Consider the following 143,715-nt stretch of genomic DNA (forward strand, 5'->3'; position numbering starts at 1 on the left):
ACATGTGCTGGGTTGTCATCCGAGCCTGCTATAACATGAAATACATAGCAGAATGTGGGTAAACAGAGCAGGAGACATACAATTCTCCCCCAAGGAGTTCAGTCATAAAGTTAATGAACACATTTTTTTAACGAGCATCATCAGCATGGAAGCAGCCCTCTGGAATGGTAGCCGAAGCATGAAGGGGCATACGAATGTTTAGCATATTTGGCATGTAAATACCTTGCAGTGCCGGCTACAAAAGTGCCATGTGAATGCCTGTTCTCACTTTCAGGTGATATTGTATATAAAAAGCAGGTAGCATTATGTCCCGTAAATGTGAACAAACTTGTTTGTCTTCACAATGGGCTGAACAAGAAGTAAGACTGAGTGGACTTGCAGGCTCTAAAGTTTTACATTGTTTTGTTTTTTGAGTGCAGTTGTGTAACAAAAAAAATCCACATTTTGTAAGTTGCACTTTCACAATAAAGAGATTGCACTACGTATTTGTATGAGGTGAATTGAAAAATACTATTTCTTTTGCTTATCATTTTTAGAGAGCAAATATTTAATCAAAAACAATATGAAGTGAGCACTGTACACTTAGTATTCTGTGTTGTAATTGAAATCAATATATTTTAAAACAAAAACATCCAAAATATTTAATAAATTTCAAGTGATAGTCTATTGCTTAACAGTGCAGTTAAAACTGATTAGTTGCAATTAATTTTTTTGAGTTAATCACGTGAGTTAACTGCAATTAATTAACAGCCCTACTACAAATCATATCAATTTTAAGTTTCATGACCCCATCCTAGTTTTTGGGAGTGTTTTTACTTAAGTATTGGATGAGCAGTTTTAACAAATAACTTTTAGGCTATTGATGGTTCACAAACTTTTCACTTGATCTTCTATGTGCTATTCGTATTGGAGGAGTCCCACTACCTTGAATTAGTTGCAGGGGCAGCAGCAGGGCCTAGTGGGTAGAGCACAAGAGCGAGACTCAGGAGACACGGGTTCTATCCATGGTTCTGCTGCTGGCCTACTTTAGGCAAGTGCTTGAGTCCTCCCATGGCTCCACTGGGATTACTGACGCTTAGATTTAAGCACATGCTTATGTGTTTTACTGACTGAGGTGCTGCTGCTCACTTATATAACGCATAAAGATATGAGGGGGCAGGGTGTGTGTGTGTCTTTCCTATGAATCTCTTGGGTTTGACAGGAGAACCATCTGGGCCTTCAGAGGTGGTTTATGGATTAAAATAAAAGAAGCTTTACACCGGACTGGATTCTACTTTTTGTGTCCTGTGAAATCATCACAGAAATCACGTGACAGTGTGCTATTGTGAGAAGTGTTTATTCTCTGTGTGATGAAGAAGCTGTAAATGGGTGAAGCTGGGCTATATCAGCAGGTAGATGTAGCATTTTGATAGCTCCAGCCATGCTGGGGAAATTAAGTATATCTATCTATCTATCTATCTATATGCCTTCATAGCTCCTGAGTCCCTATAGGGATAGTTAAAAGATTTCTTTTTGCTCTTAATCAATTGTTACTATGGGAAAAACTGAGTTAGAACAACACAGGAGAGTGAAAAGAGGCAGTAAATAAAATTGTCAGAGAATTCTGACAATCATCAGGCTGGAAAAATTGTAAAAAAAGTGAGCCCACACTCTCCTTTTCTTCCATATATGTGTGCGGGTTTTTTTGTTGTGTTTTTGTTTTTTAAACAAGGAAATATATCTGATCCCAGACAGTCACATTCTTTCCCAACTTGACTTTCACGGACAGATGTGGGTTTTTTGGTTTATTTTGTTGTTTATTATACAAGGAGATAGTTATTGCACATTTGTTATCATGCTGTAAAACTATAAGCAAAGACAAGGCTGTCAAGGTTCCTCCCCCACTCTGAACTCTAGGGTACAGATGTGGGGACCTGCATGAAAAACCTCCTAAGCTTATCTTTACCAGCTTAGGTCAAAACTTCCCCAAGGTACAAAATATTCCACCCGTTGTCCTTGGACTGGCCGCTACCACCACCAGACTAATACTGGTTACTGGGGAAGAGCTGTTTGGACGCGTCCTTCCCCCCAAAATACTTCCCAAAACCTTGCACCCCACTTCCTGGACAAGGTTTGGTAAAAAGCCTCACCAATTTGCCTAGGTGACTACAGACCCAGACCCTTGGATCTTAAGAACAATGAACAATTGTCCCAACACTTGCACCCCCCCTTTCCTGGGAAATGTTGGATAAAAAGCCTCACCAATTTGCATAGGTGACCACAGACCCAAACCCTTGGATCTGAGAACAATGAAAAAGCATTCAGTTTTTTACAAGACTATTTTTTTATTAAAAGTCTAAGTAAATAGAAATAAAGAAATCCCCCCTGTAAAATCAGGATGGTAGATATCTTACAGGGTAATTAGATTCAAAAACATAGAGAACCCCTCTAGGCAAAACCTTAAGTTACAAAAAAGATACACAGACAGAAATAGTTATTCTATTCAGCACAATTCTTTTCTCAGCCATTTAAAGAAATCATAATCTAACACATACCTAGCTAGATTACTTACTAAAAGTTCTAAGACTCCATTCCTGGTCTATCCCCGGTAAAGACCAGCATACAGACAGACACAGACCCTTTGTTTCTCTCCCTCCTCCCAGCTTTTGAAAGTATCTTGTCTCCTCATTGGTCATTTTGGTCAGGTGCCAGCGAGGTTACCTTTAGCTTCTTAACCCTTTACAGGTGAGAGGAGCTTTCCCCTGGCCAGGAGGGATTTCAAAGGGGTTTACCCTTCCCTTTATATTTATGACACACCTCCCAAATCCAAATCTTGGAATTCCACCAAGATTTCAACAAATCCACCCCACCATCAACCTCAGCTTGGACCAGTCCACACAAAAGGTCCACTTCCTAGACACTCAGGGCCAGTGTAACCACTAGGCGAACTAGGTGGCCGCCTAGGGTGCCAAGATTTGGGGGCGCCAAAAAGCAATGCCCCCCAATTTTTTTTTTTTACATTGTTGCTCCCGGTGGGGGGACGGGCCGCTCGCAGCTGCGTTAGCACCTACCTCTGTGGGAGTCCTCTGCAACTGCAGGCCCCGCCGCCTCCCTCTGCCACGCCTCACATCACTGCCCACCTGCACCCCCCCGCCAGCCCGGAGCCGCCTCCTTCCCGAGTCCCCAGGCTGCCACATTGCTCCCTAGCCCGCTCCCTCCGGCTCTGGCAGTCCCGGACCCCCTGCCGCAGCAGCGGCTGCTGCCCAAGGGCTGCCGGCTGCAGATCGGAGCGGGTGACATCAGTCCGCCTGCAGCTGGCCCTATTGACAGCAATGCAGCGGCGGGAGGGGGGGCAGGGATGGGGGAAAGGAAGAGGAGACTGTGGCCACTGGTCCACCTGCAGGGGCGGATCATGGCCCTGCCAGAGGATACAGGGTTAAAGAGCTGCAAAAGTGTAACTGTCCTCAGCACGTGCCACCTTCCAAGCCTTCATCTCCATCCGTCCCTGCAGCCCTGTGGAGCAGGTAAATAGAGCCCCATTTTGGGGAAACTTAGGCAGAGAACAGAGACATGACTTGCCCAAGGTCACCCAGGGAGTCATTGTTGGAGTCCTGCTTTGAACACAGGAGACTGAGGCTCCTACTTCTGCGCTGGCTCAGACCGTTAGACCAGAGGCCTTCAAGCCCTGAGCTCTGCACCTGTCCACACAAGGTATTAATCTGGGATTCAGGGGCAGCACACTGCAAGTTTTCAGTGAAGAAACCCGGCTGCCTCGAGCCCTTATGGCTACAAAGAAAATCTTCCAAAGGTGATGGGCGTCTAGCCGACACAGTTCTGTCTGCCTGAGTCTGCAGCAAGCCTGGGACAACAGCTCTAGGAAATGTGGCAGTAACTATTAAGTCTAATTACGACACCGTCGGAGCCAGATTTTCATGTAACATGGGTGACCAGTCGCGTGGTACACAACCACTGCAAGTCTGCGAGCAACTCAGGTTAAGTGTAGCTGAACCCTGGGCAGGCTGCAGCACCTAAGAGATCTTTGTTCTCCTACTGAATGACAGTAGATGCACCAGTAACTTTCCTAGGTAGAAGTTTAGTGACCACATTAGGGCCATATCCTCTCTACTCCCAGCACTGGGCCAACTGCCCCTCATCATTCTCCTGATTGCTTGTATTGTGATTGATGGGAGATCTGCTGTGGATTGAGGGAAGTATCTGGACCTGCCTTTGCAGGCTCAGTCCTAGCCCAGCATTCGAAATAAAGTGCCCTGAATTTCAGAAGTACTGAGAACCCTGGAGTTCTCACAGACATTGGGGGAACCGCAGGTGCTCAGCATCTCTGAAAATCAGGCCCAGAATGACACTGACGCCTCTGCCCTGGGCCAGAGCTCTCTGAGTAAGGGGCTTCAGCAGCGACTGGCGTGGGGCAGAGTAAAGTAACCAGGACAGTCATGATGGAGGCTGAAACTCTGTCCTCACCTCACACCTGTGGGGAAGACAGACCTTCAGACACCCTCTCCCGCCTGCATTGCACTTTCCAGCCCAGAAGCAAGGAACCATTTCACACCTTAATGCTGGGGGGAGCTGAAGCCCAGAACGGGGAAGTAACTTGTCTGAAGTCATCCAGTGAGTTGGTGCCAGGGTGGAGAATAGAAGCCAGATCCCAACTCCCAGCTCTGTGCTCTGATCCCCAAAACAGCCCTTTCCAGATCCATGGGGAAATGGGGGGGTGGGGAGCAGGAGGGACTCTAGCCACATGCAGGAGACCCAAAGCCCTTTATTTTCATTAAATATATAGACTAAATAATGAAATTAATAAATTTTCAAGCCAAACATATTAATTCTAATGAACAATGCCACTTTATGTAGTACTCATTTTTGAAAGTTTATAATAAGCGATGCTCCGGGGGGAGGGAAGGAGGAGGGGCGGGGTGCAAGGTGGAAGTTTCACCTAGGGCGCAAAATATCCTTGCACCAGTCCTGACACTACAGTGCTAATAAGTGATGGTCACATAAACCCCACCCTATACCGGAAACCTACCGACTGCTATACTTACCTACATGCCTCCAGCTTTCATCCAGACCACATCACATGATCCATTGTCTACAGCCAAGCTCTAAGATACAACTGCATTTGCTCCAATCCCTCAGACAGAGACAAACACCTACAGGATCTCTGTCAAGTGTTCTTACAACTACAGTACCCACTTGGTGAAGTGAAGAAACAGATTGACAGAGCCAGAAGGGTACCCAGAAGTCACCTACGATAAGACAGGCCCAACAAAGAAAGTAACAGAACACCACTGGCCGTCACCTATAGCCCCAACTAAAACCTCTCCAGCACATCATCAAGGATCTACAACCTATCCTGAAGGACGATCCCTCACTCTCACAGACCTTGGGGGACAGGCCAGTCCTCACTTACAGACAGCCCCCCAACCTGAAGCAAATACTCACCAGCAACTACACACCACACAACAAAAACACCAGCCCAGGAACCAAACCCTGCAACAAACCCCATTGCCAACTCTGTCCACATATCTATGCAAGGGACATCATCTTAGGACTTAACCACATCAGCTATACCATCAGGTGCTCATTCACCTGCACCTCTATCAATGTGATATATGCCATCATGTGCTAGCAATGCTCCTCTGCCATGTACATTGGCCAAACCGGACAATCTCTACGCAAAAGAATAAATGGACACAAATCTGACATCAGGAATCATAACATTCAAAAACCAGTGGGAGAACCTTTCAGTCTCCCTGGTCACTCAATAACAGACCTAAAAGTGGCAATTCTTCAACAAAAAAACTTCAAAAACAGACTCCAACATTAAACTGCAGAACTAGAATTAATTTGCAAACTGGACAACATCAGATTAGGCCTGAATAAAGACTGGGAGTGGTCGGGTCATTACAAAACCTAAACCTAATTTCCCCCTACTGTTACTCACACCTTCTTGTCAACTGTCTGAAATGGGCCACTCTCATTCCCACTTGAAAAGTTATTTTTCCTCCCTTGGTATCCTGCTGTCGATTGAATTGTCTCGTTAGACTGACCTCACACTTGGTAAGACAACAAACTCAAGTTAAAATAATAATACCTAGCTCATATATGGCTCTTCTGAACTGTAGCTCTCAAAGAACCTTCACAATCTTTTGATGTATTTATCCTCCCTGGGATGCAGGGAAGTGCTATTATTATCCTAATTTTACAGATGGGAAACTGAGGCGCTAAGAGACTTGCCCAAGGTCTTGCCCAGTACAGGAAGTCTGTGGCCATGCAGGGAATTGACCCCAGGTTTCCTAAATCCTAATCCAGTAAGCACTTCTCCACTTAAATTAAGGGTTATTGTGCCTGGCAACACTGGAGTTAATTGTGCGGTGAACATAAACCCCAAAATTACTGCCTTAAATGGAAGTGCTGGGTGATTGCTGAAGGACGATTGGGCAACTCCTAATCACAAAAAGAAAAGGAGTACTTGTGGCACCTTAGAGACTAACCAATTTATTTGAGCATAAGCTTTCGTGAGCTACAGCTCACTTCATCGGATGCATACACAGGGGATCTCAGATTGTCCCCAGGGAATAATTTTGATTTACCCTTTTCCTGCAAGCATTTTCAACATCCTGTGCTCCCCAAATTGCCCCATAAAATGCTTTCACTTTCACCCCTTTAAAACTATATGGAGCAGCATCGGCCCCCAATGCAATCTATAGGCCCAGAATCTAGGTCCTTTTTTTTTTTTCATTTTAATTTTGCCCACCTCCCTTACATATTTCTTGCCTTTATGAACACACAATTTCTGGAGACATATTACCTTAGTCTCCTGGCTGCTGTAATACTGTGGTCTAATTTTGGTTGTTGGGTTGACTGTGCAGGTACTGGGTGTTGTGGGTGGCCTGTGATATGGGGGAGGTCAGACAAGATGATATTTGGTGGTCCATTCTGCAGTGCCAGGTTTACAATGACGCCAGTGGCTCCATGGAGCCAGGCCCATGCTCAGAAGGGTCCCCGGCCTACTCCACTTGCACTGTGCCGCGAGATCCTCTCCTCCCCCTGCCCACTACTTGCTCCTCTTGGCTTGCCTGCCAGCTGGCAGAGAACTCCTCTACGCCCCCTCGCCCCACCCCCCTGCTTCTCTCTGCCCTCTGGCAGGACCCTAGTGCACCTCTGGCTCTAGGCCTGTGGGGAGTCTGGGGGGTATGTGTGTGTGCTGGGTTGTGAGGCGGCAGGGAAGATGTGTGTGTTGGGGCAACTGGGAGTGGGAGTTCTGTGGGGGGTGCTGGGCAGTTATGGTGGGGCTTTGGGCAGAGGAGTGCTGCGCAGGGGTAATATTGTGCAGGGCGCTGTGCATTTCTGGGGGAGCGCTGGACCTAGTGGGTCTGGGAGGCTATGGTCATAGGGAGTCGTGGGGGGGGGGTGTTGGGTGGGGGTCTCTGTGGCATGGTAGGGCCGCCCCCCGAGGGGAAGGGGGATGCTGGCATCACAGGGCCACTGTGAGTCTGGCAACTGCCAGTTTGTAAAAAGTGCACTCGCATTGGGCGGAGCGGGGCCACCCCTGCCATGCCAGGCCCCTGGCTGGCCCCTCGGTCTGGGGTCTGACCTCCCCACACCATGCTCCCTTGCCTAAACGGGGACCCACAAATATGTTTGGTGCCAGGCCCACAAAAGGTTAATCCGGCCCTGCCCTTCTGTGCTTAAACTTTAGGACACACAAACTAATCCATTTAGTTTATTTTAATCTTCAACTCCAGCCTAACCTAGGTGAGTTAATTTCAGCTGAACGCCTACTGCCAGGAACAGGAGAGTCCTGTTTCGATACTGAAATCAACAGCCAGGGAGCGTATGAATTTACTGGGGGGGAGAAGGTGTGGGCAGCTTGGAGTTTGTTTCTGATCAGAAACTCGTCAGGGACAAGGGAGCAACACGGGGTTGGATATCAGCACGCTGCCTGGGGGTGTGACTGACTCGCATCGACTTGGGGCAGCAGGTGTTTTGAACAGCGCCTGAATCTGGCAGGTTAACCCCCCCCCCCCCCCGAATTCCTTGGCATTTCGCACCGTGCCTGAGAAACGTTTGTGAGGGGATTACTCGTGAGCGTGCGGCAGCGTTGGTTGATCCCCGAGCCCAGGCGGCAGGAGCGTCTGATTTAGTGCCCGCGAGTCTCTCCGCCGGCCGGGCCCGCGCTCCGGCCATGCGCGCGCTGCGGGGCGCGGGGCTGCGGGCGCCGCTCTCAGGTGAGCTGCGGGGGGGGGGCGCGCGGCATTCACAGCCCGGCGCGAGGAGCGGATGCTGGCGGGCAGCGCTGGGGTGGGGGTGGAGGGGAAGGGTCGCGAGGGACCGACGGGAAAGTCCAAGGCGGGAGTGGGGCTGTTTTGCAGCGCCTGTGGCCCGGCCCCTTGTGGCGCAGAGCTCGATGCTCTGGCAAACCCGGCCCTGGCAGATCTTGATTAAATTCTTTTTGTCAGGTCTGTCGTACGCCCCCTCCCAGCCCCAGCGCTGGCTGCCAAGGGTCAGTGAGGGGAGCAGGATCTGTCCCGGGGGCGGGGGGCGGGGGGTTGGAGCGTTTTGGGCTGCAGCTTGCTGTTGGCATCAGCTGCAGCTGCCTCTTCCCTGCAAGCCCTACCCCCGGGCATGGAGAGCCCTCCGCGGCCATTGACATCCAGTGGCGCCTCAGGCGTGTAGACCAGGCCAGCGGGGCCTGGCCCAGAACGGGTTGCGGTGAAGGGCTGTTGCGTGCCAGTAACCGACTTGTGCTGTGAGGTCTGAACCTGCCCGCTGTAGGGGAGTTGCTCGCAGTGGGGAAGGTGGCTGGGCCTCAGTGGTGAAGCCTAGAACTTTTTCTGCAAAGCTGCCTTTTCTTCCAGGGGGTCTGTGGGTTGCTGGGGTCTTTAAAAGGGTTCTGTGGTGTGGCCTAGCCCAGTCCTTCCCTGAGTCAGGTGTCCTCCCATTACTCCTCAAAGACGACGCCAAGAAATCTTCATACCAAACCTCCCACGCCATCGAAGCCTTTGTACGTACTGCAGGCTGGCCCAGAAAAGCTGTTTCAGAGAAGGTTTTTTTTTTTTTTTTAAATGCTGTTGCTGTTATTTCTCATGCCCTTCTGTCTGCAGTGCCAGTTTTTCTCCTAGTGCCACGAGCTAAACTGTACACACTTCAGGAGCAGAAGGAAAGGGCAGTTGATACATCTTATAAACCTCCCTAAATAACCTGAGTTTGGTTTACCAGTCTGCATAATCATGCTGTGATTTTTTTAAAGGGCAGATATTTTGTGATTGAACCAGGGTTAGAAATTAAAGGCTCAATCCTGATAAACCTTAGTCCCATGAAGAAAAGGAGGACTTATGGCACCTTAGAAACTAACGAATTTATTTGAGCATAAGCTTTCATGAGCATCTGATGAAGTGAGCTGTAGCTCACGAAAGCTTATGCTCAAATAAATTTGTTAGTCTCTAAGGTGCCACAAGGTCCTCCTTTTCTTTTTGCGAATACAGACTAACGTGGCTGCTACTCTGAAACTTAGTCCCAGGAGTAGTCCAAAAGAAACACCACTGAGGACAATGGGATGGTTTGCATGTGTAAGAACTGCTTCCATGCAAAAGGTCTGCACCCTGGGCCTTTATGCAATTTGCAGCTCCCAAATGAGGTAAAGCATCTATTTCTCTCCCTGCATTGGATTTTCAGTGGGACGTTCAGAGGCCAGCTGCCCTTTGTGTCTTTGAAAATCTCTCCTAAATCTGTTGCTGGTCCAGGACTAAAAACTGCCTATCCTACATCTTATACCAGCGTAGCTGTGGTGAGGTTAAAACACCACTTTGTGGAAAGATGGAGAAGTTTTTGTGTGGCTGGGTGTGTGTGTTTTTGTTTTCAAATTTGGTCATGTCTTGAAATTTGCTCTGAGATTTGAACTTGTGCAACTTATTAAATGGGTATTACAGCCAAGTGTGTTTGGATGTAGATATAGATGCCTAGATATAAGTATCACACGTGGTAGTGGCACAAATGTGAAAAACTGGATTCTCACAATAAATGTCACTCCTCTTGCACTCTGTGCACCGGGACCGCTTCTAATATCAAAACTTTTGAGCAGCTACAGTTGGCATTTAAACAGTCAGCCACTGAAATTCCTTTCTATCCTTTCGCAGTGAGGAATTTCTTCCATCCAGGATGGGGAATATTCAATCCTTGACCAATGAGAGGCAAACAACTTAATTAGTTTTAAGAGAGAGCTTGACAAATGTATTAGTGCAGTTGTACGATGGAGTTGCTCGTGATGGGCAGGGGGTAGGGCATAGCAATTCTGGTTTGTTTTATGTGTCTAAAAGCATGCTTCAGGATTTTTAGCCACACCTGCAGGGGTCAGGAAGGTATCCACCCCATCCCCTCATGTATTCTGGTTTTGTTTTGTTTTCAAATTTCCTTTCCTTTGAAGCATCAGAGATGGCCGCAGCTGGAGATGGGAGTTCAGATGGGGAGGTCCAGGGCTCTGAGTGGGCACCAAGCATTCTCTCTCTCAGGTGCTTGGCTGACTTGGTGTTACTTGTGTGCTCAGGGTCTAACTGGTCAATGTATGTGGGATTGGGAAGGATATTTCCACCAGGGCAGATTGGCAATGACCTTAAGAACATAAGAACGGCCATACTGGGTTAGACCAAAGGTCCATCAAGCCCAGAATCCTGTCCTCTGACAGTGGCCAATGGTAGATGTCCCAAAGGGAATGAACAGACAGGTTATCATCAAGTGATCCATGCCCTATCACCCAATCCCAGCTTCTGGCAAACAGAGGCTAGGGATACCATTCCTGCCCATCCTGGCTGATAGGTTCATCAATGGCTATCTTCTGTGAATCTATCTAGCTCCCTTTTGAACCCCGTTATAGTATTGGCCTTCACAACACCCTCTGGCAAGGAATTCCAGAGGTTGACAGTGCGTTGCGTGAGAAAATACTTTCTTATGTTTGTTTTAAACCTACTATCTATTAATTTCATTTGGTGGCCCCTTATTCTTGTATTATGAGAAGGATAAATAACACTTCCTTATTTACTTTCTTTATACCACTCATGATTTTATAGACCTCTATCATATCCCCCCTTAGTCACCTCTTTTCCAAGCTGAAAAGTCCCAGTCTTATTAATCTCTTCTCATACGGAAGCTGTCCTATACCCCTAATAGTTTTTGTTGCCCTTTTCTGAACCTTTTCCAATTCCAATATATCATTTTTGAGATGGGGTGACCACATCTGGATGCAGTATTCAAGGTGTGGGTGTACCATGGATTTATATAGAGGCAATCTGATATTTTCTGTCTTATTATCTATCCCATTTTTGATGATTCCCAACATTCTGTTTGCTTTTTTGACTGCCACTGCACATTGAGTGGATGATTTCACAGAACTATCCACAATGACTCCAAGATCTTTCTTGAGTGGTAACAGCTAATTTAGACCCCATCATTGTATATGTATAGTTAGAATTATGTTTTCCAATGTGCATTACTTTGCATTTATCAACATTAAATTTCATCTGCCATTTTGTTGCCCAGTCACCCAGTTTTGTGAGATCCTTTTGTAGCTCTTCGCAGTCTGCCTGGGACTTACAGAACTACTCAAGCTAGTTATCATCTGCAAATTTTGCCACCTCAGTGTTAACCCCTTTTTTGAGATAGTTTATGAATATGTTAAATAGGACTGGGCCCAGTACATATCCCTGGGGGACACCACTATTTACCTCTCTGCATTCTGAAAACTGACCATTTATTCCTACCCTTTGTTTCCTATCTTTTAACCAGTTATCACTCCATGAACGAACCTTCCCTCTTATCCCATGACTGCTTATTTTGCTTAAGAGCCTTTGGTGTGAGATCTTGTGAAAGGCTTTCTGAAAATCTAAATACACTATATCCACTGGATCTCCTTTGTCTGCATGCTTGTTGACCCCCTCAAAGAATTCTAGTAGATAGGTGAGGAATGATTTCCCTTTACAAAAACCATGTTGACTATTTCCCAACAAATTATGTTCATCCTTGTGTCTGACAATTTTGTTCTTTACGATAGTTCCAACCAATTTGCCTGGTACTGAAGTGAGGCTTACCTTGGGGCATTCCGTGGGACCTCGGCAACATGTGGGTCACTTGCTTGGATTATCTGGATATATCTTACTTAATCATTTCCCTGCCATTGCAGGGGCTTTGGCACTGGTGCACCTTGGTCCCACCTATGCTCTGCCTGTGGCACATTATAGTCTAGTCTCCTGGGGGCTGTAATGCTTTGGTCTCATTTTGGTTGTTGGATTTAGTATGCAGGGGCTGGGTGGTGTTGGTGGCCTGTGATTTACAGGAGGTCAGACTAGATGATCCGGTGAGTAGTTTAAAGCCAGATATCTCACTCCCCATCAGGGTTAAAAATGGGACCATGATTTGATTAGAGAGACCGTCCTAAAGGTACTAAGCATTTGTGTGTACCTCTCGGAGACTTTGAGTTATTTTACCTTAAAATACAGCCCAGTTATGAGTGGGGAAACTATTTTTAACCAATCTGATCTGTGGATATTATAGTAGAGTCCCAGGTCATATATTAGACTTTGCCACCTATACAATCTTGCCTAGGATAAATAAAGAAATGATGCCTTGATTCAGGAAAGCACATGCTTAATTTTCAGCATGTGCTTACTCTGAACAAGGTGACTTCCTGAATTAGTGCCTGTATTTAGGAAAAGTTATTTCAGGTATTTGTAGAGCTTTCTAATACAGCTGAATTCCTCACCATAGAGTCACAGTAAGGGAGCATGGTTTTACAGATGGAGGGACCTGAGGGTGTGTAGTGTGTAACGAATACATTATTCTGTATTCTGTAGAGCACCCATTGTAAATGACCATTCAGATAGGGTGGCCGGTTAATACCTTTGTAATCCTAGGACAAAAAGGGGGGTTAATGGATTGCAGATTGTTGTAGTAGACCATAAATTCAGTGTCTCCGTTGAAGTGATTATTTTTTATTTTCACTCCTGGCTCTGCAGCGGTAATAATTATTCAGGCCCTGATTCTGCTTTCTCTTGAACTGGTTTTATACTGGTGTAACTACAGACGACAATAAACCAAACAAGAGCTGCTTGTTTTTTCTCTTGCAGTAGCATGGTTGATTTCATGGTGTTCCGTCATAGCTGGGACCCCAGGAGAGAAGATGACTGCTGCTGCAGGATCCTGCATTATGCTCCCTGGACTGGATCAGTTGCAGGGTGTTAGCCTCATGCAGTGGAAATTTTCTGAGCAGTACCTCGTGATTTATCATGTCAATAACTCCAGTTTTCCTGACGTTGTGGACCAAGACCGATTTCTTTTCCAGAAGTCAAATGGATCTCTCCAGATCTGTAGATTAAAAGTGAATGACAGTGGGATCTATACCCTAATAATAAACATGAAGAAGCAAAATGAGAGATCCATCCAACTAGAAGTTGTTGGTAAGTCAGAGAAGATGATGATAAAATGGAACTCCTATTACTCTATTATTGGTCTCATCTGAACTCTTCTGGTTCTATTTTAATCTGTATAGACAGCACCTTTCAGAATCAGTGCCCTGGAAGAACTCGGCCTCTTGTTAGTGCTGTTCTTCAGTACGGGCAAGACTGAAAAACATTCCTGGCAGAATATCATTGTCGGTTGCAATTCACTGAGGAATGGTACCAGAAAGCTGCAGCTACTCTAGGAGTTTTCACTTGCACCAGGAGTAGAAAAGCTTCCCTTTAAAAAAAAAAAAAAAGTTCAATTTTCTAAAAGTTTGACTTTCAGTAGGACTCTCCATTTGACTTTCAGTGAGACCAAGGATATGTCTACCCAACAATCAGGGTGTGTGACTGCAGCATATGTAGCTATACCCTAGCCAGCTCAGATACTGATAGCAGTGAAGCTGACTTCAGCGTGGGCTATACAAACCTGCCTGGGTAATTACTCAGGTGGCTTGCCTGTACTGAAGCCCATGCTGCTATGGTTTCCCTGCTATCAGTACCTGAACTACCTTGTTACATCTACATATGCTGCAGTTATACACCCAATTGCAGTGTAGACGTACCCTTAGAATTGCCAAATCACTTAGGCACTTTTAAGATTTTTACCCAAACTCTTAATTGTAAAACTCATGCTGGTCCTAATCCAAATCCCACTGTAAGACATCCATTGATTTAAAGGGGAAGTGAATGAAGTCTTATCAGCAGGGCAGTGAAATAATTGCTTCTTTTCATCTAGAGCCCGTGTCCCAGCCGGAACTCTGGAGCAACTTGTCCTTGATCGGCCTTAGCACTGAGCTGGTGTGCAGCACATCAGTTGAGAAAGTGGCTAAATATCAGTGGAAGAAGGATGGGAAGCCCCTCCCTATAGAAAGCCATTACCAGCTCTCTCAGAATAACAGTGTGTTACTCATACTAAACACTACCTGGTCTGACAAAGGCTCCTATAGTTGTAATGTCAGTAATGAGGTCAACTGGCATGAAGTTTCCCTGGAGCTACCTGTTCAACGTAAGTTCCTTGTCTCACTGTTGCATTTTTAGTGTGTTCTGTCTGTTATTTAGGATTTATTTAACGTATCTTGCACTATTTACAGTGGAACAAATGGATTTCACCATCAACAAATCAAGTAGATTAGATTAGAACTACCATGACATGAATTACATTCCCAGGCAGACCAGTGCCATTTGCTTTCATGGTTGTACCATTAAGGACAACATGATCATGTAAGTGTAACCCTCTTGTTGCTGCCACTGGCACCTAGAATGGCTAGGTTCAGTCTAGTTTATAAAATAAATAAAACCATGGCTCAAGCCCCTAGCCAGGGCTGGATTCCTACTTCCAGCAATAGGACACTAAAGTGTAACCTCCCTGGTCACCTTGGCAGTTGGCTCTTCCCTACTTGCAATAGAGTCCTGTGATATATGGAACCGCCTCACGCATGGTCCAAATTATACATCCAAAGGGGAGGGGGTGCTTTCCTCTCTGGACTGGAGCAGGTGGGTGGTGGCAAGTGTTGAGGAATGTTGTTAAGGCTGCTGAGTTGTTACGACTGCTCAGTGCTGCTGTTCTTGGAGCTCCACCAGCAGAGGACGCAGCTTGCTGATTCAGCAGACCTCAGTGTTGTTCATAAGAAAGACCACAGGCTCGGTTCAGTGGTGAAGGCATTCAGTCAGGTTCATAGTCCCCCATAGGAGCTAGAGGTACACTAACACCATATATCCCGCAACAATGGTACGTGCTCAGTCAGCTCACCCGGATGCTGTCCCCTCGGCTGGGCAAAGATGCCCCTCCTATGACTTCTGCTTTTATACATTGATACAAACAAGTTATGTATTACTCCCCAGATGGTGTTAGTTACCACCCTTATCCTTGTACCCACTAGTGTGAACAAAACACCCTTATGCTGTCATCCCCTCCTTATCATATGAGGGATCGGTGTGTTCTTGTACCATCTCTTAGGAATGTGTTTACATAGTTAATTGAGAGATCTGTGGCTTTTTTGTGTACCATCCTCTGCACTCAGGAATATGCTTCCTTGGTGTTAACTAATACCAAGTGTGGTGGTGTTTTGCTAAGGCAGGGCCTGCTCTGGTTCACACGCTAGTTATGCCTAGGGCTCCAGCAAGGCCTACAACAGGTAGGAGTCAGCACTGCAGGTTCTGCTGAGATTTGCAGCTATATGGTCCTGTTGTGTGTGACTTTGCTAGTCTGGTCCGGCCTTGCTGTGAAGCAACTCAGTGCTGCTGCTGCAAGTCCAACCTATTCCAAGATTGCAGAATTCCCAGGTGAGGAATCCAGAATAACAAAACCCGTGGTCGGAGTCTTGCTCCCTGGGATAGAGCTCCTGCTGTCTAGGACAGAGCCCTCTGCCTTCTCCTTGCTGAATTTGCAGGGGTGGCAGGTTTGCAGAAATTTTGGTGGTGCCTAGAACCCACCCCCGCCCAAACTCCACGCCCCTACCTGCCCCAGGCTCTGGGAGGGAGTTTGGGTGGAGGAGGAGGTCTGGGGTGCAGGCCCTAGGCTGGGGCAGAGGATTGGGGTGCAGGGTGCAGGCTCTGGGAGGGAATTTGGGCATGGGAGGGGGTGCAGGGGTGAGGTCTGTGGGGTGAGGTCTGTGGGGTGTGGCTGCAGATGAGGGGTTTGGGGTATGGAAGGGGCTCAGGGCAAGAGTAGGGGTGTAGGTGGTGAGGGCTCTGTCTGGGGCTGGGAATGAGGGGTTTGGGGTGTGGGAGGGGCTGAGGGTTGAGGGTGCTGTGGGGGGTGAAAGCTCTGGCTGGGGGTGTGGGCTCTGTGGTGGGGCACTTACTCTGGGTTTATTAATAAACAAAAGTGATTTTATTAAATACAGAAAGTACGATTTAAGTGGTTCCAAGTAGTAACAGACAGAACAAAGTAAGTCACCAAGCAAAAACATGCGAGTCTAAGCCTAATACATTAAGAAACTGATTACAGGTAATATCTAACCTTCAGAGATGTTCCAATAAGCTTCTTTCACAGACTAGACTCCTTCCTAGTCTGGGCCCAATCCTTTCCCATGTTACAGTCCTTGTTAGTTCCAGCAGATATCTCAGGTGGAAAGCAGGGGCTTTCTCATGACTGGCAGCCTCCTTTTTTCTGTTCCATCCCCTTTTTATAGCTTTGGCAAAAGGCAGGAATCTTTTGTCTCTCTGGGTCCTCACCCCTCCTTCTAAATGGAAAAGTACCAGATTTAAGATGGATTCTGGTATCACATGACATGGTCACATGTCCTGTAAGACCTTATTCTTCATTACCCACGGGCTGGCCCACATGTACACGTTACCTGAAATTGGGCCAGCTAGTAAGCTTAGGGAGGACTAATGACTCACCAGAATTTGGCAGAAAGAGCTATTATTCTGATAGCTAAGCTCAAAAGAAAAGGGGGCGGGGTCATGCTCACATACTCACACTCCCCGGACAGGCACGGCACTGGAGATGTCAGGATCCTTCAAGGTAAGTGTTCCACAGCACAGCAATGGATGGTGTGATGAAAGTAAGTCTTTCCAAGGCATGATGGAATGCAATGCAGCAGAACACTGGCCAGGTGGTCTGGGCGAAGGGCCTTCATGGGAGGTACAAGTTTATGAGTGCACTCCTGAGCACATGGCCACTTCCCCTTTTAAGGACCTGCTCCTCATGGCCTGCAACTAGAGATAACTTGGCCGCATCTGGTTGGTCACACTCCACCTCAGGCAGTGTCCATGCATTGGGTGTGTGATCACTGCCTAATTAGAGTCCCAGACACCTTGTCTACCTTGGAGCTCTTCTGAAGCAGCCCATTCATCCCACAAGCATTCCAGGAGGGAGGGGGAGGGGGAGAGGGAAAGCCACTTCACAGGTATTCAAAGAGGGAGAGGAGACAAAACGGGGGGAGCGGGGGGAGTGTAAGAGACCTTTTCAGCATAGAGGTTATACATAGCATAATCATACATAGCATACAGATCACTGCTGCTCCTACAACAGTACACAGGAAGGCTTGCAGGTAAATAAACTCATTCACAACCAGTTGCCCTAGTCAATGGGCGCCATCAAGATTCTAAGCCACCATTAATGGCCTATACTTTGTATAATTACAATAGGACCTCAGAATTATACTTCATATTTCTAACTTCAGATACAAGAATGATACATACATAGAAATAGGAGGAATATATTCAGTAGGTTTTAGACTTTTATGATACCTTACAAGAGACCTTTTGCATAAAGCATATTCCAGTTACATCATATTCACACTCATAAGCATATTTCCATAAAACATATGGAGTGCAATGTCACAGTTGTATTATTACTCTTTTACTATTCATAATTACCCTCTTAACGAATGGAGAAAGCATTTGCGATATCTAGAACTTACATTACTAAAATGTAAAGCTGTGCAAACAGGAAAACTTCAAAGAACTTTTTGAAAAATATTTGGAGGTGTGGAGAAAATATCACTTAGTGTATACGAGCTCTCACCCTGGTCTCCTGTGAGAGGGGCTTTTGCAAATATGTCCAGATTCTTGCGCAGTGCTATCTAGCTTATTTTTACATCCATATCCATAAACAGGCAAACATATATATATATATATATATATATATACCTTTTAAACTGAAATTGTGAAGCACTGGTAGCAAGGCTATCAATAAATTGTTAACAATGGACTTTTGGTCCCAGTTTACAACAACATTATTGAACTTTGCATGCAGAATGCACATAAACTTTTCCAAAAATACATTTTACACTACTTGACTTTTTGTAAGGACCTGATTTACATGTATAAATATACATCCCTGGCCCCACCCCAGAGCCTGCACCCCCAGCTGAAGCCCTCACCCCCCTCCTGTACCCCAGCATGGTAAAAGTGAGTGAGGGTGGGGGAGAGTGAGCGATGGGGCAGGGGGGTGGAGTGAGCAGGGGCGGGGCCTCAGGAAAGGGGCGGGGCAAAGGTACTGGATGCATTAGGTCTGGTTCTATCTATGCCCAGAGATACTTAAAGATTTGTGGTGAGAATTTCTTACTTTATCTAAGGTCTAACTGTAATAAGAGTTGAGTGTGTTCCATCCCCTCCAGAAGCCACTAGATATCTTTCCTGGCTTGGAAAGAGAGTGTTACCAAAACGGTTTAATATTTTACATCTCACATTTTTCAGTAAAATCTATTGTTGAATCTGAAACATTTTTAAAACTTCTATTTGCAGAATACAGAAAGAGAATATGGATGCTACTCCCAGTTGGAATATGTATGATTGCCTATGTTGTCACTGGTAAGAAGGTTTTTAACTAATTAAAACTGGGGGTTAGGTTTTCTTACATCATTTCATTTAACTCTAACGTGCAAGCATCCATTTTGTTGCAATCTCTCTCTCTCTCCAGGTTTCTTCATTTTTAAATCCAGCTCATGAGTTTTTTTTTTTTTAATTCTGATTTTTATCAGAAGAAGGATCTTTTGGGGAAAAGAGCTTGCAACAGAACTTCCTTGAATGTCTTGTGTGATGTCCTAGTCAATTTCTGGAATAATTAATGAAGCACTTTATGGTGAGCAGAACCAGATGCTTCAGAGAAAGATGCACGAAACCATGCAGTGAGCAGTTACGGAACAATCCATTCCCAAGGAGGTCTCTGAACTCTCTGTGATGTTATTGACATAAACTGTGACTGTATAGATCATTGTTGCAACCACTGTTATATATTTACAGCAAATATTGTACAAAGGTTGTCATGTGAGGTGTCTGTAAAGAGGTTATGATTTGCTGGTTATGCTATCTGTATGTGTGTATCATTTTTGTAGTTGAAGTTATGAAAATTGGCTATGTACTTGTATCTCAATGTGTTTTGATTCTAAGTAGACTCAGTGAAGCATTTGGTCAGCTTCTTGAGAAAGGAATTTGCAGATGAAGTGCCCAATCGAGAAACACTTAACTGACAATAGATTTGGGGAGACGCCAATCCATATCTGAGCTTTCCTGGGAATGTTCAAACTAACATGTAAACAATGGCATCGGCCTGCAGACTGAATGGACATGTGACTTGCCCATGGGACTCCAGACTCCATCTTGCTGCTGTGATTTTTCCACAGTAAGAACAAAGGGGTGTCCTTCCATGGGCAGAGAATATAAAAGGCCCTGGAACCTGCTCCATCTTGTCTTCAATCCTGCTTCTGACCTCTGGAGGAACCTTGCTGAACAAACTGAAGCTCTGAACAAAGGACTGAATGACCCATCCCAGCTGTGGATGTACTCCAGAGACTTGATTTGAACCTGCAGTTTATTACACCACTGCTACAAGCCTGAACCAGGAACTTTGCCATTACTGTATGAAATTGATTCCATTTAACCAATTTTAGCTCTCATCTATATTTTTTTTCATTTATGAATAACCCTATAGATTTTAGATTCTAAAGGATTGGCAACAGCGTGATTTGTGGGTAAGATCTGATTTGTATATTGACCTGGGTCTGGGGCTTGGTCCTTTGGGATCGAGAGAAGCTTTTTTCTTTTACTGGGGCATTGGTTTTCATAACCATTTGTCCCTATAATAAGTGGTACTGGTGGTGATACTGGGAAACTGGAGTGTCTAAGGGAATTGCTTGTATGACTTACGGTTAGCCAGTGGGGTGAAACTGAAGTCCTTTCTGTTTGGCTGGTTCAATGTGCCTTAGAGGTGGAGAACCACCAACCTGGGGCTGTAACTGCCCTGCTCTAAACAATTTGTCCTGAATTGATATGCTCAGGTGTGTCCCACCAAAGGCAGCTTCATTACAAGTGTCCTAGTCAATTTCTGGACTAATTAATGAAGCACTTTATGGTGAGCAGAACCAGATGTTTTAGAGAGAGATGCAAGAAACCAGGCAGTAAGCAGTTATGGGACAATCCGTTCCCAAGGAGGTCTCTGAACTCTCAATTGTTGGATTAACATATACTGTGAAGAATTAAGGCTTGAGTGTCAAGGAGGGTTTGAAGTAGCCATTTCAACACTTGTGTGTTCAATCCTCACTATTATAATGTTGGATGTTTCTGTTCTCCATATAAATATCCAAACTGTTTTTAATTCTTCCAAGCTGAGTCCTGGCCTTAATGATATCTCATAGCAGTGAGTTCCGCTCACCTCAGCTGGTGTCTAGCTGAGCATGGATGAGGGTCAAACCCAGAGGTGATGGAGGGTTGGGAGAAGTGGAAGAGGTAGTATCAGCTCTTCTGGGGGAATTCGTTTATTTGATCATATGACAGTGGTAACCCAGTCAGTGTCAGGTTTTTTGTTTTTTTGGGGTTTTTATAAACCGGGCACATCATAGGGTAGGAGGCTGTGACCTTGCCTGTTGGATGCAGACCTTGCTACTGTTATCCAGGCTTTTGTCATCTCAAGATTAGACTACTGCAGTGCACTCCGCAGGTGACTAGACTTTAAAACCAGTCGGAGACTGAGGCTATGTCTACACTAGAGACTTTACAGCAGGACAGTTGTACCGATGCAGCTGCACAGCGGGAAGGTCTCCCATGTAGCTGCCCTATGCTGGCGAGAGAGAGCTCTCCCATCGACATAATTAACTACCCCCAACAAGTGGCAGTAGCTGTGTCAGCAGGAGAGTGGCACTGACTGACTCTTGGTCTCTGGTGGAATTTAAAGTGTTGGTTATGACCTACAAAGGGCTAACTGTCTTGGCGCTGGCCTGCTTGAGGGATTGCTTCTCTCGCCATGCCATGCTGCCGGAGCTGCAGTCAGTAGGGGCATTCAGGCTGGATCCCTATGAAAGAGAGGCGGCAGCTGGCAGCGCATTCTCTGTGAAGGCTCTGGAACCTGCTCCTCTTGGTATGAAATAGCCCACATTTGGTAACTTCCTAGGCATGCTGCAAAAGACATCTCTCTGATAAGGGCTCTGGAAACAATGTGGAGAGGTGACCAGCTGGCCAAGTTCCTGTGGAACTAATTTTAATGCTGCTGAGACTCACTGGTATTTATTGTGTAATTAATTGTGTAACGGCACCTAGAGCTTTGGATTGGTAGATTTAAATCTAAATAAAGAAAATATTTTATCACTCCCTTCCACTGTTTGCTTCTATTGTTATTGTCCCATGAAACAATACCATCAATGATTTCCTGTTAGTGTTTATTTAAACTTGTACTTAATCTCACCTATATGCTTTTTTTAAAAAAAGACATTTCATTGTCAGTATAGTGTTAGCTATTAACCTAATTTATTGTGCCTTTTAAAAAAAGCTGCAAAAGTGCCTGTAAAATTGTTCAATAAAATATTTTAACTTAATTTTGCAACTAAGATATTTTTTTTCCCTTCTAAGCACCTCTCCTAATTTACTGGCAGACTGGGCTCAAAATTAAAGTACAGCATCACATTAAGACCAAAATAATAATTTTTCCATGCCTAAAGTTGACTTCACTGGAGTGGCATGTGCTTAGCATCTGCTAAAAACATGGCTACTTATTTCGTGGCCTAACTCAGGCATTTTCTAGTGTGAAAATTTTGGCCAGAGTTTAGAAGACCTGCCACGGACCATGTAAAAAGTGAGAGACAGAGCTGGGAACAAAGCCTTGGGCTCCAGTTAAGAAAATTTAAATTGCAATCTTTCCATAAATGCATTTTGTGTGGGGGTTTTTCAAAGCTTCTGTCAAGGTTCCTTCCCCACTCTGAAGTCTAGGGTACAGATGTGGGGACCTGCATGAAAGATCCCCTAAGCTTATTCTTAGCAGCTTAGGTTAAAAACTTCCCCAAGGTACAAACTTTGCCTTGTCCTTGAACCCTATGCTGCCACCACCAAGCGTATTAACAAAGAACAGGGAAAGAGCCCACTTGGAGACGTCTTCCCCCAAAATATCCCCCCAATCCCTACATCCCCTTTCTTGGGGAAGGCTTGATAAAAATCCTCACCAATTTGTACAGGTGAACACAGACCCAAACCCTTGGATCTTAAGAACGATGAAAAATCAATCAGGTTCTTAAAAGAAGAATTTTAATTAAAGAAAAGATAAAAGAATCACCTCTGTAAAATCAGGATGATAAATACCTTACAGGGTAATCAGATTCAAAACATAGAGAATCCCTCTAGGCAAAAACTTAAGTTACAAAAAGACACAAAAGCAGGAATATACATTCCATTCAGCACAACTTATTTTACCAGCCATTAAACAAAAGAAAATCTAACGCATTTCTAGCTAGATTACTGACTAACTTAATAGAGTTTCTGAGACTGCATTCCTGATCTGTTCCTGGCAAAAGCATCACACAGACAGACAGATCCTTTGTTTCTCCCCTACTCCAGATTTGAAAGTATCTTGTCTCCTCATTGGTCATTTTGGTTAGGTGCCAGCGAGGTTATCTTAGCTCTTTACAGGTGAAAGAGTTTTGCATCTGTCTAGGAGGGATTTTATAGCACTGTATACAGAAAGGTGGTTACCCTTCCGTTTATTTTTATGACAGCTTCTAATGTGTGAGAGGAATTTTGTGATTCTATATTTGATGTTAGGGCTACATATGGTCTAACAATTCATAGTTATTTATTAAAACCTGTTCCAGGAGGTGAACATCTATTAACCTCCTTTCTGCTAGTGTCACAACTCAGACACTTTCAAATTTAAAGAAATATTAAACAATACCTTTTTTCAAAGAAAAAAAAACGTGTTATCAATTTCTTCCATTAATAAGACTGTGTCTTTGGTCAATTTCATTAACAGTATTATTGAACATGAAATATTGAAAGAATCCATGTAATAGTTTGATTCATAGGAACTTTTACAGAACTTGGGATTTTAAAGCCATAAAAATGGATCCATTTTTTCATGGATAATAAATGTTTATATTATGTAGGCTCTGATCCCACAAAGGCTTAGTTATGTGAATGGCCCCATTGAAGTCAACTTGCAAAGGGCTAAGCTAAATGTGTCCATATATGCTTGCAGGACCTTAGGATACAAATTCATTCTTTGATGAACCATTAGAATATCATGGACTCAAGACATTCTCACAGTTGCCACCTCTTGGTATTGAGTGGCCATCAGAATGGTCCTTTGTAACAGCCATTTCTTTGTGAAATTTGTCTTGTGCACCTGCAAGAAGCTTTTAATGATTCTTCTCCAGATCCTCTATAGTCTAAGAACTGCCCATACAGATGTTTAATTTGTGTAATGTTCAGCTATTCCTGCTTGTTGGAAAAAATCTTCTGTTGCGGTCAAGAAAGGGGTCCTAACATCATAGAATCATAGGACTGGAAGGAACCTCAAGACGTCATCTAGTCCAGTCCCCCACACTCAAAGCAGGACTAAATATTATCTAGACCATCCCTTACAGGTGTTTGTCTAACCTGCTCTTAAACATCCCCAATGATGGAGATTCCACAACCTCCCTAGTCAATTTGTTCCAGTGCTTAACTGTACTGACTGTTAAGAATTTTTTCCTGGGTCCAACCTAAACTGCCCCTTGCTGAAATTTAAGCCCATTGCTTCTTGTCCTATCCTCAGAGGTTAAGGAGAACAATTTTTCTCCCTCTTCCTTGTAACAACCTTTTATGTACTTGAAAATTATCATGTCCCCTCTGTCTTCTCTTCTCCAGACTAAACAAACCCAATTTTTTCAATCTTCCCTCATAGGTCACATTTTCCAGACCTTTTTTGTTGCTCTTCTCTTTCTTCAGTTTGTCCACATCTTGCCTGAAATGTGGCGCCGAGAACTGGACACAATACTCCAGTTGAGGCCTAATCAGCACGGAGTAGAGTGGAAGAATTATTTCTCATGTCTTGCTTACAACACTCCTGCTAATACATCCCAGAAGGATGTTTTCATTTTTTTTTTTTTGCAATAGTGTTACACTGTTGATTCATACTTAACTTGTGATCTACTATGACCCCCAGATCCATTTCTGCAGTACTTCAACATAGTCAAAAGCCCATTGAAATCAACTGAAAGATTCCTATTATTTCAATGGGATTTGGATCAGGCCCCATACTAGCTAAGTTGTCTACCTGTTCTCTTTCTGCATCCAAATTGGCAACTGCTGGGAATACTGGTGGTTGTACCATTGTTCTCAAGGTGTTTTCCCTTTTTGGGGTGTGGGGAGGGAAATCTGTCAGGATGCTTATGTAAGGGGACTATTGTCCCCTTACTAAAACTCAGTGCGGGGGTTTTGGTTGCTAGCTCCCAGTACCAAAAGAAAGGGGAAGAGTTGATGGGAAATCAGGAACCTGAGACTGACAGTCCCCAGGAACAATGGGGAGAGGCCAGTGCTCCCGGTCAGCCTGATTGACAGGGCTGGCAGGCTAATCAGGAAGCCAGCGTGGGTCCCATCCTCCATGTGAGTGGAATTGCCTCGCTCAGACAGAGTTAAGGAGCTAAGGAGAAAGCAGGGGCCCAAGATGAGCTGGGGAGCAGAGCCAGGCCAGATCCAGAGGGGCCAGAAAATCAGCCCAGGAAGCAGGTCAGAGTTGGGAGCAGAGTCACAGAAGCAGCCCAGGGAGAGAGCAGACCCTGTGCTGGGAGCAGAGCTGCAGCCACAGAACCAGAGACACAGCCCATGGAGAGCAGATCCTGTGCTGGGAGCAGAGCTGCCAGGTGCGGTGAGCAACAGGGGCCAGCCAAGGGGGGACCCTGGGCAAAGGGTCCAGCGCAGAAAGACACCACCAGCCAAGGGTCCTTGCAGGCCAGACTGGGAGGGGGATCTTAACCCGATGGGGGGGCTGATGCTGGGAAGAAGGGTCCCACCACCCAAAGCCCGGAGGTGTGTGGCCACCACCATTGTGTTGCCGGCACCCAGTGCCGAGAGGCTGAACAACAGCTTGAGTGGTTCGTTACCCGGTGTGCTACACCCAATAATCACAACGGGGTGGAGAAGCAGAAAAGTTTATTTGCAGCTGCAAAAAGGTACAGGGAGAATAAAATCTCAAATCCTGCACAACAGAGCAGGAAGTTACACAGGCTTTTATACATCCTTTTTCCCAACATACTTATCCAATAGCAAGCTGCCCCAAGTATCCATATAGCCAGCCAATCCAGTTCTCAGCTAGTTCCCTGATTCTCTGTATCATTTGTTAAACTATACATAAAGCTGCTTTATTCAGCATTGTTCTTCCATATCTCCCCTGTTTGGCCTTGCTTAGTTTCAGGCAGTCTGACTCTGCAACATACTGTTGCAGACTCTCAGCATAACTGCTGTGTGTGCCTCCAGGCGGGGGGGCCAAGGACACTTGGGCCTAGCACACAGAGCTGCTGCGAGTGCCTCCAGGCAGGAGGGGGGGGGGGGGCAAGGACACCGGGGCCTAGTGCGAGGGGGCTTCATCGACACTCGTGGTCTTCCATCCCCTCGAGTTACCTAGTGGCCATGCCCCAGTGTTCCCAACAATTGGAAGTGTCCAACCCACAGCATCCCTGCAGCACAGCCAGGGCCTGAGAAGAAGGCCTGGGATCTACAAGGAACAGACTGTGAATTGCCCTAACGTTCCAAAGACACTGTTTGTGATGTTCCCTGCTACAGAGCGGGGTGATGTGTTTTCCTTTAACCTTTCCCATTTTTCCTTATTCTTTTTTTAAAATTAATTGTTAATTAAACAACTTGTATTTGCTTTAACTTGTATGTAATGGTCAGTGGGTCAGAGATGTGCCCAGTGGAGAGAGAGTACCCCGGAGTGGGGACACCTTAGCCCCTGTCCTAGGTGACCGCAGCAGGGTTGGGGGTCGAGCCCCCAAGGAATCCTGGGCCGAGCCTTGTCGGGGTTACGAGGACTCTGCCAGACAGGAGAGTGGAAGGGGAGTCCTCAAGGGCAGGGAGGTCACTGGGTAAAGGAAGTGGGAGCGAGGACTCCGATCCTTTTGCTAGCCCACTTCACCGGGGTAGTGCAGAAGCCAGGAAAGTTCCCCACAATAGCGGGACCATTCCCCTGCTTACACTTAGTACCATGGTCAGCTGTCCAGTTTTATGGATTGAGGATCATACCAGATGCCCTGGTTTTTGTACCTCAAAGGTGGCAACCCTAAAATTAGGGCAGCGTGACCAGCAGTCAGACCAGGGATAATTCCCACGGCCTCCAAGGCCCTTGTTGCTGGGTGGAAGGCATGGGTGGGGCTGGCCTCATGACCTCAGCCTCACCGATTTATTGTGGGGGCGGCGGGCGCCGGCCCATCTGCTTCCTAAAGCGAGACAATAAGCCAGTGTTTACTTCGCTGCTTCCTCGGGCGAGCTCGGAGTTCAGGGAGGTACCGCGGCTTGGCTCTGGACTCCACCGGAGCAGGGCAGGTTCCGCTCCGGCCTGGAGGAAGTTCGTAAGCAGCTGCACCTAGGAGGTGCGAGCTGGGGAGCAGCCGATCGCGCTTGGCGGCGGCGGCGGGAGCGCCGGGGAGCTGAGCCCGTCGAGGTCGGGCAGCATGGAGCGTTCCGGAGCTCCGGTGAGACCCCCACCCCCTCCCCCTCCCCGCGCCGGGCTCCCTGCGAGTCTCCGCTGGTCAGCGCGGGGCTGGGGCAGGGCCGATCGCTAGCGCTCTGAATCCCCTGCCGGGCTGAGCCCTCGCGGGCGGGGATCCGGGGCGCAGCGCGTGCGGTGACCACGGCCGAGAGAAGTAGCTACGAAGCAAAACCTGGTCTCTGGTCCGCTGCCCTTCCCCCAGCCCTTGCGTTCCCGGGCTGTGACTTTCCAGGAGGAGCGTCTCCCTCCCTAGCGGGGAATAGCAGCTCCTGGCTCGAAGGTGGGTAAGCTGTAACCTCGCACCGGGTCCTGCTGAGGCCATGGCAGCCTCCGAGTGGAGTAGTTAGGGGAGAAATAAATCATCTCAGAGGGGGGAGGGAATTGAGCCATGATTCCAAGGGCTAGTTAGGCACTTGAAAACTCTAGTTTTTTGCCAGATAATTTAGCAATTAGCTGACAGGAACACTGCATCTAATTCCTATAGGAAAAAAGAAAATTAAATGAATATTAGACCCACTCAGCTCTAATTCTAACATGTTCTGACATCTTGTGGCAAGTCACTGAAGGGACACTGGTTAGATTTAATAATTTTGTTAAGAAGATGTTGAAGTAAAAAGAAAACGGGACAGAGTTTAAGCATAGAAGTTTCTGGTTATCAGGGAATGGTACAGATTATCAAGGGGTGTGAAATTCGGTTTAGGAGCGGGTGGCGTAAGGGATACATAATCTGCAATCTCCCCGATTGGGGGTAAAAGGAGTGGGGCTTGCAGCTTCACAGGACGTGGGGCAGGGTCTCGTTGGAGTAGCCGCACTTCCTGCAACACTTGTCTCGGTTCCCGTGGCGGACGGCTCCATTGAGCAGTTGAGCCGAGCACGGCGGATGAACCGCCAGTTGGCGAAACGGATGAAGCTGCCCCCGGTGAGGAAGTGGCTGCTGGCGTCCCACTTGCTGCTCAGTTCGAAGGCTTTACCCTGGTCCAGTTTACGCTTCAGGGTTTCCATGTACAGTCAGTGGATGGCTGCCTTCAGGGTCCTCTCCAGCATGCCCCTGGCGCTCGGAGTGACAATGGTGTTGTCGTTGGACCTGATCTGTGGCACAAGGACTCCTGGCACTCCTCGCACCACTCCCAGCAGCAGCCGATGCACTTCCCCAGGCAATGCGTGGCATTGCGAGTGCGGGACAACAGTGAAGCGATGTTGTGCCCATCCCGTCCGAATTCGCCATCCAGGGAACCGCTCAGGAAGCTGGCGATGTCTTGGTTGGAGGGGGCTCTGCCGATACGCTTCTTTGTTGCGCCATGGAGGGCGTTTGCTGCGATGTTCCTTACCATGGCCGGACGTGTCAGCAGGCGGAAGGTGTGGGTGATCACCGCGATGTCACACAGGTCGCCCATGCAGGGGACATTGGCACTGCCTGTGGGCAATGTGGACCAGCTTGGCTCTCTGGGGAAGGAACGGCCACTTCTTCACCAGCTGCCAGATGATCTTGTCTGCCTTGTTGAGGGGTACCTTCGCCACGGCAGATCCCCTTAGGATGAACAAGATGTGGGGGATCAGGAAGGTGTTCAGAGCGTTTATCTTCTGCCACGGTGCTAGCAGGGAGGCATCGATCTTGGCGGCATCCTGCAAGATCTGGATGGTGTCCTCGGGTGTCTGCCGGACACAGAAACCCATTGGCATGCCGAGGTGCTGGTACGCCTGCCCCTCTGCCAGGGGGATGACGGGCTTGCCCTGGATCTGGAACCCCGTCGTCTGCACCGAGTCCCTTTTGCTGCCGTCAATGTGGAGAGTTGCGCACTTCTTTGCATTGAAGCGGAGCCCCATCCAATCGGCATCTCGACTGGTGGCATCTAGCATACGTTGGAGGTTCTCTGGGTCGTCCACGGTCAGGACCAGGTCGTCCGCGTAAGCCAGGATGCTCACCCTCTCACCATGGAGGTTGAAGCCATCTGTGCCATTGGAGATTGCTTGCAGCAACGGCTCCATGGTGAGGTTAAAGGTGATGGGGCTGAGGGGACAGCCCTGCTTAACTCCACTCCGGATCGGGATCTCGGCAATCTCCCCTTCGACCGAGCGAATGATGGTGCTGCATCCCTTGTACACCTCTCTGATCACACGAAGGAAGTTCTCTGGCATCCCAAACTCCTGGAGCGTGGCAAAGATGTGGTGGTGGGGCATGGACCCAAAGGTGTTAGCCAGGTCACTCCCTTCTGGCCATTTCGATGGTGGTTTGGAGGACGAAGTTGTGTTTGTAGCAGCCCTCACAGGACATGAAGCCTTTCTGGATGGAGCTGATGGCTCCCCCGCTCACCGACCACTCTGTGATCCTCGACGCCAGGCAGCTGGCATAGAGCTTGTACATTGGGGAGCAGAAGGAGATGGGCCTCCAGTTGCCAGGGTCATCTTGCTCAGCCTTCTTGTACACTAGCGCCATCATGGCCTTCTTCCAGGAGCTGGGAGTCCGGCAGAATTGCTTGCATTGGTTGAAGAGCGTGGCGAGGACCAGGCGGCTGGGATCTCTCTTTTTCAGGAGGCTGTAGGGATATACGTTAACATTTTAAACCTTACTTTGTTACTAACTCTGTGGAGAGAGAGAGACCTCATCAGGACTCCTGGGTTCGATCTCAGCTCTGGGAGGGGGGTGGGATCTGGTGGGTTACAGCAGGGGGCAGATACATCTGGGTTTTATATAAGAACATCGGAATGGCCATACTGGGTAAGATCAATGGTCCATCTACCCCAGTATCCTGTTTTCCAACCATGGCCAATACCAGATGCTTCAGAGGGAATGAACAGAACAGGGAATCCTCACGTGATCCATCCCCTGTCACCCACTCCCAGCTTCCGGCAAACAGAGGTTAGGTACATGCAGAACATGGTGTTGAATCCCTGCCCACCCTGCCTAATATAGCCATTGATGGATCTATTCTCCATGAACTTATCTAGTTCTTATTGGAACCCTGTTATAGTTTTGGCCTTCACAACATCCTCTGGCAAAGAGTTCCACAGGTTGACTGTGAAGAAATACTTTCTTTTGTTTGTTTTAAATCTGCTGTCTATTAATTTCATTGGGTGACCCCTTCCCCCCCCCCCCAGTTCTTGTGTTATGTGAAGGAATAAATAACACTTCTTTATTCAATTTTTCCACACCAGTCATGATTTTATGGACCTCCATCATATACCCCCTTAGTCATCTCTTTTCCAAGCTGAAAAGTCCCAGTTTTTTTAATCTGTCCTCATACGGAAGCTGTTCCATACCCCTAATAATTTCTGCTGCCCTTCTCTGTACATTTTCCAATTCAATCTATCTTTTTTGAGATGGGGCAACCAAATCTGCACTCAATATTCAAGATGTGGGCATACCATGGATTTATATAGAGGCAATATGATATTTTCTGTCAAATTATCTATCCCTTTCCTACTGATTCCCAGTATTCTGTTAGCTTTTTTGACTGCCACTTCACATTGAGCAGATGTTTTCAGAGAACTATCCACAATGACTCCCAAATCTCTTTCTTGATGGGTAACAGCTAATTTAGACTCCATTATTTTGTATGCATAGTTGGGATTATGTTTTGCCATGTGCATTATTTTGCATTGATCAACATTGAATTTCACCTGCCATTGTGCTGCCCAGTCACCCAGTTTTGTGAGGTTTCTTTGTAACTTTTTACAATCAGCTTTGGATTTAACTATCTTGAGTAATTTTGTATCCTCTCCAAATTTTGCCACCTCACTGTTTACCCCTTTCTCCAGATCACTTATGAATATGTTGAATAGGACTGGTCCCAGTACAGACCCTTGGGGGACACCACTATTTACCTCTCTCCATTCTCACCATTTATTCCTACCCTTTGTTTCCTATCTTTTAACTGTAGTGCCTGGCAATGCTTTCAGGATCATCTAAGGATCCTAATTTAATTTAATAAGACCTTTTGTTATCTTAATCACCCTGCCTCTGTTTAAAGTCCATGCCCCAAAGTCTGAGGCTGGGAACAGCACAGAACTCCTCTCAGATCACACCAGAAATAAACAAGTTTCAGAATGGAATGGCATCTTCGGCATCCTGCAGGTTGGGTGGGTGCCAATTACAGAGCAAATAAATCATGCAGTGTGCTTTGAAAATGAGTTCTGCTAGCGGCCACTCTTCACCTGTGCAGGCATGTCTTGAAGTTATAATAATTACAACATCATCTTACTGTCTTCTCATTTTCTCTTTTTTTTTTTTTTCCCAAAATACTTCTTTGTGGAACTTTAGGGCCAGATCCTGCATGTGTAGCTGGCATTTCCTGCACGCATAAAGTTAAGCATGTAAATAAGTGCTTGCCGGATTTAGTAAAACTGCAACCCTTGTACCCACACTTCATATTTTAAGAATGGCTGCAAACATTTAAGCACTTTTACTTATGTGAGTAAAATTAACTATGTATTTATGTACTCAGGTGTTTGCAGGATTTGGCCCAAAGGTTAAAAAGTGAAGTGCTTTGAAAGCAGGAAATGAGTGTTGCAAGCTTTTTTAAAAAGTGGATGGTACAAAACTTCAGGCATATTTATTTGTGCTGCAATCAAAGTTTTTTTGTGACTATTTCAGGACAGAGTTTTGCCCTTAAAGTCTGTCTATTTGTATCAGTGAGTCACATGGTTAGGTTTCTAACTGTGTGTGAGCCATGTGAATGTAAGGTGCAAAGAAATGCATTTGCACACACACACTCAAAATGGTAGGCTCAGTGTGGTCTCTGCAATCAGCCTGAGGCCTGGCTAAAATTCCTGGTTTTAAAGAGAAAAACAAACTGTTGTGCAAGCATTAAAATAAATAAGAAATTACACTTTGCATAATATGGTGTTTTAAATGTGCAAACAGTCTGTCATTGTGTTATGGAGAGATGTCCTCTCTCTGTGGTTAAGGTGGGCATTAGATTCCTGTTATAAGAAAAGTCTTTATGTGCATGCATACTTCCCTAGCCTAACTTCTCCAAAATCAAACTGGTCCATTGGAAATTCACATGCCACATCTTAGTCCACGGTAGAACTTACTTTTTTAAAGCTCAGGGCAAATTTTACTCGTTAGTCTGAAGAGACGGGGGGTGCAAAATCACGGTGGCGCTTCTGTCTCTCTTCCTTGCCTCAGACAATAATCCAAAGCATCTTGGCCTAGCCATGCCAAATGTGAGCCATCCTGATGGGCCTGGAAATTAGTTCTCTTTGATTAGTTTTGAGGGAGGGATGTAGAGTGAAAGATTATTTAGACCTTAATCATAGAGTTTAAGGCAAGGGTTGCCGAACTTTTTGCCAACATGACCCCATTTTAATTAATTATTTCCTCCCAGGACCACAGACATCATGGAGGATGCCATTTTGTAAAGCAAAATCGCATCTTCCGTGCATCGTGGCCTCGCACGCACTGTACGTGAGCGATCATGCTGCGTAGTATCCTCTGCCCAGCCGCAACCCCATTTGCTGGTGCTATGACCCCATGTAGGGTTGTGACCCACAGTTCGGGAAACATTGGTTTAAGGCCAGAAGGGGTCACCAACACCACCCGCCTCATTGATATTATCCCTTATTAAACCCAACAGTGGTAATTAGACCAAGGGACACTCAGCTATTGTGTGCCATAGGTAGAGGAGAGGAGGGACCAAAGTGCACCAATCCTGCAATGAACCCCACTGGGATCAACCCGCTTAACTTTACATGCTGCAAGTGCTCCTATTTGCTTCAGTGGGATTACTCCATTCATATAGCTAAGCACATGCCTAACTGTCTTTGCAGGATTGTGGGTTTAGATATAATGCCATTTTCACCGTAGTTTGTAAGTTTGCCTAGCCAATGAATTTGTGTATGCACAAGTATTATACATATTATAGCTATCATTTTGACATACTGCATTCACACATTACTCTGACAATGACATTATAGAAGGGCTTTGCAGACTTTTGGAGTTTTCTGTTTTCATGGAGCAAGTAGTTTGTCTTAATCTTCAGGCAGCACTGTGTAAATATCTGGTTCTACATACAAGCCTTTAAATATTTTACTAATTTTTCACTAAAACAACTTTGTTTCTTCCTCATAGCTGCTGGTTTGTTTTCTCCTCATGGTGTTGATCTGGGTCCATGAAATTCCAGCAGTAAACTTCACACACGTTACGGGTAAAAACTAATTCAAGCTATCCGCATGCACGCAGACAAGAATACATAGCAGTGCTTGAAAACTACTGCAAAATGCCACATCACAGTTCTTGTTCATTGTAGTGTTCGGGTTAAGAATATAAGCACCACAGTCAGGAAATTCTAAAAGATAAGGCCCTAAATCTCCAAAATCAACTAATATTTTTAGGTGTCTCTGACCTTGGGTGCTTGGCCAGCACCCAAAATCACTAGTAACTTGAAAATGTAGGTCATGGTTCCCACAGCAATGCTGAAGGGATCCTTTTGCAGATGGCAGGTCAAATTCTGCTCTCAGATACGAACAACCATGGTTTATTTTAGTGAAGCCAATGGGGGGGGGGTTGCAGAGATGTAGCTGAAGGCAGAATGGGGGCCCATGTAGTCGTAGTTCATTATTGCCCAATGCTGTTTAATGGATATGTATCATGTTTGTGTAATGTGGCTGAGTTCCATGGTTATGGACATTGTAACAATGGAATTTCCTGACTTTTAGGGAAGGTATTTAAAAAAGAGAAAATCCTTCGTGTTAATGCATTTGCACTGCACTGTCCAGGAAGGTATCCAAATAACCGTGTGCTGAGAATCAGTTCAATAATGCACCTCAACTGATAAACTATGTGCAGCCAGATGCCGATTTACATCAGCTGAGCCTCTGGGCCATACATCCAATAGTATTACGGACACCTCTCAAGCTAAGGGAGTGTCTACACTTACTAATCCTCCTTGTCGCCTGTAAGGGGGGCACAAAGCACACATTCCAGACCCCCCCCCCCCTTTTTTTTTTTTTTTGGAGAGCACTTACCCAAGCAGTAACTAGCACTAGGCCTTTTAAAACCAAAGAAAGACACTTCTGTCGAGTGCACCCATTTTTCAAGTATCTTCTAATGATGACTTGCATGACACTCTTTTTTATCCTGGTTTCTTCATCAGAAAAAATGGAATGATTCAGAAGAAGGAACTTTGGATTTTCCTGGCCCCTATGTGAGTTTCTTCATATGAATGGGATCTAGCCATGTATAACTTAATTCTCTCCCGCACCCCCCAAAAGAAAATCAAAATGGTTGGATTTAAAATAATATTTCAAATTTTTTTGATTTACCATATATTTTGAAAAATGTTGTTTTTGGCTTAAACCAAAATGAATGTTTATTTCCTGATTGCCAGTGATTCAAAAAAACCCAACCTGTTGTTCACAGAGCTGCAGTTCACTCTAGTCTTGGCATGACTCACAGTGCAACTGAGCTGGGGACACTTTCTGTGGTCAGAGCTGTCAGATCCCCAGCTTTCGCCACATGAAGGATCATGCAGAACAATAATTAACCTGAAATATCCTGTGTTCTTGTCTTTTAGCACGGACTCTTTCTCCATGTTACTCTGCTAATCTTACACCAACATCAGACAGGCTAATCTCTGCTGTAGGCTGCACTGTGGTGTTCTCTCCACCAGGCCTGAATTTTAGCACTGGGATTGTACGCTGGGATTATAAAAATGTCTCCTCCACAGTTCTGTCCATCTTAGTATATTTTAAGGACCAATCAAAAGTTGATTTGCATCCTTCATATAACGGGAACGTTGAGTTCAGCAAAACCAATTGGACTCTCCAAATAAAATTGCAGTTGGGAGATGGAGGACTGTACAGATTTAGAACAAGCTCCCACGAAACTAATTGGTTCCAGCTCGAGGTTATTGGTAAGTGCCACATCCAATGGTCTTGATAACTTTCTCCACTTCTATACTAATTCTTATTCAACCCTTGAATTAGATAAGAATGCACAACATAGCCCATGGAAAAAGCATCAGTACAGCTCTGTAACTCTACATTCCACTTGCCCATGGTGCACCTATAGACATGCACAGTTCTGTAGCAATCAGGAAGTGTCCTATAGGTGGAGCATGAATGGGAAGTTACCCTTCTGATTATGATGGGGAATTTCCCTCCAAACAGGACTCAGCACCATGACTTGTCTTGTTGCACAATGGCTTATTTCATAATGCTCTACGCCGATCAGATTTAGCTTTAGAGACAGGAGTTTTTTTGTTTGCACTGCTAAGCTTTTGATTTAAAAATATTTTTTTTTATAAATATTGAAGGGTTTTTTATTTCCTGAAACTTTGCAAAACTGGGCAAGCATAGCACAGTTTAAAAACAAAGTGGTGTTGTGATTTGGGGGTGGAATTTTTGGTAGAAACGTTGCACTAATTTTTAATGACATGAGAGACAAGTACTTTTTTAATTCTCCCTTGGTTTTTGAAGCTGAGTGGTACTGCATAAAGGTACTCTGCTTCCTTCCTGCAAATACAGAAGTAATTTATTTTTACAGGTGCATAAATCTGCTTTGGTTGGAAACTAGGAGTGAGATTATAAATTCTTTGTCAGGAACAGTCTTTTAGTTCTGTGTTTGTTCAGTGCCTGGCCCAGTGCACACCCCCTCCGCCCCCCCTCCCCCGTTCCAGTGCCCCTGGTTAAAACGCACTAGGGGACATTACAAAGAGAGCACTCATTACAGTATGTAGAGAGACCAACTCCCACCCCCCCAATTTTATATAAAACTCAAATTGCTAAAAACACTCCCCACCCCCAGTGAAATTAATAAACCCTTAAAAACAAAGGCCTTATTTGGAAATGTTAATGTTTCCTCTCGCCCAGAGCCCTTGTCTCAGCCAGAGCTCCAGAGCAACTCTTCCTTGGTGGGCTCCACCACCGAATTTGTCTGTAAGGTGCCAGTAGGGAAAGTTGATTCCTATCAGTGGAAGAAGGATGGCAAGCATCTCCCTGAAGACAGTCGCTTCCTGCTCTTTCAGAATGACAGCATGTTACGTATACTGAACACAACACTGTCTGACAATGGGGTGTACACCTGCGAAGTCAGCAATCAAGTCAGCTGGAATGAAACCTCCCTGAAACTAGACATCCAGAGTAAGTGGGCATTTAATTTTAATGCAAGAAACAGAATTGCCAATCAAATCAAATTCCAGTAACAAATGACCCCAATGGTATTTCTGGGTGGGGTGGGGAGCGGTGGTGAGGAGGAGGAGGAAAATGATCAGAGGTTGTTGAATAACACTTGGTTACATTTTCAAGAAGATTGATAGATTCCAGGCCAGAAGGGACCTTTGTGATCATCTAGTCTGACCTCCTGTGTAATACAGGCCAGGGAACTTCCCGCACAACAATTCCTAGAGCAGATCTTTCAGAAAAATATCCAGTCTTGATTTAAAGATTGTCAGTGATGGAGAATCCACCACGGCTTTTGGTATAGTGTTCCAGTGGTTAATTACTCTCTCACCATTAATAATTTACACCTTTATGTCCAGTCTGAATTTGTCTAGCTTCAACTTCCAGCCATTGCATTGTGGATATGTTGGAGCTGTGCACTAGTGCTGGTTGAAAACTTACTGTCAACTCTTTTTAGGCTAAATGCAAATTTTTGCTTGAAAATTTTTAATTCCCCCCAACCCCCACAAGACAACCTGAAAAGTTTTGAGGGTGTGTGTGTGTGTGTGTGTGTGTGTGTGTGTGTTTGTGTGTGCGCGTATGTGCACATGTGTGGTGTTTTGAGGAAAAGTCAAAATTTTCTGCAGGATTTTTTTCCACCAATCAGCTCTACTGTTCATTGCACATACATGTAATTCAGTGCTTCAGAGCATAACACTTATTATGGTCCTAAATATGGTCCTGAATTATCAAAACACTCAACAAAGCACTTAAGCACGTACCTAACTTTAAGCATTTGAGTAGTCTGACAATGGGATTACTCACATTTTGAAGATAAGCACATGCCTAAGTGCCTCTTTTATTTTAAGTGGGTTATCTTCACTTGTGGACATTAAAGATGTAGATGCACCCTGAAATAATCTAACACCTAAACCAAGTATCTGTGCTTAGGTGATATATTTGCACTCAGAAGTAATGAGGATGTATTTAAATAAGCCTGAACCATCCTGTCCAAATCTAAATATACCCAGAATCTGACAGAATCTGAGAGAACTTGAGACCCATCCCAGACTTTGTGCTTGAGGCTTTTGTCTGATTAAACCACTTTGTAATACTTGTTCATGGTTTCTTACTAATCAAATTACTACAGGATTTAGGTGCCTAAATTTAACTCTTGGCACCCACATTTGGAAAAAAAATAACAAAAAAAACACCCCCAAGTGTTTTGGTGCATTACTTGGCTTATTTTATTTCTTGAATGATTTGGCCATATGTGGGTTTTTGAGAGTGGGTGGGAGGAGTCGTAATTAAGCCTGGGTGTCTCAAGTTCTGGTTTTTGTATGTTTTATGGCTATTGAACTTTCACTGTAGGGTCTTGATGAAATAATCAGTTCATAACATATACACAGCTTTTCTCCTCCATGTACGTTAATTCCCAGATCAAGCAGGGGTTTCAGATCTGGGATGTTTTTCTGGGAATGACAAGCCAAAAGGCTGGAGAGGGACAAGCACATGCTTATTGAACATTTAATATTGAAATCTCTAAGAGTCAGGTCGCAAAGATTTGCTCGGGGGTGGGGGCTGGAGGTAGGGAAGAAGATACTTGCTACTGGCCATGTCCCAAATGAGGCTGATCTTGCAATATATTTTTCACAGATCCTTCAAATGTGGTTGTGGGAGTCGTCGTGGTGATTGTCGTTTTTGTACTAGGTAAGTAATATGTTTTTTCTTTTTTTGTGGCTCCCTCTTTGCGATTGTGCCACTGGCAGTTCACATGGCAGATCAATTCCGGGAGGCTTGCCAAATAGAGATGGGATAAGTGACCCAGAAATAAATGCAAGTCGTCTTTACACTGCCAAATCTCACACACAGAAACATGGCTGTCACAGTTGCACGTATCAGTTTCTGATTGTTACATATTCGTACATGTTGAGGCTTAAGGCCAAACCCGGGCACCAGCTGAAGTTGACGGGACTTTGCCACTGACTCCACTTATGACCATATCTTTGCAGCAAAAGCAGTGATGATCTTTGAGGGCTAGATAGTGCCTAACCCCTGTCATGGGGGTGTGTGGGCAGGGCACCAGCTGCCTCCCCTCACCGTCACTTGCATTCCCTGAATAATGGACAGGTACAGCTGCAGCCCCTGTGTCTGGGGAAGCTGCAGCAGCCACATAGAAGAGCTGGGTGGAGGGTCTCTAGGAAAAAACCTCTGGACTCTCTGATCCCCTCTGTTCATCCTCTGAAGGAGGGCTGTTGTGTACCCACATTGGCTGGCCCAGTCTCTCCCCCTCCCATTGTGGATGCTGGACCCACGGAGAGGCCTCTGTGAGTCAGAGCTGAGGGTGGGCGGTATCACACAGTAGGTCCTCTGTGTGCCCAGATCAGGGAGAGAGAATTTGGGGTCATGGGACCTAATCCGGCAATCTTTACTCGTGGGCCTTCATTGGGAGTTTTGCCCAGGAGTTAGCAGGGGTGAGTACTGCAGAATGTGTCCAATGGGATTTAATTGAAGCGGAAACCGCCTCAGTACCATGCATCTTGCCTATGCACATTCCCAGCTGTTATGTTTTCCATGCCCCAAACCAGAGACCACGAGGGAACTCTCTAGAGCCACCCCCGGTATGCTGTCTTATGCAAGAGCAGCCACGTTGAAGTGGAGCTGCTTTCCCAGATGGAAGGCCTGACAGCAGATTGTGGTATTACCAGCCCCAAGAGTTCAAAACCTGAGAGTCAGGACCAAAATATAAAGAGCTTTAAACAATAATAAATGTGAATGAGGGGTTCTTTTGATTATTATTGTTTTTAATTTCTTGTTATGAGCCTTAGTTTTGTATCCTGTTTTCTGGCTTTTCTCTGTAACCAGAGGCACAGAAACATGTGTGTGTGAGAGAGAGAGAGAGATGAAAGCTGAGATTCTCAGCTCCAGAAGCTGGGCTCTAAGGAAAACAATAATATCATAAGAGTGACCATGAAATCACAAGAGCTGGCAACTCTGGGACTGTCAGGGAGACTGCTAGCATTTTCTGTCACCTGCGCTTTCAATGCTAACCATTCCTTTAACCCACAGGAGGTGGTTGCTGCAAAGTGATGGGAAAGTTTCACCATTGACATGTTCATGAGGGAAAACAAGACACACAACAAATCAATCAAATCCCCTTTTTTGCAAGTGTAAGCGAGTGATTGCTTTTAACTCCTTTACTTATATAGTTTCTCCGCTTTCCACACTCACCACTTCAAATTTCAACAGAAAGAGGAACCTGGGGTTTTCTGGGCTGTGCTGACCTGAAGTATCAAGTGTCAACTTTCAGGAAAATTACAACTACTTTTGTTTTGGTTTTTTAGTTGCTGTTTTATATGTTTCAAGGAAACATCTCAGGTGTCCAACACAGTGTTTCTGTGGAGACTCTGGTAAGCTGTATTTAAATATCCTAAAATAATCCCTTTGCTTGCTTTGGGGGCTTGTGTTTTTTGGTAACTCCATTTTGTGTGTGTGTGTTTTTTTCCCCCTTATTATTAAATCAGATGTTCTTCCAAGGAAAACTGTCCATTTGGAATCTACTGCATCCCAAAAGATGAGTTCAAAGTGCCTACTTTTGCTCTGAGTCCCCTGCCAATCTTCTTCTTTTCTTTTACAATCACATTTTCCTCTGTGTGTGTGCGTGCGTGTATATATTTTCTTTTCCTCACCTGTTCCTTTGTGACATACCGACACCAATGACCAGAAGTGCATACTGCTGACTATACAGGAAAAGGGTGAAACTGGCTAGATGAAGAGTTTTGACAGTTACACAAAGAAAACACACTGGAAACAGAGAAATGATTTTGCTATGACTTTTTAATCGTTACTTTGACAATAGTATGTTTAGAAAAAAAACAACCCCCCCCAACCACAACTTCCAGCAGAGTGTGATCTCTCTCTCTCTCTCTCTCTCTCTAAGTTGATGGTGTGCCTTCCATTTTTTTTTTCTTAATGGAGATGAGGGATTGGAAAGGAAAGCTGCTGCACAGCATAACTTTTGGCCTGATGGAGAGACATTTATAAGAATCCGAAAATATTTGGTGGGTTGATATTGGGATGCCTGCACGGAAACAAAGGGTCATTGTTACAAGAGTCTTCCAAGCCTGCCAAAGTATTCCAACAAATGAGTGGCTCGATTTTAGCTTCTTAACGCCATTTGGGGTTTTTCTACATGGGGAAATTGATCAGAATAACTATATAGTAGAATAAACCATTTTGGAATAACTCCTTGTGTGGACACTCTTATTCAGGAATTCCTGAATTTAAATTAATCCACTTTTGGATTAAGCTAACCCAGAAAAAGACATTCTTACTCTGGAATAAGAGCATCCACACAGGGAGTTATTCCAGGATAGCTCTAGTACTCTAAACTCAAACTGTGCCTTATTCTGGAATAATTTCCTGGTATAGACAAGCCCTTTGTTACGTGTGCTGTGTGGCTCAGAGGAGTTTGCTGCTCCTGGATAAATACATCCACTGTTTGGTCATGGTTGAGAAATTTTCAGAATGGGGAAAAATGATTGAAATCTCGCTACAAAATCTGTTGGTGGTCTGTATTGGCATGGGAGACGGAGGGAAAGGGCCCGGTTCTCCACTGCCGGGAACTTTCTGCCAGCATGTGAACCTGTGCCAAGTGGATGTTAAATGAGTGGTGGTATTGGATGCACACAAGCCTCAAACATTGGGGGAATGTGGATGGAGGGCATGGAAAGAAGTGGGATTGAGGGAAACACAGAGCTGCTTGGCATGCAGGAGGAGGAGGGAATGGGGGGCATAGAACCCCTGGCAGGGGGGAAATTGCGGGGAGTGACAGAGAGTCCCTGAAATAGAGGGGGATGGGAGGGTGGCACGCAGGGGGCTTGTGCAGGTGGAATGGAGGTGGGCCTATATAAACTGAGAAGTGTAAGCCCCTAGTATTATCTCCACTTTGCACGGGTGCAACTGGTTGCACAAGGTGTGAGTGTAACGCTGACAGACCCCGGCCGTCGGCAGGCAGGATCAAACATGGGAGCTCTGAAGCTCAGCGTAGGAGCCTCCGCTGCGTGAGGTAAAAGCCATGCGGCTCTCAGCCAAAGCTGTAACAGTCTCATCAGTCGCTAGCTGGGCTGGGTGCTACTAGAGGGGGACAGAGCACCACTCCAAGCAGGCGTGGGTTCCACGAGATGAGGGAGAATCGGCCTCTCTGGCTTTTGTAACAGGGCTGAGCTAGCTGTGAAGTGAGGCTCAGGGGGAGATGGGCACTGCTGAGCCGAGACCTGGTCTCTCCAGGGCCCAAGGTAACAAGAGTCCAACACAGCCGGTTCCGTGCAGCTGTTGGCAGCAGAAATTAAAGACAAACAGACTGGGACCAGCTGGATTGTTTTTTAACCTAAACAACAAAGAAACAAAACCTGTGAAGGGGCTGCAGGTCTTCTGGTGAAGTCATGGTCTGGCTTGACAATGAGCTGAAATAGTGCAGGCATGTTTATCATAGAAATTGACCAAACAGTTTAGTTTTCAATTGGTTTATTTTAAAGCTCTTAGACGCTGTTTGTCTGGCGGTCGCTCAAGTGGACCAGGGGGACACGTGGACTGTAAGAAGCAAACATCACCATCTTCTGGGACCCCAGAAACCACTGCGGCACTCTTGGACCTTAATCCTCTTGATTCTGAAAGGCCTCCTAACCAGGCTTCAGCTGAGTCCTGAACAACACCTGGGTTCCTGCTGTCACACCCTCTCGTGTCCTTTTTCCTTCCCCCATCTTATTTTGTCACTTTCCTGTCATTCTCCTTTGGGCCATCTGTTTAAGAAGAGTTTGGCTTAGCTGGCCAAGTCGGCATTTGTTGTTGTTGTTGCAACACAGCTGTGAGCCCATGACCAGCAGCAGCTAAAAGAAATGCCCTCTACAGCCCAGTGCTGGTACACATTTGCCAAGTCTTGGGGTGCCTAATGAGGGCAGTGCTTGTTTCTGCAGCAGTAAGATTGTGAGTAAAGGTTTGTCTGCACAGTTAGACCCAGTAATTGCCAGCCAGGTTAGCTGAGCCCAGTTGCAAGCCTCCCCACAGCAAAGCCCTACTCATGTGATTGTGTCCTCACTGTTTCTGCACTTGTCTGTGCATGTCTGGGGGCATAGCCCATGGTTCTTTGTGCTGAGACGCTCTAGGACTCTTTCCTGAGCAACTGTGTCAATTGTGGGAGAAGTTGTGTGTCTTTTAGGGGGAGTTGTGGAAAGGCATTGGAGGACTGCCAGCACTCAAGTGATTTTAGCCTGGGTCCTCACTGCAAAGTGTGTGGGTTCCAGCCTGAGTGACACAGGAGATTGGGTTCTAATTAGGGTTGCCAACTTTGGTTGGACAAATTCCTGGAGATTTCATCACATGACATAATCTTTCTTGAAAGATTAATCTTTAATTCCTGGAGACTTCAGGACAACCCTGGAGGGTTGGTACCCCTAGTTCTAATTCACCCCACCCAGCTAGGTCAGCTAGCATGGGCTTAAAGTACCTCCAAACCTGGATCAGAGATTTTTCTTTGTGGATGGTAGGGGATTTGAGCTAAACCCCATGAAGAGCTCAGGTTTCTGTAAGGCAGGGGTTCTCAAACTGGGGGTCGTGACCCCCTTAGAGGGTCATGAGGTTATTATGCGGGGGGTCACGAGCTGTCAGCCTCCACCCCAAACCCCACTTTGCCTCCAGCATTTATAATAGTGTTAAATATTAAAAAATGTGTTTTTAATTTATAAGAGGGGTTGCACTCAGAGGCTTGCTCTATGAAAGGGGTCATCAATACGTAAGTTGGAGAACCACTGCTATAAAGTGAAGAGATCCCTAAGGGCAGGTCTGTCCTATAAACCTTTGATGAAGATGCTCTAAACCAATGGGAGAGAGCTCTCCTGTCAGCTTAGTGAGGGCTGGTCTACACTACAGAGTTAGGTCAATGTAGGGCACCGACGTAAGGCACCCACCAATGTAAGTCGTCCACTACATTGACTTAACTCCATCTTCACAAGAGGCATAGCTCTTTGGTCAGTGTAATTACGGCAACCCAGTGTCCATGTAGACAGTGTGTTACTTACATGGCCTGTTAGCAGCCTGGCGGCTGGCAGTACCCCACAATGCCCCACTTAAGTTGGTGGAAGTGCTCCTGGTGAGTGTGCACACTGCCGCCAGGAGGAGCATAGCGTGGACCTGAAACACTGCTTTAATTACTGCGGTGGCTGTACGTCGACTTAATTTTGTAATGCAGACGTGGCCGTACTCCACCTGCGGGAGAGGCGGTAGCTATGTCTGCGGCAGAAGCTCTCCCTTCGATATAGCGCTGCCTACATGGGAGTTTAGGTTGGTATAACTGCGTTGCTCAGGGGTGTGGATTTTCACCCCCCCCCCCCGAATGATGTAGTCATGCCACAGTAAGCGTGTAGTGTGGACCTGGCCTAAGAAATCAAGCGCAAGGCTGAAGCTGCATCTTCTCCCTTTGCTCTTCTTTTATTCCTGTCTTCGTGTGCATTTTGTTTTGTCTTCAGGAAAACAGGATCAGACTTTAACAGGAGCATTCTGAACCACCTCAACGACCTTTTTCTCTTCCCCCTAAAGGACAATCCATACCACCTTTCATGCTATTTAAACAACTGTCAAACATGGGTTTCTCCCTTGAAAAAGAATTCTACACAGCTAAAGGAAATAAGGGATAGTGTTACAAGGAAAGTGTTAATTAATGCTTTTTATTCCAAATACTGTTTTTCCTTTTTTCTGTGTCTCTAAGGAAAGGTTAAAGAGCTTCTTAGTGGTGGTATTCCAATGAATGTTTAACAGTCAACAAAGGTTTCATTAACATTTTAGCCCCTTTTCAACACACCGCCACATACTAAATGAAAATATCTCCTCTTGTTTTTATGTTTCGGATGGATCTTGTATCCTGATAGGCCAGGTGGTCCAAGTGTTTCTCCCATCATGTGACTGGACCCCCATAATAATAAAAACCTCTCTTCCCACTTCTGCTTTCATTCCCCTGCTCTTTGTAGTTCATTTCAGCCCTATTGTAGTATATGTTTTCTGGGTCCAAATCTTCCTTCATAATAATCCAAAGAGCAGATCTTTGTATCATGAATATGCTTGTGCAGTGCCAACTTTTGCTAGTTAATCTTCTACAGTCTGCCAGCCACCACCAGAACAAAGGGCAATGAATAACTCTGTTGTTCTACTAATTGTTACTTGGAGAATACTAGAAGTTTTGCAGATTTTTCTGTAGTTGGCAGGAGGTCAGAAGATAATCGGAATGTTTACTTCTGGCTTTTGAAGCTATAGGAAACTTTCCTTCTGGTAGGTACCAAATCTGAAACTATTTTGGCACTAATTGATCCAGCCTTGCCTTCATGGAGAGCATGAAGTAAATGCCAACAGGAGTGTAATGGAACAGATTGTATTATCAAATGTGCTTCTGCCTTGTGCTGGCCACCTCGCCAAGAAGTCCAGCTATGCACTTTATGGTCCTTCAATCAGTTTCATAATAACCTGCTGTTACTGCTCAGTTCATGGCCCAACCATGGCAGTCCTGGTACAGTCAGGGCTTTCTACAGCATGGAGGGGAAGGGTAGGATTTGATCTTTAAAATGTATTGGGAAAAGGCACTGCTACCCTAGTGATATTTACGGCTAATTGAACACCTTTCGAAGAAGGAGAATTTGCAAGAGGAAACCAGTATATTCAGTTTGTTGCTTTCTTTTTTCTATTCATGAGGATTGAGAGAGCAGTGAAGGGGTTAGCCGAACAAGTCAGTGTCAGAACTGGGAATAGAATGTAGAACTCTGGTTTTCCAACCCCATGCTTCTGTCTTGTCTCTAGACCCCAGCTCTTTCTCTTGGAATCTTTTCTTTGTTCTTTATAGAAAGGATGGTTTAAAATAAAATAGTAACTGAGAAAGAAGTTATGGGTTTTCATCTGAATATACATACCACTGGGGTTGTATCCCCAGTGAAAATGAAACACTGTGCTAATAATTCTACACTACTTTGGGTGCATTTCTATCCTAAGGACACCAGCAGCTGGCCTCAGAATGTTTAACTTTGTGCATATGTAAAGGTGGGTTGCATTAAGTATCTAAGAGGGAGCCAGTGGGAGTCCCAGTGATGGTTTTAATCCTCTTGTACTTTTCTGTTACTACAAATATCCACAAGCTAAGGTGCTCAGGCACCTGGTGCTGGTAATTGCATAGGATCCTCAGGACTTATCTCTGTGTTCTTCAATAGCCCAGGTTCTTGTAGAATCTCCACCATACAAGAGAGTATATATTGTTTGCACACTATGTTTGAGGGTTTCACACTGCCACCTGCGGGTTTGTGAACTCTGGCCATATCTTCTCAGGTAGGTGGGGTTTTTTTCCTCCTCCGCACCCAATGAACCTAGTCAAGATTAACCCTCTGTCCCTACACCTGGTAAAAAGTACAGCCCTTTGTCTCTCCCCCCTCCCCAGATTTTACAGTGAGATGCAGCATCTGAATGTAAAAATACACCTGTTTTTTTCAGTGAAGTCATGTCCTTTCTTTCAGCACTGAACACAATTTAAATGAGTTGCCTTGGGCTTGTGCATCTTTTAACCACTCCTCCATTGCTTTCATGGCTGGCAGCAATCCGCGATGAAACACACATCATCCAGTACCGTATCACTGCATGGGGGACAGCTGCAAGCTGTCAAGATGTTGGAGTTTAAAAAAAAAAAATCTCATAAAGAATGAGGGGTTTAGAATCATGGGTATTGATCATTCACTTCTCTGGGGGAAAAAAAAATTACATCACCTGAATTCCCTTTTCTATTCCAGGATTATTCATGTTTTGACCTGATATGAAACAAGCACAGCTGGAGAGGCTGAAATTATGATCTGGGGCAGGGAGGCAGTAGTAGTTAAATGTACATCAATAATGGTAAAAGTCCCATCAATTTCAATGGGTTATTAATAGAGCAATCATTTAAAAATCCTGATTAAAACTCTGTTTTAGAATTTAATCTCTTTGAAATGTCAAGAAAATGTGAGTGTGGGCACCTTTTAAAAACTTGACAGTTATGGGCCTGATTCTGATCTGTCTGATTTTTGTAAATTTTTTAAATTACAAACCACTGTAATCCCATTAGCTCGTTATTAACACTGAGTAAGATAGAACAGCATCCGGTGCTTAGTTCTTTTCAGTACAGGAAAATAAAGCATGCATTTAAATGCTGGTAATTAAGGTACAAGGACTCATAGAACCATAGGGTTAGAAGTAGGGCTGTCAAGCAATTAAAAAAAATTAATTGTGGTTAGTCACATGTTTAAAAAAAATAAGTGATTAATTGCACTGTTAAACAATAGAATAGCATTTATTTAAATATTTTTGGATGCTTTATAAATTTTCAAATATATTTTAATTACAATGCAGGATACAAAGTGTACAGTGCTCACTTTATATTTATTTTTATTACAAATATTTGCACTATAAAAAACAAAAGAAATAGTATATTTCAATTCACCTAATGCAAGCACTCTAGTGCAATCTCTTTATAATGAAAGTTGAATTTACAAATGTAGAATTATGTACAAAAAATAACTGCATTCAAAAATAAAACTATGTAAAACTTTTAGAACCTACAAGTCCACTCAGTCCTACTTTAGCCTATCGCTCAGACCAGAGGGGGGCAAACTACAGCCCGTGGGCCACATCAGGCCCCCAGGACCCTTCCCTTTGGCCCCCGAGCTCCTCCCAGGGAGCGGGGTCAGGACAGGTTTGCAGAGGAGCCAGCCCAACTCCCCGGCAGCACAGGGAGTGGGGTGGAGGCTAGCCCCTGGCCCCTCCCCTTCTGCTCCCCTGCCTCCCTCCCTTGCAGTCACAGTTCCCCCAGCACCTGGGCAGAGTGGCTGCAGCTCTGCCCAGGCAGCACAGCTATAGTGCCACCAGACCTGGTGCTCCAGGGCAGCACGGTCAGGGGGAGTTTGGGGGGGCGGTCAAGGGGCCTGGGTGCTGCTGCAGGGGACAGGGGTATAGCAAGCCAGGGCCCCTTTCCACCTCCAGCATGCTTGGCCCCTGTCTCCAGCAGCCAAGCCCAGACAGGGAGCGAGACCTGTCCGACTGCTAGGGAGAGCAGCCAAACGAGCAGGGGAAATGCACAGGGAAAGGACTGAGCCCCCCTTTCCCCCACGCCACAGGTAATGTGGGGTGGGGAGAGCAGGGAGGGTTGGATAGGGGTGGGGGAGGCCCAGGGGGGCGGTCAGTGGGTGGGGAGCAGGGGAGATTGGATAGGGGCAGGGGTCCCAGGGGGATGGTTGGGGCAGAGAGCGGGGTGTTTGGATTGGATACAGGGGGCAGTCAGGGGTGGGGAGTGGGGGGGTGTTGGATGGGGGTGGGAGTTCTGGGAGGCTGGAATGGAGGCAGGGGCCAGGCCACCCCTCGCTGTTTTGGGAGGCATAGCCTCCCCCAGCCTTCCCTACCCAGTCCTCCATACAATTTCTGTACCCAATGTGGCCCTAGGACCAAAAAGTTTGCCCACCCCTGGCTCAGACAAACAAGTTTGGTTACAATTTGCAGGAGATAATGCGGCCCACGTCTTGTTTACAATGTCACCTGAAAGTGAGAACAAGCATTTGTGTGGCACTGTGTAGCCGGCATTGCAAGATATTTACGTGCCAAATGCACTAAAGATTCATATGTCCCTTCATGCTTCAACCACCATTCCAGAATACATGCGTCCATGCTGGTGATGGGTTCTGCTTGATAATGATCCAAAGCAGAGCAGACCGACGCATGTTCATTTTCATCATCTGAGTCAGATGGCACCAGCAGAAGGCTGATTTTCTTTTTTGGTGGTTCGGGTTCTGTAGTTTCTGCATGGGAGTGTTGCTCTTTTAAGACTTCTGATAGCATTCTCCACACATAATCCCCCTCAGATTTTGTAAGGCACTTCAGATTCTTAAATCTTGGGTTGAGTGCTGTGTCTATGCTTAGAAATCTCACATTGGTACCTTCTTTGCTTTTTGTCAAATTTGCTGTGAAAGTGTTCTTAAAAATGAACATGTGCTGGGTCAGCATCCGAGACTGCTATAACATGAAATATATGGCAGAATGCGGGTAAAACAGAACAGGAGGCATACAATTCTTCCCCAAGAAGTTCAGTCACAAATTTAATTAATGCATTTTGTCAAGGTTCCTTCCCCACTCTGAACTCTCGGGCACAGATGTGGGGACCTGCATGAAAGACCCCCTAAGTTTATTCTTACCAGCTTAGGTTAAAAACTTCCCCAAGGTACAAACTGTTTTACCTTTTGTCCTTGAACCTTTATGCTGCCACCACCAAAGTGTCTAACAAAAATAACAGGGGAAGTGCCCACTTGGAAATGTCTCCCCCCCTCCTCAAATATCCCCCCAAGCACTTCACCCCCTTTCCTGGGGAAGGCTTGATAAAAATCCTCACCAATTTGCATAGGTGAACACAGACCCAAACCCTTGGATCTTAAGAACAATGAAAAAGCAATCAGGTTCTTAAAAGAAGAATTGTAATTAAAGAAAAGATAAAAGAATCACCTCTGTAAAATCAGGGTGATAAATACCTTACAGGGTAATCAGATTCAAAACATAGAGAATCCCTCTAGGCAAAACCTTAAGTTACAAAAAGATACAAAAACAGGAATATATATTCCCTCCAGCACAGCTTATTTTATCAGCCATTTAAGCAAAACAGAATCTAACGCATATCTAACTAGATTGCTTACTAACTCTTTACAGGAGTTCTGACCTGCATTCCTGCTCTGGTCCCAGCAAAAGCATCACTCAGACAGAGAGAGGACCCTTTGTTTCTCCCTCCACCCTCCAGCTTTGAAAGTATCTTGTCTCCTCACTCGTCATTTTGGTCAGGTGCCAGCAAGGTTATCCTAGCTTCTTAACCCTTTACAGGTGAAAAGATTTTTCCTCTGGCCAGGAGGGATTTAAAGGTGTTTACCCTTCCCTTTATATTTATGACAGCATTATTTTTTTAACGAGCATCATCAGCATGGAAGCATGTCCTCTGGAATGGTGGCGGAAGCATGAAGGGACATATGAATGTTTAGCATATCTGGCATGTAAATACCTTGCAACGCCGGCTACAAAAGTGCCAGGCAAATGCCTGTTCTCAGTTTCAGGTGACACTGTAAATAAGAAGAAGGCAGCAGTATCTCCTGTGAATGTAAGCAAACTTGTTTGTCTTAGGAATTGGCTAAGAACAAGAAGTAGGACTGAGTAGACCTGTAGGCACTAAAGTTTTACATTGTTTTGTTTTTCAGTAACAAAAAAAAATCTACATTTGTAAATTGCACTTTCACAATAAAGAGATTGCAAGACAGTACTTATGAGGTGAATTGAAAAATACTACTTTTGTTTATCATTTTTACAGTGCAAATACTTCTAATAAAAATAATATAAAGTGAGCACTGTACACTTTGTATTCTGAATTGTAATAGAAATCAATACATTTTAAAATGTAGAAAAAATCCAAAAATATTTAATAAATTTCAGTTGGTATTCTATTGTTTAACAGTGCAATTAATCGCTATTAATTTTTTAATCACAATTAATTTTTTGAGTTAATCGTGTGAGTTAACTGTGATTAATCGATAACCCTAGTTAGAATGGACTGCAAGGGTCATCCAGCCTAATCCCCTGCCAAGATGCAGGATTTGTTGTGTTTAAACCATCCCAGATAGATGGGTATCCAGCCTCCCTTTGAAAACCTCCAGTGAAGGAGCTTCCACAACCCCCCTAGATATCTGTTCCATTGTCCTAGTGTTCTTACAGTTAGGAAGTTTTTCCTGAGATTTGATTTAAATCTACAATGCTGTAGTTTGATGCATTGCCTCTTGCCCTGCCCTCTGTGGCAAGAGAGAACAAATTCTCTCCACCTTTTTTATGGCAGCCATTCAAGTATATGAACACCGCTATAATGTCCTTCCTCCTTAATCTCCTTTATTTCCAAACTAAACATACCCAGGTCCTTCAGTCTTTGCATTCCATCCCTTTGTTCATCTTTGTCATTTGTCCCGGGACCCTTTCCAGTTTCTCTACATTCTATGCAGAGGTGACCCCAACTGGACACAGTATTCCAGCTGAGGCCTAACCAGCCCTGAGTAGAGTGGGACTATCACCTCCCGTGACTTGCATCCTATGTCTCTGTTAATGTAACCTAAAATTGCATTTGCTTTTTTTGCGACAACATTGCATTGCTGCCTCATGGTGAGGTTGTGATCCACTAGAACTCTCAGATCGTTCTCGCTGCCAAGCCAATTGTCCACCACTCTGTATTTGTGCGTCAGGGAAGTGTAACACCTTACATTTGTCTGTTAATTTCATTTTATTGGCTATAGTCCAGTTCTCCAGTTTATCAAGGTCCCTCTGAATTTTAGCTCTAACCTCCAAAGTGTTTGCTTACCCTCCCCCTAGTTTTGTGTCATTTACAACCTTGATCAGTATGCTCTCTATTCCTATATCCAAATAATTAATAAAGATGATAAACAACACCGGCCCCTGAATAGATCCCTGTGGACCCCACTTGAGATTTCCCTCCAATCTGATATCATTTGATTAATGGCTACTCTTTTGTTTGTGGTTATTTAATCAATTATGTATCCACTTAACAGTAGTTCCACCAGACCTGCATATCTCCTGCTAACTTATCAGAATGTTATGTGGGACTGTGTCAAAAACCTGGCTGAAGTCCAGGAATATTATGTCCACTGTATTCTCCCTATCCACCAAACCAATTGCCCTGTCAAAGAAGGGATCAAGCTGATTTGGCATGATTTGTTCTTAGTAAAGCCATGCTGGCTGCTAGTGATCACCCCTTCATCCTCCAGGTATTAGCAAATTGAATGTTTTACACATTGCTTTAGTAGCTTCCCAGGCTGACTGGTCTATGCTTCCCTGGATCCTCCCTTTTCCCCCTCTTAAAGATGTCCACTGTGTTAGCCTTTCTCCAGTCTTCCGGGACCTCTCCTCTCATCCATGCATTTGTAAATATTATTGCCAGTGGTTCCGAGATTTCTTCAGCTAATTCCTTCAGTACCCGCGGGTGAATAGTGTCTGGCCCTGCTGATTTCAATTCATTCAAATTGGTCTGAAGATCTCTGATGTGTTCTTTATTTATCACTATCTAAACCTTTTTCCCTTTATTGTCGGTTGTAACTTTGCGAGGTGTCCAGTCACGTTATTTTTTGTGGGAAGACTGAAGGAAAGTAAACACTGAGCTGCGCTGCCTTCCTATCAGTTATTACAAGCTCAACTTTTCCATTGAGCAGTGGACTCTCACTCTTCCTGGAGCTACTTAACTTCATTGCAAAAAATGTAATAAAACAAGCCATGTTCATTGTGTTGCTACTCGCAAACTCAAAAGGTTCCAGAATGTTTTAAATCAACTAATAAACTAACAAATTGCCTGCTGTCTTAGTTGGGTTATAGATAGAAACTGTAGCCAAATATCTCAGCTAGTATATTGTAAATATACTGTATCTTCTGTAAATAAGTTTGGAAAAGTGTTGTATTAAAACTATTGACCATTTTACTAATCCTCAAATTAAATGTTTTATGATTGTGATCTGTGACTGAAAACCCATGCAACTCTCAAATATCATGAACCTGTGGCAGGTTCCAGGCAGGTTCTGTGCGGAACATCTAAAGCAAACCTGGTTTATGATTATGTAATATAGAAATGTTTTGTTGTGTTATAATTTTTTTGGCTTTTATTTTAAAATACTTTGCTAACTGTTCTATACCCGTACACCCAGTGACAAAGATGCAATATGACCCCATAAGTCAAGAGAATATATTTTATAAAACTCAGTTTTGATCTGTAATGTAAAGGCTGGTAAATGAATTAGGTGGCCATAGGATTCCAAATATGAGTGGGTGTTTGGGATAAGCTAATTCCCTGGAGCTTGCGTGGAGTCATGGGGGCTGAGCTTTGCGTAGCAGCTTTCCAGTACTGAAGTCTTATGCCGGACTAAGCTAACAGTCAGGCTGAACTAGCTGCAGAACAGGTTAGAGACTGGTTTTAGATGTATTAATATTTTGCCTCTTTCTCCCCTGACCCACATTTCCATGCATTTTTCTGGCCTCAGAGCCGGGAGGGAGCAGGCTGTGTGGGCAGCCCAGGCTAGGAGTGAGTGTGCTGGGGAGAGAGGGGCTGGACATATGCACATTTCCTCTATCCATCCTGCAGATTTGTTCTGATGCAGCCTGTTCCATGGACCCAACCATGCTGGGGAACTCCCTTTCTCCTTCTGTGCACCCCATAGAAGTGGCCGGAGAGAACAACTCGGTTATTAATCAATAAAGATTGATTATCAATCTTGCTTCCCTGGGTACTGCTGATCATAGAATATCAGGGTTGGAAGGGACCTCAGGAGGTCATCTAGTCCAACTCCCTGCTCAAAGCAAGACCAATCACCAATTTTTGCTCCAGGTCCCTAACTGGTCCCCTCAACGATTGAACTCACAACCCTGGGTTTAGCAGGCCAATGCTCAAACCACTGAGCTATCCCCCAGTGTGTCAATAGCACCCACTACTGCATGAGAAATAAGAGTTGGAGATGGGCTTTCAAGTGCTTTAACACTTAGTGACCAAAGACATCATAACAACCACTAAATAACTATCCCAGATTTAACATGACGTTTTTTGTTCTATCATCGATTATCTGGGGTTTGGAGAGGGTGGAAATCGTGTGTGAAGATTAGAAATTGCTCTAAAATCTACCTAAAACATCTGGGTGGTTATTCTCTATAGTGCATGTTTAGCAGCTTATTTCCAGATCACAGCCCGTCCTTGTACTTCTAAAGACAATTCCAGGATGTTGTTCTCAGTGGGAGGGAAATACCCGTCTGCTTTGCTATTAATGAAATACAAGGCAGTTCAGATTAAAATGATACGCTCCGTGTCTCAGAAACATACTGATCATGTCAATTTAATTGGTTCATGTCACAGGGCTTGTAAGGGTATGTCTACACTACGGAATAAGGTCGAATTTATAGAAGTCGGTTTTTTAGAAATCGGTTTTATATATTCGAGTGTGTGTGTCCCCACAGAAAATGCTCTAAGTGCATTAAGTGCATTAACTCGGCGGAGCGCTTCCACAGTACCGAGGCTAGAGTCGACTTCCGGAGCATTGCACTGTGGGTAGCTATCCCACAGTTCCCGCAGTCTCCGCTGCCCATTGGAATTCTGGGTTGAGATCCCAATGCCTGATGGGGCTAAAACATTGTCGCGGGTGGTTCTGGGTACATATCGTCAGGCCCCCGTTCCCTCCCTCCCTCTGTGAAAGCAAGGGCAGACAATCGTTTCACGCCTTTTTTCCTGAGTTACCTGTGCAGACGCCATACCACGGCAAGCATGGAGCCCGCTCAGGTAACCGTCACCCTATGACTCCTGGGTGCTGGCAGACACGGTATGGCATTGCTACACAGTAGCAGCAACCCCTTGCCTTGTGGTAGCAGACGGTACAGTACGACTGGTAGCCGTCATCGTCATGTCCGAGGTGCTCCTGGCCACGTCGGCTGGGAGCGCCTGGACAGACATGGGCGCAGGGACTAAATTTGGAGTGACTTGACCAGGTCATTCTCTTTAGTCCTGCAGTCAGTCCTATTGAACCGTCTTATGGTGAGCGGGCAGGCGATACGGACTGCTAGCAGTCGTACTGTACCATCTTCTGCCAGGCAGGCAGGAGATGAGGATTGCTAGCAGTCGTACTGTACCATCTTCTGCCAGGCAGGCAAGAGATGAGGATGGCTAGCAGTCGTACTGTACCATCTTCTGCCGAGCAGCCATGAGATGTGGATGGCATGCAGTCCTTCTGCACCGTCTGCTGCCAGCCAAAGATGTAAAAGATAGATGGAGTGGATCAAAACAAGAAATAGACCAGATTTGATCTGTATTCATTTGCTTCCCCACCTCCCCCGTCTAGGGGACTCATTCTTCTAGGTCACACTGCAGTCACTCACAGAGAAGGTGCAGCGAGATAAATCTAGCCATGTATCAATCAGAGGCCAGGCTAACCTCCTTGTTCCAATAAGAACGATAACTTAGGTGCACCATTTCCTATTGGAACCCTCCGTGAAGTCCTGCCTGAAATACTCCTTGATGTAAAGACACCCCCTTTGTTGATTTTAGCTCCCTGAAGCCAACCCTGTAAGCCGTGTCGTCAGTCGCCCCTCCCTCCGTCAGAGCAACAGCAGACAATCGTTCCGCGACTTTTTTCTGTGCGGACGCCATACCAAGGCAAGCATGGAGGCCGCTCAGCTCACTTTGGCAATTAGGAGCACATTAAAGACCACACGCATTATCCAGCAGTATATGCAGCACCGGAACCTGGCAAAGCAATACCGGGCGAGGAGGCGACGTCAGCGCGGTCACGTGAGTGATCAGGACATGGACACAGATTTCTCTGAAAGCATGGGCCCTGACAATGCATGCATCATGGTGCTAATGGGGCAGGTTCATGCTGTGGAATGCCGATTCTGGGCTTGGGAAACAAGCACAGACTGGTGGGACCACATAGTGTTGCAGGTCTGGGACGATTCCCAGTGGCTGCGAAACTTTCGCATGCGTAAGGGCACTTTCATGGAACTTTGTGACTTGCTTTCCCCTGCCCTGAGGCGCATGAATACCAAGATGAGAGCAGCCCTCACAGTTGAGAAGCAAGTGGCAATAGCCCTGTGGAAGCTTGCAACGCCAGACAGCTACCGGTCAGTTGGGAATCAATTTGGAGTGGGCAAATCTACTGTGGGGGCTGCTGTGATGCAAGTAGCCCACGCAATCAAAGATCTGCTGATATCAAGGGTAGTGACCCTGGGAAATGTGCAGGTCATAGTGGATGGCTTTGCTGCAATGGGATTCCCTAACTGTGGTGGGGCCATAGACGGAACCCATATCCCTATCTTGGCACCGGAGCACCAAGCCGCCGAGTACATAAACCACAAGGGGTACTTTTCGATAGTGCTGCAAGCTCTGGTGGATCACAAGGGATGTTTCACCAACATCAACGTGGGATGGCCGGGAAAGGTGCATGATGCTCGCATCTTCAGGAACTCTGGTCTGTTTCAAAAGCTGCAGGAAGGGACTTTATTCCCAGACCACAAAATAACTGTTGGGGATGTTGAAATGCCTATAGTTATCCTTGGGGACCCAGCCTACCCCTTAATGCCATGGCTCATGAAGCCGTACACAGGCAGCCTGGAGAGTAGTCAGAAGCTGTTCAACTACAGGCTGAGCAAGTGCAGAATGGTGGTAGAGTGTGCATTTGGACGTTTAAAGGCGCGCTGGCGCAGTTTACTGACTTGCTTAGACCTCAGCGAAACCAATATTCCCACTGTTATTACTGCTTGCTGTGTGCTCCACAATATCTGTGAGAGTAAGGGGGAGACGTTTATGGCGGGGTGGGAGGTTGAGGCAAATCGCCTAGCTGCTGGTTACGCGCAGCCAGACACCAGGGCGGTTAGAAGAGCACAGGAGGGCGCGGTACGCATCAGAGAAGCTTTGAAAACCAGTTTCATGACTGGCCAGGCTACGGTGTGAAAGTTCTGTTTGTTTCTCCTTGATGAAACCCCTTGCCCCTTGGTTCACTCTACTTCCCTGTAAGCTAACCACCCTCCCCTCCTCCCTTCAATCACCGCTTGCAGAGGCAATAAAGTCATTGTTGCTTCACATTCATGCATTCTTTATTCATTCATCACACAAATAGGGGGATGACTACCAAGGTAGCCCAGGAGGGGTGGTGGAGGAGGGAAGGAAAATGCCACACAGCACTTTAAGCACAGCACTTTAAAAGTTTACAACTTTAAAATTTATTGAATGCCAGCCTTCTTTTTTTTGGGCAATCCTCTGTGGTGGAGTGGCTGATTGGCCGGAGGCCCCCTCACCGCGTTCTTGGTCGTCTGGGTGTTGAGGCTATGGAACTTGGGGAGGAAGGCGGTTGGTTACAGAGGGGCTGCAGTGGCAGTCTGTGCTCCAGTTGCCTTTGCTGCAGCTCAGCCATACACTGGAGCATACTGGTTTGGTCCTGCAGCAGCCTCAGCATTGAATCCTGCCTCCTCTCATCATGCTGCCGCCACATTTGAGCTTCAGCCCTGTCTTCAGCCTGCCACTTACTCTCTTCAGCCCGCCACTTACTCTCTTCAGCCCGCCACCTCTCCTCCCGGTCATTTTGTGCTTTCCTGCACTCTGACATTATTTGCCTCCACGCATTCGTCTGTGCTCTGTCAGTGTGGGAGGACAGCATGAGCTCAGAGAACATTTCATCGCGAGTGCGTTTTTTTTTCTTTCTAAGCTTCACTAGCCTCTGGGAAGGAGAAGATCCTGTGATCATTGAAACACATGCAGCTGGTGGAGAAAAAAAAAGGGACAGCGGTATTTAAAAAGACACATTTTATAAAACAGTGGCTACACTCTTTCAGGGTAAACCTTGCTGTTAACATTACATACATAGCACATGTGCTTTCGTTACAAGGTCGCATTTTACCTCCCCCCACCGCGTGACTACCCCCTCAACCTTCCCCCCTCCCTGTGGCTAACAGCAGGGAACATTTCTGTTCAGCCACAGGCAAACAGCCCAGCAGGAACGGGCACCTCTGAGTGTCCCCTGAAGAAAAGCACCCTATTTCAACCAGGTGACCATGATGTTATCTCACTCTCCTGAGGATAACACAGAGAGATAAAGAACGGATGTTGTTTAAATGCCAGCAAACATACACTGCAATGCTTTGTTCTACAATGATTCCCGAGTACGTGCTACTGGCCTGGAGTGGTAAAGTGTCCTACCATGGAGGACACAATAAGGCTGCCCTCCCCAGAAACCTTTTGCAAAGGCTTTGGAAGTACATCCAGGAGAGCCACGAATGCCAGGGCAAATTAATCATTAAACATGCTTGCTTTTAAACCATGTATAGTATTTTAAAAGGTACACTCACCGGAGGTCCCTTCTCTGCCTGCCGGGTCTAAGAGGCAGCTTTGGGTGGGTTCGGGGGGGACTGGCTCCAGGTCCAGGGTGAGAAACAGTTCCTGGCTGTCGGGAAAACCGGTTTCTCCACTTGCTTGCTGTGAGCTATCATCTTCTTCGTCCCCATAACCTGCTTCTGCGTTGCCTCCATCTCCATTGAAGGAGTCAAACAACACAGCTGGGGTAGTGGTGGCTGAACCCCCTAAAACGGCATGCAGCTCATCATAGAAGCGGCATGTTTGGGGCTCTGACCCGGAGCGGCCGTTCACCTCTCTGGTTTTCTGGTAGGCTTGCCTCAGCTCCTTAAGTTTCCCACGGCACTGCTTCGGGTCTCTGTTATGGCCTCTGTCCTTCATGCCCTGGGAGATTTTGACAAAGGTTTTGGCATTTTGAAAACTGGAACGGAGTTCTGATAGCACAGATTCCTCTCCCCATACAGCGATCAGATTCCGTACCTCCCGTTCGGTCCATGCTGGAGCTCTTTTGCGATTCTGGGACTCCATCATGGTCACCTCTGCTGATGAGCTCTGCATGGTCACCTGCAGCTTGCCACGCTGGCCAAACAGGAAATGAGATGCAAAAGTTCGTGGTTCTTTTCCTGTCTACCTGGCCAGTGCATCTGAGTTGAGAGTGCTGTCCAGAGCGGTCACAATGGAGCACTCTGGGATAGCTCCCGGAGGCCAATACCGTTGAATTGTATCCACAGTACCCCAAATTCGACCCAGCAAGGCCGATTTAAGCACTAATCCACTTGTCAGGGGTGGAGTAAGGAAATCGATTTTAAGAGCCCTTTAAGTCGAAAAAAAGAGCTTCATTGTGTGGACGGGTGCAGGTTTACACCGATTTAATGCTGCTAAATTCGACCTAAAGTCCTAGTGTAGACCAGGGCTTATTCTCCAACAGAGGCGGAGAATCTTATTCTCTCATAAGAGAAAGTCCATTATTAAATAGATCTAGTGTATACCTGGCAATAGGGTTATCTGAGAGGAAGGATGGCCCAGGGGCTGGGCACTGAGCTGGGTTCAAGTCCCCTCTCTGCCACAGACTTGTGTGACCTGCAGCAGGTCACTTATCCTCTCTGTCTCAGTTCCCTACCTCCGAAAAGGGCCCAGACTTGAGGTGGCTGGTAGTGTTGGTATTAAAGGCAGGGAACTGACAGAAATCCACTAGGTGCTGGAAACAGGAGGTGAGGAACAGGGTTCTGCATGCTGTGGTTGGGCTTGTTTTGCCATGGCACAAATGTTTAAATATTAAACAGAAATCCATCTGTTTCCCTCTATCCGCACAAAGAAACTAAACATGTGAAAAAAGCTTTCACAACTGGCATTTGTCAAACGTTTCCAAGATCCAATCCTTCCCTGAAAAAATACCATTCAGCCAGATCTGGTACACTAATTGAGGAAACCAGATGTGAGCAGCAAATTCCCACGGTAACAGATCAGAACAGCAGCTCCTCTTAACATTAGCTATTGAACTGATCTATTATGGTGGCCTTATGTGATGATCACGAACTAAACCAGATCTAACAGTGTCAGATTTGGGGACTTTATGCAAACATAATCCGATGAGGTACAGTATGGACATTTGCCAGTCCACATGATGAATCAGTATACATCTATATTTCATGAAAAAAACTTTGTATTAGAGACACAGTAATGCAGCCTCATCCCCCAACACACACGCGGAGAATAATATAAACCTACAGTTCAACAATTGCATTGCTTCAGTTTTGAAAATAATCTCTTATCGACATACAGATTAAATAGATCAATTAATTCCGTTTCAAAGACACAATTTAACATTGAAAACCGGCATATGGCTATCGCTCAGAAAAGCACTCTATTTCAACCAGGTGACCATGAATTATATCTCACTCTCCTGAGGATAACACAGAGAGATAAAGAACGGATGTTGTTTGAATGCCAGCAAACATACACTGCAATGCTTTGTTCTACAATGATTCCCGAGTACGTGTTACTGGCCTGGAGTGGTAAAGTGTCCTACCATGAAGGACGCAATAAGGCTGCCCTCCCCAGAAACCTTTTGCAAAGGCTTTAGGACTACATCTAGGAGAACCGCGAATGCCAGGGCAAAGTAATCCTTTCACATGCTTGCTTTTAAACCATGTATAGTATTTTAAAAGGTACACTCACCAGAGGTCCCTTCTCTGCCTGCTGGGTCCAGGAGGCAGCCTTGGGTGGGTTCGGGGGGTACTGGCTCCAGGTCCAGGGTGAGAAACAGTTCCTGGCTGTCGGGAAAACCGGTTTCTCCGCTTGCTTGCTGTGAGCTATCTACAACCTCATCATCATCATCATCTTCTTCGTCCCCAAAACCTGCTTCTGTATTGCCTCCATCTCCATTGAAGGAGTCAAACAACACGGCTCGGGTAGTGGTGGCTGAACCCCCTAAAATGGCATGCAGCTCATCATAGAAGTGGCATGTTTGGGGCTCTGACCCAGAGCGGCCGTTCGCCTCTCTGGTTTTCTGGTAGGCTTGTCTCAGCTCCTTCAGTTTCATGCGGCACTGCTTCGGGTCCCTGTTATGGCCTGTGTCCTTCATGCCCTGGGAGATTTTGACAAAGGTTTTGGCATTTCGAAAACTGGAACAGAGTTCTGATAGCACGGATTCCTCTCCCCAAACAGCGATCAGATCCCATACCTCCCGTTCGGTCCATACTGGAGCTCTTTTGCGATTCTGGGACTCCATCATGGTCACCTGTGCTGATGAGCTCTGCATGGTCACCTGCAGCTTGCCACGCTGGCCAAACAGGAAATGAGATGCAAAAGTTCGCGGTTCTTTTCCTGTCTACCTGGCCAGTGCATCTGAGTTGAGAGTGCTGTCCAGAGCGGTCATAATGGAGCACTCTGGGATAGCTCCCGGAGGCCAATACCATCGAATTGTGTCCACAGTACCCCAAATTCGAGCCGGCAACGTCGATTTAAGCGCTAATCCACTTGTCGGGGTGGAGTAAGGAAATCGATTTTAAGAGCCCTTTAAGTCGAAATAAAGGGCTTCATTGTGTGGACAGGTGCAGGTTTACATCGATTTAACGCTGCTAAATTCGACCTAAAGTCCTAGTGTAGACCAGGGCTTAGTCTCAGGAGGCGTGTGTGTGGGGGGTACTTGGAGCTCTGGTGGGCAGCGGGTCAGAAGGGGTGGGTTGGGGCAGGGCCTAGGGTGATCAGATGTCCTGATTTTATAGGGACAGTCCTGATATTTGGGGCTTTTTAAAATATGGGCTTCTATTACCCCCCCACCCCACCCCTGTCTGGATTTTTCACACTTCTATCTGGTCACCCTAGCGGGGCCTCAGGCAGAAGGGGAGGCTAACCTCCCTAAAGGGGGTGTGTCATGCCATGCGCTGCCCATGTCTATCCAATTGTATGGTGTTCTACCAGGGGACATAGCTCAATACATTCTAACATAACTAGATGAGAAAGGGTGTGCTGTGCCCTCTACTGATAAAGCAGCAGTTTAGTAACAGGCAGAAAGATATTTGTCTCTGATCCCTGGGTCCTCTCTCTTCCATCCTTTGTTCCCGCAATGGCCACTCTGCTCAGCCCCTTGTACTCTCACTGGCCAGAACTGACTTACTTCCAACTTGGAGTAGCCCTCCCGGTCACCAGTTGCTAGGGTACCCAATCTCCAGGCACAGGGTCCCAGCTGCTAGGTTAGGTCAAATCTGATCCTCTGCAACAACAAACACGCTCTCCTACCACCACATTAACAATGCAGCACACAGTAGTCTTGCAAACCATTAAGAAAATCCCCCTGCTTTGTCACATCTCTCACCCCTTCGCATCTGAACTGAGCAGGGTCACTTCAGGTGGAAGTTCAGGTGCCCCTTTCCATAACAGCGCATCAGCTATAACATTTGAACTCCCATTAACACAAACCGTCTCCATATCATAATCCTGGAGGATTGGACACCATCTCAGCAGCTTGGCATTAGCCATGTCAGAGGAGAGTGGCCTGCATACACAGTAACACACCACTGATATCGATACAGCTGCAGCTTTTTAAGAGCCCACACCATGGCCAGACATACTTTCTCTATGACTGCATAGTTCTGCTCCTGGGGAAGCAGTTTCTTGCTTAGCTCCATGATAAAGTGATGATAAAAGTGCAGAATAAAAGACAATTGTGTGTGTGTCAAAGTTTGTGTAGTATTCTCCTTGCATTGTAGACACACACGGACAATTTTGCTCACCATGTGATGGGGATTACCTGCCCCACATTTAGGACCACAGCCTGCAATGACCTCTATGTGGCTGCAGCATTATTGTGCCTCGATGTCAATAGGTGCAGGGATCTGTCCATAGCAGTGGCTAGGACACACCTGAGAAGTGGCAGATCCCTGTCAAGTAGAGAGGTGACAAACTCGGGGTCCCCTACATCCTGCACGGGTACCAGGGACCTGCAGGTGTAGTATTAATTCCAAGATCTGGGCCTAAATCAGGCAGACAAGGGGTTCCTTGCAGGTGCATTGGGATTCTCAAGCCTGCCTGAGAGGATTTTCCCCTGTGCTGCAGTCACTTCACACGGGTATTACTGGTGCAAAGTGGTCCCCTGGGGCCCCCATTAGTGAATCCCCCTACCTGGCACAGAGTTGGCACTGCATCTACCTGTCAGATGCTCTGGGTCATGCAACCTTCTAGGGCAGTCCGAAGGAGGGTAAGGGAGGATGAAGGTAGCAAGAGCCATGGCTTGGCTGGTCCAGTTCCCCAGTACCTTGCCACTGCCACAAGTCCCCGAGAAGCTGTAGCAGCAGGGCAGGTAAATGAATGCAGCTCAGGAGCTAAGTCAAGTCCCAGCAATGCCTTAATAGGAGAGGTGCAAGCTACCGCCCCTGTCTCTGCAGAAGCCCTAGTGCTTCTGCAGGGAACAATTCCACATGTGTGTACACGTGATGATTCTGGAGCCCCCCCCACATGCAGAACAACCTACCCTGCCCCCATCTTCAACAGCGTGATTTGCAAAGCTAATCCAAAGTCTTTTTAAAAACAGATTGAATCCTACATCTGCGTCTGCCAAGGAGTCTAGACCAGCAGTGGGGCATGCCTAGTGCAGCACTGGCAGACTCCAGTTTGCTGGAACATAGGGCCTGACTAAGGCAAGTCCAGGGAATAGCCTCTAAGTGGGGCTGGGGCGTTGGGTAGCAAAGAACTGCTGTATTGGGCCTCGTCTCATCTTCCAGGGGTGGCAGCAAGGCCCACACCTTTGGGAACAGCAGGCATGACAATGGCAATCCCTTCTCTCGCCTGTACTTACCCTTGAGCAACTGCTCTACAAACTGAATTCTCCCATATGAACATTTGTTTCACAGCTTTTTGAACTCATGTGGACACATGCTGCTGCATTGTTTCCCACCGGAAGCAGCAGGCTCGGGGGGAGGAGGGGGGTGCTTTTTACTCTCAAGAACGCTCGCTATCGCTCTGAATATGCCATTAGCTGAGAGAATCTGCAGCACTGCATTAAACTAGTCCCTTCTGGGTATTTTAAGCTGCTACTCAAGTCATACCCAGGCAGGTGCAAATTTTGGCCAAGGAACCAAATAAAGGAGCTGCTGTGAGGAGACTATAAACATGATAGAAATCCTAACGAGAGGTACTCATATTGGTACAGTATATTGGTGGGCTGTATGATGATTCTACACTTATAGTGACCACAAAGTAGCTAGAACAAGTACAGTGATGTAGGGCTACTAGTTTGAACAATGGTCGTGTGTTTAACTGGATCATTTGTTGATACAGTTTCTTAATCACATCCAAAATCTGGTAGACTAATTTCTTGAGATTTTTGTCTTTTTGGTTGAGTAAAAACACATTTAAAAATAAAATATAGGGCTCTGTCATATTTTGGGTGGGATTGTGGGCATGCCATTTACACTGGGTTCCTGGAGCATAAACTTGCTCCGTACATGACAGTATAAAGGTACACCTCTCCTCATCACTAAATCCGCACCAACCAGTAAGGTGACTACGAAAAAGAATCAGTTCAGTGCTCAAGCAATACGTCAGAGCTTTCACTGGTGGGGGGAAGAGGGAAGGAAAACTCTCCCCCCCCCCCGCTTTATTAACGTGCCACTGGTTTTCATTTTTTTATTTGACAAAAATGAGAATGTTGAAAAACTCATGATGGTTCATGATGCAGTTTTCATTCTTTGGCCCATCATTTTTTGCAACAATTTTGTTTTTTGATGTGAACATTTTTTAGCCAACTGGCTCTTTTAGTAAAGAGCTCCTTTGGCCCAAGAGGAAGCAATCACACCCAGAACCAGGCTGTTGGCCTTTAAGGGCACACATGATCAGTTTGCTAGGCTGTACAGGCAGGAATGAGTGTATGAGGTTTTTGAGCTGGGCAAGGGCTGCAGTGTTGAGCTACTTTACTGGCTGTGCTAATTGTACAGGTGCTATTATGCTACTTATCAGGGGGTAGCCGTGTTAGTCTGTATCCGCAAAAACAATGAGGAGTCTGGCGGCACCTTAAAGACTAACAGATTTATTTGGGCATAAGTTTTCGTGGGTAAAAAAACCCACTTCTTCAGATGCATGGAGTGAAAATTACAGATACAGGCATAAATATACTGGCACATGAAGAGAAGGGCGTTACCTTGCAAGTGGAGAACCAGTGCTGACAGGGTCAGTCGGGGTGGATGCGGTCCACTCCCAAAAATTGATGAGGAGGTGTCAATACCAAGAGAGGGAAAATTGCTTTTGTAGTGAGCCAGCCACTCCCAGTCCCTATTCAAGCCCAAATTAATGGTGTTAAATCTGCAAACGAATTGTAGCTCTGCAGTTTCTCTTTGAAGTCTGTTTTTGTTGTTGGCTACTTTTAAATCTGTTCTAGAATGTCCAGGGAAGTTGAAGTGTTCTCCTACTGGCTTTTGTATGTTACCATTCCTGACGTCTGATTTATGTCCATTTATTCTTTTGTGTAGAGACTGTCCGGTTTGGCCAATGTACATGGCAGAGGGGCATTGCTGGCACATGATGGCATAGATCACATTAGTAGATGTGCAGGTGAATAGCCCCTGATGGTGTGGCTGGTGTGGTTGGGTCCTGTGATGGTGTGGCTAGAGTAACTATGGGGACAGAGCTGGCAACGGGGTTTGTTACAGGGATTGGTTCCTGGGTTAGTGTTTCTGTGGTGTGGTGTGTAGTTGCTGGTGAGTATTTGCTAGACATTGTGTTGACCTTGATTGGCTGGGAAAACAACCAGCAGCTGTGGCAGAACTTTCTAGCCTTTACGGTCACCGTCCTTATCTGTTACCTAAGTATAGAAATTAGGGCTGGGGGCGGAGGGGGACATTGGTTGAGCCAACGATTGTGTTTGAATTATGAAGCAGTGGGTGAAGTCAGGAAGAGCACTGCCTTTTCTTTCGCCTGTGGACATGGGCGGCAGGTGAACCCCTGCCTTCGGGCAGGCTAGCTCGCTGGCTCCAATCCTTCTGCCTGAGGCACCACCTGCTGGCCCTGGCCCTTCTGCCCAAGGCCGCTGGCCCAACCCCCGGCCCGGCCTGAGCCAGCTTCAAGGGCGAGTGAGGGCGGGGCCTAGATACAGAACATGGGCCTGGGTTAGGGGAGGCTTAGCCTCCCTGGCCTTTGATACCCGCTGCCCCGCATGTGGAACTTGCTGCCACCAGCATCCCTGCCTTGTCACCTCAGATCTAGCCACTGAAATATGCCTACTTCTTAAGACTGTTCAGAAGCTGAAACGGCTGCATAATGAGGCGGCAGACTCAGGCTCCAATTCAGCAAACCATAGTCTTACGTGCCTTGCTGAAATCTATATAGACTGTTGTACCAGGGATTCCATAGGCGCTGGTTGGCTTCTGCATAGAATTTATAGTGCTGGCTTTGACACCAAAGTCCGAAATGGCCTTGAACCTGCTGACATGAGAGCCCGTCGCTCTCCCAGTGTAGCCTTGCCACAGATGCGGCCACTCAGAGCTGCTTCAGCTGGCTTTTCCTCTGTTAATGGAGAGAGACAGGCAAGCAGTGCATGTTCATAGAATCATAGAATATCAGGATTGGAAGGGACCTCAGGAGGTCATCTAGTCCAACCCCCTCCTCAAAGCAGGACCGATGCCCAATTAAATCATCCCAGCCAGGGCTTTGTCAAGCCTGACCTTAAAAACTTCTAAGGAAGGAGATTCCACCACCTCCCTAGGTAACGCATTCCAGTGTTTCACCACTCTCCTAGTGAAAAAGTTTTTCCTAATATCCAACCTAAATCTCCCCCACCGCAACTTGAGACCATTACTCCTTGTTCTGTCATCTGCTACCACTGAGAACAGTCTAGAGCCATCCTCTTTGGAACCCCCTTTCACGTAGTTGAAACCAGCTATCAAATCCCCCCTCATTCTTCTCTTCCGTAGACTAAACATCCCCAGTTCCCTCAGCCTCTCCTCATAACTCATGTGTTCCAGTCCCCTAATCATTTTTGTTGCCCTCCGCTGGACTCTTTCCAATTTTTCCACATCCTTCTTGAAGTGTGGGGCCCAAAACTGGACACAGTACTCCAGATGAGGCCTCACCAGTGTTGAATAGAGGGGAACAATCACGTCCCTCAATCTGCTGGCAATGCCCCTACTTATACATCCCAAAATGCCATTGGCCTTCTTGGCAACAACGGCACACTGTTGACTCATATCCAGCTTTTCGTTCACTGTAACCCCTAGGTCCTTTTCTGCAGAACTGCTGCTGAGCCATTCGGTCCCTAGTCTGTAGCGGTGCATGGGATTCTTCTGTCCTAAGTGCAGGACTCTGCATTTGTCCTTGTTGAACTTCATCATATTTCTTTTGGCCCAATCCTCCAATTTGTCTAGGTCCCTCTGTATCCTATCCCTACCCTCCAGCGTATTTACCTCTCCTTCCAGTTTCGTGTCATCTGTAAACTTGCTGAGGGTGCAATCCACACCATCCTCCAGATCGTTTATGAAGATATTGAACAAAACCAGCCCCAGGACCGACCCTTGGGGCACTCCACTTGATACCAGCTGCCAACTAGACATGGAGCCATTGATCACTACCTGTTGAGCCCGACGATCTAGCCAACTTTCTATCCACCTTTCATCCAGCCCATAACTCTTTAATTTGCTGGCAAGAATACTGTGGGAGACCGTATCAAAAGCTTTGCTAAAGTCAATGACTAACACTGCTTTCCCCTCATCCACAGAGCCAGTTATCTCATCATAGAAGGCAATTAGATTAGTCAGGCATGACTTGCCCTTGGTGAATCCATGTTGACTGTTCCTGATCACTTTCCTCTCCTCTAAGTGCTTCAGAATTGATTCCTTGAGGACCTGCTCCATGATTTTTCCAGGGACTGAGGTGAGGCTGACTGGCCTGTAGTTCCCAGGATCCTCCTTCTTCCCTTTTTTAAAGATGTTCCATCAGGCCACTTGAACTCACACTTTTTGGAACTCACACTCTTGCTTCCAGACTAATGTGTTCTGCAGCATACTGGAAGGTGTAGCTATTTGTTTGAGCTTTTGAGACCGGATGGTGAGCTGGGATGCATGGGATTAATTTATTACTTGATGACTCCTGGTTTATTGAGGCTGGCTGGATGCTCATAGTGTGCTTTATAATGGGGTGGCCAAACTTACTGATCCTCCGAGCCGCATATGACAAACTTCAGAAGTTGGAGAGCAGATGCGTCCCACGGGGCTGAAGCCCCAAGGCCTCCCCTTCCCACTGCCAGAGGCGGTGTGTGGGGGGAGGCATGTGGTGTCATGTGCCTCCCCATATTTTCTCCAGGGTTTGCTGGACCAAGTCAGTCTCATGGTGACACCAGGCCCTCTCTCTGCTCGGCAGCTGCTGGAGCCGGCAAGCTGGGACCTGCAGCCGTGGGGAGAGGCAGCAGCAAACAGCTGGGAGCTGCAGGGAGAGCTAAAGCAGCGGCCCCTCCCTGCAGCTCCCACCTGTTTGCTGCTGTCTCACCATGTGGAACTAACACCTGGGAGCTGCAGGAAAAGGCCCCTGAGGGTGAAAGGGGGCATTCTGGGGGAGAGGAGGGAGACAAATCTTTAAATTGGTCCCACCCCCCTCAGCCAGCACCATCGTCTCTGCAAAGCCCCTAGCCCCACTACAGGGCAGAAGCCCTGAGTTCTCCGCTCCCAGTCTGGTAGGCGAGAATGGGAGAAGTCTGGGGGGCTCTGTGAGCTGCACTTTAACTGTAAAAGAGCTGCATGTAGCTCACGAGCTACAGTTTGGCCACCCATGCTTTAAGATTATAAGTTCTCAGACTTATATTCTCTCTCTAAATATATTTTCTATTTGCATAATACACGGGCACTTAAAGTTATTAAAAATCTATCTCCATGCTACAATGGGAAACAGAGCTTGTAACACTGAGGCTGAAAATCATAGCATAGGGAAAAAGGGATTGGGCTGTGTGTGTTTTGGCCAGGTTATGTTTACAAAGTGTGGTTGCTAGAGAAACTTGAATCTACATGAGTCCTTAACCCTGGCAGCCCAGTTTCCTTGAAAGCCGTGTGAGCGAAGCTCACCTCTGTGCAGAGTGCCAGGTTAAGTGCACTTAAGAACATTTTGAAACCAAGGCTGGCCCTGGACTGAAGTGAAATATGTTTTTTCTTAATGCCTTAGCAGAATTAACAGCTTTGTTTGGAAAGAACTGCTTCTGGCCTCCCAGGGTCAAAAGGAGTGCTGCAAACAGGAACCTGCAAGAAGAGGGTTCCAGGAAGTTCCTGACAACTGGGGGAATAGTCCATCACCTGGTGATGCCGCAAGAACCACCTCAAATCCCTTCATTATGGCATATAGTGGCCTCCTTCCAGCTACTCAGTTGCCTGTCACAGTCCCCTGCATAGGCTTTCCATGCCTATGGAGTGTGGTGGTGGGGAATTTGGCTCTATGTATTGGAGAAGGATATAACAAATTTACATTTAAACCCAGTCTAATGCTTCATCTGCTGGAGAACATGTGTTGCAGAACCTGCAGGAGGAGACCAATGTGTAGTTCTTCTGTTCCTACTCATATGGGGTCCAGAAGACTTGTGCTCCAGTGTCACAGCGGGTCTGTTGTGTAAGGTGTTGGGATATTGTGAGCCCTTCCCCAACCTCCTTCTGAAAGCAGCTTTTCAGTCTGCATACTGCACAGCCCTAGGAACCTATTCTCTGAGAAATCAAAACATTCCCAGACTTTGTAAATCTCTGTTGGGTGTGTTTGCACCTTGAGGTGGCCAACAGCTGCTCTCCAACTGCAATAAACATTCTGTGTCTGTTTGAAAAAACAAAACTTAGGGAAAACTTTTCCCAGTTTGATCTGTGAGTGGTTCAAGCAGCCCCAACTTTCACTGTCGAAGCCAAAGGCAAGAAGTTTCTCTCCCACCTGGACCTCCCTTGTTTTAATGGGCTGGAAAAAGCACTCATAGAATATATTTTCCAGCTATGAATGGAATATGGCCTAAGGAGGAGTGAAGGCTGCTAGTAGGGGTAAAATCTTAAACTATATCTGATGAATGAGACTCTGTAATACACATACAAGAGTCTCATTCATCAGATCTAATTCAAGAATTTCACCCCTACACTGGCAGCCTTCACTCCTCCTTGTTCCATGTGCCATTCGTGGCTTGAAAATACAACCCCAAAATTAACATGATGTGATTCCTGTTGCAGACTGTTCATGTCTCGATAGAATAAAAAACCTAAACACTGGGGCGAGGCTGAAATGTAAACATTAAAGACCAGCCTCTATTGCACCAGTCCTGTTGCTGTTGCTGTGATGTCAATGGCAAAAGTCCCTGGGTCATTTGTAGAGAGCTCAGCCTTTAAAAAGCTCACAAAAAATCCACACAGCATTAGTTGTTTTTAATAAATGCAATTACAAGAAAATGTAGATGTACTTTTCTTCCTTTCCAAAGAGCAAAATGTTAAGCCCTGATTCTGATCTCCCCAACATTACACCAGTGCAGCTCTGGTAACTTTGGAGTTACTCCTTATTCACACCAAAGAAAGAACAGACACAGGCCATTGCTGTGTTCGCAAAGAAAATAAAAATATTTAAATTTTAATACTTGTGGTACAATAGCTCTGCTTGGGACTTAATATTGTCACAATAATGCATAAAGCAAACACATGAAAACTTGCAGCTATGGTGTTACAGCATTTGCTCACACAAGATGCTAAATGTACCCAAGTCACTTAAAAATACAAAGTAACCATTGTCCAGTTTTACTTATAGGTGGAAACAATGTGGTACTCACCACTTCTATACTTTAGCTTTGACAATGTGATTTCTATGTAAATAAATTAGTTTTTTCAAATCTATGTAGACTTTTTTTTTAATGAATATTCAAATAAAATGTCATGCTAACACTGCGTATCATTGTAATTTGTACATACTGTGAATGAAAACCCAATCAAAAAATCAGACTACAGACAGCTAGCTTTATCCCCCACTCTCCCCACCCACCACCACATCAGTGTCAATGGAATGTCCTTTCAAGTTGCAGTGGGGGAGGTTTAGATTGGATATTAGGAAAAACTTTTTCACTAAGAGGGTGGTGAAACACTGGAATGCGTTACCTAGGGAGGTGGTAGAATCTCCTTCCTTAGAGGTTTTTAAGGTCAGGCTTGACAAAGCCCTGGCTGGGATGATTTAACTGGGAATTGGTCCTGCTTTGAGCAGGGGGTTGGACTAGATGACCTTCTGGGGTCCCTTCCAACCCTGATATTCTATGATTCTATGATTCTATGATTCTTTTTCATTTTTAGGAGGAAAAACAAAGTCAGGTTGGGGTCATGTACAATACAGTCATGTACAGCAGTGGTTCTCAAACTATGGGCGCTGCTTGTTCAGGGAAAGCCCCTGGCGGGCCAGACCGGTTTGTTTACCTGCCGCGTCCGCAGGTTCGGCCGATCGCAGCTCCCACTGGCCGCGGTTCACCGCTCCAGGCCAATGGGGGATGCAAGAAGTGGCGGCCAGCACATCCCTCAGCCCATGCTGCTTCCCGCAGCCCCCATTGGCCTGCAGCGGCGAACCACGGCCAGTGGGAGCTGCGATCGGCCAAACCTGCGGACGCGGCAGGTAAACAAACCGGCCCGGCCTGCGAGGGGCTTTCCCTGAACCAGCAGCAGCCCTAGTTTGAGCAGCACTGCTGTACAGTACTGTGCGAACTAGTTGTCTGTGGCGTTCCAAATACTAATCCATGGTGCCCTCCTGTGGTGCCTGAGAAAATGATATCAACGTTTAAGGAGTTTCCCACCTGGAGTGGCACTACTTTAATCAGAGAAAGGGGATGGGCAGTAGTGATTGGCAGGCAGGGGGTGGGGTCCAGAGGCGTGGCTGGAGAAGTCAGAGCAAGCCAGAAACCTTTTTGCTGGTGACAAGGGCAAAGAAGAAAGAAAAGTGCGTGGCTGGAAGTCGCAGCAGCTCTGAAGGGCTTGAGAAAAGACTGAGCTAACTTTCCAAAGGAATGTCCTACCAAAATGGGGCAGTCACGCTTAGATGACAAAGGTGGGGCTCCAGAGCTAAACCATAAGCCTCTGCTGCTTAAATGAAAAGGCAAAGAGCCAAATTTGTAAAGGCATTTCGGTACCTAAAGATGCCGATAGTGGGATTTTTCAATCTGTAGGCACCTGATTACCATGAAAAATCTGTCCCTAAATCCTTTAGTGGGAAATAGTAACAAACTCAAACCTGTGGGGAACCAGCCAGTAGAGGGCGCTCATAATCCACACTCTCCTATCGTGGGTTACAGTAATACCCAAAAAACATTGTGTAAGGCAGAGGTCCCCAAACTGCGGGGTGCAGTCCCCTAGGGGGTGTGGAGGAACATTCGGGGCGGCGGGCAGCAGTGCCGAGGCCAGCCCCCACAGGGGGTGGGGCGGGAACGCCATCCAACCCCAGCTCTGCTCCGACCCCATCCCCTGCCGCAGCCCTGGCTCCCAGCCCAACGTCCGACCCCATCCCCTGCCACGGCCCTGGCTCCCAGTCCTGTGTCCAGACCCAACCCCGGCCTTGGCCCCCAACTGCAGCCCCAGATCCAACCCCAGTGGCAGCCCCCTTACCCCTGTTCGCCTCCCACCCCTGGGAGAAGCTGTGGCCCCGCTCCTGACCCTGGCTCCTGGGGGGGGAAGGGCCTGCAACCTAAAGGGGTTGCAACCCTGAAAATTCGGGGCCTACTGGTGTGGGAAGTGAGATCCACAAAGAGATTAAGGCTGAGCAGCACACTGCCCAACTTTTAGCTACCTAGAAAAATCACCGCAACACACTGTGCTCGACACAGCCTTGGTAGATGCCTTGGCTCTTGACACACTGCATGGGCAGAGACTGGAGCCCAGGAATGCGCGCCACACAAGCCAGCATTCTAGGTGTGGAGTCTCATTGCTCTATTGTACTCAATAACTACAGATACAACAAAAGACAGAGGATGACAAGGAATAGCCAGCATGGCTAAACCAACCTCATTTCCTTCTTTGACAGGCAGGGTGGGGGCTGGGGGAGCAGTAGACATGTTATATCTTATTTTTTAATAAGGCAAATTAAGGAAAGGTGGTTTAGATGAAATTATGGTCAGGTGGGTGCAAAACTGGTTGAAAGACCACACTCAGAAAGTAGTTTCGGTCAGGCTCTGCCTCCCAAGAGTCAGTCATCGTGGATGAGGCTCAGGTCGAAGCTGGATGTCAGGTATGGACTGGGCCCAAGGGAGGGCTGTGGAACTGAGATCTCTGGACAGGCCGGGGTGAGAACAAGGATCACAGTCCGTGGATATGCAAAAACCTTACCGTGGCTGAATCATAGAATATCAGGGTTGGATGGGACCTCAGGAGGTCATCTAGTCCAACCCCCTGCTCAAAGCAGGACCAATCCCCAATTTTTAACCCAGATCCCTAAATGGCCCCCTCAAGGATTGAACTCACAACCCTGGGTTTAGCAGGCCAATAGCTCAAACCACTGAGCTATCCCTCCCCCTAAGTCCAGGTGCAGGCCACAGCTGGGGAGCTGCTTAAGCTAGCTAATGGGTAATGCTGACAATGTGTCCTGCGCCTTGCCCCTCTCTTGAAGGTAGGCCCTCCCTGCAACCGAAATTTAGGGACTTAGCTCTGCTTTTTGAAGCATGAATGGGAACCAGCCACCTGCAGTCACACAGTTCAGGCACCAGCTCCTAAGGAGTGGGTAGTGCTGTCTACCTGTATCAGTGGTTAGAGCACTCAGCTGCAATGTGGGAGACTCGGGTTCACTTCCCTCTGCTAGGGGAAACAATGATTTGAACAGGGGTGTGAAACCTCTCAGGAGAGTGCTCTAATCACTGAGTTACAAGCCATGCAGATGTGAGGCTCCCTCTACCTTTCCTGTTGAAGTTGTTCCAGGTTGGAGAAATAATGCCAATGATTGGAGCAGGGGGACTCCTACCTTCCCCATGGGTGCCCAAACTCCTGGACTACAGCATCATTCTCGCTTGCTAGCTCTATTTAAGTATTTATCCACCATGGTGCAGTGTCCCACATCCCAGGTGAGTGTTGTAACTTCTGGGCTAGATGTTAAGTTATAAGGTAGGCAGCACCACTACCTTGCTGCCAGATTCTAAATGGGCCTTGATCCAGTAGGCATGCTCAGAGGCTCAGTGGATCAGGCCCCACCTTTCTCCCCACAGTTCATGAATCACTCCGGAGCTTACGAGGGAGACAGGTCCCACCTCCCCCATTACATACAGGGAGGCAGCCCAGTGACAAAAACAGGTGCTGAGGGAACTTTTACTCTGAGAACTTTGGTGGTCAGTGAATTTAGACACCTACAGAGTGTGGTGGGAGTTTTATGGAGCCAAAACTGGCATTTAGATGCCTAAATCTGGGGTTTAGGCAGTTAAGTACCTTTGAGGTTTGCACCCAAATCATCTACCTTTTGTCTCTGTCTTTGGTCAATCAACTTTTCAGGAGAGAACATGAGAAAGAGGATGCCATTTACCTCTGGATGGAAAGGAAACAGGGCTCAGAAGTGTTCGGATGGCAGTCTGAAGGAGCTGGGTTTGAGTCTGCCCTAATCAGCAAGGACGTGTGAGCGGAGAAGCCAGAAACTGGCTAGATGGGTACAGCTTGGGTAAGGTAAGGAGCCCTCACCTCGCTGCTGAGAGTGCAGGGAGAGGGGGAGATCAGGTTAGAAACAAGACAACATGAGGTATTATTTCTCTCAGTCATTTTACTTATATTACTCCAAACACAGACAAAGGAATACTATAAAAGAAAATTCTAACACTAATATAACAGTGACAAAAAAAACATGAGTAACATCGCTGACAGATAGGTGCAAGAGCCGAATGAAACTGGAATTATGCTCTGTAGAAGCGACATTAAAGTTGCAGAATCCAACACTGAAAAGTTAGGAAATGCCCAAACAGAGATTGTCCACTCCTGCCCTTCCCACACACACTTCTGTATATGCCCAATAAACCACAGGAAGTCTGTGACAGAGTCTGAAATAGAATCTGTCTCGCTTCAGTCTCAGGCCTCCAATACAAGACAACAGTTCTTTTCTTGCCACCCATCACCTCATGTAGTGTCCACTCTGAGCACTGACTGAGGCAGGGGTCCAGTAGACTAAATTAAAGTAGGCAGTTAAAAACTACACCATTAAAAACCTATGCCCAAGGTGCAGATTTGTGATTACATGGGCAATCTTTCCTCCGGGTATTTATTAATTTGAGTGCCTCTGCAACCTTAATCTTCTCATGTAGCTTTCTCATGTAGCTTTCTAGAAGTAATTTTCTAGCATCTAAAACAAACACAATTCTGACATCCTATTGAGCTATACTGACAGCCAGGTGAACTAATGCTAGGGTTTGAACCAGTACAACATAAAGCTATTTAATAGTAACAGCAGTACAGTGGAATGGCTTACATGACTATTTGCTAGTTAGTACAGGAACTATCAGGCGCTATTCCTGGTTTGTGTATTGAGGGTTAATCAGGGCTGGCCTTAGTGAAAATAGTGCCATGGGTGAACTTGTGTTTTGGCGCTCCACCTTCCGCTATTACCTCTGGTTCCTATGGGCCCCCCCAATCACTTCCAGGCCATTACCTATACTTCATATGGAATGTCCACAGGAAAGTCCATTCAATGTAGATGGTTGTCTCCCATGGTCCACTGTGAGTTAAGTGTCCCTTGATGAGCCACTTACTTTGACTAGTCCCTTCAAGATGTGCTGGCTAACTACCTTGTGGGCATTACCCCAGGAGCAACCATTTGAAATCCAGGTATAGAGCCAATACTCAACTTCAGATACAAAAAGGATACATGCATACAAATAGCATAAACTTATTCAGCAAATCAGAACCTTTTCACAGACAGAGTGTGTACCGGGGAGTGTGAGACTGCGTGTGAGAGAAACAATCTGTGTTGGGGGACAATGAGAGGCAGAGTGTGTGTGTGTGTGTTAGGGAAGTTTGAGAGTCAGTGAGCGCACTGTCACTTTAAGTCCCTCCTCCCCCCAGCTCGGCCAGGGAAATTTCCCTCCTTCCCCCACTCCCAGGGAAATTTCGCTCCCCTTGACCCCAGCCTGCCCAGCCCCTGCCACACATAAAGCAGCAGAGCAGGGGTGCAGGCAGGGAGGGACTCGGCTCCGCTCCGGGCAGCGAGTGGTGGGCCGGGCTGCCAGTGACCAACCCCAGCCGCGCTGCTCTGGGCTTCCCGGGGCTGAGGCAGAGCTGGAGCCCTCAGCCGGCCCGCTGAGGAGGGAGGGGCTAGGGGGCAGAGAGAAGCCCGCCGGCCCAGCACAGGGGAGGGGATGGAGAAGAGAGGAGTCCGGCCATAGCCAGCCAGGGGAAGCCCGAGCCCCCTGTGGCGCCCCGGGCATGGGTCCCGTTTGCCTGGCCCTAAGGCTGGCCCTGGGGTAATGGCTAGTCATGCTACCTCCTTGTGTTTTTTCCATCACCAACAAAACTAAGATGGCAAACCCAACTCCCAGTCACTTTGTTACCTTACAGGACTGGATTCTACAACCAGTCCTGGTAGGAGTGACCTTGTGTAACCTCTTAGTTACAGACATCTGCAAATGAATCGGGGCGGGGGGGGAGTTAGATTGATACTCCCCCATAAGAGGCCTCTCCTGCTAATCAAAGCTCTGATGTGCAGAGAATTGTTAACCCAAGGCAATGGAAAAGCAGAGTGAATAAGCCACCCCCGTGGCCGACGCAAGTTCCACCGACCTAAGTGCTGCTGTGAACAGCGCTATGCTGACAGGAGGGCTCTCTCCACCAGCCACGCTGCGGCGCAGCTGCACTGCTGCAGTGCTTATAGTGTAGACTAGCCCTAAGTGTGTTTTCATGAGAACCGTAAAAGGCACCTCTGACCCCAGCCCATCACTTTGCCCAACTTCCAATGCCTGCTTCAGAAACACAGAGGAACTAGAGCGCTTCAAAGAAACAAGGGGAAAAAAAACTCGGTTAACATTAGCAAAAAAGTTCCTATTTTCCCCTCACAGTGCTTTCAGCAACAATGGAATAGTTTTTTACTGAAATTCTGGGGTGGGAGGGGGGACAGAGCCCGAGGCAGAGTCCTGGCAGTGAAAATTTCAGCCCAGGTGGTTAAATGTTGGCAAAGCGTATAAGCAACCAATCACACAGGCTTGCAAGAGGAAGCCTTGGCCGGACTTAGGTATGGGTGTTCCCGAGAGCTGGCCATAATGACGACAGGGTTTCCAAATTTGATTGTAGCTTCTTCTGGATCATTCTTGGAGGCATGAGACCAGGGAATGCTCTTTATGGCTGTTGCAGCATGTCTTCCTCAGGCTCCTGCTGCATCTGCACAACACATGTATGCGCATGAAGTGTGCCCTGCCGCATCCCACTGCTAGGGCTCAGTGCCAGCCTAGTCATGGGACACAGGGGAACTTAGAACTTCCCTAAAACATTCAGAACAGTGGCAAGGCCCTGTACAGACAGAGGAAAGGATTTCAAACCACCTTATTGCTACTTGGATGCCAGCAGCTCCTGGCAATGGTATATCTCACTGAGAGAATGTGTGAATAAAACCGGCACTTTGGAGAAGTTGGTGGGATGTGGTCATTTCTGCTGGAAAACAAGAGCAGCATGGAAACCCTGTGGGGAGAGTGTAGATCTACATCCACTTTGACTGTAAGCTTTACGGGGCTAGGACTGTCTTGTGAGTGTACATACAAAGCCTAGCACGATGGGACCCTGACCATGGTTGAGGCCCTTCAGTAGCCACTGGAGTAGGCATGTTAACAGTAGTATGAGAGACAAGTTGTTTAACAAGAATGTCTGGGGGGGGGGGGGAAGGTAGGAAAAAACAAGGGGAAATAGGCTACCTTGCATAATGACTAAGCCACTCCCAGTCTCTATTCAAGCCTAAGTTAATTGTATCCAATTTGCAAATTAATCCCAATTCAGCAGTTTCTCGCTGGAGTCTGGATTTGAAGTTTTTTTGTTGTAAAATGGCGACTTTCATGTCTGTAATCATGTGACCAGAGAGATTGAAGTGTTCTCCGACTGGTTTATGAATGTTATAATTCTTGACATCTGATTTGGGTCCATTTACTCTTTTACGTAGAGACTGTCCAGTTTGACCAATGTACATGGCAGAGGGGCATTGCTGGCACATGATGGCATATATCACATTGGTGGATGTGCAGGTGAACGAGCCTCTGATAGTGTGGCTGATGTTATTAGGCCCTGTGATGTTTCCCCTGAATAGATATATGGGCACAGTTGGCAACGGGCTTTGTTGCAAGGATAAGTTCCTGGGTTAGTGATTCTGTTGTGCGGTATGTGGTTGCTGGTGAGTATTTGCTTCAGGTTGGGGGGCTGTCTGTAGGCAAGGACTGGCCTGTCTCCCAAGATTTGTGAGAGTGTTGGGTCATCCTTCAGGATAGGTTGTAGATCCTTAATAATGCGTTGGAGGGGTTTTAGTTGGGGGCTGAAGGTGACGGCTAGTGGCGTTCCGTTATTTTCTTTGTTAGGCCTGTCCTGTAGTAGGACAGTCTCCTGCCTTCTGTGGGTTAAAGCCAGGCCCCTCCCCCGCGTGGTATAAGTTGTAAGTTAAATAATAATCATAATAATAATTTACAACTGAACGGGCAGAGGAAACTCAAAATATAGACAATAAAAAGTGAGTTACAAGGCCTGCTACCTCCTGGTCTGTTTCCTCTTTGGAATGTCGTTTATTTTCTCTTTGGTCTCCTTGTCTCCTGTGATCTGCAAAGCAGCGAGAGGCTGGTTAGCTCCTGACTTGGTTTGTACAAGTCACGCTTTGTGTAGAGGGTGACTGCATCTCTGTGTGGCATTTTAAGGGAGTCCAGCTATAGAGAGGAGTGCAAATCAGAGTTTTTTGGAGAGCACAAGTTGTCAGATCCTCCCTTTCCACCACAAGGTGGAAATGTTGGGATTTCAGAGTCGAGGGCAGGAATGTGAGCAGGAAAATGAAATTTCCTAATACTCCCCATCACCTGCACTTCACCCTCTGTTAATTACCTGGTTCTAACCTCATTTATTAGTATCTCCAGCGGCATTTGCTCTTGCTGGTATTTCAGACACTGCAGGAGGAAGAGCTATTGATGCCGTACAGATTAACTTCAAGAAGACACCATACTCCCAGAGTCTCTTCCCCAGGGCAGCGATGGCTTTTGGAAGAACTCCCAGAAGTTAATACCCGTGTTACAAAGTGCTCGGAGATAACCAGGCAAATGAGGAGAAAAGGGCACAAGAAGTTGCATATCTTGAGAACAGTATCCCAAGAGAGTTGGTAGATGGGGTAGGAAAGGAAGCAAATCGAGCCTATCTGAACTCTTAGGTGCCTAAATACCTTTAAAAACCTGTCCCCTAGTCAAAGACATCTCCCAGGGCATTGACTGTAGCCAGGTCAGTTGGAGCAGGGGGAAGTGAAAGAGCCATATACTAAGTTACCCAGGAAAGAGAGAGGCAGTAAATTATGACCACACAACAACTGGAATGAAACCAGAAGGATACTCACACCAAATGAAGAGGGTTAGAAGGCCAAGGAGAGAGATTACGGCTGAGGTGACTGCATAGCCTGTCAGATCTACAGTCTGTGAGCAGCCTCTCTCTATATGTTTTTTTTTTAAAAAGAGAGAAAAAGTTACAACTTCTCAGTAGCTTGCTTATTTGCCCAAAGAAATCATAGGGGAGCTCAAATGTAGGACATAAACTTGCATTTAATCCAGACCTCTATAGGGCTAAGACATGTCTGTGGGAGGAGAGAACCGGAACATCTATATTTTATGATAATACACAAGATTCAAATGTGCTGCCCTGGGGACGTCCACTCAAGATCCCTGACCAGGTGAGACAGACCTGAAAACCCTTCCTCGGTTTTCTGCTGAGCCAAGGGCATGGTGGGATGGGACTTTGGGGGTTTAGTCAGTGCTGTGTGTGGATACTCATGCAGCACGGACATGTTCCGAGTTCATGTGCAGTGTCTCCATGTTTTGATACAAGTGGCTCCCAGTCATGGAGGGTCACTCCATCAGGCTCTGCAGCAAGAACTGCCCATGCAGAGTCTCCAGCTCTCAGAGGTGAGGGTTTGTTCTCAGGGAAACATGCAGCATAAACATAGGTCACTAGAGGGTCTGTTCTCACCTTGGAGCTGGGAGATTTTCTGGAGTAGGAGGCTGGCAAACAGGACCACTAATATCACTGCTCCAGGGGCTGCTGAGTCCAGTATGACACGCTGCCCTGGGACAGGGAGAGAATCATGTGAAGGCAGGCAGACAAATGTATTATAAAAGTTCCCGTGTGAGGACAGTTCTGCTATGTACAAGAGCATAATTCCAAGGAGCGCCTCATGCAGTAAACGGCTCAGATCCTGGGGCTTTGCATTCTATTACAAACCAGAGTTATGGAAAGAAATGGACAGGAAGTTTGGGAATCAAATCTCTTCTAGTGGCAGCTGATATTTTAAAAAGCCAGTGCAAATTCAACAGCTAAGCAAACAGACAAGCCATCCTACAGCTATGCTGGTCACCATCAAGCTGCTGAGCTCCACCTGATTATAACTTCAGTCTCTCACTCATCCCTTCTGCATACCTGGTGTTATCTCACTGCTCGTTACAGTAAAGTGACTGACACATCCAAAATGCTGATTCATGAGCCAGAGGTTTCAGAAGTTAATCCCACGTCCTTTCATGCTGCCTGCTCCTCGGCCCATATTTCCACCTTTTAAAGTCATGTGTTTGGGGCAGGGCAGGTTAAGAGTTAGATGTCGGATAGGCCTTGCAGTGAATGTGAAGGGAATGGGCTGCAGAGCATGTGTGTGTGTCAATATTGGTACCAGTAAAAGCCGCCTATATAGCTCTTTTCTCTAACTTAGTCAGGCCTATCAAGGGTCTTTCCTCAATCCCATTTAGGAAATAAATCAGTTCACCACCTGTCCCCCAATAATTAAATCATAAATAGAATGACTCACATGGTTTGGTCTTAAATCCACTGAGCTTTGCAGGCTGACACACCAACGTTGCTGATAACAGGGCCATTATTATGATCACATATACAAGCAAAAAGTCAAGCAATATGAAGGCAGCAAAAGGACCTGGAAGAATTAAACCAGAATTAGAGAGACTGATATGGTTAATCAGGCTTAGTAAAGGCAAATGTCAGCGAGAGATCATTATTCGGGTCTGAGCACTATACAGGCTACAGTCTGGCCTCAATTACACCAGTGACACCCCATTGCGGTCAGTGAAGTCAATGGGGTGCAGGGGCATAGCAGATGGCAGAGTTTGGCTCCCTGGCTGGGGGTGAAGTTTATAATGGGTAAGCAGTTGCACCTGTGGACTGGAAAAGTGACTGGCAAAGGGATAGTGCTGCAGGCTGAGGCATTACAGCTTAAAGGAGGTTGCAGTTTCATCCCAAGAGGCAACACTGGGTAGAATTCACTATAAAACAAAACCTTCAGTCAACATATAGATCACACCCTTACTATACATCAGCTACCCCTGCTGCTCCCTCTCCTCCCATCCTAAGCTACTCTGCAACATCTACAAGATGTGCCCGTTTCCTGCTCAACTGTGGCAACCAGTATCTACAATCTTGGATACATACCAGTTTCCAAGACCTTGCTGCTAAAAGAGTGTTACTTCCATGACCTTGTCTCGGTGGACTGGATTGCGTGGGGCCATTGTAGGTGTCCAGTTCTGGTTGCATAGGAAGATTAAAGCTTTCCTTCATTTTTCACACAACCTATTTCTCAGTCGGCCAGATTTGGCATTCATGCATGTCTCTGGAAAGTTTCTGAAATATGGTGTAATAGCCTAGCTTTTGTCGCCCTGCTGACCCAGGCCACCTGATCAGGCCACTAGCTAGGTCAGCCAGTGAAACTGACAACAGGGTGGCTGAGTGCACATGCACCTGAAGGTCCACCTCAGCTAAGCCTGCAACGTGTAGTTGCACTATCCTCCTTCCCCTGAAATGAGGCCTTCCTGTTAGCCACCTTCCCCCCTTATGAGTCCTTCACCATCCCCAAATGCCCAAAGCCTCTTGTGCACTCCTCTCTGAAACCCACCAAAATCACTGCTGGTGCTACCTTTCCTTCTCCCGGCATGCTACAGTTGTCCTGGTATTTCACTGAGGACCAGATCCTCAGCTGGAGTAAATCTGTGTAGTTCCACTGGCTAGGTCGATTTACACAAGCTTCAGATGTGACTCTGAATCTGGTCACCCTCCCTTTGATTAACTGTAGGTTTCTTCTCTCTTCGTAGACTCATTCAGTTCACCTCATTCATCTCCTTACAATCTGAAGTAGACACATTTGTTAGTATCAGAGCCAGGGAGACTCTACCTTCCTCCTGCATCCAGAGCACAGTAGCAGCGAACAGCAAGACGGAAGAGACACACACCAGCCCCTGAAGGAATACGCTCATCCATCTCCAGGTCTCCTTCTCTAGAAAAACAATAGACAACCAACAGTGAGTGCCCAGAGCTGCATGAGACCTCAGGCTCCGCAGATTCTGTTTGCAAGGGTTGATGCAAACTTATTCTCAGCTTTGGTGTGCCTGAGGTTTATTCCCCCTGAGCTTCAAACAAAACCCCAAAACTCAAAGTGAAACTTAGCCAAAGCCACAAAGATTTGTCTAGTTTAGGTGAAAACATGAGAAACCACCTGGTTTCCTCCTGAATCAGACAACAATGAAGGTTTGTTCCAAACTCAGCCCAGGTTCAGAAACCTGGCCCAAACGTTGGGTTTGTAACAGAACCTGCAATCCAGGGGAAACCCATCCATTTCATGTTTTGTTATGAAAGTTTCACACAGCTCTAGGGTTTCTCCACAAACAGCAGACTAGGAAGACTCAAAGGGGAGAACAGAGAAGCTTCAGTACCAAGAGTTAACACTGCAACGCTTCCAGCCTCCCACTGCAATAGTTAAAAGACAGTCACACACTGAAGACCTTTCCATTCACTAGTGAGACTTCACCTTGGTTACCCAGGCCTTTCTCACATTCAGACTGCATGACGTAACAGGCTCTGTATAGGTGAGGGTTGGGGGGAGGCAGCTGCACCTGGAGCAAACCTGGGTATGTCTACACTGCAGTCACAGAGCGTAACTAACTCAAGCAGACACTCCCGAGCTAGCTTTAAATTAGCTAGCTCGGATCCTGGAACAGTGAAACCACACCAATGCGTACTTCAGCTACAAAAGCCTGCACACAACTCTGGGAAATTAATCCTGGTGCTGGCCCACGTTGAAGCACTGTGCTGCGGCTTTACTGCTGTGGATACCTGAGCTAGCTAGATCAAGGCTAGCTTGCGTATGTCTACAGGAGCCGCAGCCACACCTTGCAGGTGTAGAATGCATCCGTTTCCTTGCTCAGTGGTGCTCCAGTTCGGGAGCACTTTGCACCCACTGCAAATCCTGGGTGTCGTTCACAGAATCAGTTTTCACCTGTAAAGCCCTACATGGCTAGAGCCCTGTCTACCTTAGACAGCTGTTCTCTCCATCCTTTTTCAGCAGCTGGCAGCTTCTTGGCTTAAAAGAGGCAGGACTGGTGCCAGGGTGTTTTCAGTACAGGGCTGCCAACTTCATCCTGCTCAAGTTGCAGTGGGGGAGGTTTAGACTGGATATTAGGAAAAACTTTTTCACTAAGAGGGTGGTGAAACACTGGAATGCGTTACCTAGGGAGGTAGTAGAATCTCCTTCCTTAGAAGTTTTTAAGGTCAGGCTTGACAAAGCCCTGGCTGGGATGATTTAACCGGGAATTGGTCCTGCTTTGAGCAGGGGGTTGGACTAGATGACCTACTGGGGTCCCTTCCAACCCTGATATTCTATGATTCTATGATTCTATGATCCTTGGTCAGACAGAGTTTGAGTCTGTTGACTAAACAGGCAGGCTGCAAGGCACAGCTATTCTCAGTTGCTTTTAAAGATGGGATGAGGAGAGTACAGGTGGGTTAGAGTGTGTGTTGGTTGAGAAGTGGGGGCATAGGCGCTGACTCTGTGGGTGCTCCGGGGCTGGAGCACCCACGGGGAAAAATTAGTGGGTGCTCTGCACCCATTGGCAGCCAAGCTCCCCGCCCATCCCGCCTCACCTCCTCCTCCTAGCATGCTGCGTCTCCACTCCTCCCTCCCTCCCAGTGCTTGCCGCTGTCAAACAGCTGTAGCAAGCTCTGGGACAAAATGGGGGGAGAAGCAGAAACATGGCGCGCTCAGGGGAGGAGGCGGGGAAGAAGCAGGGCCAGAGCGGGGATTTGGGGAAGGAGTCGAATAGGGGCAGGGAGGGGGCAGAGTTGGGGCAGGGACTATGGGGAAGGGGTTGGAATGGGGACAGGAGGGGGCAGGGCAGGGGTGCAGTCGGGGCGGGGCCGGGGGCAGAGGGGGGTTGAGCAATCACCGGGGCCAGAAGAAGTCGGCGCATATGCATGGGGGTGGAGTCTGGATGGGCAGGGGGTAAGTTAATTATTAATTTACAATTTTTGATGTGTGTATTTTCTCTAAGCTGCATGCTCCTAGAGCGTGGGACATGACACATTTTATACCAGAGCAAACAGAGGCTGTGCTGTTGGTACAGTGAACAATAATCCGTTAAGCATCATTGTCTGTGAGTGCTGATGTGCAGAGCAAAGTACCACTCTCCAGGAGTGAGGGTGGAAGAATCTGGCCCCAAATGGAGGGAATGTTTAGGAATCAGGACAGAACAGGGGCTGAAGAGTTGCAATCCTGTTTGTTATGCTGAGTACGAGGAGTGGAGCTGGGATCTGCAGCTGCTGTTTAGAACTGGGTAACACTCCCCAGGGTTTCCACACAGGGTTGATCAGAACCGATAGACTGACCTTGCTACACTAGTGAGACCCTCATCTTGGGCCTGACCCAAAGCCTATTGAAGTTGGTGGAAAGGCTCCTACTGATTTCAGGGGCCTTTGAATCAGGCCCACGCCCGAACGTCTACATTGCAATTTTATAGCCCTGCAGCTTGAGCCCAAGGCAGCTGACCCGGGCCAGCCATGACCATGTTGCGGGACTTGTATTGCAGTGCAGACATACCCTGAGAGGCTAAGGGGAAAGCAATCAGCCAATGCTGCCTGCCATTATCTGATTTGATCTCAAGCAAAGAAGAGTAGAGGCTTTAATTTTGTGTACAACAGACCCAAAGAGCCAAAGGCAGATAAAATACTTACTGATTCTTTGGTTTCCTGATTGGCAGCACAAGAAAAAGAAGCCCATCCCAGAGACCAGAGCAAACACCAGAGCAACAGCAGACATTTTCAGAACATGCTCTAGAGAAGGCGAGATACCTGGTATGTGGAGAAAAAAAATACCAGTCTCATGGGGAAGCAGAATAGAAATAATCAACTAACAGAACAGAACAGAGAGGCCGTGGGCAGCCCATTGAGATTGGGAGCTGCTGAGAAAGTTGTTGGGAGCCAGGATATTTTCTACTTGAGGATGTGCATGAGGGGATTGCTACCCCCTGCCAGTGATGGCACCGGGTCCCAAAGACGAACCTTTCAAGCTGGGATCTAACCTCTTCTGCAGAGCTGCATAGATAGCAGGACGAAGAGAGATCATTACTGTGTTCATTCAAGTAAATGTACTCAAATAGCACATCAATAGGTAGGAGAGTTCTGGGTGTTACACTGCCCACCTTTGACCTGATACAACACATCTACCAACCACTGGGAAACTACAAACTTGGTTCTTACTCTGCTGTCTAGTGGCCAAAGTAGAAATGTATTCAGACAGGCTCTATATCAGTGGTGGGCAACCTGCGGCGCACCAGGATAATCTGATTGCTGGCTGCAAGACATTTTGTTGACATTGACCATCCACAGGCACGGCTCCCCACAGCTCCCAGTGGCCGCAGTTCGCTGTTCCCGGCCAATGGGAGCTGCAGGAAGCGGCGGTCCGCAGGGATGTGCTGGCTGCCACTTCCTGCAGCTCCCATTGGCCGGGAATGGTGAACCATGGTCACTGGGAGCTGGTAAGGGGCGGGAGCATGCCTGCGTACAGTCAACATCAGCAAAATGTCTCATGGCCCGCAATCAGATTACTCTGGGCCGCATGTGGCTTGCGGGCCGCAGGTTGCACACCACTGTTCTATATCTTAGTGCGTAACAGCTATTCTGAAACAGGGCAGCTATAGAATTACCCACAATAAACTGAAGCCCAGGAGTAATGCAACACTCACTGACAATGGTCAAGTTCAGCGAGGATTCCTGCCAGCTGATCTCATTGCTGACATTGCAGGAATAGGAGCCACAGTCTGATTTTTCCCCTTTCCCGATGTGCAACACGCTGGGACTTCCAGAAAGAAGGTAATATCTTTCCTGGGGGAGAGGGTCTCCATCCTTCTCCCAGTCAATGTTCTCCACTGTTCCCTCTGGCACATTGCAGAATAATTCAATCGGTGAACCTGCCAGGCTAGAATTGCTCCATATCTGCAGCTGGGACACAGGCCCTGAAAAATATACAACACTGGTGTAGCACCAGTCTTCATAACATGTGTGTTTCTTTCCTGGAGTTACAGGGGTTCAGGACCACACTTGAGATAAGATGAGCAGGGATCAGTCCCTGCCAGAGTGAGCACTGGGGAGTTCGGACTGGGTGGAAGTTCAGCACTCAGGAGAAGGGGTTACGTTGTTAGTGGGTTAAAGTCAAATAAAATCTGTCGTTGTTGTTTATAATAAAATAGTGATGAAGTAAATGAATACAGAACTAGCTATTCAATTTAAATGTAATCTATAAGGATTTAGCTTCCAATTTACAGATTAAACCCCAGACCAGCCATTCAGAGCGGCCCTCAATTTAACCATGGAAGGAGAAGAGCAGCAGCAGATGAATCAGGGTGGCTGCACAGTGCACTGAATGTCCAAAACACTGCTACCCTATGGAACTCACTGCCACCAGATATCAGTTAGGCCAAGAGCTTAGTAAGATTCACAAAAGGATTAGACATTTACATTACTAATGAGAACATTCACGGTGACATTAGATAGGCTTAAACAAACATTTTTTAAAAAGAAGGAATATAAATACTCATGGCCACAGGTTGACAGCCACTAACTGAGGAGGTTAGGAAGAAAATTCCTCTATGGGCAGGGCATTCCATAACTGTTCACTAAGGAGTTTCTTGCACCTTCCTCTGAAACAGTTGGTATTGGCCACTGTCAGAGACAGGATACTGGACTAGCCAGGTTTCCAGTCTGACCTGGTATGGGGATTCCCGTGTTCTCAATATTATTGCTGTGCCATTTCCCTTGTATAACATATCTGGAGAGAGAAGAGTCCTGAAACAAGACTTCCTGAGATGGACTTTTAATATATCCAGACGTTATAATTTTTAGTTATTTATTTTAATTTATTTACATTGCTCTGTTTTTTTAAACAAATTGCCCATAGAGAATCTGACCCATGTAATATGTTTACAAAAATTAAAACAAATATAAATATATTAGATATTTATGGGCCACAAATGCATTAATATTGCATTAACATTGTAGATGATAAGGATCTAAGACCAGTTTAAAGGAAATTTCACTATATTGACCCCCTGTCATGAATAACTACCATACACAGACAAAGCAAAAAATAAACGATGGAAGCACAATGCTCAGGGTGAGGGCAATTGTTTTGTTCAGAGGGCGATGTGCTGAGCTATTGTATCCTCGCGTGAGATTTGTCCAGGGTTTTCTGCCACTACATTTTCCCCTCCCTCAGCTCTGTTCTAACTGGTGCTCTGTGCTTAGAGAGCTGGCCATTAAGGAGCGAGCACAGGCATTCAACCCTGGAGCATTACTAACAATAGGTGTCATTCAGATGTTTCCCTGTGTAGCATGCTGGACAGTCACTCCCAAGTGATTTCCCCTACAAGGGGCATCAAAGCTGTTCTGTGCATGGGGCCACCAGAGCAAGGGGCACGGTGCCACCAGAGCAGAGAGCAGTTTCACAGAGCACATTCAGACTGAACACAGCACCTCCCTGACACATTGAGTCTCCGTCATTCTGGGGGTTCAGAGCCCCTTCCTTATACATGTTTCCCAGTGCAGGATCAGATACAGCCTTCCCCATTCCGGGGCTCGCAGATCTCCCTGACATTTCTAAGTGAGTCCATCAGCATCCCGTCCTGCTCATAAGAACATAAGAATGGCCATACTGGGTCAGACCAAAGGTGCATCTATCCCAGTAGCCTGTCTGCTGACAGTGGCCAATGCCAGGTGCTTCAGAGAGAATGAACAGAACAGGTAATCAAGTGATTCATCCCCTGCCGCCCATTTGCTTCTGGCAAACAGAGGCTAGGGACACCATCTCTGCCTATCCTGGCTAATAGCCATTGATGGACCTATCCTCCATGAATTTATCTAGTTCTTTTGAAACCCTATTATAGTCTTGGCCTTCCCAACTCCTTTGTGGCTTGCTGAAAATCCCCCTCTATTATGACTATTCCCATTCACACCCTGGATTGAATGGATCCTTCTAATGTACTGATCTGTAAACATTGGAAGAGTAAGACCTTAGTGTCTCTCACTTACTGAGAACTTTCAGAAGGGTTGTCCTGGCTTCGCTCTCGATCAGATTGATACTGGCTTTGTAGACCCTGCTGTCTGTCTCGTGTAGTTTTTCCAGCAAGAGGGAGCCGTTAAGCGAATATAAAATGACTCTGTCTCCATAGGGCGCATAGAGTGTCGGCTTTTGTGACCCCACATAGTACTGCACAATGAAGTCCCATGTGGTGCCATTTAGATATTCCCACTGGATGAAGTTGATGTCTTTTATGTTGTCCGGTGCAGACAGCAGCACTGAGGATCCCACAGCTGCAGTTTTTCTTTCCAGAGGTCTTGCTGCTTCTGAAGTCCACTGAAAAGCTACCAGCAGCACTAGCGAGACGGGGAAGAGAAGTGGAAAAGCATAAAAAAAGAGTCAGTCAGAAATCAAAGTCCAAAGGGCATTTTCCATACCAGGTCATTCAAAGGTTTATACCATCCTCACCACTTTAGCACCAGAGGACCTTCCAGAAGTGCATTGCACAAGGGGACTAGCATTTGTCAAGGGTTTTCCCCCTTACTTCTTTTTCCTCTTGAAGAAAATTATCTGAGGGTTTTATAGTTGTTTATTTTTAATATTATCTCTGCTGTGCTAGGTGTGTTAGTGAAGGCAATGTCAAAGAAGCATGCCTGGCACTTGGAATGGAAAGTGAGGACATTTCAGTCAAGCCTTAGGTCTTGTTGGAGTTCACTCACAGTCTTGGATTGCCCCTGCGAAAGCTCCCATCTCCTGCATAGGCAAGTTTTACCCTGGCAGTGGACAGCTCCAGTATAGAGGTTTTATGCCTCTAACATAATACTGTAAGCAAAGCTGTGCTGCTTATATTTTAACAAGGGGGAAATCCCACCAACAGTTTGTGATGAAACTTCACGCCCTGGGGCAAGGACAAGGACTATACTGATGTGTAGTTGAAACGAATATGCTGTCTCATAGCCAAGAAGGGAAGCAGCATTTCTTGGAAAACACATTTCTGTGAAACTGCACTTCGTGGGCACTGTGTAGAACTCGCTCCTGAAAAACATGCCGAGTATGGGAATAGTATCAGGCAGAAAGGGATAGCATCACAATGCAGGTGAATAGGGCTGCACTGTCTGTCAAGGACATTGTCTGAAAATGCCTCAAAGTAATTGTTCTGCAGAACAGGGTTTTGTGAACTCCTCTCCACCACATCATAGTTGGCTATTTTACTTCTACCTTTTACGCAATCCAGAGCCCAGGATCTGAAAAAACAAAAAACAAAAACAGGCTACTTACTGACATATCTAAATATGTTGGCCTATTTGAATGCTTCATTTTCCTCATCTGTAAAATGGGAATGAAAGGACTTACCTTCCTCACACGGTTTCTGTTAGTGTTCACTAGTTCTGTCTGAACAGTGATTTGAAATATTACGGCGCACTCGTGACTCCATAGTTAACGCTGAGCAGAGCTTTCTGTTTCAGAGCCAATTTTTCAAAATTTCTTTAAGATTGCGATACCTCACCAAGACCAGAGGTAGCATAAGTGGTGAAAGTATGGAGTGATTTGGCCCAGCAGTTCCCCAGCCACACGCCTCTCCCCTCCTCAAACTACAGATGAGCTGCTTTTAATATCTAAAATTCACCCGCATGGGGAGAGTGTCCTGGATAATTATGCCATAAGAAGGGCTGAGCAGACTGAAGCAAATTTGAGGTCATTTGGTCCAGGTGTTCCTGAAATACTGCCCACTTCCAATAAATTGGGCTACTTTGAAAAGTTTCAGAGTTTACTAACCTTTTTGCACAGTTACAGGAACAAAAAAAACAAAACAAAACCCTAGGGCTCCTCGGATCCTCATATGACATTACAGGACTGCCCAAGCTGAGCTATTCAGTGGTACTAAGGTGAAAGCGGGGGTGGGAGGGAAGGTTGCAAAGGCACATTCATGGTGGTTCTATGCTGTTGCATCCTAAATCAACATCTTGCTTATGATGGTGCAAATTTTTGTCCACTTGTGGAATGATGCAGAAGAATTTTTCATTCTACAGGAACTCCGGAGAGACAGATTTTGGGGCAAGACAAACTCCCCATGCACCACAGCCTGTAGCTCACTAGTCGTCTCTAATAAATAATTAATCTTCCCATCTGTCACCAGACAATGAAATAGTTCCATGGCACACAGGGATAGTTTTCTACCACAGACCTGGAAGAACTGTTCTCTTTTCCAGCCAGGGATCTCCAGCAAGCTCTCATCAGCCAATGCCACCACAGCCCGAAAAAACTGTAAGGCCATCTACCCCCCTGGCCTTCCCCTCACAGCCCTCCATCCTTTGCCACATCAAGCTAATGACCCAAAGCCACACACAAATACCAAAACATTCGTGGCAATAAACAGAAAGCAATTGCCATTTTCTTGTTAGGAAGAAGGAACCTGGCACACACAGGCAATAAGCAGAGAAGTGTAGGGATGGATGGGATGCAAAGGGAGATAAAGTTGCAATTTCTCTCTTGTTATGATGCACAGAGATATTTCCCATGCTCTCCTGAACCCAGTCTCAGTTTCCAGAGGTGGACTTTCTGGTTGGCTGGATGAAGGCCATAAAACAGCACAAGTGACCCATTCCTGGCCAAAGTACTCCCACTTATCCTCACATCCTTGTGCAGTACACAGCATGCCTCAATCACATGAATGGCATTTTATACACTGCAGTTCAAATGGCTTGTAGGCAACACCCTCCTGTCTTCAGCTGGCCAAATGCACATTCCACCACCTGCTCAGGGCATAGTCAGATTGTCTTCTGCCATGTGATCCCACACCAGGGTAGGCCTTAATGAGCCAGGGCAGTAGAGGATAGGCTAGGTCCCCCATTATAACAGTGGGTACCCAAAAACTGTGGATAAGGTCCCAGCTTGGCCATATTTGAATACACTGGGTCTCCAGATTATCCTGGCTTCATGCACTTTGCCAGTGCATCCCATGTAGGTGTTTATGAACCTCCCTGTATGGTCTACCAAGGCCTCCATAAGGAGCAAGTTCATCCATTCCTGTTTATATAAACATTGTCATCTAGGTCAGGGGCATGATAAGAGGTACACCTGTACCATGGATGGCTGGAAGTCTATTCACTGAAAGACAGCTCTTACTTCAGACACATTTCCTATCCTCACCAAGCAGGGGTGAAATCAAAACAACAGTTGCCTGGCAAACATGCATCACTACCAAATCAACAGCTGACTTGCCAATGCTGAACTGATTACCCACAGCTCTGTAACCACCTGCAGTAGCCAGCTTCTAGAGGGCAATAGCAACCCATTTTTGGGCTGGTATGGCCCTTCCCCTGCATATCCTGGTGCTAATGGACTGGCTTGCACGACACACAGATCCGGACATGGGGCTGCCCTCATGCAGAAGTTCTGGGCTGAGGTCTGCGTGAAGATGTAGTCACACCATTCTGCGACTGTGGTCCTGGTTCAGGGTCACCAGTCAGCATTCATCAGCCTAAAATAACGGATCTGTTAATACAATAAAAAATTGCATCAGCCATCTCCAGTCCGGCAGTTCTGCATGTAGCCTGTGTGCTCTCCTTAGTTGCCGAACTGCCCTTCCCCACGTCTACTGATCTGGATCGTCTTCCTTTTGCCAACATTTGGCACCAGTCATTGCTGCAAGCTGAACCCATGCCTTGCCACAAGTTGCAGTGAAGGCCACAGAGAGAAATCTGGAGTGTGCAAAACTGGAATTGGTTTACTTTAACTTCCACACATATGCTCAGAAAGGACAGAGTCTCTCACAATATACTGCAAAGGTCTTCATAGAGTGACTCAGTTTACTGTAGTGCTATCCTTTAAAAAGGATTATTGAAAATCTGGAGAAGGTGCAGAGAAGAGCCAGAAAAATAATTTGAGGGTTGGAATAAGTACCTTACAATGAGAGACTTTGGTTGGCATAACCAAAGAAGACTGAGATGCCACTTGATTACAGTCTCTGTGTACCTTCATGGTGAGAAACAACTGGGTACTAATGGGTTCTTTAATTCAATGGAGAAAGGGAGAACAAGAATTGATGGCTGGAAGTTAAAGTCAGGCGAATTCTAACTGGAAAAATAAGTGCCGTATCCCTAAGCAGTAAGGATGATCGTGATGCTTCCTGGGGGTATGCAGGGCTCCGGGCATTCACCTGCAGTTTGCGTATGGAAGCTTCGTCTGCCTGCTGTGGGGCGTGTGCTCTTTAGCGGGGTGTCACTAGGGCATTCAGTAATTAGATCAATCCGAGGGGCTTACAGGTCTCCGCTACACAGCATACCACGGTTACATTGGCTCCACGCTTGTGATGTGCTTTTCACCTGTTTGCATGCACAATCTGAGGTGTAATCCTGCAGGGGGGGGCCTCTGCACATTCTAGTGAACATCGTTAGCCCTTTCCACCACTTCAAAACCCCTTCCATGAGTTCTGCATCTTGTACCTTTTGACCATGGGCGTAGTTTGGCGTGGGACAGGGGAGCAATGCCCTCCCAAAGAGAGGCGAAGCATGGGGGGTACAGGGAGGGAACGTGCCACTACCCCCCCCACCCGATTTCTGCGAGTGCTGAACTGCCCGGCAGGGCTTACTCTGCTCATCGGCCTGTTGGGGGGCTCTATCCTTCCCACGCTGCACCCCTCCCACCCCAGGCTTGCTGGGCTCCTGTCCCTGGCGGCCAGGTCCTGCAGGGAGAGGGATGGAGCAGCTGCCCTGGGTCACTACCTCTGCAGCTGGACACTGCCTCCTGGGTCCTAGTGCCCCCCTCTCCTGTACAACTGTGAGAGCCCACGGGGGCGGGGCAGGGGGGGCAGGGCAAGGGTGGAAGAGACAGTGGGGAAGGCGGGGTAGCACAGGGCAGGGGGAAGAGAAGGGGATGGTGGAGCGCCGGGTTGGGGATAGGGTGGGTGCAGTGGGGAGGGGAAGGGATGGGGAAGAGAAAGGGATATGGTAATGTGTGTTGGGGGGAAGCAGGAGCCCGGCATGTGGTGTCCCCCCAGCAGGGAGGTGGCCAGGAGGACAGGGAGGCACCAGAGCAGCCATATAGCCGCAGCAGCTGGTGCCAGAGTGGCCGCAGCTCCCATGCTCAGGTGGCCGCAGCAGCTGCTGGGGCTCCCTCGTTAAGCTGGCCTATCCTCCCACAGCACCGGCAGCCCAGGTACCACTCCAGGCAGGGCGGGACTGAGCTGAGGGAACTGGCTTCAGCATGCGCTCCTGCGTGCATGCATGCCTGCACTTTGCCCCCCCAAATATAGCAGTCAAACTATGCCTATGCTTCTGACAAGGAGTAACACCAGTACCAAACCCCTGCATGAAATGAGCAATCACAGGTGTTGCGATCATATTATTCTTTGTGAGCTTCCTGGCTTTTTGGAGGTTTCACTGCACCATCAATTTCTCCCTAAACCTTTGCGCATATTCAGCCACTGGTTCCCCCCTCTGCTTCCGAGCCACCCTCCCAGGAGTCTCTGATGAGATCCAGGGGACATCTGACTTTTCTCCGAACAGGAGCTCAAATGGGATGAACCCCATGGATGCTTGAGGCACTTCATGATAAGCAGATACGGGGACATTATATCCCAGTCTCTTGGTCTCTTGTTTACATACCTTTTCAGCATAGATTTTAGGGTTCTGTTGACCATCTCCACTAAACCATTGTTTTTTAGGTGGAACAGGGCAGATTTCAGTTGCTTTCCCTCACACACCCTTTATTACACACCAAATAGCTGGGACATGAAATGCGACCCACGATCTGATAAGATTTCCTTTGGAAAGCCCAGCCTGCTAAATACAGGAAACAGTTGCTGAGGCACTCTTCTATCTTCTGCATTTGATGGTGCACGGCTTCTGAACACCAGGCAGCAAAATCCACCACCACTAATAAAAATCTTTTCCCTCTGTGGGTTGGCCTGGGTAAGGGTCCTGTAATATCTACGGCAACCCTGAAAAAATGCTTCTCTGATTACTAGTAAAGGATGCAAAGGATCCTAAAGTGCCCAACAGGCTTGTTCCACTTTTGACGTAAGTTGCAAGTCCTGCAGTATCCGTGTACCTTGTTCTAAGTATTGGGCCAAGAGAATCATAGAATCATAGAATATCAGGGTTGGAAGGGACCCCAGAAGGTCATCTAGTCCAACCCCCTGCTCAAAGCAGGACCAATTCCCAGTTAAATCATCCCAGCCAGGGCTTTGTCAAGCCTGACCTTAAAAACCTCTAAGGAAGGAGATTCTACCACCTCCCTAGGTAACGCATTCCAGTGTTTCACCACCCTCTTAGTGAAAAAGTTTTTCCTAATATCCAATCTAAACCTCCCCCACTGCAACTTGAGACCATTACTCCTCGTTCTGTCATCTGCTACCATTGAGAACAGTCTAGAGCCATCCTCTTTGGAACCCCCTTTCAGGTAGTTGAAAGCAGCTATCAAATCCCCCCTCATTCTTCTCTTCTGCAGGCTAAACAATCCCAGCTCCCTCAGCCTCTCCTCATAACTCATGTGTTCCAGACCCCTAATCATTTTTGTTGCCCTTCGCTGGACTCTCTCCAATTTATCCACATCCTTCTTGAAGTGTGGGGCCCAAAACTGGACACAGTACTCCAGATGAGGCCTCACCAATGTCGAATAGAGGGGAACGATCACGTCCCTCGATCTGCTCGCTATGCCCCTACTTATACATCCCAAAATGCCATTGGCCTTCTTGGCAACAAGGGCACACTGCTGACTCATATCCAGCTTCTCGTCCACTGTCACCCCTAGGTCCTTTTCTGCAGAACTGCTGCCTAGCCATTCGGTCCCTAGTCTGTAGCTGTGCATTGGGTTCTTCCGTCCTAAGTGCAGGACCCTGCACTTATCCTTATTGAACCTCATCAGATTCCTTTTGGCCCAATCTTCCAATTGGTCTAGGTCCTTCTGTATCCTATCCCTCCCCTCCAGCGTATCTACCACTCCTCCCAGTTTAGTATCATCCGCAAATTTGCTGAGAGTGCAATCCACACCATCCTCCAGATCATTTATGAAGATATTGAATAAAACCGGCCCCAGGACCGACCCTTGGGGCACTCCACTTGATACCGGCTGCCAACTAGACATGGAGCCATTGATCACTACCCGTTGAGCCCGACAATTTAGCCAGCTTTCTACCCACCTTATAGTGCATTCATCCAGCCCATACTTCCTTAACTTGCTGACAAGAATACTATTCTTGTCAGCAAGAGAAGTTTTCCCTTAGCCTTTCATATGTCCTCTCCAGTCTTAAGGGACCAGCAAAAGGGCAATCGTGGGCTAGCAGCATTAACACCGCATGATGCTTTGGGGACATGATCAGTTGTTTGTTGAGCTCCCCAGGACTTCTACTTTTCCCAGCTGGGAATTTCCTGTAAATTCTTCCCTCTTCAGTAAAGAACTGCCCCATTCTCTCTGTCTGCGATATTGGTGAGGATAGCCTCCCATATGCTTTCTAGGGAAATCTCTGCACTTTGCCCTGTAGCAAAATCCATTTGGCTTTTGCTTGCATTGAGAGCTGTCTCAGGAAAGGGGCCAACTCCTCCCTTCCTTCCCCTCCCCTTCCCTGGAGATGCATCACAACTTGCTGCTGCTAAGGGCGCGGAGGGCTCCTCTCCCCCCTCAGCTGCCCCTTCCTCCTCAGAACTTACTTCTGGGAACTGAGGTACATATTGCCTCTTGCTGTGGATCACAAAGTTAATGGCTTTGGCCAGTGATATTACGTCTCTTCCCACCAACACATCAGCAGGTAAATTCTTAAGCTCTCCCATGTTTAAAGTACCCATTAAATCTTCTCACTCTAATTCAATGCAGGCGAAAGGCACTGTGGTTCTAAACTGCCCAAGATCAGGAGTTTTACCACCTCTCTCCTTAATCACATATTTCCTGACTAGGGAAACCTAGGCTCCTGTGTCTCTCCACCCCAGACCACTTTACCATTTACTTTGGCCCCTTTAATAAACTCTTTGTCTACCTCCAGGAGGTCAGACTTTAACAAATTAACTAGATCTCCTTCTGCCACCACTGAAGTCTCTGACTCGAGGGTAGCTGCATTAACCGGGAGAGATATGGCATTTTTTCTCCATTTATTCAAGCAAGCAGTCCACATGAGAAGCACCTTCTTGGACCTTCTTCTTGGGATGGGGTCCAATAATTAGAGTTACCAGGAGGACGGGCATTTAGTCCCCTCTCCTTCCTCCTTTTTCCCAGAAACAAGCCAGGCCCTCCCTTTTATTACAGGCTTCTGCCCTTCCCTTTGGGACCTGGACTCTATGAATGATCTCAATTGTATGTAAGAGTCAGCTGTCCCAACTACAGGTACTGGGGATTTTCCCCACTGCTATCCTCACCTCATCAGAGCAGACATCACAGAACAGGAGCAAAACAGATCTACCAACCTGTCATAAGTTTCTGCCCCTGTACTTTTTGTTCACTTTGTCAAATAATTCCCCATTTTCCAAACCTGTTCCCTGTAACGTAACTTTCCACATTGTCTGAGGCATCTAAACTTTAGGTAATATGCCTCTGGAGTAATCTGAAACCTTTTAAACACAAACCCCCTTAACCCAATCATACAACATAGCATCATTTACATCCATATTATTCAAAATTTGTACAGCTCTACCAGGCAGTTTGGGGAGTAAGACAGTCATTCTCTGCTCAGCTGGGATTCTGTGTACTCCACACATCTTTTTGAAGGTGGTCAAATCTTCCCAATGCAACCAGGCTCCCTGTAACTCAGGCAGTTTGTCTCAGCTGCGTGATCCATGGGCTGGTGGTTCCATCCTTGCATTTCCAGCTTTTTAAACTCATGCTGCCTTTCCATCTCCCTTTCTTGGGCTTTTGCCTCCTGCTGTTACTTCTCGGCTTCCCACTGTCCAGCTGCATGAGTCTCCAGTGGGCCCCCACTTGTGCTGCTTTCTCTGTCTCCTGCCAATGCTTGTCTGCTGCCCTCTGTCTAACTCTTTCTGTTAATTCCAGCCTTTTGGTCCTCGTGGCTAACACTAGCTTTTGGACCTCCATCTTGGCCAGTTCTAATTTCAGGACTGCTTCACTGGGATGTGGTCCAGGCAGAGTTCCCAAGCCTGCACCCCCTCCCCCCCCCATTTCTTTTTGAGGAGTCTGGCTTCTCTGCCTCTCACTTATGTTTCATGAGCACAGATCTCATTTCCTCAAGGGTTTTCCCTATAGCAACTAATCCACGTTCTGTGCACAGATGCTCAAACTGAGCACTGGTCTGTTTGGCTCAGGTTTCTTGCTTGCTCATTTTGCGTTGTCTTTTCTTCTGTTTCCCTTTCCTAAAATAAACCCAAAACAACAAAACATAATAGTTTTTCTCTCCCTGTTTCCCACCGTCTCACTTTTGAATCTCCCAGTAGCAATGTTATCTGGTATATAAGTGCCTTGAGCAAATGGGGTGTAGATCCTGCCAACTACTCCAATGTGACTCTTCCTGGGGGTACCCAGGATTGTGAGGCACCTCACCACCACCCGCCCTTAGTGAGAGGAAGTCTTGTCTGTGCCTATTGGGAGTCAGCTCCCTAACTCCACTGCCCCTCCACTGTCCCCTCTAGGCCTATGCAGGGCCCTCTCTCTTTATTGGTTAGCGATAGGCACGCTCCAACCCTCAAGCTCTCTGAGCATCTCCCTGGAGTGTCCAGCCCCCATTCCACTAGACATGCGCAGTAGTCACAGATCCACTGTTTCCAAAGCATCAGCACACCCCAGTTTACCAGCTTCAACGCAGATCACTGCTCCGCTAGAGAGACAGCACTGAGATATGTTTATAGTGAAATCAAGTAAGAGTTTGTTTAACAAAGTATAGAGACTCAAGTGATAGCAAAAGAAGATTTGGAACCAAATGGTTACATATAAAGTAAAATTGTAACAAGCATTCTAGAACCTAGACTTACTTAACTAGCTCTTTTCCTGGCCTATGGAGCAATGCTCACCTAAAATCCTTCCAGCTTTGTACAGCCAGGCATGACTATGATCTTCCATTTAAGAGACAAGGCACGCTGTCAATTTGCTTCCTTGGTGAAAGATCCAGGGTGTACCTGCACTGCCAGTTATACCCCAACAATTCACTGTCTTTACCCGTAAACAGGATTCCCTGCCTGCTCTTTATTTCTTCCTGGAAATTCTCTCTCATGAAGATATTGCACTCCCTTGATTAGAATCAGGTTCAGTATGTAAACTGACTTCCCCTGTAAAGCAGACAATCCACAATGACCAAGGAGAGAGAGAAGTGTCTTTTACCCCCTACCTGCAAGGAATATGTTTGAAGTTTGTCACTTGCTGGTTATCTGCCCTAGGAACATAATTTTCAGCATAGAAACATTAACTCCTTAATTATTCTCCCATCCAGACACAGAGCAATGATTAAGATGACAAGTGGCCTACCGGCTCCCAGAAGAGATCTCACATGCCAGTCTTTAGTGAATTATTATGTTTATATCCAACTCAGAGGATCCTTGTAAAATCCTATGAGCCCTCCGTGCCCTATGCTAGTTGATAACCTAGAGGTCCCTGGGTACCCTGGAACAAACTACCAAGGGAAGCGGCTGTTTCTCCATCTCTTGCATTCTTCAGATCAAGACTGATGCTTTTCTGGAAGGTCAGCTTTAGCCAAACATAAGTATTTGGTCTCCATGCATCAGTAACCAGGTGAAATTCTTTGGCTTGTGTTACATGGGATGGTATAACGATCTTTTCTGGCCTTAATCTATAAAACCATGCGATGCGCCCCCAAAAGTTTTACCACCACACGTCTGAGTGAAGTACCAGTGTGGATACAGCAACACGAGTGTTATTTTGCAGTGTGTCTGCTCTCACTCAGGCTTGGCTAACTTGAGAGAAGTAATTTGAGTATCAATAACTCAAGTTAACTTTGCAGTGAAGGCACAGCCTTGGTGGCAAAAGCGGGACTGGTTCTTCAACCCAAAGAGCAGGAGTGTGAGGAAGTTCAGCACCCTAGGAGTGTATTCCCAATGCATTCTACCTATCTGCCCAAGTCCTGCCCCCAGAGAGATGGTGGGCAGTACTGCGTGGGCTATGATGCCAGATATAGTGGTGTGGTGCTGGGCTGAATAGGGGTCTACTTATTCCATGCCACCCTTACTTCTCCACTGCCGCTGAGGGTGGTACTGCATTCAAAGCTGGATGCCTGGCCTGCAGCTGCCGCTCTCTGCTCTCCCTTCAGAACTGGGCAGCTCGAGGGACATAAACTATTGCAGACACAAATACATTTGAGAACCACTGATTTAGAATATAGAAAGGTCACAACGAGAAACTTCAATGTTCTCAAACTTGCTCTTGAATACAAAACCTTAATGAGACCTCCTCTGCTTTTGTATCAACGGACCAGCACCTTCTTGTTACACATTCCGTGCACTTGGGATGTTCTTCTGCCTTAATGCTGCTGACATCACAATGTCAACCCTTGTGAAGAGTGTGAGACTGTAACACGATGCAGTCAGTTCTTTGTATCTATATCTTATTCTCATTTAAAAGTTACTGGAAGTACGTACATGAAGAACAATACTCCATGTTCAGCAGTGACACATCTCCCGGCAGATGGAGGGAACCTTCACCAAGGGGTCTGTGTGATCAGTAACTTCCAAAATCACTCCATTGATTCTCTCATGGACTTCTGTAAACTGAATACACCTAGATGTTGTTGCAGCAGCATGGCACATGCCTGTATTCCACCAGCAGGTCTGCCCATTGCACTCATTTTTTCTCCGGGTTTCTAGTCCTTGGTATGACACTTGCAGGAGTAATGACCACCATTCTGGCCAACACAGGGACCTGAACTGATGACCACCAGAGCTAAATGCATAAGCCTTTATAGTCTGTCTTAAAGAAGCAGGCTCTCAGGAGAACTCTCACAGCCTCACATTCTCTGTGGATTGGGACAACACACACAGTGATCAGTGGGTTACATCAGCAAAATGTGACAAACTACTGAATGGTGCAATGGATGCATTTTGGCGAGTCACCATAATTTACAGATTGAAACAGTTTTGGAACTTAAACTATGATAAAGAAGGTTAATCACAGCGTAAATCATGTACAACCATCCTATCCCGCAGAGACAGGCTTGGAAGAATTTAATCTTTATTATAGTTTTGATGGATAATATAAATGTCTATTCTAAAGCATTTTTTCCAACTTCTTTATTGATTTACATTTTCACAACCGCAGGAAATTATGGTGAGGGGGGGTTAGACAATAATGGTTTAATGGCAGTAGATGCTGAGACTCAAAAAGTTAAAACTTTATAACCATGAAAACACAAACTGTCAACATCACATGCCAAAAAATACCAAGTAGATATCCTTAAACTCTAATAAGTTCTCAGGCAGAGTATTTCTTATCTTGCCTATCTGTAAGTTTATATTATCATCAATAGAAATATTTTTTCCATTGGTTTTTGTGTGTACAATAGAATCAATGTTTATCAACAAAAACTGAATCCTTCTGAGCCTACTCACAGATGAGCAGCAGAGCATGAACACCTTGACCTTCCGAACTGGAGCATAAACCCTTATTACTGGAGCTACAGGAGTAACCAGTAGTAGAGAACATCAGCCACCGGAGGAGGACTTGACACACATTTTCCCCACCTGGTTACACAACTATTTATTAGTCAACAGTAGGGTACTGATGATCAGGAATCCTGGATTCTCTCTCTGGCTCTGGAAGATGAGTGTTTTTTTAGTGATTAGATACAGGGGAACCAAAACTGGCTTACTCAGTCTAAAAAGCATGTGGTTTAGTCTATCAGATTGGAATGTGTCATGTTAGAAACAGAAACCTAGTTTCTGTTCCTGACTGTGATCTTCTGTAAGCTCTCTTACTTATTTTAAAAGATAGGGGTGTTCAGGAGCATTTCCCTGTCTTTTAAGGTTGGGAGTTTATGGCCTTATTAATACAGTGAATTGTATGGGACAGCGGAAGTTAGAAGAATTGAGAGTTGAACTTCTAGTCTTTTGCCCAGCTCAGGGATGCTTTCCCTAGGCAACAGAGCATCTGGTGAGGGAATCTGTTGGCCATTTTGTTGCCCCCTAGTGAGAGCATTCATCCCACAGCAGATATTTTGGAGGATTTGGCTTGGTGCACAAATTTGCTATCATGAAAACAAAGTTATAAAACGCTCCATAGACAAACACTATCGATGTGTAACTGACAGAATCAGCACTTGAGGAACAACCGTGTAAACAAATGACACATCTCAGAGCGGTTTAGATTTCTCATCAAAAGGGATGGTTTTGAACTTTAGGAGTCTCTCTTTATCAATACATTTTTTATTATTTGATAACTAGTTCTCAAACTTTACATCCTCTGTTGTTATGATTGGTTGGTTTGTTGCCATTTCAATTAGGTTTCTACAGAATAAATGCTTAAAATTTGCATTACAGATTTTAGTTTAACTGTGGAGAAGCTACAGCTCCACCATAATGTTCTTTTGTTAGTGACCATTAGCATGTCTCAGATCCACTGTAATTTGTGAAGTTTTTTAGGCATTGTAGTTGCGGAAGGGGAAACACGTTCACCAACACAACACAAAATATTGAGCCAAGTTCTCATGCAGCCTGGATCCCAGCTCAGGTTTCTGCTCTACCTACATGTATGCAGAGGCTCTCTTTGTCCTCTGTTGCTATAGTATATAATGATGAATGGTAACAATTAACATAAAATAGTTAATTACATGTTGCTATAACTTCCCATCCAAAATGTAACATCCAAGATGCATTATAATACAGACACACACAATGCAGTCACTATATAGTTCTTCTTAACAACTGTTTTAATCAACATACAGATTTTTTTAAAATCTGTTTAGTTAGGCAAATAGCCTTCCAGACTCAAGAACAAAGAGCCTAATCACTTTCACACATTTTAAAACACAGACACTTATAAAACATAGTTCAAAGCTCCCTAAAGCTGCTTCCAGACTGAGCCTAGTTCCAGGGCACATTACCTGCAATGAATGTGCAGCCTTTACCCAGGGTCTCCAAGAAGAAACACATCAGCATCTGTGAAAGGAAAACTGTTTAACCATCTAGTAACTTTAAAACTGGAATCCAAACATTAAAGAAACCACAGTAACTTCCAAGAAAGAAACACAATTCTATTTTTCTGTGATATACAGGAGGTGGTTTACACCCAGACCCTCAAAGATTTTAAGGTGCCTATCTGCCATTGATTGATACCTTTGAGGATCTGGGCCTTAGACACTCCTCCACACCAGTAAAAGGCTAGACTAAGGCAGGGACACAACTACACGAGATCTAACTCAATCGATGAAAAGTCCTTCTCTCCTACTTATTGCTTGAATATACTGATCTAGAGACTACTCTCTGCCTTGGTTTCTTAAGCTCATTTTACCAAGGTAAAGGCAAGTCTCCAAGAAAATCGTCTGACCCAAGAAGCCAAAATATAATGACACACAAAAAGTAGCAGCAATTGTGACATGAAGCCAGATGCTTAGCTTGGTTAACTGTTGCATTTCCATTGACTTCATTGGAGCAACACTAGTTTACACCAGCTGAGTACTTAGCCGAAGATCAGTATGCAGACCAATCGGGAAGACACAACACTTCCAGAACTAAGCTTACCGGCAGGATGAAAATTCGGAAGCACTGACTCCTGTCTGGAAATCAATTAACCTGAGGCACTTAACATATTTGTAAGGGCTAGTGTGGACATCCAACGTGTTTATTGTTGGTTACAAATGTTTGTTCCTTACCTTATGTATCAGTGCATGAAAGATACCTTTAGGTCACATATAGTTTGTTCCCTAGGGGCCATTGCAGGAAATTTTCTAGTGCTTCATCCAGCACTAAGTTTTAGTGTTTTCAAATATTTAGAAGTGGGCAATAAGTGCTATTTTGGTTTCTGTTTTTTAAGGAACTAGGTGGCAGTTAAAACAGCAGCATGCCATTAATAAGGGCTCATCTACACATGGAGTGACACTGGAATGCTTTAAATTTAAAACTTACCTTATTCTAGAATAATTTTCATGTGTTCACATGCCCAACTGAACCAAAGTAACCATGTTATCATTACTTTCTTCCAATTCCCTCATTCTTTGTTGATATACCCACTTGCTGCATCTTGTCTCAAAGCTGGATCCTGCAGACACATACACACACTAACCTTACTGATACAGTCCTATTAACTTCCAGTTGGGCTGCTCATGTGAGTAAAGTTACTCACACATACCTTTGCAGGATGTAGGCTCTTCAAGGCAAGAGATTATAACAACTACACGGTGCCTAGCACAATGGGGTCTGACCCCAATCAAAGCATTTGGGGGCTACCATAATATTTGTGATCAGAACTCAATACACATTCATTGTTAGTCACAGAATTTAGTATTCCCTACTGCACTCCTTCATTTAGAGGTGCAGTAGAATCCTGTGGGCCCTGTTAACAATGAAAAAGATGCGAAGACAACTTGGGTTATAACTTGAGATGCCAATCAGTTGGTAGGTTTCAGAGTAGCAGCCGTGTTAGTCTGCATCCGCAAAAGGAAAAGGAGTACTTGTGGCACCTTAGAGACTAAAAAATTTATTTGAGCATAAGGATGCATCTGATGAAGTGAGTTGTAGCTCACTAAAGTTTATGCTCAAATAATTTTTTTAGTCTCTAAGGTGCCACAAGTACTCCTTTTCTTTTAATCAGTAGGTAGTGAGTGTTACATGTCACTACCCTTCTGAACATGCTTATAGGATCCAGGTTCATAGCAGTCTGTGACTCCTGGGGAATGGCTCCTGGATCTCCTGTCCCCCGGGGAGGGGGTAGAAAAGGGTGTTGCCATTCAATATTGGGGGAGAAAACAGGAATATAACGCAATAATTTCCCTGACTATTCCCCAAGAGGCTTGAGAGAACCAGGTGCAGGCTCCCAGGGGAAGGGAATGCTTTCCAGACACGTCCCCCGGCCTGTCCCTAGTTTAGCTAAAAACATTTCCCATCCCCTGGGGCGCCCTCTGCAGATAAAGGCTTCTTCTGTGAACTCTCCCTGGTGCACCCTCTGCTCCAAGCCCGGCTCCCACACCGAGCCACGACAAGCGGAGAGTCCAGAAAGCTGCACACGCCCAAGCATGGAGGCTCTCGCAGGGTGCTCTGCGGGCTGCGTTGCGGGGAGAAGGGAAGCTGTGATTTTTGCGTCTGACCGCTCAGTGCTGGCCACACCCGTAAGCCGCCTGCGCCTGCCAAGGATCGGGTGCACCCCGGTCCGTAGAAACCTACAGAAGGGTCGCTGGGGCAGATCGTTGTGTAAAAGGGCCGGAGGCTCGGCCCGCAGAGGGACGCGCTCCGGGCAGATTTCCTCTTCCCTTTGTTCTGGGCAGCGCGGGTCTCCTGCACGGCGGGGGCAGGAGAAGAAAAGCACCAAAGAAACCTTCCTAGTAACCCTCTTCCCAGCGCTGGCCCCATGCGGGGGGTGGGGTGGGGTATAAAAGATCCTATCAGGGGCGCAAAATCCCAGCTGGGGACGGGGTGACCGGACTAAGAGTGAAACCGAAAGTAAAGACAAGCCCAGCGAACAGCTGGCAGCCGGGGCAAGAAGGTGCCAGATCGCCAACAGCGGATCCGAACCTAAATTGTACATGACACAACATACTTACCCCGGTTAATAGCAATCCTAGGGCGGCGGCCAGGGCTGCTAAAGACCCAGGTGAATGATATCCGCTGCCTTCCCTCCGTGACCTCGCCTTGCTCTATAAGGCTCCTCCCCGGTAGGGCTTTAGAGGCAGGTCTACATGAAGCCCGGCCTATCAGATCAGTATGTGGGGGGACAGATTTTTCACACCCCTGAGCGAGGCAGTTAAACCCATGTAAGGCCAGTTATACACAACATACTTCGTATAACTACATCGCTCAAGGGTGTGAAAAATCCAGCCCTGCCCCTGAGACGAAGTTATACCGACCTTCACCCTGTGTAGACATAACTACTGCCTCTTGCCAAGGTGGAGTAACTAAGCCAGCCCGAGAGCTCTCTCCCATCCGCTCAGAGAGTCTTGACCAGAAGCCCTACAGTGACACAGCTGCGTTGGTGCAGCAGCTCTGATGCAAGTTTGTAGTGTAGCCCTGCCCTAAGTTTTTATAGTGTAGACCTGGCCCCGGAGTTGGGCAGTAACTGCGTGGCTTACTGGTGTCCATGCCCCTAAGCGATGTCCAATACTGGCACACGTTGAAAGCATAGGGCCAGCTCTACACTATCAACGTACATTGGTATAACTGCCTCGCTCAGGGGTGTGAAAAACCCATGCCCCAGAACAACTTCGTTATACCTACAGCCCTGCAAATCTGCCGATATCCACGGATGCAGACATCAGTGGACCATGTTTGTGGATCATGGATGGATGTGGATCCAAATTTTATATCTAGAACCCTGCAAATCTGCAGATATCCACTTTATGTTGGTGGATCGCAGATCGGATGCGGATACAAGTTTTGTATCTGTACAGGACTCGGGAAGACATGGCTGTGTCGGCAGGAGCGCTTCTCCCATCGATATAGCTACTGCCTCTTGTGAATGTGGATTAACGACGCTGACAGGAGAAGCTCTCCCGTCAGTAGAGTAGTGTCTTCATTGAAGTGCTACAGCATTTTAAGTGTAGACGTGCCCCCAGTGTAAACAGCGATATATTACCTGGAAGCATTTTTGTCTCCGTCTCATATTTTGACCTTCTGAATAAATGCTATATTTCAATAGAGGAGCTATTGTTTTAATCCAACAGAATTATTTCCTGGTAGCCTCGTGCAAACCATTAGCTCATATAAACCATGCAACTAACTTCTCTACCCTGTGCTGATGGGCTGTTTGCTCCAATCTTCCCTTTCCCTACGTCTCCACTCCACACCTACTCCTAGAGTGACCAGATGTCCCAATTTTATAGGGACAGTCCCGATATTTAGGGCTTTGTCTTCTATAGGCACCTATTACCCCCCACCCTGTCCCAATTTTTCACACTTGCTGTCTGGTCACCCTACCTACTCCTCTTAATCTTCTTCTCTCCTGTCCTGTCCTTCTGAACCCCTTCCCTTTTCATCCCAGTTAGCTGATCCCCTCCTAAATAAACCTCACCACCAAAAGATGGTGGAATTAATATGCCACCAAATCAGTACAAGTGGTCATCAGTGACCATTTGCCTGGAGGTTGGGCCACCAGCACAGAGGATTTTTAGTACAGGCCATCAATGACCATCTATAGCAGATTGAGCAACTGGTGGCTTCCACCTCAGATCCTTTTTTCTTCTGGAACAGGGAATTGGGCCACCATTTGTCAAATGTGACATTCCCCTGGTGTTATCCGGACCAGTGATCTGCTAGGTCATTCCAGTCGTTAACTCTGGAAGCCAGCCTTACCCTGCTCTGCTGTGAGAACCCCCACTCCTGGGCTGTTCGCGCACAGCCTCTGGCATGTAAGCTGCTCCTTAGATTGGGCAACCGAATGACACTAGCCAATATCTCCTGTCCCAGACACAACCCTAGGAACCTCTGTCTTGTAGTGTCAGTTATGCCCCCTGGACGCTGCAAGCTTATATGAGTTTGTCAGTTTAACAAAGAAATTGACATGCACCAGTCTTGTTATCCCAAATGCACTGCTTCAGGTAGAATAAACAAACAAATTTATTAACTACAAAGATAGATTTTAAGTGATATTAAGTGATAGGCAAAAAGTCAGAGTTAGTTACCAAAAGAAATAAAAGCACGCAGTCTAAACTCTCAACCCTATTAGACTGGGCAACATCTAGATTAAGCAGTTTTTCTCATCCCACTGGACATTAAAGTTCTTAATATACAGGTTTTTTCCTTAAACCTGGGCCAATATCCTCTGTTGGAGTCTTGTCTTCTTCTCAGTGTCTTAGTTGCTTGCAGTGAACGTGGGGGCAGGAGAAGGGCCCAGTATGTGTCCACTCTGTCTGTTTTATACCCTCAGTCCATGTGCTTGGGGAACACAAGGCCAGGCATGTCTGGGGGACATTGCTGAGTCTCTCCAAGCAAGGTTGAGCAATTCCCCTGGTGTGGCTCATGCAGGTGAGTCATTGCATTGTAGCTCCCTTGCTGGGCAATGGCTGTTGATGGGCTGATTGACACCCTGCCCAAGCATTGGTTACTTTCCTTGCTGTTGCCTCTGGGGAACTAATATCTGGCTGATTCCCCAATTTACAGCATGTTTTAGTGACCACCATACAATACAATTCTAATTATTTCATATGCATTAATGATACACATATATGGATAGAGAAATGACTTTCAGCAGATCATAACCTTTCCCTGGATACCTTACAAGGCATGCTTTATATGTAAGATCACAATTATATGAAAATGAGGAATATAGGGGTCACAGTTCACTCCCCCAAGGTATAGAATGTCACAGACCTGCCTCTTGAGCAGGGGGAATCGCCCTGCATATCTCCCTGAGCCCTGGAGAGCCTGCTAGAGGAAAAGCATTTTTCTGACCTCCATTTGAAGCAGAGCCTAATGACATATGCCACCCCCATGTGTAGCTGTGTCATTTCATTCTTTTCACATAAGTCTACAGTACCATTTTGGAAGCTGTTTTGTTTACATAAATTACACACTTTGAATCAATTGTCTTATTTCTTTTAAATTACATATTCTAATATTCCTCCTGCCCTAGCAGTTTGCTGGGTATAGGAATATATTGTAGCCTCAAGTATGAACACACTGAGGACATGAACTAGTTCATTTGTTTGTAGTTTTTCGCCATCTCCTCCAGGAAAAGATAAGAGCTGAGATAAGAGTGAGATAATTAGTAGGCTGCGGTAAGCATCTAAAAGAGCTTATGATGTTGGCACCACTGATGATGTTGGCACCACTGATCTCCATTCTGTGATGTTCTCAGACACCGCATCTCTCTCCCACTGCCCTGCTGCCCCATGTGTGACTGATAAATCACCTGGAATGGAGCCACTGGGATTCTATGGGGGAGATCATGCAGGACAAGCTCTGTGAAGCTCCCTGTGAATTTGAAATACTCATCTCCCACTCAGTCAGCCAGAACTTTGAACATGCTGCTTAACCCACCTTGTATGGACATTTTTACAGGGATAACTTGATAGCTGAATGGGCCACATGTGGACGTGGGTATAGATCCTGATTCAATGCCCTCCCCCATTCATCCACCCACCCATGTACTCATTCATCTCCATCCACTCTCCACGATATGAGAATTTGATCAGGCTCTTATTTGGTAATTTGATTCCTGTTTTGTTAGAATTTGTGTACTGATTAGGGTTACTTACACTTTATAGACCACCAACTGTGTAAGCATTGGCATCATAAAATCTCAATAAATAATATCTAAGGGATAGTTTAGAATATTGTTTATTTTTAAAAATGACCTCTCCTACCTTAAGAGTTTGGGTTGGAAAAAAAATTGGAAGGGAAAGTAATAGAAAAAAAATCAACCCACCAAAAAAGAAGGCATATATATAACTATTTTGATGCAATTTATTCAGTACCGATACTATGTACCTCACAATGAAACCAAAACAATTAAAAAGCATTTGGAATATTAGCCTATAGGGTAAGACTGGGGTGGTCCAATGAGACAAGAAAACAAAGGCAGACACACAGGACTCATGAAAGAAGTGAATGGACTCCTCTGAAGAGGGCAGGTAGAAGTGTGTCAAAGACTCTGTAAAGAAGAAAAGGAAGACAGTGTTGTACTTCTGTGAAACCACTCTGAATACAGAAACCAACAGTACTTGTGTACGTGCCTGATCCAACACCAACTGAAGTCAATGGAAAGACTCCACTTGACTCCAAGAGGCATTTAGATCAGGTCCAATGTGAACAGAGTGTAATTCTGGTGATTTTGGTATCCTTTTATTATATTGTGCTTAGATTTGTAAAATAAATAGTGAACAAAAAGCTTATTTCTCTATGATAATTTAGGTAATTAAGGAGATAATTAAAACCAAGTATTACAACATAGTGCCAACAGTTGGCTTCATCCAAAATCAATTCCCCAAAGACTTCTGAATTGTTACAATATCGCTGCACAAAAAGCACAAAACAAGGTTCCAAGTCTGTCCCTTACATTATAACACACTTTCACTTCCAGCCTGCCATAATCAAAAGCCTGGAGAAACAGATGGCTCTTCGATCTTACTGCATGTGCCTGTCTGAAAGTGCTTGTGTTAGTGCTCACACACACTTCCAAGGTGAAAGATGAAGAAATTGTATTAACTAAGCCAGACCCTAATTGTGCCCACTGATATTTATGTGTAATTCCCATTGAAATGTTCATGGTGCCAACATATAGCAGGATCAGTGCAGATAAAGAAGTAATGCCATACTTCACTGTCCAATGGGAAAAGGGATGTGGGTGGCGAGGGGGTGTCTGGCATCCAGAACTGAGCATAGTGTGTGGAGCAGAAATGATTATGAGGCATCTGGGACTTTTGAGTCTGTGGCCTAACGCTAGTTGATTTGGACATGCCATTTCTGATATATGAGAATTGGATACATGCTTTTTTTGCCATATATAAATCAGGAATGGTTTGGCCTTGACACTGGAAATGTATTTGGAACAGGACCAGTTTTATATGTGAGTTTTGGGGCTGTATATTTTGGAGGCTAATCACCGCTGAATTAGGAATGTCTCAACAATCCATTGGGCTTGACAGGCTTCCGCCCTGGGCATGCTAATGACTCCGTTCTATAAGGCGCAGAGTACTGATCAGTAATTCTATCGACCTCAATGGAACTTACTCATGTGCTTAAAGTAAATTGATGGGACTACTCATGCTTAAAGTTAAGCATGTGCATAATGCTTTGCTGAACTGGGGCCCAAGTCAGGAGCAACTCCACTGAACTCATTAGAGTTACACTGATGTAAATGAAGGAGCGTAAGGGATGGATTGGGCCTTGTGTTTTCTGATTTTTGTGGTTTGAAACAAGGCTCATCACTTTACATTCTTTCTTGTGCTTTAGGGCGGTTTCTAGACAGTATCAATTGATATTGAAATAGACAATTAACAGAGATTTACCACCTGCACGATTTGCCCCTGGGTTCCTGTCTTTCTCTCTGTCATGTTTGGTTAATATGATCTGCAAAGCAGCAATGAGTTAGTTCTTGGCTGATGTTTCATACACAAGACAAACCTAGTGCAAGGGATATCATGTTGCTTGTGGAATGAAACAGCTGGGATACTTACAGCACTCAAAGATTGCTAGGAGAGGAAGAAGGGATACTATGGCCATGCTGTGACAATTAAATCAACAGACTCTGTGCAGCCTTTTTCTGTGGATTATAAAACAAACCAAGAAAAAATTAGAGTGTCAGCCTGTTTAATAAATCTGCATTGAAGCCAAGCCTCAGTGATCTTTCTGGAGCACAATTAGTTGAAAAATGGGAGAAAGAAATAGTGAAAACTTTTACAAAGGAAATATCTGGCTTTTGTCAAATTTTCCAGAGTTCTAATGAGCTAAAAAACTAACAAAAATTATTCTCCCTCCCCACTCCCAAATTTGCCCTTGGATTCCCCCCTCCCCATTTTTTATAGACATTTTGATTTCAGTGGAAGTTAGGAGTTACTTTTGTGGATCTGAGTTTCCCTGACCAGTGCTAGTTCTGAGTTATAGCTGAAGGTGTGTCTGTGTAAGGGGAGAACAGGGACACTTGTATTTCATGTCAGGCATGAGATTCAGCCTCAGCATAACATCTGTGATACCATTTCCCAAAATGAGGGATTGTCAGACATGCAGTATTTACATGCAGGTCTCCAAAGGATCTAATCTCACCTTGGAGTTGGTGGATCTTCTTATTAGGAGAACAGCAAACAGCACAACTAAAATCACCCCGCCAGGAGCAGTGAAGTCCAGCGTGCGCTTTGCTGGGAAAGAGAAAGAAAACAAGAAGGTGTTTGCCTACCTGAGACACCTAAATCAGAAGGGGAATTGGGATGGCTCATGGCAGTTTGGCGAGCCTGTCCCGTTTTCTGGAAGCTGCCACCTTGTGGTCCACAGTCAAACTGTTCATTTAAAAAAAAATTAAGGCCCAGATTTACTGATAGGCTCTAGCTGCTTTGAGTAGCTCTGGTGATGCAAATCAGCCATAAATCTGGCTTAAATCTTGAGCGGGGTTTATGGCTGCCTCGCATCACTCAAGCAATATAAAGCAGCCAAAGAGTATCAGTGAATCTGGCTCTAATGTTTTGTCTACACTGCACATCACTGGCGGGGAGGTGTAGCTACTCGCTGCAGTGAAAACAGCTGTGGTGTGTAGCTACACACGTCAATGAAAAGCTCTGGCAGGGTGGAAGCAGTGGGACACTACTTTGCTGAAAATAGCAGTGTAGATGGGGGAGACACTGCTGGGGCATGTAGAGAGCTGTGTAGTGTACATACCCACAGAGTTCAGGCATTTCTTTCCTTGTCTAAGCAGCGTCTCACAATCCACACTTGCTCTTAACCCCTGTGTTGGATGTGTGTGTGTGTGTGTGTGTAATGTATGTGCTCTACACACTGCCCTAAGGAGTGTGCAGCATAGATGTACATTAAGACTTTTAGACTTTCTAGTGCAGATGACCTTCAAGATGTGAACTGATGCAAGCTGGTGTATTGATGAAAAGAAGGAGGGTCCAGTGGTTGGGCACTAGCTTCAGAGACCTTGTTTCAATTCCCTGCTCTTCTACAGAGTCCCTGAGGGCCCTTGGCCAAGTTACTTAGTCCCAGCTCCTCAAAGGTATTTAGGCATCTATCTCCCATTGATTTCAATGTTGTGTTTGAACACTAAGGGCTTGGCTACACTACAAAATTAAAACAATGGGGAGTACTTGTGGCACCTTAGAGACTAACAAATTTATTTGGGCATAAGCTTTCGTGGGCTAATACCCTGGGGTTTAGCCCACGAAAGCTTATGCCCAAATGAATTTGTTAGTCTCTAAGGTGCCACAAGTACTCCTTTTTGTTTTTGCTGATACAGACTAACACAGCTACCACTCTGAAACTACAAAATTAAGTTGATTTTATCTAATACGACCTTGAGCCTCTGAATTAACTAAGTCGATTGTGCGTGGCCACACCTTGCTCATTGTCTCGATGGAGTGTATCCTCACTAGCTGTGCCTGCATTGATGCACAAAGCAGTGCATCGTGGGTAGCTATCCCAAAGTGCAACTTGCTGCATTGTGTTTTGTGAAGTCTGTGCAATGCCTCATAGGACCAAAACACTGTTGCAGGGGAGAATGGGAACATTGTGTCGGCATCCTATGATGCATTCTGCTTCCTCCCTCATATCAATGGCAAACAACCCAGTGGTTTTCACGCCTTAAAACCAGCGTGCATACACCATAACCCCAGAAGCATGGAGCCTGCTCACTTGTGCACTCTTGCTGTGAGCATCTCAAACACCTCATGCCTTCTCCTGCAGTATTTCCAGAGCTGAAGTAGGGTTCGCCACACGGAACAGCGATGTCCTGCAAGCAGCCCTGCTGCAAGCCATTGAAGAAAACAATTCACAGTTGCTGCTGGCAGTCACAGAGCAGCTGCACTCTGTTGAGCACTGTTTCTGGTAGCATGAAACAAGCACTGACTTGTGGGACCACATTGTTTTGCAGGTATGGGATGATAAGCAGTGGCTGCAGAACTTTCGAATGTGGAAGGCCACCTTCCAGGAACTTTGTGCAGAGCTTTCCCCTGCCTTGCAGTTCAGCAACACAAAAGTGAGAGCTGCTCTGACACTGGAGAAGCAAGTGGCGATCACTATTTCAAAGCTTGCAATGGCAGGCCCCGACAGTTACCCGTCAGTGGGGAATCAATTTGGAGTAGGTAAATCAACTGTGAGAGCTACTATGCTCCAAGTGTCCAGGGCCATTAATTGTCTTCTGCTATGAAGAGTAGTGAGTCTGGGAAATGTGCAGGACATAGTGGATGGTTTTGCTGCGATGGGGTTCCCTAATTGCAGTGGGGAGATAGATGGCACACCTATTCCCAGCTTGGCACCAGACCACCTTGCCAAAGAGTACATAAACCAAAAGGGATACTTTTCAAAAGTATTGCAAGCACTGCTGGATGACATGGGGGCGTTTCACCTGCATCAGCGTAGGATGGTCGGGAAAGGTTCATGACGCACGCATCTTTAGGAACTTGGGTCTGTTCAAAAAGCTGCAATCTGGAACTTTCTTTCCAGACCACAAAATGAACATTGACAACATTGAGATGTCTATAGTTATCCTGGGGGACCCAGCCTTCTCCTTGCTCCGATTGCTCATGAAGCCATACACTGGCCATCTGGACAGCGGTAAGGAATGGTTCAACTATAGGCTGAGCAAGTGCAGAATGGTGATTGAATGTGCCTTTGGTCATTTAAAAGGGCGCTGGAGAAGTTTATTAACAAGATTGGACCTTAGTGAAGAGAACATCCCCATGGTTATAGCTGCATGCTGTGTGCTCCATAATATCTGTGGAAAAAAGGGGGAAAATTTTCTGCAGGGGTGGGCAGTTGAGACAGATTGCATGGCAGCCATTTTTGAGCAGCCAGACACCAGAGCAATAAGAAGAGCACAGCAAGGGGCGGCTGCGTATCTGTGAGGCTTTGAAAAGCCGTTTCAGTAATGAATCTCAGTAATGTGAGCTGCTTGTCTGCATTGTGCTTTCCCAAACCTTCACCAGCCTTGTATCACTGTCCCTGTAACACTAAACCCCCTCACCCAAGCCCACTGCTTCTACTCAATAAAGAACATTTATTTCTTGAATCAGTTTACTTTATTTAACAAACATAAGTAAAGAGGGAGAACAGAAAGAAAAGGTAACCTTGGGGAAAAGGGGTTGTAAAGTTGGAATGGGAGAAACATTTTCAGCTATGTGACATAACACCTCATTCCAGACCATCAAAGGTCTGTGAATAGGCACCTTCTGTTCCTTGTACCCTCCCCCTGCATTAAGTCAAGGTCAGCTCCCAGACTACTGCACTGGGCAGCACAGCATGGGGAGGAGGTGACCAGCCGTCTGTGGAAAAAGAAGTGGTTTGGGACTATTTAGAAAAGCTGGACGTGCACAAGTCCATGGGGCTGGATGCATTGCATCCAAGAGTGCTAAAGGCGTTGGCGGATGTGATTGCAGAGCCATTGGCCACTATCTTTGAAAACTCATGGTGATCAGGGGAAGTCCCGGACGATGGGAAAAAGGCTAATGTAATGCCCATCTTTAAAAAAGGGAAGAAGGAGGATCCTGGGAACTACAGGCCAATCAGTCTCACCTCAGTCCCTGGAAAAATCATGGAGCAGGTCCTCAAGGAATCAATTCTGAAGCACTTAGAGGAGAGGAAAGTGATCAGGAACAGTCAGCATGGATTTACCAAGGGCAAGTCATGCCTGACTAATCTAATTGCCCTCTATGATGAGATAACTGGTTCTGTGGATGAAGGGAAATCAGTGGACGTGTTGTTCCTTAATTTTAGCAAAGCTTTTGACACTGTCTTCCACAGTATTCTTGCCAGCAAGTTAACGAAGTATGGGCTGGATGAATGGACTATAAGGTGGATAGAAAGCTGGCTAGATTGTCGGGCTCAACGGGTAGTGATCAATGGCTCCATGTCTAGTTGGCAGCCGGTATCAAGTGGAGTGCCCCAAGGATCGGTCCTGGGGCCAGTTTTGTTCAATATCTTCATAAATGATCTGGAGGATGGTGTGGATTGCACACTCAGCAAGTTTGCAGATGACACTAAACTGGAAGGAGAAGTAGATACGTTGGAGGGTAGGGATAGGATACAGAGGGCCCTAGACAAATTGGAGGATTGGGCCAAAATAAATCTGATGAGGTTCAACAAGGACAAGTGCAGAGTCCTGCACTTAGGACAGAAGAATCCAATGCACCGCTACAGACTAGGGACCAAATGGCTCGGCAGCAGTTCTGCAGAAAAGGACCTAGGGGTTACAGTGGATGAGAAGCTGGATATGAGTCAACAGTGTGCCGTTATTGCCAAGAAGGCCAATGGCATTTTGGGATGTATAAGTAGGGGCATTGCCAGCAGATTGAGGGATGTCATCGTTCCCCTCTATTCAACATTGGTGAGGCCTCATCTGGAGTACTGCGTCCAGTTTTGGGCCCCACACTACAAGAAGGATGTGGAAAAATTGGAAAGAGTCCAGCGGAGGGCAACAAAAATGATTAGGGGACTGGAACACATGAGTTATGAGGAGAGGCTGAGGGAACTGGGGATGTTTAGTCTACGGAAGGGAAGAATGAGGGGGGATTTGATAGCTGGTTTCAACTACGTGAAAGGGGGTTCCAAAGAGGATGGCTCTGGACTGTTCTCAGTGGTAGCAGATGACAGAACAAGGAGTAATGGTCTCAAGTTGCGGTGGGGGAGATTTAGTTTGGATATTAGGAAAAACTTTTTCACTAGGAGGGTGGTGAAACACTGGAATGCGTTACCTAGGGAGGTGGTGGAATCTCCTTCCTTAGAAGTTTTTAAGGTCAGGCTTGACAAAGCCCTGGCTGGGATGATTTAATTGGGCATCGGTCCTGCTTTGAGCAGGGGGTTGGACTAGATGACCTCCTGAGGTCCCTTCCAACCCTGATATTCTATGATTCTATGATAAGTGAAAGGGATAATGGACTTTTCTCCCATGCCTCAGGGAACGCTTGGGGGAGGATGATTCTGTGCCAGGCGATGCTGGCTGGCTGGCTGTCCACCAGGGTCTGCGGATGGACTCTACCCTCCTGCTTCTGTTCTTGCAGTACAACCAGACGCCTCAACATGTCTGCTTGGTTCCTCATAATCCGAAGCATCTCATCCTGTACCATACACTCTTGCTTATTGGAAGCTTTCTTGCTCTCCATGTCCATGTCTAACTTCTCGGATAGTGAAATTCTACATGCTCTGAGCTCTGGGTCAGCTGTCCCAGAGGCTTTCATTATCTCGGTCAACATGTCCTCCCATGTTCTCTTTCTCCTCCTTCTAATCAGCAAAAGTCTGCTTTCAGGTGTTGATGACATGCTGAAGGACACATTTCCAGCTGTCAGTCAGGGGAAAAAATAAAGGAGCCATTGTATGTGAATAAAATGTTTCCATAGCAAGGCCATTTTCATAAAAAACCCCCCCATATTACACTAGGTGCAAGCCATAATATAATCAGAATCCGTAACCATTCACTGTGCCATTTTGCTGCAGCCATGGAGAGTAGGTCCCCGCGGGTCATGGGTGACTGCACTTTTAGTTAAGTTTATGGCAGATTCATATCGGGAGCAGAGTAGCTAGTTGAACAATGGTTCTTCCCCACAGCACCACGGGAAGCTGTTTATGAATGGGGCGGAGGTTGGAGGGGAACATTTTCACTCCCAAATTGCAGAATCTCTCATGTGGCACTGCAGTCCCCTATCAGCCACTTTAAACTACTTGCCGACCCATGCCGAGCATAGTAAAGGCACATTAGCGGCCACGTGATTTGGCGGTCTGGAATGTGGGGGGGCGGGGTGGGTCTACATGCCCTTTTTTTTTCTTGTAAAAGCACTTTTAATGAGACCTTCCCCCATTTCCCCTAGGCGACCCAGTGTGATTTCAGTCTCCTGAGGGTAACAGAGGCGGAAAGGAAGGAGATGCTGCAAGCGTCTGGGTACAGACCTGGTCCTTATGCTGCTATGCTGTGTACCGCAATGATGCCAGCAGAATTAAGTCAGGAGTTACATGGGAAAGTGTCCTACCATGGTGAAAGAAATAAGACTGCCCAGAAACCTTCTGCAAAGGATTGCAGAGTACCTCCATGAAAGTTTCCTAGAGAGATCCATGGAGGATTCCTGGGCTGTCCCAGTCCACATAAACAGTCTTTTCCAGGGGCCACCCTCTGCGTAGCTTGAGTGGCCTCTTGTAAGCAGAGAACCACAGCAGCTCACTTTTTCTTCACAGTAAACATGCAGTACCACCGAATGTGTGTGCCTGCTGAAGTTTAAGTGGACTTTGATTGTAACTGCATACTCACCAGAGGTGCCTTCCCTGGCATCACAGTAGGCCACCGAGATGTACAGGGCTCCAGGATTAAAAATATTTCCTGGCTCTCGGGGAGAATGGATCCATCACTTGCCTGTCTCCCATTCTCCTCCTCATCCACCATAGCGTCCTCCTTGTTGTCCCTAGACTCACACACCTATGAGGTGTCCACATTGCTTGTGGGGGTGTGGGTAGGGTCACCCTGTAAATCGCATGCAGCTCATTTGTAGAATCGGCATGTGTGGTGTTCAGCACCAGAACGACTGTTCGCCTCCCTTGTCTTCTGGTACACTTGGCGAAGTTCTTTTATTTTTACATGGCACTGCTGTGTGTCCCTCGTGTAGCCCTTCTCCCCATTCCACGAGCGATCTTTGCATAGATGTCAGAGTTTCTTCTGCTGGATCGGAGCTCTGCCTGCACAGACTCTTCTCCCCACACAGCGATGAGATCCACCACCTCCTGTGCAGACCAGGCTGGAGCGCATTTGGGGCATGTAGTCTCTATGATCAGCTGTGCTCAAGCTGGCATGCTCCCAATGCTGATCAAACAGGAAATGGGAAATCAAAAATTCCCAGGGCTAGCAAGGCAGGGGCTGTTTCCCGTGTACCTGGCTGCAGTGCAGCAGAGTTGAGAATGATCTCCAGAGCGGTCACAGAAGAGCATTGTGGGACACCACGTGGAGGCCAATTAAGTCGAATTACACAATGCTGCATCTACACTACCTCGCAGTCGACCCATGAAAATCAAATTAAATGCTACACCTCTCACAGAGGTGGATTACAGAAGTCAACATTAGAGGCAACTTAGGTTGGCGTAAAGGACCCGGTAGTGTAGACACATACATTAACAGGTTGACTTAAGGGGGCTTCCTTTAACCTAGCTTTTTCGTGTAGACCAGGCCTAAGGCACCTTAAATACCTTTGAATATCTGGGCTTTAAGGCATGTCTACACTACAAAATTAGGTCAAATTTATTTAAGTCTACATTTAGCCTCCGATTTTACAAAGTTGATGCTGCATGTCTCCACTATGCACATTCTGTCGGCGGAGTGCATTCTCGCTACCATGGCTAGCATCGACTCATGGAGCTATGCACTGTGGGCAGCTATCCCACAGTTCCTGCTGCCGATTGAAATTCTGGATTAGGCTCCCACTGCCTAATGGGACAAAAACATTTTTGTAAGTTGTTTTGGGTGCATATCGTCAGCCTCCCATGATGCACTTGCCTCCTCCCTCCCTCCCTCTGTCCCTGAAAGCAACAGCAAACAATCATTTTCATGCCTAAGCCTGGGTTACTTGTGCAGATGCCATAGCATGGCACGCATGGACCCCGCTCGGCTGTACACTGTTGTTGTGAGCATCCAAACATCTCACGCATCATCCTGCGGTATTTGCAGAGCCTAGCCAGGAGCCGCCGCGCGGAAGCATGTGATGCCATGCAAACAGCTGTGCTGAAGGAATGGAGCAATTTGCACATGCTGGCAGCAGCAGCCAGGCTTGTTGACACAGTGGAGTGCTGATTCTGGGCCCGGGAAACAAGCACAGACTGGTGGGAACGCATAGTTATGCAGGTATGGGATGACGAGCAGTGGCCACATAACTTTCGAATGCTTAAGGCCGCTTTAATTGAACTTTGTGAATTGCTTTCCATAGCCCTGAAGTGCAGAAATACCAAAATGAGACCTGCACTGACAGTTGAGAAGCGAGTGGCGATAGCCCTGTGGAAGCTTTCTACCAGTCAGTCGGGAATCAGTTTGGAGTGGGTAAATCTACCAGGGGGGCTGCTATGATCCAAGTAGCCAGGGCAAACAGTTCACTTCTGCTAAGAAGGATGATGACTCTGGGAAACATGCAGGACATAGTGGATGGCTTTGCTGCAATGGGATTCCCTAACTGTGGTGGGGCGATAGACAGAATGCATATCCCTATCTTGGCACTGGAGAACCTTGCCAAAGAGTACATAAACTGCAAGGGGTATTTCTCAATGGTATTGCAAGCACTAGTGGATCACAAGGGCCGTTTCATCAACATCAACGTGGGATGGTCAGAAAAGGTACATGATGCGTGCATCTTTAGGAACTCCAGTCTCTTCAGAAAGCTGCAAGAAGGAACTTTCTTCCCAGACCGGAAAATTACCATTGGTGATGTTGAAATGCCAATAGTTATTCTTGGAGACCCAGCCTACCCCTTGCTCCTGTGGCTCATGAAGCCATAGACAGGCAGCCTGGACAGCAGTAAGAAGCAGTTCAACCGTAGGCTGAGCAAGTGCAGAATGGTGGTAGAGTGTGCCTTTGGATGTTTAAAGGGGCGCTGGTGCAGTTTACTCACTAGGTTAGACCTCAGCGAAAGCAATATTCCCATTATTGTTGCTGCTTGCTATGTGCTCCATAATAGCTGTGAAAGTACGGAGGAAATGTTTCTGGCAGGGTGGGGGGGTTGAGGCAGATTGTCTGGCAGCCCATTTTGAGCAACCAGACACCAGGGCAATAAGAAGAGCACTTCAAGACGCACTATGTCTCCGAGAGGCTTTGAAAACCAGTTTAATAAATGATCCAACACTAATGTGATAGTTCTGTGTGTTGTTCCTTACCAACCTGCCCCTTTTTTGCATGTACTTCCCTGTAAACTAAACCTCCGCAGATCACAGTGTTCACAGTGAATAAAGAGCCTCTTGTCCTCAATTCATGCATTTTTATTATGCTAACAAACACTGAACAGAGACAGCAATGAATAGCAAAGATACCCCAGGTCTAAAGGGCGAGGGGCAAGGACACGTAGCTTACTACAATTGCACTGTCTAGCAATCAAAGTTGTGGGAATGAGAGCTTTCTGCTCCATGAACCATCCCCTGGACTTGAGTTCAAGGGATAACAGAGCTTCCCCCCCTCCCCCTCATTCTAGGACATCTGTGAGAGGAGGATATGGAACTTGGTGAGGAGGGCAGCTGGTTCATCATTGGGTGCAGTGGGACTCTAAGGTCTAGCTGCCTTTCCTGCACCTCAGCCAGATGCCTCAATATGTCTGTTTGCTCCCCCATAAGATGCAAAATCTCCTCTTGAGTGTTACACTCTTTGTTCCCTGCTTGCTTTCCTGCTCTTTTGGTTGGTGTGCATGGTCTCTGAGAGTGTGAGCCTTCATGCATGCAGCTGGGCCCTGTCAGTCTCGGAGGAACGCATCAAATCACAGAACATGTCTTCCCTTGTCCGCTTTTTTCACCTTCTAATATGGGACAGCCTTTGTGCTTGTGTGGAGGAAGCACCCACAGACAATGTTGCAGCTGCAAGGGAAAGCATACATTGTTGAAAACACAAGGTTAACTCTTGCAATGAGTGAAACACTTCACAGCAGTAAATACATTCCCTGAGGTACACAGCCACATTTTGTCTTCTAAAAGAAGTGCCTACCTCTAAGGTACAAGACACAGCAGAGTGCTGGGCAGCAGATTTTGGTTTGCAGGCAGACATGGTAAGCACACACGAAAGGCTAGGCGGTGTGAGGACACACCCTGGGACATTTTTTGGTGGGGAAACTCTTGGCACATAAACAGGCTTTTCCGGGGAGTACCCTTTGCATAGCTGGACTGGTTGCCACTGTACCCCAATTGTTTACCTCAAATTAAACATTAACCACAATTTCATTTAACCCCTATAGTGTAATTACAAGTGTGCACTCACCAGAGGTTCCTTCCCCACCATCACAGTAGGTCCTGGGAGGGGATTGGCTCCAGAGTTAGGAAAAGGTCCTGGCTATCGGGGAGAATGGATCCTCCACTTGCCTGCTGTGCATTCTCCTTCTCCTCCTCTTCCTCATCAACAATGTCCTCCTCGTTGTTGCCCGTGGCTGCCTGGGGCCCCTGGGAGGTATCCACGGAGAGTGTTGGGGTACCAGTGGGGTCCCCGCCTAGAATTGCATGCAGCTCATTGTAGAACCAGCATGTCTGTGGCTCAGCACCAGAGCAAATATTCACCTCCCTTGTCTTCGGGTACGCTTGCCTGAGCTCCTTTATTTTCACACAGCACTGCTGTGTGTCTCTGGTGTAGCCTTTGTCCCCCATGCCCTGTGTGATTTTGGCATAGATGTCAGCGTTTCTTCTGGTGGTTCGGAGCTCTGCCTGCACAGACTCTTCTCCCCACACAGCAATCAGATCCAGTGTCTCCTGTACACTCCATGCTGGAATGCATTTGCGGCCCTGGGCAGGCATGGTCAGCTGTGGTGGTGAGCTCTCCATGCTGATCAAACAGGAAATGAGATTCAAAAGTTCCCGGGGCTTTTCCTGTGTACCTGGCTGAAGTGCAGTGGAGTTGAAAGTGCTGTCCAGAGCAGTCACATTGGAGCACTCTGGGACACCTCCTAGAGGCCAAACCCATTGAATTACACAGTGTTGTATCTACACTAACCTTAATTCGACCCGGGAAGGTCGACTCTAGTACTACTCCTCTCACCAAGGTGGAGTACAGGCGTCGATTTTACAAGCCCTTTAGGTCAGCGGAAAGGGTTCGGTAGTGTAGCAATGCACATTATAAATTCAACCTAACCATATGTCAATCTAACGCCGTAGTGTAGACCAGGCCTCAGTGTCTTAGACTGTTGCTCACTGATTTCAGTGGGAGTTAGGCACCTAAATACTTTTGGGGCTATAAAATCATGATGGGTGTGGAGAAAGTAAATAAGGAAGTGTTATTTACTCCTTCTCATAACATAAGAATTAGGGGTCACCAAATGAAATTAATAGGCAGCAGGTTTAAAACAAACCAAAGGAAGTTTTTCTTCACACAACACACAGTAACCTCTGGAACTCTTTGCTAGAGGATGATGTGAAGGCCAAAACTATAACAGGGTTCAAAAAAGAACTAGATAAATTCATGAGGATAGGTCCATCAATGGCTAGTAACTTCTGATTGCAAGAAGCTGGGAATGGGCAACAGGGGATGGATCACTTGATGATTACCTGTTCTTATTCCCTCTGAAGCACTTGGCATTGGCCACTGTCAGAAGACAGGATACTGGGCTAGATGGACCTTTGATCTGGTCCAGTATGGTCGTTCTTATGGTCTGAGCCTCTGTGCCTCCATGACCTCTTCGTAAAATGGGGATAATGGTACTTCCCCACCTGCGAGAGTTGGTGCGAGGATAAAGATGTTAAAGTCTCAGAGGTGCTCAGATGCTATAACGTAGGGGCCCTATAGGTGCCTGAGCTAGATGTCTGCAGACAGCCTGAAAGAAAACCCTTCCTTCATTCAGCTAAGCGGGTTGCTAACCTAGAAGCCGGATGCTAATGGTTTAAATGTCAGATTGATCACTATTTTACTGCTGATTAAAGCACACAAGAAAGAAGGACGATCCTGTTGTGAGGAGTTGCACCAGCTTCTAGGGGTGATCTCTCATTTTGCTGTCATGACTGGGTAGCTCTTGGTTTAAGGGTGGAGTGGGGTAGAGTACTGCCACTTATTTTTCCTATTGGATTTCTGGGTCCAACATGCCAGCAGGCAGGAACAGAGCCTAGGGGTGCATCTAAGCATCACCAAGGCAGCGCAAAGCCTGAGGATTCCAGAAGAGCATCCTAACGCCAGCAATAATCTCCCCATGTGTCTGCACAGTACCTAGAACAACAGGAGCCTGATGCAACTGGGGGTCCTCTGGATGGAACCTCAGCACGTGTTTAATGAGGTACAGGGAAGAGTTTGGCTGAAGTTCCATTTGGGGACATAATCATCTCACCAAAAGTCCTCTGAAAGTTTACTCAAATAAAATGACTGACATGCTTTGCTTGTAAACCCACTGAGCTTTTGAGGCCGAACTGTCATTATAGCTGTTAGCAGGCATGTTACCAGTATCACATACGAAAGGAGAATTTCAGACAATACAAAGGCAGCAGAGGGACCTAGGAAAAAGAGTGAATTGAACCAGAATGAGAAGTGTTAGAAGTGGTTCCTCTGGCTTAGTAATATCAAATGTCTAATAGAGATCATCATTCAGGGCTAGGTGTTCAAGGAACAGAAAGCCAGAGGAGCACCAAATGAGACATCTGCTCTGCTTGGGCCTTCTAGTGTGTGGGGGAATTTATATTCCTGCTTCTCCTTGTTGGCCAGTAGATTTTACCAACAAAAGCCATTGATCAGCTAAGGGCACATTAGGTCTAAAATAACCTGTCACAATCAATTGATGTATGTTTGACCATATGCAGTGTAACTGTAGCTGTGTTGGTCCCAGGATATTAGAAATACAAGCGGGTGAGGTCATATCTTTCATTGGACCAACTTGTCACCAACAGAAGTTGGTCCAATACAAGAGGACCTCACCCACCTAGTGTTTGACCATCAGAAAAGCCCAGAACTGGATAGATAAGAAGGCTGAACATGGCCTCTGTGGTCATCTGTAACTGACCCTGCTTGGCCCATCAGTGATGTTTTAATTCAGGTCTAAGCATGAGCCTTTACAACTTGACCTAAAAGACCCAGCCCTCTAGTGGGAAGAACTATCATGCTCATAAACTGCTCTTATGGACGAGCCTCTAGATGCACACTCTCCTGGTTTCAGAGTAGCAGCCGTGTTAGTCTGTATTCGCAAAAAGAAAAGGAGTACTTGTGGCACCTTAGAGACTAACAAATTTATTTGAGCATAAGCTTTCATGAGCTACAGCTCACTTCACTCTCCTGGTGTGAATTACACAACACAATCACACCTACACCTCCCCAGCCTGCCTGGTCTAGCATTCATAGGATGATTTCCCTCTGTCCTGGTCAGTGTTGAACTTGCTCCTTTGTTTGGTTGTGGGTTTCTTCCCCCTCTTCAGACTCATTCATTCTGCTTCATTCATTTCCTTACACTCTGAAACCTGCAAATCTATAGTTCCTCTCAGAGCCAGTGTTATTTACATAGATTACAACCTCTTTGGGGCAGGAACTGTCTTTTTGTTCTGTGTATGTACAGCGCCTAGCACAATGGGGTCCCTATACATACACATATACTATACAAAATAAATAATAATTTCCACCTTCCTCTCGCATCCAGAGCAGAGCAGCAGCGTACGCCAGGATAGAAGAGACACACACTAACCCATGAGTGTAGGCACTGAGCCATCTCCACAGCTCTCCCCCTAGGACAATAGCAAACCCACCAGAGTTAGCAGCACTCAGAACTGTAGGAAGCTTGGTGGAGTCACTACTGACACATCCAGACTAAACAACTAAAGCTTCTACTATCAAATGTACCCCATGGCACTTTAATCATCTAAAGTGCTACTGATAACACGAGTAAGGGCATTTATTTAATTACATGACTTTTATCTTGATAAGTATCCCATTCAACTACAGCCTCATGACCCTACTGCAGGAGCATAGGAGTGATCAGATTTACTCACACAGGCCCGGGGTGGTGCAAATGACACTGCCCTGCACCTGCCGGAGCTGCTGTGCACTACAGGGTGGATTCACCCTGGGAGAGGGCAGGCAGTGGGAGGAAGATGGGCAGAGAGCAAGATGGATGTGAGCGGACTTTGGAGACCTGGGTTCAACTTCCTGCAGATCTTCTTATCGGTAGTGGAGCTTGCTAAGCCAGTTTGCAGCAGCCTGATCGGTCAAGTGCAGAGCCCTCAGACCACCATCAACTCTGGCCAGAGGGCAGTCGTCAATGATGTGAGATTGTCTGTCGTTGGCCACAGCCACAGGTGGGGTCCTCTCGTTGGCCCCAAGTGTGAAGGCTGGCTCTACATTGATCCTGGCCCATTCAAAACCAGTTCTGAAGGGTCCATGAGTGGCATGGCAAATCAAAACTGGGCCTGCCTACGGTTGGGTTAGTTATAAGAGACTGATTTCTGATGTCAGCTGCAGACATAGAGACAGATGACACAGAGAAATCTGGGCAGGGCAAGTGGGCCCCTCAACAACAAGCGTGCTCTTGGGGGGTCAAAGAGGTCTGTGTATAGCGATGGGCTCGGGGGCCAGAGAAGTACCTTAGGCAGAACAATTCCGGCCGCTGCTCTATCTGAGCCCTTGTGCTGGAGACTGACTGGGAAATGATCTCTGTTCCCCATCGGTAAATGGGAATAACAACACCTCCTCTCTGTGTTTAGGCTATTTACTGTGCATGTGTTACCCCCTCCCTCCCTCTGCTGAGCTGGATGGGAAGGAACCTGGCAGGCATTGGGCAGCTCACATTAGAGGGAGATTGCCCAGGGAAATTAACATGCTCTCTGGAGTGAAAGCCAACCTTCCATGGCAGCAGGAGGAGTAATAACAGTCTGGCAGACGGGATAACTGGCTCTGAGAAAGGGGATTTTAGTGGGTGTCTTGCCGCTCTGTGACTTCCAGTCCCACTCCTATCAAACAGAGATGGCTCTAGGCTGTATTACTCCTGTCGCTGCCTGAGGTGGCTCCAGATTATCCCACTACGAAGTGGGATATGAGAGACCCGGGAGCTCCTTTTTCCTACAGATAATCACAGGGACTAAGGAACCATGGATTTTGGGGGTTTTTCTTGGGCAATACAATCCTGTTTGTTTTTCCACAATAGATTCTAAATTAAAAGTTGAAACATATTGCATTTTGTGTTCTTTCCTTTACAAATCTTCTTTTTGAGTTAAATATATGCTATCAGTTTTTTTATGAAATAACATATTTATCATTTTGGTGCATCATTTCTATTAGAGAGCGCTTGGAAAGATTTGTTACAGAGTAAGGCCAGCAGCCAGGTATTAGCTGACCTGCCACTTCTACTATACACAACCTTTTGGGAAGGGACTGCCTCTTAGAATCATAGAATCATAGAATATCAGGGTTGGAAGGGACCTCAGGAGGTCATCTAGTCCAACCCCCTGCTCAAAGCAGGACCAATCCCCAATTAAATCATCCCAGCCAGGGCTTTGTCAAGCCTGACCTTAAAAACCTCTAAGGAAGGAGATTCCACCACCTCCCTAGGTAACGCATAATGTGTTTTTATACACAATGGATCCTGCAGTACTATTACTGCAACTAAATAATATAATTAAAATAGCTGGTTGAGAAATTATTATTTTCCCACAAAAAAGTTTCAATGAAAACAAATGATTTGCTTCAAAAATGTTTGGAAATTCTTCAGATTTTCATGGAAAAAAATCAAAATACTGCAGACTTTAGAATTGAAAGAATTTTGATTTTCTGCTGTAAACAGTTTTTCATTTTTTGGAGGTTTATTTATTTTTTTAAGAAAAGCAGAATTTTTTTTTACATTTTTTTTGTTGTTGAAAAAGGAATTTTCCAAAATTTAAATGACATATTTTCAAAGAATAATAAATAATAATAATGATGTTGATGCACAGAATAAGCCACAGACTTGACTTTGCTTTCACTGGACATACTGTCTGAAATCCACAGGCAAAGAGATCGAATACTTACTAATTCTTAGCTTCTCTGGTTGACAAAACGGGACAATTAAGCCTCATCTTGAGACAGCAGCAAACACCAGTGCAACCACAAAAATTCTCAGACTATCTTGCAATGCAGGTGAGATACCCAGAGAATGAATCCAAAGGTAATGGGAAAGCTGAAGAAACTAAAAAAAAAAAAGATCTCACCACCTCTAGACTGTCAAGCTGGGGCAGCCCGGCAGGACTCGGAGATCATAGAATCATAGAATCATAGAATATCAGGGTTGGAAGGGACCCCAGAAGGTCATCTAGTTCAACCCCCTGCTCGAAGCAGGACCAATTCCCAGTTAAATCATCCCAGCCAGGGCTTTGTCAAGCCTGACCTTAAAAACCTCTAAGGAAGGAGATTCTACCACCTCCCTAGGTAACGCATTTCAGTGTTTCACCACCCTCTTAGTGAAAAAGTTTTTCCTAATATCCAATCTAAACCTCCCCCACTGCAACTTGAGACCATTACTCCTCGTTCTGTCATCTGCTACCATTGAGAACAGTCTAGAGCCATCCTCTTTGGAACCCCCTTTCAGGTAGTTGAAAGCAGCTATCAAATCCCCCCTCATTCTTCTCTTCTGCAGGCTAAACAATCCCAGCTCCCTCAACCTCTCCTCATAACTCATGTGTTCCAGACCCCTAATCATTTTTGTTGCCCTTCGCTGGACTCTCTCCAATTTATCCACATCCTTCTTGAAGTGTGGGGCCCAAAACTGGACACAGTACTCCAGATGAGGCCTCACCAATGTCGAATAGAGGGGAATGATCACGTCCCTCGATCTGCTCGCTATGCCCCTACTTATACATCCTAAAATGCCATTGGCCTTCTTGGCAACAAGGGCACACTGCTGACTCATATCCAGCTTCTCGTCCACTGTCACCCTAGGTCCTTTTCCGCAGAACTGCTGCCTAGCCATTCGGTCCCTAGTCTGTAGCTGTGCATTGGGTTCTTCCGTCCTAAGTGCAGGACCCTGCACTTATCCTTATTGAACCTCATCAGATTTCTTTTGGCCTAATCCTCCAATTTGTCTAGGTCCTTCTGTATCCTATCCCTCCCTTCCAGCGTATCTACCACTCCTCCCAGTTTAGATGCTGGAGCTTTGGGTTTTCTTTTTGATTAAGTCCTATTTATTCCCAACTCTTTACTGAAAGAGTAAAATTCATAGTCATCAGATTTCAGATTAGCAGCCGTGTTAGTCTGTATTCGCAAAAAGAACAGGAGTACTTGTGGCACCTTAGAGACTAACCAAATTATTTGAGCATAAGCTTTCGTGAGCTACAGCTCACTTCATCCGAGCTGTAGCTCTCGAAAGCTTATGCTCAAATAAATTGGTTAGTCTCTAAGGTGCCACAAGTACTCCTGTTCTTATAGTCATCAGAGATGACAGGCTCTGTTCATAATGTGACCACCATTTAGTCTGGCTGTGGACACCTCTTGTCCAAAGGCACATTCTGATTAGTCAGCTGGGCCTTGCTGGTGATGGCCCAGCTATGCATCAGCACCTAATCATGGACCCCTGGGATTTCATCATTGGGGCACAAATAAAAAATGATATGCACATTATATTTAATTGAGAAGGGGTGGAACATTGATGATGCAGAGACAGAGAGGCAGGCAGTAGGGGAGTCAGGGTGAAGAGCATGAGAGTTTTAAGCTGTCCTAAGGAATTTGAATGCCCTTTCAGCAGCAGCTTGTAGCCCTATCAGCCTCTTTGAATTCACTCCCTTGCCAGTGGCAAAGGAATGGATTAATAGTCCACATTTTGTTTTTTAGAAAAGAAAGTGAATTTAAACTGGCAGCTTGGCCACAAAGAGCCACTGAAAGACTTGCCAGACTTCTGCAGACAGGACGGGGGAGAAGAATCCAAATCAGCCAGGGAGCTTTTGACAAGGAGAGCTGGGTTAATAAAAGCAGTTACCTGCAATGGTCAAATTCACTGAGGATTCCTGCCAGCTGATCTCATTGCTGACATTGCAGGAATAGGAGCCACAGTCTGATTTCTGCCCTTCTGGTGTGTTCAAAATCCTGAGATTTTTGGAGAGGCAGAAATCTCTCTCCTGTGGAAGGGGTTTCCCACCCTTCTTCCAAACAATAGTGTCCACTCTGCCCTCTGACACGTCACAGAATAACTCAATAATTGACTGTACCAGAAGAGAATTGCTCCATATCCAAGGCCGGGACACAGGCTCTGGGAAATGTATAGAATACACAACGCTTCTGTAGTATTTATCTCACAGCACTTTTAAATGTTCGATTTAGGGAGGTTTAGGGTCACACTCACAATGTGAGTGATAATCTTGAGTTTCTAATGATATTGCTACATTTGCCCTTGCTTACGTATTCAAATAGTCCTGTAAGAAGCCCCAACAATACAGAATTTCAGCACATATTATGGTAGCAGTAGCGGTCAATTGCTGTTTTTGTATTAGTTGGGTTACATTGTCAGAGTATCTAGCAGGACATTTATACCATATTCAGAAAATGAAAATAAGAAGATATGTGTACAAATATTTTTAGATTTCTAGGTAATTAAATAATAAATTACTTATCTTACAGATCATTAAAAGCTGTGATGTGATATATATAGTACAAAACAATTATATAAAGACACACAGCTACTAAGTTTACAAACTAAGACAAACTAAGGGAGAGCAACGGTTCGGGCCAGTGCAAATGGTTAGAGACGTATTCTTTTAACTCTCTCCATCAGCGCTGGAGTCTCTGCTTAGAAAACAGGCCACTAACCAATACGGGGATTTAACTCCCATCATTGTCGGTGGCATTTTTTGCAACTGACTCCCTGTGCACTGTAGTACGTCTCAAATATTTTCCTATACAAGAGATGGCAAAGCTGTTCTCCATGTGGCCAGCAAGGGGCACTCTGAAACCAGAGCACAGTGGCTTCTGCAGTCCCGGAGCTGAATGAACACAGCACCCCACTGACACCTTGTTGACTCCGTTCTGGGACTCAGAGATCCCCTCCCTCCACAGGCAACCCACGATGTAGCTCAGAGCAGTATCATACACTACTTCCACCATTTTCAGGCCATAGCTAAGTCTGCCAGTGAGCATCTCAGTGCAGAGTTAGCCCCTGCCTGTCTCTTTTGTGTCTGGCTGAAATCATTACGGCTCTTCCCACTGCTCTGAACTCTGATCCCTCCATCGGTAGCCTCTTTGATAATGTACTCATGAGCACATGTACGAGGACTAAAACCATCTCCTCTGTGTCGCTCACTTACTGAGAACTTCCAGCAGGGTTCTGCTTGCTTCACTTTCTACCATATTGATCACTGCTCCATAGATCCCATTGTCTGTCTCTTGCACATTTTCCAGCAAGAGGGATCCATTGGCTGGATAGAAAATGACTCTTGCCTCCAGAGGGTGCATGGGCAGTTGGATCTGGTGAACCTTCGTGGTACTGCACAATGAAGTGGGACGCGGTGCCATTTAGATATTCCCAGTGCAGGAACTTCATCCCCTTTAGGCAGGAACACTGAGGATCCCAAAGCTGCAGCTTTTCTCTCTAGGGTTCCCTCTGCTTCAGCTGCCCCTTGGAAAATCAGCAACAGCACTGGGCAGAAAGGGAAGAGAAGCCAGAGATGAAAAAGCCTGCAAATTTTATGTACGAGAGGGCTGTTTAAAGACTTTCAGGGAATACAACGATCATGCCAGGGAGACATGCTGCACCACTGGATGTACAAGTTGCTAGCTGAGAGAATTTATAAATGATTCATAACCCCTAACATATTCCCAGCTGTCACCCATACTCCCCTCTTGGGAGAGTGTGCAAAAATTGAATGCCCTCCATGGGAGCTCTGGGCACTCGGCACCTCCGCAAACCAAGACATTTTCATGCATGTGCTTGTCGGGGGGAAGTCCCCCGAGAGTCTTTTCCAGTCTCAGTTACTGACCACCACACCACCAGGTGTATTTCACCACCAGCATGCTTTATTACATCCCTTCCACAGGCCGCAGTCTGCAGTGTTATATACATACTAGTTACAGGCCTGTGTCCCCCCGCTTGCTTTGGGAAAAGGGCTAAGCATTATTATTGACACCAGCCAGCCCTGCCTTCCTTCAGGCTCCTTCCTATCCTCCCCAGCACTGCAGTCTGGTTTGCTAATACAGTCCTGGGGGGACTACTTCCGCCCTATCAGCCCTCAGCTATATCTCTACTCAGTTAATTGGCCCCCTTGGCCAACTGCCTGCCTTCTAGTCAGGTCCCCATTAATGTAGACCCGTGGGGCTTTGAGTGACAAGCAGCCAAGTCAGCTCCTAGCTCAGCACACCCCGTTACAGTGCCTAAAGACAGGGGTAGCCTTACGCCTAGCCTTACGCGCTGAAATTTGAAAATGATGGTGTAAGTGACTTGGCCAATGCCACACAGTGACTGACAGGCACTTGATCAACGCTTAGGATGGTTTCCCTGGGTATTTATGAGTCTCTTTCCTTTTTTAAACATTTTTAACCCATTCCCACACCTAGAGGAGGCTTATTTTCAACCTGAGCCTGTTTTCCCAGCTCATTCCAACAGCTGGGCATACGTTTGTGCTGGACCCTTCTTTTTGTTCATTCCCTGGTGAGCGGAATGGGTGTCTGTTGTTCCCTGTGCCCCCAGGCCTTTCACGGCATGGCCTGTAGCACGTTTAGGGTTAGACTTGGTAGGGAAAATGATCCAAAAATCATGAAAAATTCTGATTTTTTAAAAAGATGTTTGGATCCAGTGACGACAGTAGGCTGGGAAAACTTGCTGCTGCTGCTGTTGCCTTAATCCTGCTGCAGCTGAGGTCCTGGGGTCTTCAAAAGAGTGAGCGGGGGCGGGGTGCGGGGGGGGGGATTCAGATTTGCATGTTTCCCAGCAAGGGTGGAAGACATGCCAAAGCCTTGAAGTGGAACATCTTTTTTACTCTGCTTTAAGAGCTAACATTGTTTGCTGTGACAGTTCATGGTGTGGCATTTTTTAGGATGCTGAGTAGGGATGATCACTAAGGAGCGGAAAAGGAGAACTTTAGATATTTAACATATAAAGCCAGAAGCTCAGCTGGTGTAAATGCATGAAACCTCATTGACTTCAATAGAGCTGTGTCTGTGTACACCAGCAGAAGGTCTGGCTTGCTAGGAATTTTCAAGCAGGGCAGAAGGGGATCATTAGTAGAACCCCCTGTGGCTGTGGAGACAATGGCTAAAATCAAATCCCCTGGCACAGATGATATGCTTTCATCCCAAATACACATGGTCCAAAAACAGCAGTTGTTTTGTATCCAGATGGTATGTAGTCTACCCAAATTAAACATTTATATTGTGGGACACTGATGGCCAGATCCTCAACTGGTGTTAATTGATTCATTACTTTACTGCATCCAGGTTGAATTTAAGATGGGATTGTGCTGCCCAATCCCCCAGTGCGCTTAAATCCGTCTGATTTCATGCACAGTCCTTCTATTCTGAAGGGCATCGGTTCATGATCTTTCTATTTCCTGGCACCTGATTAGCTTTTAAACCAAAACAAGACTTTGCCCCTTACTCCTTGGTTACTTAATTTCCTTAACAGTCTTGCATAGTAGGTGGGAACATATAAAAAGTGTTTTGAAATTCCAAGTAAATTATTTCCATTGGGTTATTTTTAGTAATTGTAGTAATTTTTAAAAATACCTAATGGGTTCTTCATATATGCCTGGATCTCCCGGTGGTAGCAACGAGAGATTTGTGCATAGGAAGAGAGCAAAATATTTGAGTTGAGAGCCATCCTCTGGCTTGAAGAGAAATATTGATTATTATAGTCTCAGTGATTTATTATTAATTATTATTATTGTAGTACATAAACATAATGAACATTAGTATTCCATTTAACACAAGATAAGACAAACTGGTTAATTATGTGTAGCTTTTATGGCTGTAATATCCAAGGTCCATCATATAGACTCCCATACACAGCACACTAGCTGTGTGGCATTTTAAACAGGTTCTTTCAGCAACAAGCATAACACTGATATCGAAACACCTCTCTGCTGTTTTAGGTGCTGATCCTGCAAAGACTTATGCTTGGGTTTAAGTTTAGGCATGTGAAGAGTCCCACTGAATTCCATTCACATGCGTATAAATTGAACACTTCTGTAAGACTTTGCAGGATTGGGGTATAGTTTTGTACAGACCAACTCTCCTTGTGCTTCCAGCTCATTCTATCCTTGAACAGAGCAGCAGAAATTCTTACCTATTTCTTCTTGCCTTGTCCCAGCAAATAAATTCGCTGGCCCAGTAACTAGGAGCCTGATCCCTTCAATAGCCTTTTAAAATAAGCACACATATAAAATAAAATTGAGGGCCACATCCTCAACTGGTGCAAACTGGCATAGCTCCAATGATGTCAAAGGGATTCCACTAATTTACCCCAGTTGAGGGTCTGGCACAGTGTTGAGCCCATTGGAGCTGCACCTGAGGACGACCCAGCGCAGAGACACTTTACCTGCAAAGAATGTGCAGCTTTTCCTGAGTAACTCTGGGAAGAGGCAGATCAGCATCTGTTGCGGGGAAAAAACAGTTTAAACTGCATTGGCTTTAAAGTAATAACCCATGCAAAGGTCAAAAGAAATTTTAAGGCAACCACAGGGAATGGGAGCAAACAATAGGACTATAATTTATACACAGAGTGAGATTTCCAGAGTCACATAAAGGGTTTAGATGGCCAGATCCCCTTAATTTGTGTGTCTTTGAAAATCTCAGCCTAAATATAACCCCAGACCCCAAATGATCTATCCTATTTCCATACCCCTCCCTCAAGTCATAACTCACTGTTTTCCTCCTGTCTTCTCCTCTCCTCTCTTCCGTCTTTCTCTTCAGCTTGCAGTGGAGCACTAGCCCTGCAGACTTGTGGCTCGCTCTCTGATTTCCAGTGCCCAGCCTTAGCATTGTGTGTTTCTCTGCACTGACTCAAACAACAGTGCTGCCAGGAAGCAAGGAGGGGAAGCAAGGGGCTCCAGACTCAGTGCAGAAGCAAAGGGCCTGCTAGCTATCTGGATCCTGTGAATGGGGTGGGAGCAGAGCTGCATGATCATGGGTGAAGAATGTGTAGGGGGGCAAATCCCACTTCCCCCAAAGAATAATTTGGGAAAACCCTGAATCTTAGTGGAGATTTCCTCCCTCCAGGCTGATTTTCACAGGTATCTCAGGGGGAGCGGCCTGTGAATTTTATTGGCTAAATCTCTACAGAACCAATTTTATCAATGAAGTCTCTCACACTGATAGCACAGATGAGTTAGGGTGTCTAGTCAGGTAGCTGATAGTAGGGTATACACAGGGGAACTGGATGAACCTTTCCCTTGATTCAGTTCTACAGTCTCATGTCAATGCCCAAGCAGAGGAATGTGACCCAGACCAGATTATTCAATTTGGTCAAAGATCAACCTGAAGATACACAAATAAGGAACTTTTTATTGAATGAGGTTATGTGACTGGGTTGTCTGCGATAGCAGGAGACGGGATTCAATGACCCAGGAGGTCCCTTCCAGTCCTATGTTTATGAGAAGAGCTCTCCAACTGGAGCCGAGGTAGATTTGCCTAATCCCATCACAATGGTTGTGGAAGGTACTGTAGAGATACCTTTCTGATTGCACAGAACAGACAGAACTCAAAGCTAACCTGCCAACCAGACTAGACCCTTGACTTCTCTTCCATGCTAGACACCAAAGACTCCCAAGTGATACTTGTTCTCCGCAGGTACCTTTCTTTACTACTTGACTGTGCAGACTGACATAGGCAAGATATGATTGCGAGTCACGGATGTGCTCACACTGCTAGGACATGGGGCAGAATTTAGCTCACATGTAGCCTACTTCAGCATTTTCTTTTTTCCTAAAGGAAGGGAAAGAAGCAGTGGAGAGGAGGAATGGGTTTGCCTGAATCATCCACACCTCTGCAGAACAGAACACGAGGGATTAAAGTGAGATAAAATAGTATTGAAGGTTAGAGCCCTGCAGAAGAGCTCTGAGAGAAACGTCTCTCCATGAGTGTGAGCTTGGTCTACACTAGAAATTGTATCACTTGTACTATATTGATATAGTTAGAGCAATACACTTCCCCTAGTGTGGATGCAGTTATGTTTGAATAAAGATGGGGAGTTGCTATATGGGGAATATGCCACATGGGGGATTGCTACACTGGCATGAGACTTAGCCTATACTGTACTACTGAGTTTTACTGGCATAGCTATGTCATCTAGCAGTGGGGAGAAAATCACACCCCTTTGCCAACATAGCTATGCTGGCAAAATCCCCAGTGGGCACAACCATGGTGACAGAAGAGTGCTTCTGTCAGCTTAGCTAATGTCATTTGGGGAGGTGATTGAGCTCTGCTGGCAGAAAAACTCCTTCAGCCATTTTACACTGCTTCTCCAGTAGGGGGCTTGGCCAGCATAGTGATACTGGTATAGCTGTGCCAGCAGAACGTTTGTAGTGTAGACAAGCCCTCAGTCACCTTCACACCAGTAAGACTGCACCCAGCACTAAGGGATTGTACTGCTTTAACAATTTCAGTAAAAACGTCATACCCTTAACTGACATAGTTTACCAACAAAACTTTTACATGTAGACTAGGCCATGTCTACACTAGGAATACTTTGCAGTATAGTTATATCTATATACTATGCCAGCAAAGGGCTCCTAGAGTACACACAGCTTATGCTGGCAAAACTGCACTTTTACTTATATAGTTTATTCCTCCCATCCTTGAGCAAAACAAGCAGAATGGGTAAAAGTGCAGCTTGCTGTTATAACTGCATCTACATTACGGGTTCTGCTGGCACAGCTGCATCGGTCTGGGGATCACACCTGCTCACATTCCCTAAATAGCTGTCATAGTGGAAGTCTGTATTGTAGCCAGAGCTTTAGATTGACTCACATTCTCACTTTCCCACTGTTCTGTCTCTGGTCCCTTAGACTTGAAAGGCTTTTTCTTTCACTGGTCTTCATTTTTTTTACAATACAAAATAAATTCTGGTTCTCTGCTCCTGTGTGTTTTGCTCTGGATACTTATTAGTTATAGATGTATGTGCTAGTATCTGAACAAGGTATCTGAAACAATTGTTCAAATGTGTTCCAGGGGAATTTTACCTTGTTTTGGGACAATTAAAAATTAAAGCCCATTGCAGTGAGTACAGTCTAAATTTTAAGACTCAGCAGCCAAGAAGCTGTCTGATGCCACCAAACAGGAAAGAAACATGGCAAAAGGTAGCCCTGCAAGCTCCGATGATTATCCCATGGCTGATTCACAATTTTCAAAAGTAGCTAGTCTCTGTACATATCTCTCAGCCACTTTCCTTGCCTAACTGCAGGTGCAGTACATGGGTTTATACAAGACAGGAAAAACTAATGTGGGATTCCAACTTTTGTCTTTCATAAAAAAACATTACAGAGCAAACTCCCTGTTCTGCAGGTGGATATTATATTTTTTTTCTGAAAAGGATTCATTTACATATTGCTAGAAATTCCTCTGAAAAGAATTTGCCATGTGTTTAGCAAGGATCCATGCACTCATCGTAAGAGGAGTGGTTTCCATACACGACTCCTGGTTTCATTGCTCAGCTGGATCATTTCCATTCATTGTGTCCATTTGGTTCCTTCTTCTGATTTTAAATGGGAAAGTTTCAAGGGATGCTGTCAGCTTGAATTTTTGAGTGACTAATTTGTAAAGTGTTTTAAAATCTACTGATGACAAGAGCTATACAAGGGCTAAGTATTATTGTTATTAATTATAATTATTAATAATAACAATAATAATATATATTTATTTAAAAACTCACCTGCTAAGCAGCCTGCTACAGTTCAGTACAACTGCATCTGTATTCCTCCTCAGTGGTCCACCAAGGACTGCCACTCTGGGCTCCCGGCTCCTGAGCTGTCACCTTTCTTGGGCATAGACCCATGTCTATCTACCTCCTGGCCTGTTTTTTTCCAGGGTGTACAGTTCTCTGCCTACACTGTAATATCCCCAGCAAGCCAGACTGCCCAAACCTCAGTGTCTGCACTTAGCTTTCCTTCTGAGAGCTCTGACCAGTGGGACTGCCATCAGTTAAAAGTTACCACACAGCTCTTTATAGGCAAGTACATTTATTCTTAAGGTGAAAGCATTACATAGAAAACACATTTAAAACAATAAAAGTTCCTATATGCACACTAGAAACTTACCAGAGGTCACCATTCAGTCTTCTGTAGGCTACAGGGGCCTCAGTAGGCTACAGTCCTTCCAACACTTCTCTGGAAGGTGTGGGGCTTCCCTTGGACAGAAGGTTCTGTCCATTTGTGTATGAGAAAACCAGCCCTGAGTCAATTTAAACTCAGGGTATTTAGTCAAGCAATGTTTCTTTGTCTGTTGGTCTCTGGAGAATCCAGTTTGAACCAATATTTTTGAGCCTCTCCAGATGGGGTACTTGTCTGGAGGTGCTACAAGCTGAGTGAATTTTCCTAGTCACCCCCCACTGTTCTTCGTTCCTGGAGGAACTGTGGTCACCTTCCCCAATGGCATTACATATAGTCCCTGGCCACCAGTGATACACAAACATCATAAAGTAAGATCACTCCCACAGATATTGCAAGGCATTATCATATCTAGGGCCCTAGCAAATTCATGGTCCATTTCGGTCAATTTCACAGTCATAGGATTTTAAAAATAGTATATTTAATGATTTCAGATATTTAAATCTGAAATTTCATGGTGTTGTAACTGTAGGGGTCCTGACCCAACAGGAGGTTTGTGGGGGGGGTTTGCAAGGTTATTTTGCGGGGGTCATGGTATTGCCACCCCTACTTCTGTGCTGCTGCTGGTGGCGGCGCTGCCTTCAGAGGTGGGCGCCCACCCAACTCTGCAGGCAGCACAGAAGTAAGGGTGGCAATACCATGACCCTGCTACAATAACCTTGTGATTGCCCTCCCGTGACCCTTTTATGGGTCATGACCCCCAGTTTGAGAAAGGCTGGTCTCCCCTGTGAAATCAGTATAGTATAGGATAAAAGTACACAAAGGATCAGATTTCATGGGTGAGACCAGATTTCATGGTCCATGAAGCATTTTTTACAGCCACGAATTTGGTAGGGACTTCATCATATCTGTCACACACCCTTTAAATAGTATGTCCTGAAATTCTCTTCAAAACTGTTTAAAGGGTTTTGCTGCTCTGCTTTTTAACTGTCTTTGGGGTGGCGGAAAGCTACATGCTAAGCTAGGGTACCCTCCCTTTCCTTCCCCTCTGCATGCCTGTTTGCTGCTTGCCTCCTCTACAGTTTCAGTTTTGCTGAGGTTGTTGCTGGTAAAGATTTTTCTTTTGGAGCCTGAGGAAGAATGCACATGTGAGCTACCCTAGAGCAGTACATGTCATCATGCTAGCACATGAGACAGGAAGTACAGTCCACTGTCAAAAAACACCAGTGAAACCGACAACAGAAAAGACTGCAAACACACAAACTGAAAAATGAGAAGTGATAAAAAATGTTTTCCAGTCTTTTTCATTGACAACTGTCTTAGCTGTTATTTGTAACAACTGTAGGTAGAAATTATTCAGATGACCACATGACTTTCAAGTTGTGAATGTCCGTTTAACTTTTGGAGGTCCAGATTCAGCGAATAGTCCCTCCCCATCCCAGTAGGGGACATAAGAACATGAGAACATAAGAACGGCCATAGTGGGTGTGACGTTATCTGATTAAAATATGACCATATAGATCAGTGTTGCAACCACTGTTATATATTTGCAACAAATCTTGTACAAAATGTAGCATGTAAGATGTCTATGAAAAGGTTATGATTTGCTGGTTATGATTATGCTATCTGTATGCATGTATCATTTTTGTATTTGAAGTTATGAATATTGGCGCTATACATACCTGAATTTCAAATGTTTGCTCCTGGGTTAACTAACAAGGTAGTTAGCCAGCACATCTTGGACGGACTATTCAAATTAAGTGGCTCATCAAGAAACACTTAACAGACAATGGACCATGAGAAACGCCCATCTACACTGAATGGACTGCAGATGTGCTGTCTGAGGTATAGGTAATGGCTTCTACTGTGTACAAACCTTCCTTCATGGACATGTGACTTGCCCATGTGACTCCAAGCACTATCTCGTCACCTGTAATTTTCCACTAGCTATGCTGAGGACTTTGTTTGAAACAAAGGGTTCCCTCCACATGGCAGAAGATATAAAAGGCCCTGGAAACCCCTGCATTTGGCCTCTATCTTGCTCCAGCCTCTGTTCTGCTCAAGCCTCTGGAATATGAATTTATACTAACGGGAGCTGACTCTCACCTTTCTTTCTTTCTTTCATGAACAAACCTTTAGTTTTTAGAAACTAAAGAATTGGCATCAGCATGATTTTTTGGTAAGATCTGAATTATATATTGACCTGGGTGTGTGGCTGGTCTTTTGGTATCACAAAAACCTTTTATTTGAAGAGATTGGTTTTAAAGAACCATGCATTTCTAAATCCAGTGTTTTTGGTGGTGATACAAAGACTGGATTACCTAAGGAAACTGCTTTTATGACTTCTTGTTAGCCAGTGTGGTGAAATAGAAGTTTACTTTTGTTGCTGGTTTGGTATATCTTATGGAAGAATAACCACCAGTTTTGGGTTGCGTTTGCCCTATTTCTCAGCCGTTTGTCCTGAATTTGGCATCCTCAGTTGTGACCCACTGAGGCATGGGTACACTGGGTCAGACCAATGGTCCATCTAGTGCAGAATCCTGTCATTTGACAGTGGTCAATGCCAGATGCTTCAGAGGGAAAGAACAGAGCAGGGAAATTATCAAGTGATCCATCCCTGTTCTCCACTCCCAGCTTCTGGCAAATATAGGCTAATGGCACTCAGAGCATGGTGTTCCATCGCTGACCATCTTGACTAATAGCTATTAATGGACCTATCTAGTTCTTTTTTGAATCTGGTTATTGTTTTGGCCTTTATAACATCCCCTAGCAGGAAAGAACTTCCTTTTGTTTGTTTTAAACCTGCCGCTCATTGATTTAATTGGGTCACCCCTGGTTTTTGTGGTATGTGATGGAGTTAATAACTCTTCTGTATTCACTGTCTCCTCACCAGTCAAGATTTTATAGATCTCTATCATATCCCCTCTTAGTCGTCTCTTTTCCAGGCTGAAAAGTCCCAGTCTTTTTAATCTTTCCTCATACGGCAGTTGTTCCATTCCCTGGTCATTTTTGTTGCCCTTCTCTGTATATTTTCCAATTCTAATAAATCTTTTTTGAGATGGAGCAACCAGAACAGCATGCAGTATTCAAGGTGTGGGTGTACCATAGATTTTTATACAGGCATTATGATATTTTATGTTTTATTATCTATTCCTTTCCTAATGGTACCTAACAGTCTTTTAGTTTTTTTGACTGCCGTTGCACATTGAGCAGATGTTTTCAGAGAACTACCCACAATGACTCCAAGGTCTCTTTCGTGAGTGGTAACAGCTAATTTAGACCCCATCATTTTGTAAATATAGTTGGGATTATGTTTTTCAATGTGCATTACTTTAATTTATTAACATTGAATAAATGGGGGTCTTGGAAAAAATTTTGAAGGAGAAGGTAGTTAAGGACATTGAAGTCAATGGTAAATATGACAAAATACAACATGGTTTTACAAAAGGTAGATCGTGCCAAGCCAACCCGATCTCCTTCTTTGAGAAAGTAACAGATTTTTTAGACAAAGGAAACGCAGTGGATCCAGTTTACCTAGATTTCAGTAAGGCATTTGATACTGTGCCACATGGGGAATTATTAGTTAAATTGGATAAGATGGGGATCAATAGGAAAATTGAAAGGTGTATAAGGAATTGGTTAAAGGGGAGACTACAGTGGGTCCTACTGAAAGGTGAACTGTCAGGCTGGAGGGAGGTTACTAGTGGAGTTCCTCAAGGATCGGTTTTGGGACCAATCTTATTTAATCTTTTTATTACTGACCTTGGCACAAAAAGTGGGAGTGTGCTAATAAAGTTTGCGGATGATACAAAGCTGGGCGGTATTGCCAATTTAGAGAAGGACAGGGATATCCTACAGGAGGATCTGGATGACCTTGTAAACTGGAGTAATAGTAATAGGATGAAATTTAATAGTGAGAAGTGTAAGGTCATGCATTTAGGGATTAATAACAAGAATTTTAGTTAGAAGCTGGGGATGCATCAATTAGAAGTAACGGAGGAGGAGAAGGACCTTGGAGTATTGGTTGATCATAGGATGACTATGAGCTGCCAATGTGATATGGCCGTGAAAAAAGCTAATGCAATCAGGTACAGAGAAGGGCTACTAGGATGATCTGAGGAATGGAAAACTTGTCTTATGAAAGGAGACTCAAGGAGCTTGGCTTGTTTAGCTTAACTAAGAGAAGGTTGAGGGGAGATATGATTGCTCTCTATAAATATATCAGAGGGATAAATATCAGAGAGGGAGAGGAATTATTTAAGCTCAGTACCAATGTGGACACAAGAACAAATGGATATAAACTGGCCACCAGGAAGTTTAGACCTGAAATTAGACGAAGGTTTCTAACCATCAGAGGAGTTAAGTTTTGGAATAGCCTTCCAAGGGAAGCAGTGGGGGCAAAAGATCTATCGGGCTTTAAGATTAAACTCGATAAGTTTATGGAGGAGATGGTATGATAGGATAACATGGTTTTGGTAATTAAATATTCATGGTAAATAGACCCAATGGCCTGTGATGGGATATTAGATGGGGTGGGATCTGAGTTTCCCAGGAAAGAATTTTCTGTAGAATCTGGCTGGTGAATCTTGCCCATATGCTCAGGGTTTAGCTGATCACCATATTTAGGGTCGGGAAGGAATTTTCCTCCAGGGCAGATTGGAAGAGGCCCTGGAGGTTTTTCGCCTTCCTCTGTAGCATGGGCCACTTGCTGGAGGATTCTCTGCTCCTTGAAGTCTTTAAGCCACGATTTGAGGACTTCAATAGCACAGACATAGGTGAGAGGTTTTTCTCAGGAGTGGTGGGTGAAATTCTGTGGCCTGCGTTGTGCAGGAGGTCAGACTAGATGAGCATAATGGTCCCTTCTGACCTAAATATCTATGAATCTATGAATTTCATCTGCCATTTTGTTGCCCAGCCAACCAGTTTTGTGAGATCCTTTTGTAGCTCTTTGCAGTCTGCTTTGGACTTAACTATCTTGAGTAGTTTTGTATCATCTGCAGATTTTGCCACCTCTCTGTTACCTGCTTTTTCCAGATCATTTATGAATATGTTGAACAGCACTGGTTCCAGTACAGACCCATGGGGGTCACCACTATTTATCTCTCTCCATTCTGAAAACTGATAATTTATTCCTACCCTTTGTTTCCTATCTTTTAACCTGATCCATTAGAGAACCTTCCCTCTTATCCCATGACAGCTTACTTTGCTTAAGAGCCTTTGGGGAGGGACCTTGTCAAAGGCTTTCTGAAAGTCTAAGTACACTTGTCCACGTTTGTTGACCCTCTCAAAGAATTCTAATAGATTGGTGAGGCATGATTTCCCCTTTACAAAAGCCATGTTGACTCTTCCCCAACAAATAGTGTTCATCTATGTCTCTGATCATTCAGTTCTTTATTATAGTTTCAATCAATTTGCCTGGTACTGAAGTTAGACTTAATGATCTGTGTGAGAGGGCCCTCAGTGGCTGGGGAGCCGAGTGGCTAGATCATTGGTTGGGGGGCTATAGGGGGACTTGACCCCTCCTTCTCTCTCAGGTCCTGGCCCAGGGTCCTGTGTCGCTCAACCCCTAAATAGGTGAGATGGATCTTTCTCCCAGCCATGGGGGGAGGTGGTTCAGGGCCTGTTTTCCTGGCCTGCTTCCTATGCAAATCCTTTTGGTTTGGGGGATGGCCCCGCTAGTCCTGTTGCCCCACAGTTGGGGCTTATTCCCCTTGGCAGGGGAAGATTTACTTGCCTCCAGTGGCTGTGTTGGCAGGCAGGCTGCTGGTCTGTGCCTTCAGGCAGACATACAGAGAGCTCCTGCCTCTTTGCCAGTCAGCCCCGGAGCCAGACTTTCTTCTTTTCTCCCCCTCCAGGCCTGGCATTGGCTGCAGGTGTAACGGGGCTGGGCTAGCTGAATCCATAGATGTTCTTTAACCCCTGCTGTGCCCGGCAGCAGTCTCTCTGCTCCTTCACAGTCTGTAATTGCCAGGATCACCTCTGGAGCTCTTTTTAAAAACTTGTCATCACATTAGCTATCCTCCAGTCATCTGGTACAGAAACTGATTTAAGTGGTAGGTTACATACCACAGTTAGTAGTTCTGCAATTTCACATGTGAGTTCTTTCAGACTATTCATTTGCTTCAAGTTAGGTACATGTTTAAGGCACCTTGCGGTAAAAGAGCCTAGTTTGCACTTTCTTGTTTGATTCCTGTTCTCCTCTAGCACAGACAGCCCTGTCCCATCTATCCCCGTCCACATTCCCAAGGACATGAAGAGATTAAAATTGAACGGTATTACCAACTCCAAACATTCAAAAATCCTAAAAGGGGCTAGAAATCTTGAGATTAATAAAATAATAATAATAATACATTTGGAGTTCTTTTTATTGACCTTATGAGTTTTTATCCTTTAAGTCGCACTAGGGTCACTTTTTGTCCACAACCCTGAAAACTAGAAACTTTCTTTCTTTCAGCTGAAAGCTGAGATTCTTCTGCATTCACATGACTCCAGGAGCTGGTGCTTTAAGATATACACCAAATGTTGTGACTGTTGTGATCAAATCATGAGAGTTGGCAACAGTAAAGAAACATACAGATATGTCCCTTAGAAAGCTGTCCCTTCAGCTGAAAAAAGGAAACCTCTTCTTTTATATTTAACCAATGCTTCACAGTGGCAGGTGTACAGTCCACTGAACAAAGAATATGCTATAAGGATGGGCTGATTGCCATTCTTGATGCATAATGAATATTCCAGGCATTCAGAGCTCTGCTATAACTGATGGCTGCATAGGGGCATAGGAGCAGAAGTCACTTTAGCTCCTGAGGTATCCAGCTCAAAAACATGCAACACTTCTCGTGCTCAAAATTGGGAATTTAGCTCTTCCTGGAGATCATGACAGCTCTTCAGTTTTAGTCCATTAAAACTCTACATATTTAAAACACATTTTTCTTCGGCCTGGGAAATCTGTGAAAGTGTCTGGGCAGTTCTGGGTGATTTCAGGGACTGGACATCATGGGACCTCAGTCATTCCTTACTGCCTCCAGTTTCCATGTTTCTGAAAAGGAACAATTGCTTTGTTTCCAGCAGAACCACCAATCACACGGGTTTCAGTAATGGAAGAGCACGTACTTCCCACTTCTCAAACCTGCTGCTGTCAGTGTCAGGCTAGGTTATCGTATGGAGAAGCCGATGGTTGCATACTCAGTCTGTGGCTCTGATCTGGTCAAAGGATGTTCTTGGGCTTTGCTAGTGTTCCTGTGAGTGCTTTGTAAATGCAGAGTACTTGCCACATGGGAGTCCTCAGGATTCTGGACCTACAGCGAAAATCAAAATCAAGATGAGACTCTCAGGCCCGTGAGTTGGTCTGGATAAAAGGAGATCACATGAGCCCTGCCTATGGAAAGTAGGGAATGGTGGGCTATTTGATGTTCGCTTACCACGAAGGGAGTTCTACGTGGAGACTAAGCTGAGTAGCTTATCTGTGCTATCTTTGAAGGGTTTGATGCTGAGGCCCACAACATCCACAGCTTCAAGATTGTGCTATCTTTAAATAATTACTTTAAATGACTTAAAGCAGTAGGTGGTTTAGTGATGCATTTCTAAATGAATAAGGATCTGGAAGAATGAAGTTTAGTCTTGTGGACTCTGAGTCTTGGTTCAGGCTGGGAAGAGGGAAGGACAAAGATCAGGGAGACATGAGTGGAGGCAATGGAGGTAGAGGTACCCCTTCTTCAAACTGCAAAGCCCTGAAGGAATGAGCAGAACTCCAGAGGGCTCAGCAAACAGGGGAGGGTTCAGGCTGGGCTGTTTGTTTTTTAAAATGAAGCACTTTGTCCATCCCTAGCAGCAGGCAGCTTGTTCTCTTAAAGGCAGATACTGGCAGCAGAGCGCGTGGGAAAGAGAGCACAGCAAGAGCACAGAATGGAGCGCATTGCAAACCACGCACAGCTGCAAGAAAAACCACACTGACTTTCAGCAGGTGGGAGTAGCAGCTTCACAGAGCGTTCGGGCCCGTCAGGTGGAGCCGGGCTGAGGAATGAGGAAGTCTCTAATGTTGTAGCACAGGCCTGAGTCGGGGACCAGAGTGCAGGGAGTAGATGGGGAAGCACAAAAACTATTTCATGTTGGAGCACAGGGCTGAGTTGGGGAGCAGAGAGTAGGTGACGAAATGCAGGGGAGCGGAGTGGGGGAGGAGAAAAGGGAAGCAGAGGAGCAGGCAGCATCAAAGAGCAGATCTGATCTGACCCTCTTTCCTTCCCCCTCACTTTCAAT

At 46.0% G+C, this 143,715-nt stretch overlaps 3 protein-coding genes across 9 annotated transcripts; 2 read left to right on the plus strand and 1 right to left on the minus strand.

The window, feature by feature from the left end:
• Window positions 1-7,904: 7,904 nt before the first annotated feature.
• On the plus strand, window positions 7,905-21,708 carry LOC140917583 (HEPACAM family member 2-like). Its single transcript, XM_073360710.1, has 5 exons — window positions 7,905-8,225; window positions 13,113-13,442; window positions 14,224-14,493; window positions 18,684-18,749; window positions 18,859-21,708. The coding sequence occupies exons 1-5, from the start codon at window positions 8,183-8,185 to the stop codon at window positions 18,885-18,887; spliced, it is 738 nt and encodes a 245-aa protein (XP_073216811.1). The 5' UTR covers window positions 7,905-8,182; the 3' UTR covers window positions 18,888-21,708.
• A 4,946-nt stretch (window positions 21,709-26,654) lies between these two features.
• On the plus strand, window positions 26,655-67,842 carry LOC140917585 (hepatic and glial cell adhesion molecule-like). Of its 4 annotated transcripts, none has more exons than XM_073360719.1 (7): window positions 26,655-26,866; window positions 32,954-33,029; window positions 34,398-34,736; window positions 35,695-35,964; window positions 37,639-37,692; window positions 39,327-39,392; window positions 67,577-67,842. In XM_073360719.1, the coding sequence occupies exons 1-7, from the start codon at window positions 26,846-26,848 to the stop codon at window positions 67,795-67,797; spliced, it is 1,047 nt and encodes a 348-aa protein (XP_073216820.1). In that variant the 5' UTR covers window positions 26,655-26,845; the 3' UTR covers window positions 67,798-67,842. The 4 variants fall into 4 exon arrangements, with proteins under 4 accessions (XP_073216820.1, XP_073216819.1, XP_073216817.1 ...); XM_073360718.1 differs by lacking the exon at window positions 67,577-67,842 and adding an exon at window positions 54,137-54,476; XM_073360716.1 differs by lacking the exon at window positions 67,577-67,842 and adding an exon at window positions 41,520-46,334.
• On the minus strand, window positions 39,816-103,633 carry LOC140917584 (cell adhesion molecule CEACAM15-like). Of its 4 annotated transcripts, none has more exons than XM_073360711.1 (12): window positions 103,545-103,633; window positions 101,914-102,046; window positions 100,893-100,947; window positions 86,920-87,264; window positions 84,579-84,848; window positions 83,569-83,685; window positions 80,738-80,839; window positions 79,367-79,489; window positions 78,541-78,636; window positions 77,915-78,007; window positions 77,075-77,139; window positions 39,816-40,063 (listed from the first exon to the last, which is right to left on the minus strand). In XM_073360711.1, the coding sequence occupies exons 3-12, from the start codon at window positions 100,945-100,947 to the stop codon at window positions 39,827-39,829; spliced, it is 1,503 nt and encodes a 500-aa protein (XP_073216812.1). In that variant the 5' UTR covers window positions 101,914-102,046; window positions 103,545-103,633; the 3' UTR covers window positions 39,816-39,826. The 4 variants fall into 4 exon arrangements, with proteins under 4 accessions (XP_073216812.1, XP_073216816.1, XP_073216814.1 ...); XM_073360715.1 differs by having other exon boundaries at window positions 39,994-40,063; window positions 78,541-78,631; XM_073360713.1 differs by lacking the exon at window positions 39,816-40,063 and adding an exon at window positions 71,007-75,726 and having other exon boundaries at window positions 78,541-78,631.
• Between the last annotated feature and the right edge of the window lie 40,082 nt (window positions 103,634-143,715).

The sequence above is a fragment of the Lepidochelys kempii genome, chromosome 9 (assembly GCF_965140265.1).
Source record: "Lepidochelys kempii isolate rLepKem1 chromosome 9, rLepKem1.hap2, whole genome shotgun sequence".
Classification (NCBI taxonomy): Eukaryota; Metazoa; Chordata; order Testudines; family Cheloniidae; genus Lepidochelys; species Lepidochelys kempii.

Bases quoted from the DNA above. Each gene is read 5' to 3' on its own strand.
- LOC140917583 (XM_073360710.1), top strand. From the start codon at position 8,183: ATGCGCGCGCTGCGGGGCGCGGGGCTGCGGGCGCCGCTCTCAG. The intron at 8,226-13,112 runs GTGAGCTGCGGG...TTTCTCTTGCAG, and splicing joins GCTGCGGGCGCCGCTCTCAG to TAGCATGGTTGATTTCATGG. The intron at 13,443-14,223 runs GTAAGTCAGAGA...CTTTTCATCTAG, and splicing joins CATCCAACTAGAAGTTGTTG to AGCCCGTGTCCCAGCCGGAA.
- LOC140917585 (XM_073360719.1), top strand. From the start codon at position 26,846: ATGGAGCGTTCCGGAGCTCCG. The intron at 37,693-39,326 runs GTAAGTAATATG...TTGGTTTTTTAG, and splicing joins GATTGTCGTTTTTGTACTAG to TTGCTGTTTTATATGTTTCA. The intron at 39,393-67,576 runs GTAAGCTGTATT...ATGCCTTAGCAG, and splicing joins GTGTTTCTGTGGAGACTCTG to AATTAACAGCTTTGTTTGGA.
- LOC140917584 (XM_073360711.1), bottom strand. From the start codon at position 100,947: ATGCTGATGTGTTTCTTCTTGGAGACCCTGGGTAAAGGCTGCACATTC. The intron at 80,840-83,568 runs GTAAGTATTTTA...TTGTTTTTCTAG, and splicing joins ATCAGGAAACCAAAGAATCA to AGAAGGAGACCTGGAGATGG. The intron at 78,637-79,366 runs GTGAGTCATTCT...TCCCTGTCCCAG, and splicing joins TGGATTTAAGACCAAACCAT to GGCAGCGTGTCATACTGGAC.